This window comes from Lygodium microphyllum, chromosome 3 (genome assembly GCF_053477565.2).
Source record: "Lygodium microphyllum isolate KBCC chromosome 3, Lygodium_microphyllum_v1.1.10, whole genome shotgun sequence".
NCBI classification, from domain to species: Eukaryota; Viridiplantae; Streptophyta; class Polypodiopsida; order Schizaeales; family Lygodiaceae; genus Lygodium; species Lygodium microphyllum.
This window is the reverse complement of record NC_141137.1, coordinates 99,805,717-99,949,895: the sequence shown is the minus strand read 5'-3', so window position 1 is coordinate 99,949,895 and position 144,179 is coordinate 99,805,717. Positions and strand designations below refer to the sequence as shown.

Genomic DNA, 144,179 nt, shown 5'->3' with positions numbered 1-144,179 from the left:
GGTTAAAGGCCATGTTGTAGCCCTTGCACATTTCATGTTGTAGCCATCATTGAATAGCCATTAATTTCTTTATGCTATCACTATTTGGGGAACATGTCAATTACTTGATATGAAATCTCTATGCCATTTGAATTATCCTCTATATCTAAACTTGTTTGATCTTGGTTTTTGCAAGCATTATCTTTTTGACAAACTAACTAAATTATTGTATAAGAGAGGCAATGGTATTAGAAGATTTGAGTGCTTCGATTTGGTTCGTAGTGATTTGTGTGGGCCTATGCTCATGTTCTCACTTGGTGGAGCTTCATATTTTGTGAATTTCATAGTAGATGATGCCATTAGCAAGGTTTGGGCTTACTCTCGTTATAAGAAGAGCAATGTTTAGATGCATTTCAAAAGATATTGGCATTTGCAAAGAATAAGTTAGGCAAGAAGCTTAAGTACTTAAGAATTGACAATGGAAGTGACTACACTTCTCAAGCCTTTATGACATTTTATGCAACCTATTGTATCAAAATAGAGTTGATAGCTCTTAAAAATCTTGCTCAAAATGGTGGGGACGATAAAGAATAATAGTTGTAGAGGTAGAGAAGGTCATTGTAATTTCCCATGAGGGAGGAATAACATTAGGGGAGGCAGTGTCATCATGCCATTCTCATGAAGGTGCATCTATTGTGCTTGGGCAACCTTGCAAGGGCAAGAGGAAATTAGTCTTATTTGAGAGTAGTATTATCAATGAAGAGATTGGAGGCGAATAAGGTAGCATGATGAGGAAAGTATTGCCTTGAGTATTGCATGATATAAATCAGGTCATGGGGAGGTAAAAGGTATAAAAATAGGCAAAAAAGGAACCAATATAAGAAGTAGGGGACATTAATGTTGAAACTCCTCTCATCTGAATGCATTGCCTCTCATCAACATCTCATAAATGCCTTCTTTAGTAATGGTTATGTTTGAGGTATATGTACATTTATTGTTTCAATGGAGACACCAAGGCAACAATGCCAAAAGGCTAATGAAATCATAAAAAGTTGATAAGACTCCCACTAGCTAAAGAAGCATGAAGAGTTCAAGGTGTAGATTAGATGTACCAAGTGGGCATTCTTATTGGATTATATGTTCTATTTTTGGAACACCTTACAACGTAGATGAAAGAGATAATCACATGTAAGTGAATAATTCCAATAGCCCAAAACATTGTCAACTACACAATTTATAGTGTCACCAAAATTATTGACAGTTTGTTGTAGCCTTTGCAAATGACCCAAGGCAACACATACATGTGGAAGCTTCTTGTTGAAGGTGACAAAGTGTAGTTGAGGGGGAGATATTGTGCAAAATATCTTGTAAAAATAATGATGTTCTTGGAATTCTTTTCAATGTCTCAATTGCTTTTTCTTGCCACATAATTACTAGGACTAACATGCTTATAATTCGACCAATGTACTTATAGATTGGCACAAAAGGCATCGTCGATTCAAAAAAGTATCTAGATCTCATGTGTAAAACATTAATGTTGGGGCAACCTAACCACACGATAATATTAGAGAAGTTAAATAAGGATGTAAATGTTGGAAGAAAGGGAGAGAGACAGAGTAGAACAGAAGATGAGTCTCATCTCATTGTTGTTCTTCTTTCATTATTCTTCCATCATACTAACTGAAAGAGACTTACACACATAGATATGACTAACCAAGACTAACTGTGGTTAAGTCATTGACTACACCGACTTATTGAACGTCACACACATGTATAGCTGTATCCATCTAATGTCGGTCACACACATAAAGATAGATTGACTGAAGAGTAATGGGAGCTTGATATTCTACTCAAACCATTTGATAAACTCCAAGTAGCTGTCTAAAGTATATGAACTTTTATTTACCAAGAGACTTGGTAAATATATCTGCTACATGGTCTTTAGTCTTCACATGAATCAAGTCAATCTGCCCTGTAAGAACCATTTCTCTGATGAAATGGTAGTGAACCTCAATATGTTTGGACCTAGCATGGTAGACATGATTGGTAGCTAGCATAACATTGCTGAGGTTATCACAATGAAATCTCACTCTGCTTTCCATCTATATTCCCAAGTCTTTTAGCAGTTTCATCAACCAAACTACTTTGCAAGCCGCTAAGGCAACACCTCTGTACACTCAGTTGTACTCAGCTTTTGTACTAGAAAATGCAACAATAGGCTATTTCTTACTCTGCCAATTGATCATACTGCTGCCCAATCCAAATGCATAACCACTGGTTGACCTCGTGTCATAGGCACAACTAGCCCAATCAACATCAGTAAACCCTGTCTAGTCAAGAGATTTTCCATATGCATAAAACAACCCAAAATTTGTAGTACCCTTTACATATCTCATGATCCTCCTGACTGCATCAAAATGTGGTTTGCGAGGCTTCTACATGAATTGACTAATCAACCCCACTGCATAACATAAGTCAGGATGGGTAATAGTCAAGTATATCAAGCTGGCCCCTGAATCAATGTACCATCTCTCATCTCTGTTTTCCCTAGATTCATTCTTAGACACATGTTGCATGTCAAACAACTTGTCAACTTGCTCATCATGAGCACCGCTAGAAGATGCATAGTGCTCATGTTGTTTTTCCTTTGCCTTCATATCTCCCTAATTCTTGTAACAATCCTTTGCAATGTGTCCATATCTGTCACAGTAATGACAGTCCTTATCTTTGTTTGACTGATCATTTGACTGCCATGAACCAGATCCACCACCTCTACCATGGGGTGATCTCCCCCTACTTCTAAAGCCTCCAGATCCACACTGGCCTTGTGTATTTGTGCCATGCTAGGCATTCTGCTGATGTTGTTTATAAGTGTTTCGAGTGTCTCCTTGACCTTGAAAAGAGCCACGGCCTCTGCCGCCTCTGCCACACTAGCTAGAGTAAAGAATAGTGTCTTTGCTTTGAGACGTACTAGAACCTGTATTTAGTCCAAGCTTAACTTCCTCATGCAATAGTAAAGCAATTAGCTCATCCCAATCAGGGGATTTAGCTCTCATAGAAATAGACGTATCAAATGCTTTATACTCTTTACAAAGTCCATTCAATGTCACTGCAATCATATCATCCTTAGACACTGAAGATCCAATGGTGGCAAGTTGATCTGCTATGTTGTTGATCTCTATAGTGTAGGCCTGAATGCTTCTACCATTCCTACACACGTTATCGAACTGTTACTTCAGCTAAATCTTTCTTGCATGTGTTACATTTCCATAATTCTTCATGAGTATGTCCCATGCATCCTTTGGAGAACTGCATCCAAAAATATGTATAACCATAGCATCTGATATACATAAGAAAAACCAATGTAACACCTTGCATGCTCTCTCAGTCCATTGCTTATGAGCCCTTTTCTGATCATTTGTCGGATTCCTTTCATGTATTTCAAGTTCAGCCTCATCACCTATACATAAGTCCCAATAACCTCTGCCAACCTTTTTCATACAGAACTTCCATAAAGTAAAAGTTTTGTTGTTCAGTTTTTCTCCCACAATTTGAGTGATATTGTCAGTTCCTTGAGCATTTGCCATAGTTGCAGCTTAGATATTCAGTGACGTATACAACCTGTAAGTATTTGACTTATTTTCATACAGTTCAGGACCAGTTTCCTGCTGTTCAGGACCAGTTTCCTGCTGTTCAGGATAGTTTGCTGCAATTCAGGATAGTTTTGCTGACAACCTACTTGCTGTAAATTGTATTTCAACAATGAAAAAACACAGTCAATTGAGCATAAACCAAGCTCAAATAAGTGAAAACATTCTGTGGTAGTGGCAAAACATCCCAACAACAAACTATATCCATATAAGTATCAATGTTTGTACTGCATGCAAGTAGCAGTACCAAATATAGCTAGCCCACTGCTATAACCAGCAGTATTTTCACTATTAAAACAAGAGTATTCAGACCTCAAAACAGCCCCAAAACATCTCATTCAGTTGCCACTCTATGCAGAAGTTGATACATATCCAATCGGTCAGAATATATTGCATGCATGTTAAGTGAAGTGATAGATATCCTTCCTGCTAACAATAACCAATCAATATCCTAGTATAACCATCAATAAATCAGCCTAAACTTTGGACATTCAGCACTCACAATATCCCAAAAAGCATCTACCACTCAAGTGGTATGATCCAAGCTTTGTCACTAGCAAATAAGCAGCACAGATACTTCAACCCTGTAGGTATATTGTTTCCAAATTCAGGACAACAACTAGTTCACTGTTTCCAGCATGCAAATAAGCTCCAAAATTGATCATTTAACACTCCAATATCATGCTCAAATGCATGATAAGAAGGGCATATACATTGTTAGGCTAAAAGCAACCAGTGCCCTGGAATCACCCGCTATTTACTGTAGTAAACATCTAGTCTGCACAAGTCTGTGTTGAATATCTCAAAATTTGTGAGGAATTCGGAAAAACTTTCTTCTGTAAAGTTGTAGACCACATTGAAACTATTAGGAATAGCGGCCCGTTTCTCCAAAAACCATTTATGTAGCAAAATATATCTTTTTCCAAAAAATGGGATGTAGGCACAGTCTCCTTTGAAGACGAGTTCTTCAGATATGATGTCTTGATGTCAAATGGCCACTACCAAGCCTTCACGCTTCAGGAATTTAGGCTCTAATACCATGTTTGAAGAGAGGGAGAGAGAAAAAATGGAGTAGAAGATGAGTCTCAGATCTTTGTTGTTCTTCTTTCATTATTCTTCCATCATATTAACTAAAAGAGACTCACACATAGGTATGACTAACCAAGACTAACTGTGGTTAAGTCACTGACTAAACCGACTTATTGAATGTCACACACGTGTATACCTGTATCCAACTAATGTCAGTCACACACATAAAGATAGATTGACTGAAGAGTAACAGGAGCTTGATATTCTAAGAGTAAAGGCATGGTGCAAGCACACAAGAAGCCATCATTTGTACCTATGTGATATCAGTATCATTGATTGTTCTTGCCCATGCCATGTGAAGGTATTTGCTTCAAATTTATCATGGAATCCATTTCTTGTTTTATGTTGCATCTAAATCAATACTATCAAGATAACTAAACTTATTTTTATGCAACACCAATATGACATGGCTATGTAGCCAATTGCAAAAGTAGGTGCCACTCTTTGACATAGACTCTAGAACCAAGTGAAATGAGGTGTACTTTAGCATCAATGAGAAGCTTATAAAGAAAAATGGATATGATGGAGGTTGTTGACCCAATCCTTGGAGAAAATTGGTGCCAATAAGTTTCCACCTCAATAGTTGCGAGTTATATACATCACATTGAATCAAGACAAACATGTGTTACATGCTTATGTAGGACTCGAAGACTGAGGATGTCTTGAATGGGGAGAGAGTATATACCCTAGCATCATCAAGGCTGAATGAAGCCAAACAAATTAGGATATTAAAGGTCATGGAGAGTTGTGATGAGAAAATCGGAGCCTTGATAGGCATGCCCAAGCATAAGTTCCTTTCTAATATTCAAAATTAAGGTGTTGAAATAGGAGGAAAATATATAACTTTTTGTGTACAAACATGTTTTGCATATGGAGTATAACATTTAGAGCATGGATTACAATACAGATATTTTCGGTCATGCTATATGAGGGTAGAAAGGACATGTTATTGACCTAAGAAGAGTACTATAATATTCATGTTGACAATGAAAAGTTCTTTCAATTCACACAAGAGATCAAGTGGAAGCCTAGAGAGAAGATAGTCTTAAGTGCTTTTAAAACGACTTCAAAGTAGAGGATGACATCATGTCTCAAAAGGCATGCAAGTTGGTAGCATGGAAACTTCTCTATAGGTTCAAAATGTAATTATTTTTTGTGAGCATATTTATGATGCTCTCTCTTTTTTTTTTCTTGGGTAAGTACTAAGACCATGTATGATAGGTTTATGTATGAAAAGTTGGAAAAGGTGATGTTGCAAAAATTGCCCAGGCAATGTAAGGATTGTGTCGATGTGAAGAAGAAGAAGTGCATGTATGAGGATTAAGTAGTCGTCGGATGAGGAGGTGTGCAAGAGATCCCCTCTCTTCCTTAACTACCTCGATGGAGAACGTAACATGTCCACCTATTGTCTTCACGACACGTCTTAGCAGTCCATCGAAAAGGATATCTAGAAAGCTCCGCCTGGCATTCCCATGGAATGTTATGGGGTTTGCAATCTAGGACTTTCTGCGTCTGCCACGTAGCGGAAGTATTCTCGCCGTTCCCACTTATGACCGACCTGAATCAAGGTTTTCCCTATTGGTCATTTCCTAAACGGCAACTAGCGTCGAACCCGAGCGAACTACTTTACGCAGAAACGCCAGGTCCGAAGCGGATTCACGCTGCACTTAGTTCAAGGAGAATGGGAAATGAGAGGGATGCAAGGCGGGCTCGACCACTCTACCATAAGGCATAGTCCCATTCCGTTGCCCTAAAACAGCGTAAATTGGGATTATTATAACTTAGATTTCTAGGTCAGCGCCCTTGCTGTTCGTGTCCTTTGAATGATCTTCTTGCTGTCCATCATGATTGAGAAAAGTTCCTGGCCACCCGGGACCACCCATCCATAGGACGGACCCATGGCCACATCCACCGCACTTTCCTCAGGTTGTTTTAGTTATCTAATTACCTACCACATTTAGTTGGGCATGCATCAAATAGCTTCCTTAATTAGTCCGTTAGGCATCGGTTCCTTCACGTAATCATAGCACTTGACATAGAAAAACAATGTCAAACAATTTCCTTTTCTACAGCTTATCATATTTATCTTTCGAATACATTTATAACATCCAGCCCGTAGGCTTCTCCAAAATCTGCCTAAAGGCTATCCAGCAATCCACAGGGATTACTAATCCAAGATTCCGCCTATAGACTAGTATGCGGGCCTCAAGATCCAATCCCGAGTCACGTTGGCCTCTTGTGTAGGGCCCGGAAGGTGAGGGATTTACGGCCAAAGCCCCCTCTGGCACCCAAGCGTCCTCCTGCTCCAAGTAGCACTCAACGGGGAGACCTCTTGCGGTGGGTTTGGTCCACCTTCCCGGCACGGTTAACAACCCCCTTGGTTAGGGTCAGGCAGGCAGTCGAGGGTAACTGAACCTGCCTCTCCCTTCAGGCCTTCAACCTAAAGCATTAAATATCCATTCATCCTTTAATTCCTTGAGCAAACAAAGCAAAACAGTGCTCTCAAAACTGTTACAAGCACAATTATTTCCATTGGTCGTTAATTTTTGGCCAACTGCTAAGGAGTGAATCCTTCTTTTCGAATGCATCCAACACTCGATCCGGGATCAATTGCGACTTCGCAAGATCTCCAAGGGTTTATTTGCTAACCCTATATCGTTGGGTTAGGGCTGTACGCTATTAGCCCGACTTAATCAAAATCTTAAGTTTTATTAGTAGTGAATATGTTATTCCAATTCACTGATTGGTCTTTTGCTTCCAAGCAAATATCTAATCCTCGAATCTTGGTCACTTTACTCAAGAAAGATACTATATCAGGACAATTATTCATCCTCTTGCAAGATAAACTTGCATAAGAATTTTCCAATCTCATTCTAAGGAATTGGCCATTCCCTTGTGATCAAATCACAAGATCGTGCGACTCTACAACTTGTTGCACAAGTGTCGCATCAAACTATGGGACTATTTACCGATCGAATGGAGTCTTATAATCGTGAAATTATGATTAGATATAACAATTCATTCCTGATTGCATTAGGCCGACCTTGTCGGTCCCAGGGTTTCAACTTCAAACCGAGTTTCGTGTTTTTTTTAGGGAGCGATCCTTAGGGTAGAAACCCTAGATCGTCTCTCGCAAGTACGTCCTATTGTCCCTACATTCCGTCAATGAGGCCAAGTCTTTAGGTTTATAGGAGTTTCAGCTTTGGCAATAAGAGCGACTAGGTAATGTCCTCAACGTGCTAACCCTAGTTAGCTTTTTGGGATATGTTGCATTGAATTAACCCTTCCTAAACGAGTACCTCGCAGTTTTAGATGTTTAGGTTTAAACCAATTTAACTTGTCTATTCTTGAAGATAATTATGCTACCATTTCCGTAACCACATGATTCATTGTCTACGTGTAAGTTGATTTACAAACCCTAAATTTTCGGGTTAAGATCAAAGCATAGGTTAAGTTATAGCATAATTCCAATTGATCATCCTATAACATGAAAACAAGATTCATGCTACTAAGCTTTAGGATTTTATATTTAAATATGCAGCCTTTTTCTACTTTCTTCTCCGAATGAATTTGTCGTATGTTGAATTTACACACCCTTTCGTTGATTTAAGTTTTTAGGCCACTTGCCTAGAGTTAAATCTTCTTCATGTAGCCCTAGCAATTTCCTACAGTTGCTAGTAACTTTCTTTAAGAATCATTTTGAAAAAAGATGTTCAATAATGCAATATGTGGTTTATTCCTTCCATGCTTAATTGAAGTGTACTATCATAATTTCGTTTTGAAAAAATGGACATTAATTAATCTAATTTCATTACTTTGCAATGCATAAGAAACGACTTGCTAGAAATGCATATAAATCTTATGCTCACTTTATTTTGTTTGTTTTATTGAAAAATACTAATGACCCAATCCCTCAATTGTGAGCTATTAGCCAAAGTATTTTCAATCGAAAAAAACATGCATCCTCATTCCTCAAATGATCCATGCATAATTTAAATATTATGACGTTAATCAAATTTAGGAAGAAGAACCTGGACTTGTGGTGAGATGTCCACATGGATGTTAGGAGACGATCCTCCTGCGGTTGCGCCTTGTGCTTTCTTAGGAACCATCGCGAATGCGGCCTTTTCGTCTTGGAAGCAGATTTATGACCTTAACCATCTTCTTCAAATGCGAAACTCCCTTTGTGACCGATTGCACCATCTTTCAGAGTCGGCTTTAGAAGGGTTTATAGGTTTCCTCCTTAAACTTCGAGGAAGAAGGGGTGTAAAAGATTTTCTTTGTGTGAAGGCAAAGGGGATTTTTAAAAGATCACGCATTAACAAGAACCCGGTTGAGAGGCAATAGGGAAGGCCCACGGGGAGGGTTTTAGCACTCAGGATATTAGGAGATTGTGGGCAATCCAAGGGGGAAAAAGGGCTTGATGAGGCTTTTTAAAGGCCTCGGATAGGACTCCATGGGAAAGGGGGTACTAAATGGACTTTAACGGATTGGAAAAGGGGGGGAAAAGGGTGTAAAAGACCTTAAAGAAGGATAATTTCGTGGAGGGGGGGAGAACCCACGGGAATGTGGTTTAAATCCCGGGGAGGGGATAGTTTTAAGATTCACTTGAGGGGGGAAAAGGGTTTTAAAAAAAAACCTTCTAAAGGAGGGCTTTAAGGAAGCCACATGAAGGGGGGTTTAGCTTCTCCCCTTAGAAGCTTCCAAGAAGCTTCTTGGAAGCTTCTACAAGAAGTTTGCAACACGTGGAGGAAGGGTGGATGACAGTCTAATGGCGGCAGCTGGCGGGGAGTGCTAGAACAACAGCGGTAGATGGCGGCGTGATGGCGGCTTCAACGGGCGGCTGATGGCGATCTTCATGCGGCTCCACTCCCTCCCTCTCACACGGCGTTTTGCATGCATGAAGTATGTTCTCCTTCTTTTCCCCTTCCTCACGGCCAGGCAGCGTCCTGTTTTTCTCCCCCTCCTACTCACCCCCATGGCATTGATAGCAGAGGGAGGGGACCTTCACGCCCCCACACGGCTCAATGCATGGATTTTACCCCCCTGTGAGCTTCAGCAAAAGGAGCTTAATTGCCCTTGCTATTCCCCTCTCCTCCAACACGACAGTCGGCTGGAGGAGAGAGGGATAATTAAAAAAATTTACCATTATTCCCCCATGAATTATCCTTTTGGCCTCCTAAGAGGAGGTTCTTATGAAGAATACGTGTTTAGAGATCGGAATTGTTACATTCTCTCCCCCTTGGAGGAATCGAGATGTCCTCATCTCGAGATAAACTGGGGATATTGATGGTTGAGAGTGCTTTCATCTATCCAAGTGGCATCCTCCTCGCGATAATCTTTCCACTAGACGAGGCATTCTCTCAAGGTTTTGGATCTCAGTTGTCTCTCCCTAACATCTAAGATCCTATCAGGCCGTAGTTCAAGAACTCCTTGACTAGGCATTACAACTTGTTGGTCATCAAGTATATGGTTAGGATTAGGTACATACTTCTTCAATAGGCTGATATGGAATACATTATGAACCATTAGGTTCTCAGGGAGTTGCAGTCTATAAGCATTAGGTCCTAGGCACTTAAGGATCTTGTATGGTCCACAATACCTTGGACTTAGCTTTTTACAATTCCCTAAGGATAGGGAACTCTTCTTTGGGCGTACGCGAATGAATACCATGTCTCCTTCCTCGAAGATTCTATCTTGATGCTTCAAATCTGCGTATGCCTTCTGTCTATCCTTGGCGGCTTGGATGTCCTGTCTTATTGACTTTATTTGTTCATCCATCTCTTCCAACGTTGCCTCATGTTTAGCTCATTTTGGGTAAAGATCCACTTGAGACTCTTATGATCAGTCACTAGAGTAAACTTGTTACCCAACAGGTAGTGTCTCCAAAGCTTTAGAGAATGGATGACAGCTAACAATTCCAGATCATGGGTAGCATAATTCGTCTCATGACTCTTCAATTTCCTTGAAGAGTATGCTATAGGATGGCCTTCCTGCATGAGCACGCATCCTAAGGCAAGTGTGCTAGCATCAGTTACTACCTCAAAATCCTTACTGAGGTCTGGAAGCTTTAGGATAGGTACTGATACCAAACTTTGCTTCAATCTATCAAAGCTAGTTTGTTTGGGAGTTGACCATGCAATGGAAGTTTGCTTCTTCATTAAGTCCATCAGAGGTGCTTCAATCAAAGCATAATTTTTTATGAATACCCTATATCATCCTGTCAATCCAAGAAAACTACGTATTTCTTTGATAGTTGTTGGTATTGGTTATTCTAGCACATCTCTGATGTTGGCTGGGTCCACTGAGATTCCTTCGACTGATACGATGAATCCCAGATATTCAATTTGACATTTAAAGAATGCACACTTCTTCATCTTAGCATACAGCTTATGTGACCTCATTGTCTCAAGGACAATCCGAAGTTGGGTCTCATGATCTTCCTCCTGTTTGGAATAGACTAAAGTGTCGTCAAAGAAGACGAGTACAAAGTCATCAAGATATGGCCTGAAAATATCCTGCATTAACTTGTTGAAGGTGGCAGGCGCATTCGTAAGCCCGAATGACATAACTAGGAATTCAAAGTGCCCATATCTTGTGTTGAAGGCCGTCTTTGGGATATCTTCTTCCTTGATCCTTATATGATAGTAACGAGACCTGAGATCAATCTTGGAAAAGATCTTCGCACCCTAAAGACGATCAAGAAGCTCATCTATTCTAGGAATAGGGTACTTGTTCTTGACAATTGATTGATTCAACCCTCTGTAATCAATACACAGTCGAAGCGTTCCATCTTTCTTTTTCTGGAATAGTACGAGAGCTCCCCATGGTGAACTGCTAGGATGGATGTAGCCCTGATCTAGCAGTTTCTTGAGTTGTTCCCTCAGCTCAATTGCTTCCGGTAAGGACATTCTATAAGGTCTCTTTGCAATTGGCGCAGCTCCTGGTACTAGCTTGATCTCATGATCCACTTCTCTTTGAGGCGGGAGTTCTGTTAACTCTTCAGGAAATACATCCGCGTATTCCTTTAGCCATGAAGGTCCTTCACTAGACTCCTGCTTCTGATCTAACTTATTGAGCTTAATCAAGTAGACAAGTAGTCCTTTTCTGACTCCCTTTATAATCCGAGATGCCTTGGCCAATTGAATTTTTGGCACTCCAACCTCACCTTGAGTTGTGACTAATTCCCCTTCAAAGTTTCGAAAGGAAATTTGGCCCTTTCCACAATGAATGTGGCCGTCATTAGGCTTAAGCCAATCCATTCCTAGTAGACACTCATGGATACCTAAATTCATGACTCTGAATTTGATCGAAGTCGTCTTTCCTCCCAGAAAGAATTCCACCTTAGTAGTTTGCCTGGTACAAGTAACCTCACGACCATTTGCCAATTCCACAAGCAAGATAGGTGCTTCTACTGTGGCTATTCCTAATCTTTTTGCACAAGCTGATGAGATAAAGGAATGTGTACTGCGACAATCAATCAAGGTCTTGAAACCTTTACCTTGATAGTCCGACGATGTCTGAATCACCGAGAATTGGTGATTCGGCCCTTTCTTGTGAAGAGCGGCATGGACTGTCGCACTTTCAAACTCTGCTTCCATAGTCGGATCTTCTTATTCTTCGCACATTTCCCTGTTGGAAACATAGGCGGTTCTTCCTCTGCCTCGGGTAGCAGCTCCCTAGCCACGGCCAGTTCTTTGGGGAAAGGTGCTTGGCGATGTCCTCCTCCAAGCTTGGGATATTGCCTCTTGAAATGTCCTAGCTCGTTGCAGTGGAAACAACGGAAGTTCCGGCCATTGCTTTGGGTAGGGACAAAGTTGTTGACATTCTTAGTCCTTTCTTTCTTTCTTTGTCCCTGATTTTGACCTTGAACTCTCTTCATTTGAGGCCTAAATGCTCCTCTGTTTGTCATTATAAGACCAAGTTTTATCACCCCTTGGTCAAACTTGCACCTCCTGAATTATAGATGCAGCTTGAATGAGTGTATCCTGTAGATCTGATGGGCGCATAGATTCGAGAGGGGTATTCACTGGTGGGTTTAAACCAGCACAAAATTTTGACACTTGTTGTGTCATGTCCATCTATGGCGCATACTTAAGAAGTGAGATGAATTTAGAATAGTATGCGTCAAGAGTGAGTCCCAGCTGTTTTAGCTTGTAGAACTCATTCATTTTCTGCGTGCGATATGCAGGTGGTAAGTATCTTCCCTGCACGGCTTTCTTCAGCTTCTCCCAGGTAACGGATCCTTCCACGATCCCTTGATCTCTGCACCATTGCTTCCACCAAAGCCTGGCTTTGCCAGTGAGCTTCAGCTTGGCGAGCATAGCCTAGTTGGCGGGTGCAGTACCGGTTGCTTCAAAGTAATTCTCCATGGATTCAATCCAAATTTCAGCATCTACTTGGACGGACCTGCCTCTCCTGTCAAATTCGGGCAGCTTAATTTACTTGAGAAGAAACTTCTTCTCCTGGATTACAGCAGTACTTGATGTAGGAGGCGAACTGGGATTCTGTACCTAGGGTTGTGCCTGGATAAAGGTTTCTTAACGTTATTACTCGTTAATCGTTAGGATTTATATTTCATCTCCATTTCAGCTACTATCAACCAAGCAATCTAACCACTTAACTTCTTATCAATTCTCATGGACAAACATACATTGATAAAAAGAAGTCTTATTGTATTTATATGGGCATAGCCCTTTCGGAATACAACATTTCTTGTGATGATAAGCCAAATGTTTACATTTACTTTGGGGAGAATAATATTGTATTACATTTATCTATAGGAACTAGATAATAGTATGGTTTCGGGTCATGGATCTTAAGGAATTGGTAAGTCATTGGAATATTAGGGTATCCTTTCCTTTGGAACCCATTCTTCTCATGGTGCCCCAACACTTTGATCCTGTCGGTGGGGATTACACGAGTCACTTCCTCATATACATATGAGTTCAGCTCAACCCTCTGACCTCGGATATGTAAAGTTGAGTTTACGTGAGCCTCCACAAAAATGAACAACTTCACGACTTTCAGGTCTTCCAACCACTTGATCCTCTTTAGGTCCGTCTGAAGGTATGCAAACCAGTGGGTAGCTATATAGTAGATTCCTGAGGCACCCATCCATCTTCGTTCCATGTACAAAGGTGATGGATTATAGATACGCTCTAGGATGTTCATCATCTCACCCCTTTGTCAATAATTCGGAGAATGAATCGCAGTCATAAACATGACTTGGAACACTAAGAACCTATTCCATGCTTCATAATTCTGCAAGATAGCATTGAAAGTAAGGAAATGTTTGGATCCCAACATTTGCTTTACTTCTTCTTATTAATATTTCTTAAAAACAAATCCTTCATTGGTTGGCTTTGATACCAACTGAAACGTGTCCACCTATTGTCTTCACGACATGTCTTAGCAATCCATCGGAAAGGATATCTAGAAAGCTCCGCCTGGCATTCCCATGGAATGTTACGAGGTTTGCGATCTAGGACTTTCCGCATCTACCATGTAGCAGAAGTATTCTGACCGTTCCCACTTAGGACCGACCTGAATCAAGGTTCTCCCGAGCGAACTACTTTACGTAGAAATGCCAGGTCCAAAGCGGGTTCACGCTGCACTTGGTTCAAGGAGAATGGGAAACGAGAGGGATGCAAGGCTCGACCTCTCTGCCATAAGGCATAGTCCCATTCCGTTCCCCTAAAACAGCGTAAATCGAGAATATTATAACTTAGACTTCTAGGTCAGCGCCCTTGTTGTTCGTGTCCTTTGAACGATATTCTTGATGTCCATCATGATTGAGAAAAGTTCCCGGCCAACCAGGACCACCCATCCGTAGGACGGACCCGTGGCCACATCCACTGCACTTTCTCAGGTTGTTTTAGTTATCTAATTACCTACCACATTTAGTTGGACATGCATCAAACAACTTCCTTAATTAGTCCGTTAGGCACCGGTTCCTTCATGTAATCATAGCACTTGACATAGAAGAAAATGTCAAACAAGTTCCTTTTCTACAGCTTATCATATTTATCTTTCGAATACATTTATAACATCCAGCCCGTAGGCTTATCCATAATCTGCCCGAAGGCTATTCAGCAATCCACAGGGATTACTAATCCAAGATTCCACCCATAGACTAGTATGCAGGCCTTGAGATCCAATCCCGAGTCATGTTGGCCTCTTGTGCAGGGCTCAGAAGGTGAGGGATTTACGACCAGAGCCCCCTCTGGCACCCAAGCATCCTCCTGCTCCAAGTAGCGCTCAATGGAGAGACCTCTCACAGTGGGTTCGGTCAACCTTCTCGGCGCGGTTAACAACCCCCTTCATTAGGGTCAGGCAGGCAGTCGGGGGTAACTGAAGCTACCTCTCCCTTCAAACCTTCAACCTGAAGCATTAGATATCCATTCATCCTTTAATTCTTTGAGCAAACAAAGCAAAACAATGCTCTTAAAACTGTTACAAGCACAATCATTTCCATTGGCCGTTAATTTTTGGCCAACTGCTAAGGAGCGAATCCTTCTTTCCGAATGCATCCGGCACTCGATCCGGGATCAATTGCGACTTGGCAAGATCCCCAAGTGTTTATTTGTTAACCCTATATCCTTGGGTTGGGCCAGTACCATGTTAACCCGACTTAATCAAAATCTTAAGTTCTATTAGCAGTGAATATGTTATTCCAATTCACTGATTGGTTTTTTGCTTCCAAGCAAATATCTAATCCCCGAATCTTGGTCACTTTACTCAAGAAATGTACTATATCAGGACAATTATTCATCCTCTTGCAAGATAAACTTGCGTAAGAATCTGCCAATCTCATTCTGAGGAATTGGCCATTCCCTTGTGATCAAATCACAAGATCGTGCGACTTTACAACTTGTTGCACAAGTGTCGCATCAAACTATGGGACTATTTACCCGTCGAATGGAGTCTTACAATCGCGAAATCATGATTAGATATAACAATCCGTTCCTGATTGCATTATGCCAACCTTGTCGGTCCCAGGGCTCCAAGTTAAAACTGAGTTTCGTCTTTTTTTTAGCTAGCAATCCTTAGGGTAGAAACCCTAGATCGTCTCTCGCAAGTACGTCCTATTGTCCCTACATTCCGTCAATGAGGCCAAGTCTTTAGGTTTATAGGAGTTTCAGCTTTGGCAATAAGAGCGACTAGGTAATGTCCTCAACGTGCTAACCCTAGTTAGCTTTTTGGGATATGTTGCATTGAATTAACCCTTCCTAAATGAGTACCTCGCAGTTTTAGGTGTTTAGGTTTAAACCAATTTAACTTGTCTATTCTTGAAGATAATTATGCTACCATTTCCGTAACCACATGATTCATTGTCTACGTGTAAGTTGATTTACAAACCCTAACTTTTCGGGTTAAGATCAAAGCATAGGTTAAGTTATAGCATAATTCCAATTGATCATCCTATAACATGAAAACAAGATTCATGCTACTAAGCTTTAGGATTTTATATTTAAATATGCAGCCTTTTTCTACTTCCTTCTCCGAATGAATTTGTCATATGCTGAACTTACACACCCTTTCGTTGATTTAAGTTTTTAGGCCACTTGCCTAGAGTTAAATCTTCTTCATGCAGCCCTAGCAATTTCCTACAGTTGCTAGTAACTTTCTTTAAGAATCATTTTGAAAAAAGATGTTCAATAATGTGATATGCGGTTTATTCCTTCATTGCTTAATCAAAGCGTACTATCATAATTTTGTTTTGAAAAAATGGACATTAATTAATCTAATTTCATTACTTTGCAATGCATAAAAAACGATTTGCTAGAAATGCATAGAAATCTTATGCTCACTTTATCTTGTTCATTTTATTGAAAAATACTAATGATCGAATCCCTTAATTGTGAGCTATTAGCCAAAGTATTTTCAATCGAAAAAAAACATGCATCCTCATTCCTCATAATTGAAATATTATGACGTTAATCAAATTTAAGAAGAAGAACCTGGACTTGTGGTGAGATGTCCACATGGATGTTAGGAGACGATCCTCTTGCGGTTGCGCCTTGTGCTTTCTTAGGAGCCATCACGAATGTGGCCTTTTCGTCTTGGAAGCAGATTTATGACCTTGACCGTCTTCTTCGAACATGAAACTCTCTTTGTGATCGATTGCATCGTCTTTCAGAGTCAGCTTTAAAAGGCTTTATAGGTTTCCTCCTTAAAATTCAAGGAAGAAGGGGTGTAAAAGATTTGCTTTGTGAAGGCAAAGGGGATTTTTAAAAGATCCCGGGTTAACAAGGGCCCGCTTGAGAGGCAATAGGGAAGGCCCACGGGGAGGTTTTTAGCACTCGGGCTATTGGGAGCTTGTGGGCAATCCAAGGGGGAAAAAGGGCTTGACGAGGCTTTTTAAAGGCCTCGGATAGGACTCCACGGGAAAGGGGGTACTAAATGGAATTTAGCGGATTGGAAAAGGGGGGAAAAGGGTGTAAAAGACCTTAAAAAAGGATAATTTCATGGGGGGGGGGGGGGGGGGGGGGGGGGGAACCCACAGGAATGGGGTTTAAATCCCAGGGAGGGGATAGTGTGGACAAAAAGGGGGGAAAAGGGTTAAAAGAAAACCTTCTAAAGGAGGGCTTTAAGGAAGTCACATGAAGGGGGGCTTAGCTTCTCCCCTTAGAAGCTTCCAAGAAGCTTCTTGGAAGCTTCTGCAAGAAGCTTGCAACACGTGGAGGAAGGGTGGATGACAGTCTAATGGCGGCAGTTGGCGGGTAGTGCCGGAATGACGGCGGTAGATGGCGGCGTGATGGTGGCAGCTTCAACGGCGGCTGATGGCGATCTTCAGGTGGCTCCACTTCCTCCCTCTCACACGGCGTTTTGCACGCATGAAGTATGTTCTCCTTCTTTCTCCCTTCCTCACGGCCAGCAGGCAGCGTCCCGTTTTTCTCCCCCTCCTACTCACCCCCATGGCATTTATAGCTGAGGGAGGGGACCTTCACGACCCCACGCGGCTTAATGCATGGATTTTACCCCCCTGTGAGATCCAACAAAGGAGCTTAATTTCCCTTCCTATTCTCCTCTCCTCCAACACGACAATCGATTGGAGGAGAGAGGGATAATTTAAAAAAATTGCCATTATTCCCCCATGAATTATCCTTTTGGCCTCCTAAGAGGAGGTTCATATGAAGAATGCGTGTTTAGAGATCGGAATTGTTACAGAGAATTTCCATCCTGTGAGAAAGATATATAAAATACTCAAAAGAGAAGAGAAGTGCATGTGATAGAAGTATTGAAAGTTATAGTAAGTATTTGTAACTAAGTTTTACATGGTGTTTTTAGAGTATGTGATGCTTGTGAATGGGTGGCCATAACAAAGTGAGTTGAGTGTTCCAGAGCTTGAAAAATGGGTTGAAAAAAGTAACTTAATGCCTAGTATCAAACAACAATTAGGGAGTGTAAAGTGTCCAACGTCACCAATCAACCAACTTTCTTTAGTTCTGCAAGGTTTGATTTCTATTTCAAACCATGAGTCGTGACTGTTATTATATAGGGCCTATGAAAGCTAGCAATAGAGATGTAGATGAGCGACAAATGTGAATGATGGAAAGGGTGTAGAGGGACATAAGATGGTTGAGAGCACTTGAGACTAAACCATAGTTCCATTAGCATGAAATGGGATAGGAGAGCACCAAGGATATGGAGGCTATACAAGGTAACTTTACTTACTTTTCTATTTATTTCTTATACTTATACATAAAACAAGATTTGGTTTATTTTGTACATGCATACGCCCACAAATATCTATGTTAGGGTCTAGGAAACCTTGAGGACGAACCAAGTTGGATGGCTCTATTGAGATGGCAAGCTCAACACGTGTAGATGTAGATGATAGACCACCATGTGATTCTTGACATGGTATCAAAGTGAGGCCATCGAGAGAGGTTGGTTTTAAAGGTTGAAGTGAAGGAGAAGAAGCAATGATTCAAGCAAGCAAGCAATGGGTAAGAAGCTCTTCTATTCTTTTACTCTTTCTCTTGAATAGTACTTGTGGAGGCATTGCAAGCAAAGCAAAGTGAAAGTCTCAGATTCCTATAAGATTTGGTGTGCGAGCAGAGCACTGTATATTCTATAGATTGGCTTTCCTACATGTTTTTTGGCCATTTGAGGCAATTTCAGGTCCCATTTTAGACACACAAGGTTATGGACAACAATTTTAGAGCATATTGCAATTGTACTTGTGTAAGCCAAAAGTGGGTGGACAGGTTATATATTTCAAATCTGTAAGTTTTGAGGTCTTTGCTAGGAAGAAAATATAAGTTTTATTTGCAAATAAGTTACATATTACATGTGCAATTGAGCAATCAATGAAAAAGGTTGCTTGGTATATTGTTGTACACTTGTTGTGAAAGATTGCAAAAGACTTGATTGTTGTTTTGTATCATTTTTGTAATAATGGCAGAGAACCATTGAAATCCCATTATTGAGAAGCTGGACAAAAATAACTACCCATTATGAAAGTTTTGTGTGATGAACTTCCTTATTGGATAAGGCCTTTATGAATTCGTTTTAGGTGAAGAAAAGGAGCCAGAGTTACTGATAATATTGTTATAGAATCCAAGATACAGTACACTCGACTTTCTTATATACTTAAAATATATATGGCGAATATTATGTTGGCATAGAGGGAGAATAGATGAGAAAAAAGAAAGATATAGAGAGAGAGGTAGAGAAATTGGCAACACACTAGGGACTGGAAGATGGGCCAGTTACTCCCCCCCTTGTGGAGTTATATTATTGACAAGGAGCAAGCTCCTCCGTTACACATAAGCCAATTCTTACTTGTAGATCTTGGAAACAAGATCACGGTTCCTTGCACGGTATACAACCGGATAACACTTGCACAACTTGGAAGTTGGCACCTTTTGATCCTTCTTGAGTCTCCTTCTCTCCTACACAATATGTGTAGGGCTCTCCTCTTGGCGCTTGATTTCAGCAGAGCTTCCATAGCACTTGCACCTTCTCTTCTCCTCTTGGAACTTGATTTCAGCAGAGCTTCCGTAGCACTTGCACCTCCTCTTCTCCTCTTGGAACTTGATTTCAACAGAGCTTCCGTAGCACTTGCACCTTCTCTTTTCCTCTTGGAACTTGCAAAGTGATGCTTCCTTCACCTCCCCCTTACACCCAAGGAGAGCCTCCTCTTTTATAGGCTTTCAAGAGCTTCTCTTCTTGGAGAGAGAGTTGAATTGATCTTCATGCAAGATGTGGTTGTTCCACTCTACAGCACTAATTTTGAGATATCTCTTTGTGCGTTGTTTGGATGAAAAAACGTCCAACACGAAAGTTGTAGATCTCGTTGTTTTCAATAATCCACATGGCCCGTTTTTAGAAATCATTTTTCTATTGCGAGATATTTTTTAAATGGATTTTCCAAAAAATGGCTTTTTAAAACTGTACTCTTAACTTGTGGTCCATGCAACCACCTCCCTAGATGCACACATAAATACATATGCACAATGCTAATGCATTTCTTCTTCTTAGAACTCAATCCATCTTCATTTATGTGTAACTCCTTGGTTCTTGTGTACACTCTTACAATTGGCAGACACTTCTTTTCCCCTTCATAACTTGTACTGCATGTACCAGATATCCTTGTCACGGTGCTCTGATCACCCCATTAAGTGATGCACCAGGAATACTAGTCTCTAAATGGTCTCATGGCCATACTAGATCATCATCAATACTTAAATAAAAGTGAGTCATTAATTTATTAACATGAATTTATTAAATAGAGAATGCGTAATAGGCAATCAATTTAGTGGCATCCCTATAGCTTCTAAACAGTTGACTTCAATTGTAGAGGGGATACATAGTCCTTAAGAAGATCTGGAAAGTCTTGTAGTTCTCTCTCAGTCATAAAATGAGCGTCTAATGCGGGATAACTCTTAAACTTAACCAGATACTTCCGTAATACCTTACCTGACCTTAGAGTATTGTTCTGATGGTGTAAAAATCTTTCAAGCACAAAGAACTCTTCTATTTCTTCTATGTCAGGTAAATCTTCCTTGATTGGTTCCATTGGAGGTTCTCCAATATAGGGATGTAGCAAACTTATATGGAAAGCATTCTGAATGTTCCAATGACTTTGTAGATCCAAACAAAAAGTCACATCATTTATCTTATCTGTGATCTTGAAAGGCCCATAATAGCGATTAAAAGCTTAACCACTTTACCCTTTGACCTTTCTGCTTTTTCAAGCGAGCCTTCTCAAACTTAAGAAGAACATACTGTCCCAACTTGAGATCTAACTTATGACGATGCTTATCTGCTTCACGTTTATGCTTCTCTTGTGTCCTTTGGATAGCAGCTTTTACTTGAGTGAAAGTTGTATCAATGTCTCTAACAAACTTATCTGCTGCAAAGATCTTATCCTTCGTAAGAAGAATGGGTGGTAAATGAGGCTTACCATAGATGATCTCAAAGGGTGCCTTACCAGTACTAGAGTGCACCGTATTATTATATGCAAAATCTACTAAAGGCAAATACTTTTCCCATTCTCTTTGATTATTGAGACATAGGATTTCAAAAGGTCCAAAACAGTAGAATTAGCACTTTCACTCTGCCCATCTGTTTGAGGATGATAAGAGGATGAAAACTTTAACTTTGTCCCGAGATTCTTGAAGAGAGCTTGCCAAAAGAGGCTGGTCATACTGGGATCTCGATCACTTATAATGGGCTTAGGCATCCCATGATGCTTGAAAATATAAGCAATGAATAGCTTAGCCATATGATCAGCTTTGATTGTCTTTCACACAGGTATAAACTGAGCTTACTTATTGAATCTATCAATGATAGTCTAGATTGCATCATTGCCTGCTTGTATGTGAGGAAGCTCCATGATAAAGTCCATGGCTATACTTTCCCAAGGCTCATTGGGAATAGGTAATGGATTCAGTAGACCAGGTGGTTTATGCATGTCATACTTTACTTTTTGGCATATCTTGCACTCGTGGATATATCTTTCAATGTCAGCTCTAAGAGTGAGCCAAAAGAAATATCTTTCCAATGTCAGCTCTAAGAGTGGGCCAAAAGAAATATATTTCCAATGCTTGAGTAGTGGATAGAATACCCCTATGTCCAACATATGGAGATGCATGTGCTTCATCCATTATCTTGTGTTGCAATGGTAATGCTACACAAATTGCTTGATGATGATACAAATAGCCATCTCGAATTGAGTAAGGTGGGTGTAATCGACTAACCTGATCCCATACAGTTGAGAAGTTGGAATCAGTTGCATACATTTTGGGTAAATCCATGAACTCGTTATGGTAAACAATTGTGATTGCATTCAATTGAGGTCGCCATGATAGAGCATCTGCTATCACATTCTTAGTTCCAAATGTGTGAAGGATTTGAAAATGAAACATAGATAAGAAATTTGCCCAACACATCTGTTTCTTTGAGAGCTTCTTTTAAGTGAGGAAGTATCTTAGACTTTGGTGATCTGTTTTAATAACAAAATTTGCACCAAGTAAATAATGTTTCCATACTTGATGTAATGTGTCCACTAATATCATCCAGGACACGTCTTAGCAGTCCATCAAAAAGGATGCCTAGAAAGCTCCGCCCGACACTCCCATGGAATGTTACGGGTTTTGCGATCTAGGGCTTTCCGCGTCTACCACGTAGCGGAAGTATTCTGGCCGTTCCCACTTAGGATCGACTGGAATTAGGGTTTTTCTGATTGGTCATTACCTAACAGCAACTAGCATCGGCCCCAAGCGAACTACTTTATGCAGAAACGCCAGGTCCGAAGCGGATTCACGCTGCACTTGGTTCAAGGAGAATGGGAAACAAGAGGGATGCAAAGCTCAACCTCTTTGCCATAAGGCATAGTCCCATTCCGTTTCCCTAAAACAACGTAAATCGGGTAAGACATAACTCTAGGTCGGCGCTTTCGTTGTTCTTGTCCTTTGACGATCATCCCGCTGTTCCTCGAGATTTGAGAAAAGTTCCCGGCCAACCGGGACCACCCAACCGTAGGACAGACCCATGGCCCATCCTCCGCACTTTCCTCGGTTTGTTTTAGTTATGTAATTATCTAACACATTAGTTTGGACATATAACAATCAGCTTCTTTAATTAAACCGTTAAGCACTGGTTCCTTCACGCAATATTATAACGTGACATAGAAAAACAATATCAAACAAGTTCTTTATTAACATATCATCATATTTATCTTTGAAATACAAGGAGTTCCACCCGTAGGCTAGTCCATAATCCGCCCAAAGGCTATCCAATAATCCACAAGGATCACTATTACAAGCTTCCGCCCATAGACTAGTATGCGGATCTTGAGATCCAATCCCGAGTCATGTTAGCCTCTTGTGCAGGACCCGGAAGGTAAGGGATTTACGGCCAGAGTCCCCCCTAGCACCCAAGCATCCTCCTGCTCCAAGTAAAGCTTAACGGAGAGACCTCTCGCGGTGGGTTCGGTCTACGTTCCCGGCGCGGTCAACAACCCCCTTGGTAAGGGTCAGGCAAGCAGTCGGGGGTAACTGAAACTGCCTCTCCCTTCAGGTCTTCAACCTGAAGTATAGATATTCATTTAATTTGTAATTCATAAATCAAACAGTACTCTAAAATCTTTAGCAAACACAAACATTTCCATTAACCGATCTTGTTGTTGGCAAACTGCTAAGGAAAGAGTCTTTCCTTTTGAATGCATCTAGCACTCGATCCGGGGTACCTTGCAACTTGGCAAGATCCCTATATTTTGTGTTAGGGAGTACCCTATTAACCCAACTTGGTTGACCCTAAAGTTCATTTGGATACTTTAGTTTCTGGTTTTTAACCTTCCTTACTGCAGGGGAGGGCTTGCAACCACTATTCTACAGGTCGGTGAATAGTTATGCTACCTGCAGAGGGCAGTGCTTGCAACCACTATTCTACAGGTCGGTGAATAGTTATGCAATTTTTACAGGAAGCAAGAGGGCAGTATATGCTACGGGGGAGGGCTTGCAACCACTATTCTACAGGTCGGTGAATAGTTACTGTAAAAATTGCATTGTATGCTTGTGCACAGAGACATTGGGAGTTACAGAATCATCCCTGTTGCCTGTTGATGCAAAATCGTCACTAGGAAGTGACTGTGTGGTCAAATTCCACTTTCGCCAGTTTTGCAGATTTTTCCTTGTGAGGGTGAAGCTGTGGTTTTTGCAGTGACAGAATTTTTTGCAGTCTTCTGTAATGGCATCTAATTCTCTTTCACAGATTGTCACTGAAAAGCTTGACAAGAACAACTTCCAAGCATGGAAGTTTAGAATGACGAATTTCCTTATGGGAAAAGGATATTGGGAATTTGTTGCAGGAAATGAAGAAGAACCAATTCTTCCTGATGTTCCCAATCAACAGCAAATGCAGGCATTTAAAGCATGGCATGAGAGAGCCAGGAAAGTTATGTATTGGCTGTCTATCAGCATTTCAGACTCTATGATTGTGCATATTCAGGATGCAAGTACGCCAAAGGAGGCGTGGGATACTTTGTCAAAAATGTATAGCACAAATATGCAAGCCAGGAAAATGTAGCTCAAGCAAGAGTTGCACAATGTGCAAAGAGAAAATATGAGCATCAACGACTACCACATGAAGGTGAAGAAGATTGCAGATGCACTTGCTTCCATTGGGTCACCAGTGGAAGATGATGATTTAGTTTCTGTGACCTTGAATGGTCTAGGAAAGGATTATGCACAGTTGCGGACATCCATTTCAGTTCGTGAAAGATTTCCTGATTTTGAGGAGCTGATTGCTCTTCTAATTTCTGAGGAGCAAAGAAATGGTGGTGCATCTTTTTCAAGAGGAACTTCAAAAGAAGCTGTCTTCTACTCAAATGCTGGAAGAGGTAGAGGCAGAGGTAGAGGAGGCCGATATGGAGGCCGTGGTAGAAATCAGAATATGCAGCAAACTCAAGAAAACCAGTCCTATGGAGGAGGACGTGGTAACTCTAGAGGCAGGGGGAGCCAAAGAGGTCGTGGTGGATGGCAAAGAGGCCAAAATGCAAACAGTAATGTTGAATGCTACTATTGTGGTAAAATGGGTCATATGGCTAAAGACTGCTATAAAAAGCAGAATGACATCATGAATGGAAAACTGCAACAAGGAAATTATGCATCCTCTAGTAGACAGGGTGATGACAGAAATGAGCATCTGTTTATGGTGCAGCACATGAACAATTCTGTGACAAGTGCAGAAGAAAGCAACGATGTATGGTATGTTGACTCAGGTGCATCAAACCATTTGACAGGTCATGCAGAATGGATGGAGGATGCAAGAAAAATGGAAAAACCAGGATTTGTGGAGACTGGTGATGATACTGCACATCCTATTGTGCAGATTGGAAAAATTCCTTTGTCTATGCAGGATGGGAAAAAGAAATACCTGTCCGATGTATTTCATGTCCCGAATATCACCAAGAATCTGGTTTCTGTTGGTCAAATGGTTGAGCAGGGCTTGCAGGTCAGATTTAATCCTCATGGATGCTTTGTTGAGGATATGAAAAATAAAGGTCGCTTGATAGCAAAAGGAAAGAAGAAAGGCAGAATGTTTACATTGGATGTAGACATGTCTAAATTGAGTGCAGCAATGTTTGCACATGGGACCGGTGTAGTTGCAGATATTGATATCTAGCATAAACGCATTGGTCATGTTAATGTACAGCGACTTAAATCAATGCAGGCACAAAATATTGTTGCAGGTTTGCCGAAATTCAAGGTTGCAGAAATGCATAAGGTATGTGAAGCCTGTCAGTTTGGAAAACAGGCAAGGAAACCATTTCCTAGACATGTTCAAGAGAGTAAGAAGCCATTGTAATTAATCCACTCTGATGTGTGGACAACTAAAGCTGCATCTCTTGGAGGCTGTCATTATTTTGTCAGTTTTATTGATGACTATAGCAGAAAAGTTTGGGCGTATTTTATGAAAAAGAAAAGTGAAGTTTTTGGGCATTTCAAAACTCTTAAAGCTATGGTTGAAAAAGAAACAAGCTTGCAGATAAAATGCCTAAGGTCAGATGGAGGGGGAGAGTACCTCTCAAATGAGTTTGCAAGGTTCCTGCAGGAGCATGGCATAAAGCAGCAATATTCATGCAGTCATACCCCACAACAAAATGGAATTGCAGAAAGAAAAAACAGGCATATTGGAGAGGTATCTCGTGCCATGCTCAATGAAAAAGACTTGCCAGATTTTTATTGGGCTGAAGCAGTTGCTACAGCAGTCTACATAATGAATAGGACTCCCACTGCAGCAATGCATGGAATGACTCCAGAGGAGAGGTATACTAGTAGGAAACCAGATATTTCTCATTTGAAAATTTTTGGTTGCATTGCCTATGTACATGTGCCAGATGAGTTGAGATCCAAGTTGGATCCAGAAGCTGAGAAGTGCATCTTTATTGGTTACTCTCTGCAGCAAAAAGGGTATAGATGCTATAACCCTTCTACTCGTAAGTTTACAGTGAGCAGAGATGTTGTTTTTGATGAGATGAGTAGCTGGTATAAACCAGTAAATGTGATTGATGATGTAGATGCACAAAATGGTAATGCTGCACAAAATTCACAGCAGCAATCACAAAATATTAGTGGACCTGGAGCGTCCTCTAGTAGTGGTTCACATTCTTCGCCATGGACAGGCAGATTGAGATCAGGAGAATCTTCTCAAAGTAATGCAGATAGTGGTATGCAGGTATCACGAAAAGGAAAAGAGAAGGTTGATCAGCCCATGTTTGATGTGAATGCAGGTCACTCTTATGTGGATGGTGAATCCAATGGCTCAGAACAGAGCATTGATGATGAGTTGGGTATTCCTTCTATTGTTACACCTGGAGTAAGGAAGACCAGGGATGTTTTGAGAGCACCTGGGAGTGAACCTACTTTGCACAGGTCTACGAGAGCTAGGTATCCTGTGGATAGGCTGAAATATGATGGATTTACAGCCATTCACTATGTATATATGGTCAAAGTGATACAGGAACCAGAACCCACTTCTTTTGAGGAAGCCATGGGAAAAGAAAAATGGGAGAAAGCCATGGATGAAGAAATGGATGCCTTGGAAGCAAATGCTACATGGGAATTGGTACCTTTGCCTAAAGGTAAAAATGCAATTGGCTGTAAGTGGGTTTATAAGGTGAAGCACAATGCAGATGGTTCTGTGAATAGATACAAGGCAAGATTAGTAGTCAAGGGGTATGCACAAACATATGGCATTGACTATGAAGAAACATTCAGTCCGGTTGCAAGGATGGCAACCGTAAGAGCAGTCATTGCTATGACTGCATCAAAGGGATGGTCTTTACATCAAATGGATGTAAAGAATGCCTTCTTGCATGGTGATTTGCAAGAAGAGGTCTATATGGAGCAGCCACCAGGTTATGTGCATGCTGTTCATCCTGAGTTTGTTTGCAGGTTGAAGAAAGCCTTGTATGGCTTGAAGCAAGCACCTAGAGCATGGTCTGACAAGATAGGACAGTATCTTGTCACTATTGGCTTTCAGATTTCCAAGGCAGATTTCTCACTTTATGTGAGAAAAAAAGAGAAAGGTATTATGCTACTTGTCATTTATGTTGATGATTTGATTATGACAGGTGACAGTGATGAAGATATCCTTCATGTGAAAATGCTATTGAAGCAGAAGTTTGAGATGAAGGATTTGGGAGAGCTGTGTTATTTCTTGGGCATTGAGGTGATTAGATCACCAAGTGGGATACAGCTCTTGCAGAGGTAGTATGGATTGGACATGCTGCCCAAATATGGGATGACATGCTGTAAGCCTATTTCAGTTCCTTTGGAGCAGAATGTGAAGCTGAGCACGGATGCAGGTGAGCTTCTAGAAGACCCTACTATGTACAGACGCATAGTAGGAAGTTTGATTTATATGACTATTACCAGGCTAGATTTGAGCTATGCTGTTGGATTGGCAAGTCAGTTTATGCAGGCTCCAAGGAAACCACATTTGGATGCGACTAGACGCATACTCAGGTATGTGAAGTCCACATTGCAGTATGGACTATTTTATGATACTGGGGTTCAGATACAGTTGCATGGATACACTGATGCTGATTGGGCTAGTAGTATTTCTGATAGACGATCTACCAGTGGATATGTGTTCTCTTTTGGGAGTGCTACAGTCACTTGGAGCAGCAAGAAATAGCCTACAGTTGCCTTGTCAAGCACAGAGGCTGAGTACAGGGGTGCAGCAATGGCTGCATGTGAGGTAGCTTGGTTGCATAAGCTACTTTATGATATGCATCAGTCTACAGATGGACCAGTTGTCATTTATTGTGACAACATGAGTAGTATACACTTGGCCAATAACCCAGTCTATCATGCTAGAACAAAGCACATTGAGGTGCATTATCACTATGTGCGAGAGAGGGTTTTACTAGGTCTCATTGATCTAGTTTATGTCAGCACAGAGGATCAGGTAGCTGACATATTCACGAAGGCATTGGGCGCAGAGAAGCTGCGCAAGTTCAGAGACGTGCTTGGTGTGCAGGAATTGGGATTGAGCTCGAGGGGGAGTGTTGAGATATCGAGCTCTACTCGTGATACGCCAGGGTGACCGTTGTGTATTTATGTCACCGACTTGTCAGTTGCAGACGCGGTTGGTACACCGCCCATGAATAATAGCTACATGATAGCTATCCTTATCTACTCTAGTTCGTGGCTCAGTTAGTATGCCACCTTAGTTAGTTGAGTTTGGTTTGAGACCCATATATAGGGTTCTTCTATTTCTTTGTACTAGAGTTCTTTTTGGCTTACACAACTAAGAAGAGGAAAACTGTTTTCAGCCTCCACCCTTGTGTGCATTCCCCCATTGTGCAAGCAAGAAAGCTACAAGTGAGACTCCTTCCTTCTCTCCCACAATCTTGACATTCCCTCCCTCCCCTCCAGCGCGATGTCGGCTGGGGGGAGGAGGGGATTTTTAAAAAATTTTGCTTTTATTTATTATTAAAAAAGTTTTTTATCCATTGGGACATGTTACATTCTCTCCCCCTTAGAGGAATCGAGATGCCCTTATCTCAAGATAAACCGGGGATATTGATGGTTGAGAGTATCTTCTTCTATCCAATTGGCATCCTCTTAGGGATAATCTTTCCACTGGACGAGGCATTCTCTCAAGGTTCTGGATCTTAATTGTCTCTCCCTAACATCTAAGATCCTATCAGGCCTTAGCTCAAGGACTCCTTGGCTAGGCATTACAATTTATTGGTCATTAAGTACATGGTTAGGGTTGGGTACATATTTTTTCAATAGGCTGATATGGAATACATTGTGAACCTTTAGGTTCTCAGGGAGTTGCAATCTATAATCATTGGGTCCTAGGCATTTGAGGATTTTGTACGGCCCACAATACCTTGGACTTAGCTTCTTGCAATCTCCTAGGGATAGAGAACTCTTTTTAGGGCATACACGAATGAAGACCATGTCTCCTTCTTCGAAGACTCTTTCTTGACGCTTCAAATCCGTGTATGCCTTCTGTCTATCCTTGGCCGCTTGTATGTCTTGTCTTATTGTCTTTATTTGATCATCCATCTCTTCCAACATCTGCCTTGACGCTTCAACCCTTAGGGTTGGATCAGAAAAGTTTAGGGGACTTCGACAGTCATGACCATACAATGCTTGGAAAGGGGTCATCTGCATGCTTTGCTAGTAAGAAGCATTGTAGGCAAATTCTACCAAAGGCAAGTATTGAATCCACTTCTTTGGTTCTCGAGAGCAGTATGCCCTAAGCATATCCTCGATAACTTGATTTACTCGGTCTATTTGGCTATCCGTTTGGGGATGGTAGGCTGTGCTAAAACAGAGTTGAGTCCCAATAGCTTCAAAGATAGCTCTCCAGAAGTGTGATGTGAAGAGAGAATCTCGATCACTAATGATTCTTCTGGGTAAACCATGTAGTTTGAATATCTCTTTGATAAACAATCTTGCAATGTCGGAGGCTTTATAGTTTGTCTTTACCAGAATAAGGTGTGCAACCTTAGTAAGCATGTCAACCACAACCATGATGGAGTTGTATCCTCCTTGGACTTGGAGTAAGCCTACAACAAAATCCATACTAATGAATTCCCATTTCATTTGGGGAATGTCAAGCGGTTGCAATTTCCCTGGCATCATGACATGTTCGGCTTTGATACGTTGGCAAGACAAACACTCAGTGACATATTTGAGAATGTCACCTTTGAGCCTCTCCCAATGGTAGCTCTTCCTAACTGCATTAAGGGTGTTAGCATAGCCAGGATGTCATGTGAAAGGGGAATCATGAGCTTCCCACATTATCTTCTGCTTAAGTGACTAGCTTGCTGGTATACATAGCCTTGTTCTGTAGTAGACAAGTCCATTATCAATGGAAAATTCCTGATACTTAGCTTGCAACTTTTGATTCTGCTCCTTGGTAGAGATCTCCTTTAGCATTGTTTGGTAGGCCAAATCATAGCATGCTTCCTCTCTAGCTAACTCAAGTATAGGGTTGTTTGGCATAGATACTTTTGTAGCTAGAGATCTGCCTGTTGATGGATTCTACAAGATTAGGGAAAATAGGAATGCCTTGCGACTAAGTGCATCGGCAACTACATTCTCTTTCCCTGGTCGGTACTTGATTTCAAAATCATATTCCTCCAATACTTCAATCCACCGACGTTGCCTCATGTTGAGCTCGTTCTGGGTAAGGATCCATTTGAGGCTCTTATGGTCAGTTACTATAGTAAACTTGTTACCCAACAGGTAGTGTCTCCAAAGCTTTAGAGCATGGATGACAGCTAGTAATTCCAAATCATGCATGGCATAATTCCTTTCATGACTCTTCAATTTCCTTGAAGAGTATGCTACTGGATGACCTTCCTGCATAAGTACACACCCCAAGGCAAGAATGCTAGCATCAGTTACTACCTCGAACTCCTTATTGAGGTCTGGAATTTTTAGGATAGGTGCTGATACCAAACTTTGCTTCAATCTATCGAAGCTATTTTGTTCGGGAGTTGACCATGTAATGGAAGTCTGCTTCTTTAGTAAGTCCATCAGAGGTGCTGCTATCAAAGCATAGTTTTTGATGAAGACCCTATACCATCCTGTCAATCCAAGAAAGCTACGTATTTCTTTGACGGATACTGGTGTTGGCCACTCAAGCACATCTCTGACCTTGGCTGGGTCCACTGATATTCCTTCTGATGATACTATGAATCCCAGATATTCAATCTAACGCTTTAAGAATGCACACTTCTTCATTTTTGCATATAGCTTATGTGACCTCATTGTCTCAAGGACAATCCGAAGTTGAGGTTCATGATCTTCTTCCTGTTTAGAATAGACTAAAGTGTCATCGAAGAAGACAAGCACGAAATCATCAAGATATGGCCTAAAGATATCCTGCATTAATCTATTGAAGGTGGCAGGTGCATTCATAAGCCCGAATGACATAACTAGGAACTCAAAGTGCCCATATCTTATATTGAAGGCCGTCTTTGGGATAGTAACCTGACCTGAGATCAATCTTGGAGAAGATCTTTGCACCCTGAAGACGATCAAGAAGCTCATCTATTCTAGGAATAGGATACTTGTTCTTGACTGTTGATTGATTCAACCCTCGGTAATCAATACATAGTCGAAGTGTCCCATCTTTCTTTTTCTGGAATAGTACTGGAGCTCCCCACGATGAATTGCTAGGCTGGATGTAGCCCTGATCTAAGAGTTGCTTGAGTTGTGTCTTTAGCTCAATTGCTTTTGGTATGGACATTCTATAAGGTCTCTTGGAAATTGGTGCAGCTCCAAGTACTAACCTAATCTCATTATCTACTTCTCTTTGAGGCGAAAGTTCGGTCAACTCTTCAGGGAATACGTCCGTGTATTCCTTTAGCCAAGAAGGTCCTTCATGAGACTCTTTCTTTTGATCTAACTTATTGAGCTTGATCAAGTAAACGGGTAATCCTTTTCTAACTCCTTTTATGATCCGAGATACCTTGGCCAACTAGATTCTTGGCACTCCTACCTCACCTTGAGTTGTGACTAATTCCCTTTCAGAGTTTCAAATAACCCTTTCCGCAATGAATGTGGGCATCGTTGGGCTTAAGCCAATCCATTCCGAGTAGACACTCATGGATACCTAAATTCATGACTCTGAATTTAACCGAAGTCTTCTTTCCTCCCAGAAAGAATTCCACCTTAGCAGTTTTCCTGGTACAAGTTACCTCACGACCATTTGCCAATTCCACAAGCAGGGTAGGTGCTTCTACTGTGGCTATTCCTAATCTTTTTGCACTTGCTGGTGAGATAAAGGAATGTGTACTGCTGCAATCAATCAAGTTTTTGAAACCTTTACCTTGATAGTCCGACGGTGTCTCAATCACCAAGAACTGGCGATTCGGCCCTTTCTTGTGTAAAGCGGCGTGGACTGTCGCTCTTTCGAACTCTGCTTCCATGGTCGGATCTTCTTCTTCCCCTCCTTCGCGCATTTGTCTATTGGCAATGCAGGCGGTTCTTCCTCTCCCTCAAGTAGCGGCTCCTTGACCACGGCCTGTTCCTTGGAAAGGCGCTTGGCGATGTCCTCCACCGAGCTTGGGACATTGCCTCTTGAAGTGACTGGGTTCGTTGCAATGGAAACAACGGAGGTTTCGGCCATTAGTTTGAGTAGGAACAAAGTTGTTGACGTTATTCGTCCTTTCTTTCTTTCTTTGTCCCTGATTATGACCTTGAACTCTCTTCATTTGAGGTCTGAATGCTCCTCTGTTCGGGTCATTATAAGACCAATTTTTGTTACCCCTTGGTCTAGCTTGCACCTCCTGAATTATAGGTGCCGCTTGAATGAGTGCATCCTGAAGATCTGATGGACGCATAGATTCGAGATGGGTATTTACTGGTGGATTTAAGCCCGCACAAAATTTGGACACCTGCTGTGTCATGTCCATCTGTGGCGCATACTTTAAAAGTGAGAAGAATTTAGAGTAGTATACATCAAGAGTGAGTCCTAGTTGTTTTAGCTCGTAGAACTCGTTCATTTTCTGTGTGCGATATGCATGTGGTAAGTATCTTCCCTGCACGACTTCCTTCAGCTTCTCCCAGGCAACGGATCCCTCTGCAATCCCTTGATCCGTGCACCATTGCTTCCACCAAAGTCTGGCTTCGTCGGTGAGCTTTAACTTGGCGAGCATAGCCTGATTGGCGGGTGCAGTACGGGCTGCTTCGAAGTAATCCTCCATGGATTCAATCCAAATTTTAGCATCAGCCTGGACGAATCTGCCTCTCCCGTCAAACTCGGGTGGCTTAATCTGCTTGAGGAGAAACTTATTCTCCTGGATCACAGCAGTACTTGATGTAGCAGGCGAATTTGGAACCTATACCTGGGGTTGTGCCTGAATAAAGGTTTTCTTAACGTTATTATACGATAATCAATGTTAGCTTATATTACATCTTTAATTCAGCTATCTCGTAAACAATGTAGCTATTTAACTTTTTATCAACTCTTATGCACAGCTAGACATTGATAAAAAGAAGTCTTTATTTGTATTTACATGGGCGTAGCACTTTCGAATACAACGTTTCATGTGATGATAAGCCAATTGTTACATTTAGTTTGGGGAGAACAACGTTGTATTGCATTTATCTACACGAACTGTGTAATAGTCGGGTTTTGGGTCATGGATCTTTAGGAATCGGTAAGTCATTGGAAGTTCAGGATATCCTTTTCGTTGGAATCCATACTTCTCATGGCGACCCAACACTTTAATCCTGTCGGCGGGGATTACCCGAGTTACTTCCTCATATACATATGAGTTCATCTCAACCCTCCGACCTCGAATATGTAGAGTTGAATTTACGTGAGCTTCCACAAAAATGAACAGCTTCACGACTTTCAGGTCTTCCAACCACTTGATCCTCTTTAGGTTGGTCTGTAGATAAGCAAACCGGTGGGCAGCTATATAGTAGATTCTTGAAGCACCCATCCATCTTCGTTCCATGTATAAAGGTGATGGGTTATAAATCTGCTCCAGGATGTTCATCATCCCAATTCTTTGTCCATAAAGCGGAGAATGCATTGCAGTCATAAACATGACTCGTAATACCAAAAACTTATTCCATGCTTCGTAATTCTGCAAGACATCATTGAAGGTAAGGAAATGTTTGGACAACAACAATTTCTTTACTTCATTTTATTGAGATCTCATTTTTTAAAAAAAATCCATTGTTGGTTGGCTCTGATACCAGCTGTAACTTGTCCACTAATATCATCCAGGACACGTCTTAGCAGTCCATCGGAAAGGATGCCTAGAATGCTCTGCTCGGCACTCCCATGGAATGTTACGGGTTTTGCGATCTAGGGCTTTCCGCATCTGCCACGTAGCGGAAGTATTCTGGCTGTTCCCACTTAGGATCAACCGGAATTAGGGTTTTCCTAATTGGTCATTACCTAACAACAACTAGCATCGGCCCCAAGTGAACTACTTTACGCAGAAACGCCAGGTTCGAAGCGAATTCACACTGCACTTGGTTCAAGGAGAATGGGAAATGAGAGGGATGCAAAGCTCAACCTCTCTGCCATAAGGCATAGTCCCATTCCGTTCCTCTAAAACAACGTAAATCGGGTAAGACATAACTCTAGGTCGGCGCTTTCGTTGTTCGTGTCCTTTGATGATCATCCCGCTGTTCCTCGAGATTTGAGAAAAGTTCCCAGTCAACCGAGACCACCCAACCGTAGGATGGACCCATGGCCCATCCTCCACACTTTTCTCGGTTTGTTTTAGTTATGTAATTATCTAACACATTAGTTTGGACATATAACAATCAACTTCTTTAATTAAACCGTTAACCACTGGTTCCTTCACGTAATCTTATCATGTGACATAGAAAAACAATATCAAACAAGTTCTTTATTAACATATCATCATATTTATCTTTGAAATACAAGGAGTTCCGCCCGTAGGCTAGTCCATAATTTGCCCGAAGGCTATCCAGTAATCCACAGGGATCACTATTCCAAGCTTCTGCCCGTAGACTAGTATGCGGGCCTCGAGATCCAATCCCGAGTCACGTTAGTCTCTTGTGCAGGACCCGAAAGGTGAGGGATTCATGGCCAAAGCCCCCCTGACACCCAAGCGTCCTCCTGCTCCAAGTAGAGCTTAACGGAGAGACCTCTCACGATGGGTTCGTTCCACGTTCTTGGCGCGGTCACAACCCCCTTGGTTAGGGTCAGGCAGGCAGTCGGGGGTAACTAAATTTGCCTCTCCCTTCAGGTCTTCAACCTGAAGTATAGATATTCATTTAATTTGTAATTTATAAATCAAACAGTGCTCTAAAATCTCTAGCAAACACAAACATTTCCATTAACTGATCTTGTTGTTGGCAAACTACTAAGGAAGGAGTCTTTCCTTTTGAATGCATCTAGCACTCGATCCGGGGTACCTTGCAACTTGGCAAGATCCCTATATTCTGGGTTAGGGCGTACCCTATTAACCCAACTTGGTCGACCCTAAAGTTCATTTGGATACTTTAGTTTCTAGTTTTTAGTCTTTCTTACTTTGAAGGATATCAAAGAATACATCCTTTTGCAAGATAACTTGCGTAAGGATTCGCCATCCTTGCTGAGGGTATTTAACCTTTCTTCTTGTGAATCAATCACAAGACCATATGACTTCGTACTTGCTGCGCAAGCCCTGCATCGTAATATACGATGAAACAATCTGTTTTAGTTTCTTTAAGCTGGCGTTTGTCAGACCTAGGATCTCTTTTTAAGAACCTCAGGGACAAACCCTAGTTCTTTTTTATTTACGATTTATTGACCCTACAATCAAGGAAGATAGGCAAGTATTTAAGGTATAAACGTTTCTTGGTTTTTAAATCATTCCCAAGGCATATTTCGCAGCATAGGTATTTCTAAGTTTACATTAATTCGGTTAACTTTTAGAAGGTAATATTGAGATCACCTCGGCACGATTTGTTATCCTTGTGACAATTGATTTTTTAGTCCTAAACTTTTTCAATTAAACTTCATTTTTCCTTGCAAACGAAACTCATGCCAAATAACAATCTTTTCCTTGCTAAGATATGCAATTAGCAATGATAACTTCCTAGAGTTCAAGCAACGTAAGAAACCTTTCATGAATTTCATCTTCTATGATGATTCATTGCAAAAAAGAATAGGGGTTAATGGTGCAAGATGCAGTTTTTATACCTTCAAGTTTTAACCGAAATATACTATTATAGTAGGTAGATAATCTTGCTCGTAATTCGTTTCAATGCATGATGCGATTTGAAGGAAACTTCATTATCATTTTTGCATGTTCAGTTAAACTAAGCTCCTTCATCGTAAATAACTAGGACAAAATATATATTATCCCTAACAATTCATCTTGCATGATTGAATTAAAAACGATATAAAACCAAGAAGGAAAAACCTGGTTTTGGGGTGAGATATTCACATGGATACCGGGAGATGACCCTCCCGCAACTACTCCTTGGACTTTCTTAGGCGGTATCGCAGTTGTAATCCTTCAGATGTGAAGGCAGCTTTTACTCTCCTTTTCGGATTTCCACCGTCTCTCCTTCAAGGCAAGGAATCGTTAAGGGATTTAACCACGAAAAGGGGTAACAAGACCTTTAAGGTCTTAGCTTCTTCGGAGAGGGAAAGGTTTATAAAGCCTAAGAGAAAAAGGGTCTATAGGGTATAATCACGGTGAAAAGGGGGTGTGTGAGTGTGGTTTCACAAACATATATGAAGGGCCTTGGGAGATCTTTGGGCACAGGAGTGAAAGGACTTAGGGGTTTTCAAACCCAGGGGAAAATTTTGAAAGGTAACACAAGGGTTTATAGCACGGGGAAAAAGGTGTGTAAGGAAAAAGGGGACACGGGGGTTAGAAAGGGGCTTAGGGGGGTGTGTTAAGAAAAAAGGAATATGAGGGGGGGGGGGGGGGGGGGGGGGGGGGCCGGGGGGTGAAACACGGAGTTTCAAACACAAGAAGGGACTTATAGATTTAGGCACCCGGGTGGGGGGGATATTTGTGGGTTATGAGGCCAAGGGATGTGGGGGTTTAATGGCCCCACAGGAAGGGATTAAGGGTTTAAGACCGGGGCAGGGTGAAAGGATTTCTAAGGGGGTAAAACCGAGAGGGGGTGAAAGGGTAAGGGAAGGGTATAGGAAGGGGGGCTTGAGGGTTTAAAAACCTGGGGTGAAAGGATTCTACGGTATAGGAAGGGGGGCTTAATTAGCCCCCCCTTAGGAAGCTTCCTAGAGAAGCTTCACTGACGTGGTGGGGGGGTAACCAGCCATTCGACGGCTACGAAGGCGGCAGCAGCGGCTCGACAGTTTCTTCTACGGCCTTCGACAGCGGAGCGATGCCTCCTCCTCTCTAGCGGCAGCGTTCAGTCTCTCCCTCCCCACTCTCGTCCTCTCCTGGCGGCGTCACAGCTATAGCACTCCCGTTTTTGTTCACCCCCTCAAGCCCTGGCCCCCACTGATTTAAATAGGGAGAGGGAGAGGTTCCTCCCTCCCTTGCATGGCAGCACGCATGGCTAAGGCTCCACATGAGCCCCAGGGTGCTGCTTGAATGTGGCTTCCCTCCCTCCCCTCCAACGCGACGTCGACTGGGGGGAGAAGGAGGGGATTTTTAAAAGAATTTGCTTTTATTTATTATTAAAAAAAGTTTTTTATCCGTTGGGACTTGTTACACTTGAAGAGCATGTACTGCCATAAGCTCTTTTTCATATACTGGAGCATGTAGCTCATGGTCCTTGAGGCGTCGGCTCTCAAATGCTACTGCATGATGCTCTTGGTTAAGCACAGCTCGAATGTAATCCCCAAAAGCATCGCAGTGAACTTCAAAAGGTTTTTGAAGATCCGGAACTATGAGAACTGGTTCTTGAGTCACAAGAAACTTAATTCTTTCAAAGCCTTGTAGTTGCCTTGATCCCTAGCAAAAAGGCATTTTCTTCTTAGTAAGGTCATGTAGAGGAGATGCAACATATGCAAAACCTCATATAAACCTCCTATAGTATGAACATAGGCCCAAGAAACTTCTAACTTCATGTACAGAAGTAGGTGTAGGCCATTCAACGATGGCTCAAATCTTCTCCGGATCCATTCTCACCAAATTGTGAGAAAAAATATGGCCTAAGTAATGAATTTTTGAAAGGAAAAATTCACTCTTCTTAGCATTGACCTGTAGTCTATGCTTGCAAAGCTCTTGAAAAAAAATAGATAGATGTTTTCTATCCTATTTTTCAGACCGTGAAAATATTAGAATGTCATCAAAGAAGACAACTGTGAGCTTTGAGTGAGGTCTGAAAATTCTCTCCATCATTCGATTGAATGTGGCGGGTGCATTAGTCAAACCAAATGGCATGACTAAGAACTCGTATAGTCCAAATGTCGTATGAAAAGCTGTCTTATGAACATCTTTAGGTGCTATCCGTATCTAGTGATAGCCACTCTTGAGATCAATGCGACTAAAGTTACTAGCCCCTTGCAACTTATCCAAGATATCATCTATCCTTGGGATAGTAAAATGATTCTTGATTGTGATCTTGTTCAAAGATCTATAGTCTATGCACATACGGAAAGAATTGTCTTTCTTTGAACAAGTAAGATTGGAGAGCAGTATGGAGAAGAGCTAGATTGAACTAACCCTTTTTCCAACAATTCGTTTACTTGTGTTAGGATCTTCTCTTGCTGACTTACACTTACTCGGTAAGGCAATTGGTTAGGCGGTGAACTGCCTGGGATAAGATCAATTGTGTGATCTTCCAGGCGCTTAGGAGGTAACTCTCCTGGGAGCGAATCACTAAAATGATCTTCATATTGTTTAACAAAATCATGTCTAACTTGATCAATGAAAGAGAGGGGTTCTTTTAAAGTCTCAGACTTAGAAGCATTAGTTGGTATTGTGTGTTCATTAGAGACACCAAGTGCCCTTGAATCATTAGTTTCTTTTGAATCTCTCACAAAAATCATGTATGCAGAAATAACTTTCTTCATTTATTTAGAAATGCTAACATGACGAACCATTGGCACATGCCAATCTCCAGCATCAGCAATGCATACTATGTTCTGACCCTTGAATTGAAATGCAAGGATCTTCTTAACAAAATCGGGAAGAGATCTAATCTTGTAATGCCAAGGCATGCATGAGATAACATCACAACTACCTATGGGTACAAGTAGAAAAGATTCTTGGTTGCGGTAATCTCCAATTCTAAGATTCAACTTCCCTTGAATACGAGTAGAATTGGTTGTAAGTCCTTCAAATGCCGAACTTGATCCAATTGGTGTTCCCAATTGATCCGGTGGAATTTGTAGCCTTTCAACAGTTTCTGCTGACACAAAATTATCTATGGACCCTGGATCAAAGAGTATCAAAACTCATTGATTGTTGAGTGTCCCCCAATCCTTTAAGAGTTATCTTTTCTTCTCATTTGAATGAGTGTTAGCTTGCACATCCCGAACAGAATTTGAGGATAGCAGAGGAGGATTTTTAACCACATTTTCTTCCTTCCTTTTGCGAGGACAATCAGACTTCATATGCCCTAACTCACCACAAAACCTTCCTTCCTCTTTGTACTTTTGTATCTCAGAGGGTGAGAGATACTTGCCCTTCTTCTTGTTACCCTCTGGATTTTAATATTGGTCATGGGTAAAGGTAGATCTTCTTCGATTAGTCCTGTGTCTTGGTTGATCATAGAGTTGCTCTTGTCTAGCTCTATAAGAACTCATCTCCAACTTTCGAGATGTACCAGGTGTATGCAAACTTTCAGCTATGACGGCAGACTCCATCATGTGAGATAAGGTTTCATGTGGATAGACCTTCATGGTTTTGTGTAAATGAGGGAGTAGGCCAGCTTCAAACTTCCTTTTCTTCTCTTCATCACTGATCTCCATGAAAGGAGTAACCTTGAGAAGAGTAGACCAAAACTTATCCACATAACTAGTGACCTTTTCATGCTCTTTCTGACCTAGCCAATCCCACTCCTTCTTGACATCATTCTTAAAATAAGGAGGCAAGAACTAAGCATAAAACTTCTTCTTGAACTTTTCCCAAGTCGTAGGTTTCCTTCCCTCCAAAATGAGAGTCAACCACCAATTGCTAGCGGTGTCTTTCAAGTGCATGACTACATGCCTTAGCTTGGACTTTTTTGAGAAATCACCATAAAAAAAAGAAACTTCAAATTGCTTGACAAAGGCTAATACCTTAGCAGGATCTCTCTTACCAGAGTAAGGGTCAAACTTTATGTCCTTATCCCTAGACTTGAAAGTTTTAGTCTTCTTAAGCTTGCTTCTCTTATGGTTCCTCTTTGTCCGTTTGTGGATTGCACGAGACTTAGAACCAAGAGAGTAGAAACTAGAAGATGATGATGAGGAAGAGGAACTTGAGTAATCAAGGGAGTAGCTGGTTGCTGAGGGAGATGACTCCCTTCTTATCCACCTCACTGGAGGTGAGGTCTTTTTACTCTTCTTGACCCAAGAATCCTTCTTCCTTCTAGGAAGCTTCTCAGCAATTAGATGCTTTGCATCTTTACTATCCATTGGTGCAATGGTGTTTCCTCCAGTATCACCATCTTTTGGAGGATTCGATCCTTCATAAGTAGCTTCTTCCCTTGCCCTTAAGTTGTCAATCAATTGATGTACTTCGAGAATCTCCAACAAGCTACGGTACTCTGTCAATTGAGCCTGTAATTTCCATCTTTACCTTCTTCTTGCAAGGATCGCCTTTACTTTGAGAAAGCAAAGAGATCTACTCTAATATCACTGTTATAGAATCTGAGATACATGCTCAACTTTCTTATATACTACAAATATATATGGCGAATATTATGTTGGCACAGAGGGAGAATAGATGAGAGAAAAGAAAGATATAGAGAGAGAGGTAGAGAAATCGGCAACACACTAGGGACTGGAAGATGGGCCAGTCCCCCCCTCCTTGTGGAGTTATATTATTAACAAGGAGTAAGCTCCTCCGTTACACATAAGCCAGTTCTTACTTGTAGATCTTGGAAACAATATCACGGTTCCTTGCACGGTATTCAACCGGCTAACACTTGCACAACTTGGAAGTTGGCACCTTTTGATCCTTCTTGAGTCTCCTTCTCTCCTACACAATATGTGTAGGGCTCTCCTCTTGGCGCTTGATTTCAGCAGAGCTTTCATAGCACTTACAATTTCTCTTCTCCTCTTGGAACTTGATTTCAGCAGAGCTTCCATAGCACTTGCAAATTCTCTTCTCCTCTTGGAACTTGATTTCAGCAGAGCTTCCGCAGCACTCGCACCTTCTCTTCTTCTCTTGGAACTTGCAAAGTGATGCTTCCTTCACCTCCCCCTTACACCCAAGGAGAGCCTCCTCTTTTATAGGCTTTCAAGAGCTTCTCTTCTTGGAGAGAGAATCTAGTTGATCTTCATGTAAGATATGGTTGTTCCACTCTGCAGCACTAATTTTGAGATATCTCTTTGTGCGTTGTTTGGATGAAAAAAATGTCCAACATGAAAGTTATAGATCTCGTTGTTTTCGATAACCTACATGGCCCGTTTTTAGATATCGTTTTTCTATTACGAGATATTTTAAAAATAGATTTTCCAAAAAATAGCTTTTTTAAATTGTACTCTTAACTTGTGGTTCATGCAAATACCTTGAGTCATAGATGAGGAGAGTTCATTAGATTGCCTTGGGCCTCAACCTTAAGATTGAATTCCACACAAAAGCTTGTGTCATTTTAGACCTTAGAAAGAAAAAATCACTTCTCTCCTCACTTTCATAGGATCACGTCTCTCGTCTTTCTTAGTGAGAGAATTCCCTCTCTCGTCTTTCTTAGTAAAAGAAAAGACCTTAAACCTTGACTTGTAGGGGAGAGGATGACCCTAAATGAATGCAATGCTCATTACACACAAGTAAACATTCCTAGGCATCCCTGAATGCAGACATAAATGCATATACACAATGCTAATGCATTTCCTCTTCTTAGAACTCAATCTATCTTCATTTATGTATAACTCCTTGGATCTTGTGTACACTCTTACCCTTGGCAAACACTTCTTTTTCCCTTCATAACTTGTACTACCTGTGCCAGATATCCCCATCACAGTGCTCTGATCACCCCATTAAGTGATGCACTAGGAATACTAGTCTCTAAATGGTCTCATGGCCATGCTAGATCATCATCAACACTTAAAGAAAAGTGAGTCATTAATTTATTGATATGAATTTATTAAATAGAGAATGCATAATAAGCAATCAATTTATTGACAAATACTCTTCTGGGACATATCAGGAATGTAGAAACTTTACATGTAGCTTTGACAAATTTTAAGAACATGTTTTTAGTAAATACAAAGGCACGGAAGATTCGACTAAAGCAAGAGTTGAATACTTAAAAGAAAGAAAAAATTATGTTAATGAGTATGTTTTGAAGGTGAGAAGCATTGTAGATGCTTTGATAGCAATTGATGCAATGCTTGATGATGATGATTTGGATTTATCTACTTTGGGTAGTCTTAATAATAAGACGGCTTGGAAATCATTTGTTACTTTTGTATATGTACGGAAGCCATTTTCAAATTTTAATGAGTTGGTCTCTCTCATGATTATTGAAGAAATCAACATGCAGGGTGATTGATATGAAAGAAATGGTGAATAGATCCAAGCATTTTACCCAAGTTCAGAAAAAGGAGACGTGGCAGATCCTCTTCAAGAGGCCGTGGTATGAGACATGCTAGTGATAACTAGCAAAATATGTTAAATTAGCAATTCGATGAAATGCAAATTTAGAAGATCATAAAAACTTTAGAGGTATGAGGTGCTTTAGAGGAAGAGGTGGATAGTAGAATAGAGATTCTAAAAATTCGACTATTTTTTGCTATTGTGGCAAAACAGGTCATATTGTAGCCCATTGTTATGCTAAGAAGGATGATATGCACGATGGTAAATTGTGGTAAGGAAACTATGCATCATCTTCATGATAGAATGAAGACAAAAATGAGTGTCTGTTTGTTATGCAGCATATGATGAATGTTGCTACAAGAAAGGGTACACATGATGATATATATCATGTTGATTCAAGTGCATCTAATCATACGACCAATCATATTGAATGGTTTGGAGGCATGTAAGATTTACAAAATCTAGGTTATGTGTAAATGGGTGATGATTTATGCCACCCAATTTCACACATTAGAAAGGTTTCCTTGTTTTTGCATGATCATCAAACAAAGAGTCTCTCCAGTATATTAAGTGTGCCATTAATTACAAAGAACTTAGTGTCTAGTGGCCAAATGGTGGAGTAAGATTTGCACATTCAATTTAATGCGAAAGGTTGTTTTGTAGAAGAATTTAATTATAAGTGTAGGTTGGTGGCAAAAGGAAGTGGAGTTGGTTGGCCGCATGTTCACTTTAGATGTTGGAATCCCTGCTATGAACACTACTATATATGCTAAAGGAAAAGGAGTAGTGGCAAATATTGAAATATGGCATAAATATATTGGACATGTAAATATACAAAGGTTGAAATTAATGCATCCAAATGATTAGTTACAAGGTTTCTTGCTTTTAAAGTTGCAAAATTTCACAAAGTGTGTGAAGCGTGTTAGTTTAGTAAAGTAGACAAGATAAACTTTTTTGCATGACAAAGATGTGAGTAGAAATATACTTGATATTGTACACATAGATGTTTGGGGCCTACACAAAATGTATCTCTTGTTGGTAGCAAATACTTTGTCACGTTTATTGATGATTGTTCAAGGAAGCTGTGGGTATATTTTATAAAGGAAAAGAGTGATATATTTGAGTACTTCAAAACTTTCAAGACTACTATTGAAATAGAAATAGGCTTGAAAGTTAAGTGCTTGGGATTAGATGGAGGGGGAGAGTATATCTCTAATGAGTTTGAAATAGAAACATGCTTGAAAGCTAAGTGCTTGAGATCAGATGGAGGGGGACAGTACTTGAGGCCTTATGGGATAAAGAGACAATTTACTTATAGGTATACCCCACAACAAAATGGGATTGTAGAAAGAAAAAATAGGCATATTATTAAAGTTGCACAAGCATTGAAAGCTGAAAAGAATAAGCCAAAATATTTTTGGTCTGAAGTTGTTCATACTATTGTCTATGTTATAAATAAAACTCCCATAGCTATAGTTTATGAGATGACCCTCGAAGAATGTTTTATATGTAAGAAGCTTGATGCATCACACTTGAAAGTGTTTGATTGTATTGCATATGTTCATGTGCCAAATGAGTTGAAAGAAGCTTGATCCAAAGGTTGAAAAATGTATTTTTATCGGATACTCTTTAAAGCAGAAAGGGTATCGTTGTTGTAACCCTATCACACATGTGAGTTCAAAGTGAGTAGGGATGTTATTTATGATTAGATAAGCAATTGGTATGCATCTAGTGGTAATACATTGGATGATGATGATGCTCATGTTAGTTATGTGCAAAAAGAAAATCAACAATCACATAGTCTTAGTGGACTAGAAACATCATCTGGTACTATATCTACTGGGAGACTAAGGAGTAGCCCCACATCTTCAGGTAGATCTACAAGTGTTGTAGATAAACACAAAGGAAAGAAGAAAGTGTTGGATGATAATGATGCATCTACTAGTCATTTGGAATTTGATAGAGATTCTAGTGTTTAGAGAGTTTGGATGATGAGCTTGGTATTCCTTCAGTCAAGATACCAGGAGTACAAAGAGCACATGGTAATGTAAAGGCTTCATTAATTGATCCAATTCTACGCAGGTCTAGCAAGGTCAGATGCCATGTCTACAACTCACCATTATGCTTATATGATAAAGGTAGTTGAGGATGTTGAGTACACTTTTTTTGAGGATGATGTTGGTCATGCTCATTGGGATATAGCAATGGATAAAGAGATGGTTGCATTAGAAGCCAATAAGACTTGGGATTTGGTACCCTTGCCTAAGGGCAAGAGAGCTATTGGCTATAAGCGGGTTTAAAAAATCAAACATAATGCAGATGGTTTGGTTAGCAGGTATAAGGCTAGGTTGGTTGCAAAAGGCTATACTCAAACATATGGCATAGATTATGAAAATACATTCAGCCCAGTTGCTAGGATGATAATTGTTAGATGTGTAATTGCTTTAGTTGCAGCAAAAACTTGAAATTTGGAACAAATGGATATCAAGAATGCCTTCTTACATGGTGAATTCCAAGAAGAGGTGTACATGCAACTGGTAGGTTATGAGGATTTAGAGCATCCCACATATGTATGTAGGTTAAAGAAAGTGCTTTATGGGGGTAAAACAAGCATCTAGGGCATGGTTTGACAAGATTGGAGAGTATCTTGTCAACATTGGCTCTTATTTTTTTAATGCTGACCACTCACCTTGTGTGAGAAAGAGAGATGCATGCATGGTCATCATAGTCATCTATGTGGATGACTTGCTTATCACAGGTGATAGTGATAATGGGATTGTTGAAGTTAAAGACTTTTTGAAGAAGAAGTTTGAGATGAAGAATTTGGGTGAGCTGAGGTATTTTATTGGTATTGAGTTGATTAGATATGATGACGGTATATGGCTATCCCAAAGGCAATATGGCTTGGATATGTTATCCAAGTATGGTACGATAGCATGTAAGCCTCTTTCAGTACCATTGGAGCAAAATGTGAAGTTGAGCATTGATGTTGGTGGGGATGAGATAGAAGACCCTACTATGTTCAGGAGGATAGCAGGGAGTCTGATTTACATGACTATCATAAGGTCAAACTTAAGCAATGTTGTTGGCCTTGTTAGAAAATTTATGCAGATGCCCAGAAAGCCTCATTTGAATGTAGTTAGACATATATTGAGGCATGTAAAGTCAACTTTACATTATGGACATTTTTATGAGGCAGGTAAGGATGTACAAGTGTTTGGATATACATATGTAGATTGGACTATGATAAATGGAAGATCTACCAACGGATTCATGTTTTTCCTTAGTAGTGAAGCAATTACATGGAGCAGCAAAAAGCAACCTACAATTACTTTATCGAGTACAAAGACTGACTATAGAGGTGCTGCTATGGTAGCATGTGAGGTGGTATGGCCGTAAAAGTTACTAGGTTATTTGGATGTGTAGAGAGATGATCCAATCGTCATTCATTGTGATAACATGAGCAACATACAACTAGCTAGGAACCCAATGTTCCACGCTAGGACAAAACACAATGAGGTGCACTACCACTTTGTGAGAGAGAAGGTGCTTGCAGGAAAGATTGACTTAATATATGTCAGCACATAGGATCAAATATCTGGCATTGGGTGCAAAGAAGCTTCGAAAGTTTCGAAGCTTATTTGGAATTATAGAGATATAGTTGAGCTTAAGGGGGAGTGTTGAGATGGCAAGCTCAACACATGCGAATGTTGATGATGGAATGCCTAGCTAGATGGGCCCACATGTCTACATTTAGCACGTTAGTGGTCAATATGATCACCACATGGCCACTAACTTATCACTTATTACATTTAATTTGTTGCATTGACCTACAACTAGCATAGTTTTAGCACCAATTGATTAGTGTAGTCAATTATGCATTGTTTGACTTAGTAGGCCATTTTTCTTTATGTTAAATCTTATTTATACATTATGTACATTGTATTGTGGGTGTAAGGAGAAGATGAAACTAGTAAGAAAACGTTTTGGCCTCCAGTTGTTGTCAATATCTATGTCTAGATGGATCCTATAAACTGTGTATGCATAAGACCAATCATGGGAAAGCCTCTTCTACAATATGTATATGCATGAAACTGATCATGTGAGAGTCTTTTCTACAATTTTTGTAGCCACTAACTTAGCTTTAATGATCTCATGTGAAATTGAGGCCCTACATAGAGTCACAACTTAGTGTGGGGTTCCTAGAATTGTACATACTCTATCTTCTCATGCCTATTAGTGAGCTTAGGTGCTAATCCCTTGACCCAATCTGGTGTGGTATTAAACATCATAACCTTGGTTTACCAAGGCTCATCCAAATTCCATTATTGAATGCATAAGAGTGTGATGCATCCAAAGGTCTTTTTGTTTGCATGGAGAATCAATTATCAATACAATGTCATTTGCATATAGTAAGAGAGGTATCCAAATATCACCTCTAGTGGATCCTCTCTACCTCCTTCATGAGAGATATAATCAAAGATCCAATCAATGTATAGGTTAGATAGTATTGCAGGAGGGAAGTTTGCTTCACCCCAATGGTGGAGTGTATAGCTCTTCAGCTAATTCTCCAACGTTTAGCCCCTCATCCAATTGTATTGGCAGTTGCTCCTGGTCGGCAGGCATTTGCTCTAGACTCTTGTCCTTACCCATTGAAGCATGCCTCCAATTGCTTCTTATCAAAGCGGGTGTTGTGTTTAGAGTTGTTTTTCTCTCACTCAGGAGGTTTGAGTGACTCTAGTGTAGAACCAAGAGATAGTTTAGGATTCCTACCACGTAGGCTTGGACGGAACCAATTGAAGAAGTCATGGTTGTACTGATGGGAAGCATAGAGATTTAGGATTGCAGGGACTTGAGTGAGGCAGAAGACATATGCGCTTACATCAAGAACCATGCTCCCTACTCCTAGCCTCCTAGCCACATGTAGATCTTCTTCTAGAAGTAGTTTATCGTACAAGGGATGTTTTTGGACAGTGGTAGAAAGCTGGACCTCATGGACCACTGCCAACACTCGTAATGAGGTCGGGATAGCATATGTGGGATTATGTATTGATATCCAAAGGGCTTTCCTTTGCTCAATGAGTGTCATTAGTCGGTGCCCAATTTTGGATACCAAACTTTGATTGGAGTATCATTTCTGCACAAAGTTGCCTTGTCCTTTCCCTTTCCGTTTGATTTCTTCGAGCTTTTCCCTGTTTGTCTCACATTGAGCAGTATAGAGTGAGGGTATCAAGCACAATTCTCTAGTTGTGGCCTTTGGGATATCCTTTATGACTTCTTCAACAACAACCACATAGCGGGAGCAAACATGTTGTTGCTCGTTCCAAGTCAGGGGTTCGGCTAAAGCTTTGTGTGCTTTGGTGTTGGCCTTCCAATGTCCACATGGACATATGCATGTGTAATGGCTGTCAACTTGTGATCAAGCTTCATTAGGCACTTCATCTCTAATTCGTTGGTCAGATGTGCCATCTCCTTAGCCAAATCTTCAAGAGATTTCTCCTCAAGCCTAGGCTTTAGGTGCTTCGGGAGTGCTGGAGGTGTCAAGGATGTTGGTTGCGACACCTTTTCCATAGGTGAATTTCTAAGGACGTGTTCCGCAAGCGACGTCATCATGGCCAAAGGCTGTGACTACTGTGATTCCTAATTGGAAGCAGTAATGGATAGTTCAACGGATTAGCCTGCAATTTCAGGTCCTTAAGCAAATCAAAAGTGGCCATGTCTTTTGTTGCTCTTTGTGCATTCACTAGTGCAAATCGAGCATCAGGTGAGCTAGTCATAGTGGATTGCACATGCATATCCCTAGGTTGAGAATCAGGGGTGTTGTCATGTCCAGCCTCTTGGACATTTGGAAGCTCACATGGAGATGGAGATTGGGATTGAGCAGCTGTACTTGATAGCTGATGTTGTGCTTCCTATGTCCATTTAGAGAAAGAGGATGTAGGAGATTTGGGACTCCTAGGTGGACTTGGCACTAACTGAAAGATTTGCTCATGGGGGTTGTTAGATGATTCTACCATTTGTTTTGTTGAGCAATTAGCCTTATTATGAGCAATATTCGCATGTGGTGCTCATTATCTCCTTAGGAAGTCAAAGGCTCCTTGGGCACTATTGGCTTTTGTGCACCCTCAATGATTACATCTAATATCTGCTTGTTAAGCATGCTAGGCTAAGGATCTACCTTTCGAATAGTCATGTTTGGTTTCTTGATTTCAATCGTGAGGGGCTCAGTCACTCCAATGTTTTTGAGTGAAGACTTGGATTTTTATTTAGGTTTCCTCCTGCGCCTCTTTGCTTTTGATACCGTCTAGCCTTCAATAGACAGAGGTGGTTTAGCTAAGGGTTTTGGCACCCAAATTCATCGGTTACCTGCGTAATACCCTTGAGCACGTAGCAACGTTTTGGATATCCATCGCGGCGTTGTGATGGCTCTCCATCTATACCCTTGTCTATAAGGCTTGGGCTTCTTTTGTGGTCTTCTACAATATTTGTAAGTTCAAAGCCTGTCCTTGGCATTGTCTCTTGACATTCTTGTTTCAAGCATGGCCTCGCTCACTGGTTCTCTCTGCTCAACATGTGCTTGTATCAACTCTTTCAACAAGTCCTTGCTCTCGTTACTAGGCTTGCATGGTATGTCAAAATGTTCCTTGTCTTTCCCTTGAGGTTTGATGAGGTCACCCTTACTAAAGGTTGTGATTATCCACACACTCGAAAGTGTCAAGTGTATCCTCTATGTGCTACATAATCAGCCTCACACTTCATCGCCCTTTTGAAGGGTCTTCCTAGGAGGGTTTCCTTTCCACAACTTGTGCTATTTGGAGGAACATGAAATAGGATAGGCAAGCTTTCAATTTCAACAATTACAAGGATTTTGCACTTCTCAATAAGTGCTTGTGGGTATCCCCCATAAGGATTAAGAGTTGCATCAGTCAGTGCAAGCTCTAATTGGCCTAGTAGGGTCTATGCTTCATAGGTCAAGATATTGAAATCAGCTCCTTTATCGATGAGAGCGTCGAAACAATGCTCTCTTTTTGCGGTGAGTTTGACCCTAAGATAAGCAGGCGGTGCTATGTCTTCATCTTTCGGGTCTTGGCTTATAAATTCAAGCCTTCTGATACATGTCCTTGAGTCCTCGACTACACCACTAGATGTGGATTCTCTACTGATGACTTGGGTCATTTGTGTAGTGCCACTCAAGGTGTCGTTAGGTCTGTCATTTCTAGTCATCCTCCCAATTGTAACTTGACGTTGTTCCATTCCGCCTTGACTAGATGCAGTCTGAATGCAACATATACATACTTTTGTGGTGTGGCCTTTTTGCCCTTGTTGGCTAGATTGGCCCATTGAGGTTCTAGGGTCTCTGCTTGTCTTTGTCCGGGTATAGGCTTTTGGTTGTTGTTTTGCAAGTGAGAATTTATGCTTGTGTAGAGCCATTACTACACTAGGATCTAATTTGGAGGACCTGTTGCGGTGCGCGTTCTCTCTAGCCTACTTGGGGGAGGTGTGGAGGGGGCAAAGCCCCCCTTTGCAGGGGTTTGAGGGGGGGGGGGGCATTACACCAATTACCATACACAATTTGAAGGACAGTTCATAGCCAAATTTTGAACTATTTGCTCTAGATTTCAGCCCAGTGATGGATCTATGATGTGCTTTCAGCTTTATATGGTCTTTAGGTCGGTTTCAAGGACTACAAGTTAAAAATTTGACAAAAATCCAAATTCAACCCAACAGGTCCGATTTGTAGGGGCCGAATGTCTGATTTGGCCCATCTAAATGGCTGAGGGCCGAATGAGAAAATGATCGAATGTCCGATTTGGACAGTCTAAATGTGGTTGTTCAAAGGCCGAATGGGGAAATGGCCAAATGCAACTGGTCTGAATGTCTGATTGGACCAATTCGAATGTGGTTGTCCGAGGGCCGAATGGCCAAACGGAGAGCCGAATCAATTGGGCTAAGGTTAGAATGGAGAATTCAAATGGACCGAATGTCAACTTGTTCAAGTGGGGTTGGGCCTAGTCATTAGGGCCGAGGGCCGAATATCAAGTTGGTCCGAACGGTCAATTCGGACAAGCTAAACGGCCAGGCCAAATGCCAGGTGGTTTGTCTAAATGGATTTGACCAAGTGGCTGAATGCCGAGGATCTATTCTAGGACTCGGCCCAGAATTGGTGTCACTCGGATGTGCCGAATGCGACACGTTTTTCACCAAACTTGCACAGAATTTGTCATGCCGAACGATTAAGGCCTTCCCATTGGTCGAGCACCTCCAGATCTTAGCTACACATGCATGAGAAGGTGTGGGAGTACCTGGAGTGGGCAACGAACTCCTCGCCGACAAGATTGAAGCAGGTCCATGCAACGAAGCTCTCTCTCTCTCTCTCCCTAGCTCTCCCCAATCCCTAAAATGCAAAATGAAGTCTCCCTTGCCCCTCCTGGCCTCTTATCACCCTGTCTAAGTTTGCATTCACCTTAGCCTTACTCCCTTACCAGCATTTCACCCAAAATTTCATTTTTTGCCCTTCTTTTTCTCTTGTTTCAACCTGTTATATAGCAGTAAAAACACTGCTGTGTCTGCTCAATTGTTTTAATCCTTTCCTACCTAAATGTAAACAAAAATCATAAAGAAAGTGCCTGCACTGCTTCAACCTGCCTTTCCAAATCCAAAAAACCAAAAACTTACTTGCTAAGCATATCGAATATCTCTTCAAACTCCCTCACTCCCTACCTATCCATCTCAAGCACCGGTTCGGGGAAAACCCTACTGTGATGCTCGATTTGAAGCGCATAAGTGCTCAAGCTTGAATCCGTTGGTCCCGACAACGGAACCAAAATGTAGAGGCAATCAACTGCCAAGACCCATGGACTGCTTATTGTTTCAAGTGTTCCAAGCCAAGCATCAATGGCTATCTCTCACATAGCTAACACGCTATCCATCTCTACGAGTGTAGTGAGCTTACCTCCATGCCCGATCGAGTTGCCTCCTCTCCTGAGCACTTCGATAGCTCCACGATCCAAGTGCAAGCTTCAAGCAAGCTCCATCCTCAAGCTCCATGCTCCAAGCTCCATTGTCGCGAGCAAGAGAAGAGAAGAGAAGATAAGAGAAGAAGAGTGGAGAAGATGAAGAGCTTCTCTACCACAGTCCCTCACCCTCACACACTCACTCCCTCACACTCTCACACACTCTCTCTCAAGCACAAGCTCAAGCAAGCAAGAAGAAGAAGAAGAAGAAGAAGAAGAGAGCTACTTTTGGCCACACACAAGAATGAGCTTCTCATTCACTTTTTAACTTTATATACAAAACCCTAAATCCCTTTTGGGCGGTCATCCCCTTATCCCCTTTTTTGCCTTGGCCTTCTCTTCTGCTTTAGATTTCTCGGATTTTTCACCTTGTTCATCTGAGCGTTAATAGTATCCAACTCATCATAAGCTCTCCTAGTAATAAGTATATCATCCACATAGAGTACCAAAATCATAAGGTTGCTATCACGAGGCTTCTTCATGCATAAATATAGATCCATAACACTACAGCTATATCCCCATGAATGCATAAAAGCATCAAACTTATAGTACCATTCCTTAGGTACCTACTTAAGGCCAGAAAGGCTATTTCTCAACTTGAATACTAGGTATTCCATACCTTTTTCTTCAAGGCCCTTAGGATGTTGCATATAGATCTCATCATGTAAGTCTCTATGTAAAAAAGCCATCTTTAAATGGTGCTAAGTCTAGTATCCTCTACCCTTGCTTGTATCTAGGTCAATTGACCATATTTTGGCTATGGTTGCAATTTCACATATATCTATTTGGCATTATTGCCTTGGGCACATGTCTTTGAAAGGATGAAACTGCTTACCAGTTTGCAATATCTTTCATGCCTAAACTATAAGTGTTTTGAGTCTTATGATCATTGTTTATATGGTAAATAAACATGCAGTATGCATAAGAAGTTTGGTTTTAAGCACATGTGTGAGCCTTTGGCTCTTGTTTATTTAGATGTATGTGGTTACATGCCCTGTTAGTCCCACTAGGTGGTGTAAAGTACTTTGTCACATTCATTGATGATTACTCATATAAGGTCTTACTGGATTAAGCAAAAATCGGATGTCTTGTCTACCTTTCATCACATTGGATTACTCTTGTTGAGAACTAGTTTGGGTATAGGCTAAAATACTTAAGGTCAAATATTGAGGGTGGGTATGTCTTAAAATCTTTTGAGTAGTTTCGTGATGAGCGGGATATTAAGCATCAATTGAATGCCCCCTACACCCCTTCTCAAATGGTATTGCCGAACACATGAACAAGGTGATTCAAGAGAGAGTATCCAATATGATTAGCCAAGCAAGGTTACCCTAGCACTTTTGGGCTAAGACCACTACTATTGTTGTACACTTGATCAATTGATCCCCTTGCACTACTATTGATTGCTAGGTTGCAGAGGAGGTCCGGACTGGGAAACCTCCATCATATGCACATTTTCACATCTTTGGTTGTGAGGCGTTCTACCATATTCCCAAAGGCAAGTGCAATAAGTTGGATCCCAACTTTGTGAAATGCATCTTTCTTGGTTATGGGAATATATATGAGATGGACTCTCACCTATGGGATCCGCAAGCTCGCATAGTTATCCACATCCATAATGTTGTTTTCCATGAGGAAAAGATACGTAAGTAGCTTGAGTAGATGGTTGAGGTATGTTGAGTGATCTTTCAAGAGGAGCCTCCTACTCCAGTACAGCTAGTAAGCTGGTGCTCTAGTAGCCTGTCTGTTGTGTAGAACTAGCCTGCTTTGAGACGCTCTACTAGAGCTAGACATCAGCCTAAGCACTTTACGTCCTCCATGGATTATGTTATGGTGACAAATGCAGGTGAGTCTCTCTCTTATGATGAGGTCATGCACAGATATGATAGTCACTCATGGGACAGGGTTATGCAGTCAGAGTTTGACTCCTTACAGAGACTAACCATATGTGGGATTTGGTTCCTTTGCTTAGTCGCAAGAAGGCATTGCCATGTAAGTGGGTATACAAGTTGAAAAGTATCCCTAGACATCCCAAGCCTACTTATAAGGCCAAATTCAAGCAAGAATATTTTATTGACTTCAATAACAAGATTCCCATGAGTAATCTTCCATGAGGAATCATCAAAAGAGACAACATAACTTGCAACATCCAAGATGCCAATAGAGATAAGGCTCTTCGTGAGAGCTAGTACATGACATAGATCATGAAGAGTGAATATGCTACCTAAACCAAAATGCAACCGGACATCACCAATACCAACTACCTCCAATGCCACATCATTATCTAAACGGATAGATCTAGTTATATTGTGATAAGAGTGAAACCACTGTATATGAGGGGTCATATGAAAGAAGCCCCTGAATCTATTAATTAATATTGAGTATAATTTTGGCAAAGAACTAATCAGCTATGAAGTATTCAAAGAAGAAACTGTCGAGATAAGATCATCAGATATATCAAGATACACTATATTAATCTCCTCAATCTTGACAATAGACTTACTAGGCACAATGTTGTGATCATCATTCTTGTCCTCCACTTTACCCTTTCACTTTTCCTTGTGGTTGTCTTTGTACATTTTATGGTATTGTGGTCAAGTATGACCTGTTTTTTCACAATAATGACAAGTTAGATCAAACCTACGGCCATAAGACTTACTATGAGACTATCTATATGTCCCAGATTGAGATCTATTAGAGTCTTTGCCACTGCCATTTCCATCTTGTTGGCCTCTCATTGTCAATGCATGTGACGTATGGGAAGCATCCACATTCTTTCTGTTTACCTCTTCTATCAAGATGGCACTCTCAACGTTCTGCAATTTCAGCCCATTCTTAGCACAAAGAGCCATACAAAAGTGTCTCGTGACTTAGGTAGAGTACCAAGCAGAAATAAAGGATACAAAGTATCCTTGAACTCAATTTCCTACAAAGCTAAATGGTTGATGATGGAGTGAAACTCGTTTAAGTGTGGTGACACAAAAGTCCCTTCCTTCTTCATACAAAGGTCCATCATCTATTTCAGCCAATACATTTGAGATGCACGACTCTACTTGTCATAAATATTCTTAATTTTTATCCAAAGCTCATATGTAGTTTGATTTTCAGTTACAACACTATAGTGAACTTGCTTAAAGAGTGATAAAATGATTGTGGACTTGCATAGCTCATCCAGTTCATCCCAATCCTCAGCTACTGTAATGTTTTTAGGTTTGACATCCCCATTTTTTGGGTGGTCTAAAACCTACAGTTTCTGCACTAAAACTTGCAATATCTAGGTCTTCCAATAGCTATAATTGGTCCCATCTAGTTTCTCAATATTGAAGATAGCACTATCACGAGAACCACTAGTCATAATGAGACAAAGCAAGTATACAGAAGGGTAAGAAGACTGCTATAATACCCTGCAAATTAGCCCCAAAACCACTACTAGAAGAAGGAACGAGAGAGAAGGAATAAACATACAGCATAATAAAGAAAGAGAAAAAGAGAGAGAGATGGAAGGAGAGGAGATAATGAATGGATAAAAAACAAAGAGAGAGTGGTGGCGAGGTCCGGTGCAATACCATGAGATGGAAAACACTCCGACATACGTTAATTTGTGGGTGGGTGGGTGGAGACTTTATATACGTTAATTTTTTCTGAGTTACAAGAGAAGAAATCCGTTCTCAAACAATTTAAGAAAGAAAAAAAGAATGATAACAAAAACAAATTGTTTGTCGTAACGTAGACAAAATGGAAAACAATGAAGGCCGTGATGTTCAAGATCGCGAGGGTATCTTAATCAGCGTGTCCCATGTCCTTGGTCTCAATGTAAGTTGGCAATTAGACAAAAACGTCGATTATATATAGAACACGTACGACGCTTCGACAAGTTTCAATCTAAGATCATTGATCAAGCGATCTTGGATTTTGAGCAAATGGTAAGAAACGTTAATATCAATCATGCATTTTATTCGCAAGCTAATTGAATACCATATACAAAAAGATTGGGTGTGGCTGGCAAATTTTCTATCTAGGGAGGTGACGTCTCGTCCCAAGGAGGAGTGCATCCTTTGCGGCCAATTAGAAGAGTTTGTGGGCGTGCAATGAATGGAGTGCCTGAGCCAATCCACCACTTGGAAGGTACTACCCAATCTATACCGTCAATACCGGAAGAGACAACATTAAGCTCAACAAGCATAGCATTTTTGGATACTCAGTTGCACTTCTTGGCGCACTGTGTCTCTTGACACATCCAAGCAACTCAGTTACTAGTCTGATCTAATATTTTTTGTGCTGAGTTGCTATTGCTCCTACCATCTAGTATGGGAAAAGATTCATCATCATGCCACTTCAAAGAAACATGCTTCCGCACTTGATAGATAAGGATCAAGTTCATCCTAATGAAGAAGGATCTTTGGTCAATAACTAGTGACCAAGAGAAGAAACCTAGAGACGTTGTTCTTGCAACAGTATGGCAAAAGGATGATGACAAAGCCCAAGACATCATCAATCTTGAGCTTGATGACATTTATATTCACCATGTCAACACATGTGATACATCCCATGCCACGTGGGAACAGTTGGACACATCGTTTGGTGCCCAATATAAAACCTCAAAATATGAATTGTTGATTAAGTTTTCTAGGTTGGATATGAAGGCTAATACATCCCTTGCTAGTGACCTTAATTATATGGAAAGTCTGCTAGCTCAACCTACATGGATTAACTTAAAAATGAAAGAAGACATATGTATTAGAGTCTTGCTCAAGAGTCTTCATCTAGAATTTGGTAATGTCTCCACCACACTAATTAATATGCCAAATCTAAATATGGTAGAAATCAAAGCATCACTCCTTGAAGAAGAGAAAAATGTCAAAAGAAAAGAAAAAGCAATCACTTCAAATGAAGAACAGGTTCTCTATGCCAATAACAAGTACAAAGGGAAGAAAGACATTGTCTATGACTTTTCAGAAGAACGAGACACATTGAAAATTTTTGTTATGCCAAGAAAAGATCACACAAGGCCTACCTAGCAATTGCCGGAGAAGAAGAAGAAGACACTCAAGAGCATAAGGACAAGCCTCACTAGTCTTTCTATTCCCACTATTTAGATCAACTTTTTTAAGCCTTCTACGTGCTTGCATTAATGCTCCAATCATAAGCTTTGTAACCCTCATGTAACCTATGCACTACAGCCTCTGCACACTTACTAAGGCCTTGTGATGGCCTCTATCTTTATATGGTTGGTTTTTCCATGTCTACAATTAGCAAGGTTCTACTCATGACAACCTTTGTATACTGAATGCTTTTTATGGTTGTGATTGAGGAGGGGTATTGAGATTTATGCAATCACACTCCTAAGATAGCCTGTTTGTATGGAGCAGTACGATAAGGAACAAACAATATCTTAGGAGAAGTTGCCTTTATTCCATAGGCATAGTGAGAAAAGTGGTGCCATCCTGCAACTTTAAAGCAATGTACTTAACAATCATTTGAAGAGAATGCTATTGTACTTTGTACTTTCAATCTTGTCTCTCTCTACTCAAGATTATATTTATGTGTCCAAGCTAATCTATCTTGGAACCTAATTTACTTGTGTAACAATCAGTTTGCCTAGTCTCGGTCATCATGCATATTGTCATTGACTTCTGCCCTCCATAGCTAAACCTTGCTCAAAGATTTTTGTTTCTTAAGATAGAAATATGCAAATCCATACATCAGTGCTAAGGATATACATTCGCATATGTCAGATTCAAGAAGCATAAAAGCCTTCAATGCATAAAGCTTTCAAGTCAAATACTTGCTATACATTGTATATACAACAAAGAACCTTGCTTCAAACTAAGAAAAGAAAGCTCAAACCTATTAAAGAAGTATCTCAAGACATGTACCAAGCATCCCCAAGTGTCAAGCTAACATGCAGGCATCAATATAAAGGCCTGGAAGCTTTAAATGACAAGATACATATGCTTTTCCTAGATAAATGACATTCAGCCCTATTATTACAACAATAAAATATTTGAGAAAATTGAGCCAAAAGTGTACTCAAATAAGTCCAATAGTATCTCATAACATTGACATGGCATCCCCAAGTGATCGACATCAAATAGACATTTTGGAAAGCATAAGTAACCTTTAGACAATGAGATAAGTACTATTTTGAATTGTATTATAGCTAATTGTCATAAATTGTGAGACAATGGTTGATCTTCGGAGCTTCAAATGATGCCTAAACTCAATCTCAAAGTGCCAAGTACAATGTCAAGTTAATGCCCAAGAATGCTTAGGAGTGATGACCAAGCTGATTAGAGATGGAGACTAATAAACTTGCACAATTCATGCTAAGTTGTTGGTCAATTGTGTTGCCATTATTGAGTTAAATGTGACACAAAGAGAGCCTCAGTAAGTCCCAGGGAAGCCTTGGAACAAGCCTCAAGTGATGGGAAGAAGCCGAGAGAAGATGGAGCTCAATGCATACCTTGAAGGTTGAAGCTATGGCTGCCCATGATTGTGAATTGCTATAGGTATTCGAATGGAAGTTATCAAGTGGAGCTCAAGCTCTCAAGGAAGATGGCTCTGATACTAGTTGAAGGGAGTGAGCTCGGAGAGAAACACACGAGTGGAAGTAAGAGCTATGGCGAAAGGAGTAAGAGCAAGAGAGAGAAAGACACAATATGTGGAAACTCCAACAGTCACAATGTGACTGACCTTCCCTTTATTCAAATATCATTGGAAGAATAAAGAATAAAGCGATAGTAATGGGTGCCCATCACCTATAGTGTACAAGTGTGCGAATACTATTAGTATAGTAATATAGGGGGACTTAGGTAGAGGTGCCTTTACCCCCAACATAGAGTGGGGCAGGGCAGATACAAGTTGGGAGAAGGTTAGGGCAAGAGTAGACAGGGAGTGTGGTGGAGATAGGTCAAGGGCAAGGGCAAGTTGAGGTGGGGGTAGATGCAGGTGAACGAGAGAGAGAGAGAGAGAGAGAGAGAGAGAGAGAGAGAGAGAGAGAGAGAGTTCAATTTTTCCATCTTCACAATCATTTAGTATAGGAAAAGATAGATTTAAATCCATGTCAATGGGTTTATGAGAGAGAGAGAGAGAGAGAGAGAGAGAGAGAGAGAGAGATGAAAGGAAGGAAATTTGGTAAATGAGAAAGTTGGGGGAAAAAAGGGATACATAGACATGTGGTGGTGGTGGTAAGGAGGAGATGGTGGTGTGGAGGTGGTGGTGATGGTGGTGGCGACGATAGAGGAGGTGCTAGAAAAGGAGATAGTGTTGATAGCAATGTAAGTGATGTTTTTCATAACAGGGAAGAACAAGTGAACTGTGTGGAACAAAAATTAGGTTTTTTTTTTTTAAAGCTCACTCCAAAAGCTCTCTTTTTGCATACACTTAATATTGAAAATCTTAGGGTTGATCTCTATATGTGTATTTCAATGTTGCATGAACATTAATGTATAATCTTCTATTTCTTATCTTTGCTTCCTTGGACATAGAAGTCATAGTATCGATATAACCACTGCTTTTATGATATAAAAGAAGCACATAAATTGTTTGTGTTAATTATGAGTCTCTTGGTAATATTTTACCACACCAAATTGTTTGGGCAATGTTGCCTTATTGAATATCAAGATTCATATGACATCTTTGTGGATGGCCCTCCTATAGTCCTTATGGAAGCAATAATATCCTTGATTAGACATTGCTATGGCTTTCATTTGAGAAATTGACATCTCACATGGTCTCACTAGTATCCACACCTCTTGGTGACATTTGATGAATTCAAGTCAAGAAATTAGAACACTATAATTTTTCATTTTTCATGCTTGATTACTTTCTAGCAAGAGATCCTTCATTATTTGGCATTCTCGAACTCTAGAAAGTAGGCTAACTCATTGCAAGTTGAGTTCTAATCATGCCCTAGTTGCTTGATTGGCATAATAAGCACATGAAACATGATAAGTTTAATAGAACCCAATTGGGTTCCAAGATTGTACATTTGGATTCTTGAGATTACATGTTGATTTGAACTAGATTGGAGAAACAATTTTGGTGGCATTCCTCTTTGCCTATATTTCAATCTTCATCCCTATGGTTGAATTGGGCTTTCGTATGCCCAAACGATTTCCTGAAACAATGAGCCACTCAAGTTTATCATTAGATGGTTGAGAATAAAAGATGAGTAACTTAGAAAGCAAATAAAGTTTGACCTTCTCTAAAGAGTAAAGGTAAGTGGCATAATGGGTTGCTTCAATTGTGGAGGTCTAAGCTTTCATACCAAGAGAAAGTGTTTATCTGGAAGCTTTTTATTGAGGGTCTCCCCATAAGATATGCTACATGGTCCCAAGATCTCTAGTGGTAGATGTGTACATAATGCTATATGTGATGAGACTCCTACTCATCTTTTTATTTCGCGCAAATTGCTAGATAGGATCAATATTTATTTCCCAATTCTCAACTTTAGAGAGAACTCAATCTACAAATGTCGGCTCTTAGGTTCTAGGCAAGGTGTGTCCATGTCCGGTTTATAAGTAGAGCATACACACCTGTCATTTTCTACATTGAACTAGGAATTTACACATCTCACAAATGCAATGCATTTATTTTTTATTCAACCTCAGTAATCGATGGCTATGTGGGCCATGTTCTTGGTTGGCGAAAAGGCCCTTGGTGAATATTTCAACTTATCACTTCAAACTTCTTTTGAGAGAGAGAATATACTGTCAAAAAGTTCACTTTTTGCATTGTGGAGATTAAGGATTACTCAAGCAGCTTCACACTGCACAAGTGTGAGCTGTCATTTGAGATATCAATTGTAGAAGCACCTTCCAATCATTAGAAAGGCCTATCGGGATTACAGATGTTCCGGATCACTCAAGGAGCTTCACATTGTACAAGCGTGAGCTCTGGTCAATTGAGATATCAATAGTAGAAGGACCTTCGATTCAGAAAGGCCTATCGGGATTACAAAGGTTCCCTTTTGCGGGTATTGAAAGGCCCAGAGGGTAACCTAGACTCCTCACCATTAGTGCAAAATGCACAAGTTAAAGAGGAGCATTCAGGCTGGCCAGTATGATGGGTAGAATGTAGATGTATTCTACTTCACGCTTGCAAAACAAGATGGCCTTAAAAAAGAGCTTCTAACTGACACGTGATTCCCATTGCTTTCTTTGTCCAACTTGGGCGACGAATGAACGATCTGTGATAGTGGCGAGGAAATCGATACTTTAGGAGATGAATTTGCTACAGGTGTTGTTTTAGGAGCCTGAAACTGAGATACTAAGCCTGCATCTTCTGTAGTAGGATGGGAAAGGCCAAGCGATGAAGCCATTGTATATAGAGAGGAGTTCGAAGGAGAACTCGAAGCCGATAGAAAGGGTGACGAACGTGTTGAAATAGGTGACTTCTCTCCAGGTCGTAGCATATTAACCCTTATCCTGAGAAAAATAGCTGCAGATGAGAAGGCACACCACAGTAGCCTAGGCAAAAACGTGCAGCATAAAGACAGATTATTTAGGGCAAAGTGATTCAAGTTTACTTGTTATGCACATCAATATACTCATCAGTTTCGTCCAGGATCTCTTCCTGCGCAAAAACAAAAGCTTTTCTATGAGATGTTCAATAGCTGCATACACACGAAATCTTCCTCTATCTTCATGTCATAGTTAGAGAGAACTAAATCAAGGGCACAACAAAACAGATTTCTATTCGAGCACCCAGAAGTAAAAACTGACGGTTTGTTTAATCACAAGTTGGCAGTGGTGCAACTGTGGAGACAGCCTGACTCTGGAGACAGTTTGTGAGAAAACGGAGTTTCAAGGCTTTAGATGAAAGCGTAACATTGCAAACAAATGGCTACGTGTTGGAAAGCTAAAGTTGACAGGATCTTTGTAATGTTTTTCAAAGGTGTACCTTAGGAAAATTTGTCGTCACTGTCAGACAAGATTACTAAGCACTTCTGGATAAGCCAACAGACAATCACACGTGGACTATGAGAGGACGGCTGCCAAGTTATTCACATAGAGGTAGAAACAAAGAATATTAGTGTTTTTTCTGGGGGAAACATTGGATAATTATGCTATTCAATACCAAACCAAAAAATGTAGACTCAAAAACATGGTTAAAAGTTGAGTAATAACATTCCAAGCCGTGTTTGCCTTGGCCGGGCTCCTGTTACCTCATAACCAAATAAAGAATCTGATGAGAGGTTCCACCTTGCCAATGCATGATCTACACTATGCCCAATAGGAAGTGAGATACTATAAGGTCAAAAGAAGAAGTGGGTTGGAAACCACCACTCTCCCAGCCAAAGAAAGTCTCGGAGAGCTCCAATACACTTGCTTTAGCTTGATGTCCAAGAGAAGAGGTGCCAAATGCTGCACTAATGTAATATCAGTCATCACATGGCATCCAAGATATCTCACTGCAGGTCCCACAGGGAACCCAGATGTCCTCATTAGATCTCTGGTCCAACTTTCTAGTGTCACGTACCTACAAGCGACCCAATTTGTGGCAAGGAATTAAAGCAATGGATAAAAGCTAATGGGCATCCTAGTCTCACTGAACTTTGAATACTGAATCTCTCCCTTGTAGCACCACTAACCAGGACCTAGCTACGGGCAGAAGAGTACAAGGTTGCAACTCCTCTGAACCACTGCTCTTGAAATCACATCATCTGCATGGTGCCCTCCAACAACTAGTCTACATAGTCACATGCCTTCCCAAGATCAAGACAAGCACAGTGAGGTCCCGATTCTTGGAATGGGTGAGGGTGGTGGACTCCTAGAAGATGAAGATGTAAAGATTTTACACTCTCAAACAAAACTTGTCTCAGTGGTGTGGATAATTTCTAGCACGAAAGGAGCCAATCTAAGGACAATTGCATTTGTAAGGATCTTATAAGCAGCTCCAAGTGAAGTGATTGGTCTCCACTATGTAATCTCCAAACTATGCCCACTACCTCTGGAAATAGATGGAATCCCTCCGATAGCCTCAATGGCATCTCTCCTCTCTCCTCATGGCCTCCTCTCCGAAGGAGTCAATCTCCTGCAGGTACTCATCCAAGCATCTAGCTGTCTATCCAGCCAAGAAAGGTCTATACCATTTGTGCAATCAGCACTCTGACATTCTCATTGTAGAATAGGTGCTCTAGGATCCTGACACTAAAGTGGGATCCTCAGACTCTCGTAAAAAGAGCCAGTTGAACTGATGAATGGTTTATAGAGTGGTGCTAGGAATGATATCAACTATGCCTCCTGTCACAAGCCCAATAATCCATATCTCAATCATGGAGAAGACCCTAGCTTTTGCTGCCCTGTGTCTCCCACAGAACTGAAGCAAGCCTATGGATCTGCTAAACTATGTTGTGAACCAAAAATCCACTCCTCTGATTTAGAATATCAACTCCTCCCATGCAGCCTGCTCTCCTCCTCTAATAATCTCTGTGCATCTACCTCTCCTATCCTCCAAGGCCTCCACCATCTTGAAGTCCCCATGTACAATCTAATGGTTGACCATGGTAAGGACTGATGGAGGGTAGTCTAAAACTATCTCCTATCTCGTTGGCCATTTGAGGCATAAATGACCAAATATCCAATGAGTACATCCTCCACTCTCACCGAGACCCTCAAGGCTCTCCTTGAAACCAAAATGCCCCAATCATGAACTACCTAGGTCAAGTACTCACAAATGCACTCTCTTGCTTGAATCTCTATCTCCTACTGCCAGCTCCCAATGGCTGTAGCTTTGTCATAGCAAAAGCTTCACACAGCATTGGGAAATCCTCTCTACTGGAAGGTGGTGCTCTTGTATCATGAGGTACACTAATCTCCCACTAGTGCCCTATGTAGGTCCTGTCTCATGGCGTTTCAAACCTGTCTGAACAACGTCCATTGGAGCCTCATACATTTCAGATGAGTGGCCTGACATACCTGCACAGACACCTGACTAGTCAAGCTAGGCCAGTCTATCTAGTCACTCTTTAGCTATTTAGGCTAATCATCAAGTCACCAGTAGATTAATTGTCCTTTCGGCTAAGTATATTTTTCTTTCTTCTTCCATTGCATACACATTCAGGATTACTTTTCATCGTTAACTTTGTACTAAAGCATTTCAATATGAAGCACCACATGCAGGTTATTTGGATGTTGGGCTCAAATTTCAGTTAAGGACCAACATTCCAGGATATATTGGCTCAAATTAGGCTGGGGTCATAGAGTGGCCCTCTGTTCTGTTGGTTGAGTCCAATATTGAAGCACCACATGCAGGTTATTTGGTCTCTCCTCTAGTACTCACATGTTGGGCTCATATTTCAGTTAAGGACCAACATTACAGGATATATTGGCTCAAATTAGGCTGGGGTCATAGAGTGGCCCTCTGTTCTGTTGGTTGAGTCCTACTTTCCTGATCTGCTCCTCCCCTATGACCGAGTTTTATACATCTTTTGGATGCTACCACCATAAGTTTTACAAGTTCCCAATTGGGATTCTTCTTCTACATTCACCAGGTTATCGGCCCCTTAACTCTGACCTTTGCTTCTCCTTCAGCATTGACATTTTTGTTTGAGAGGGGTTTTCTTTCCCTTCTTGGTACACTTTGGTTTCAGCTTGTCTTCTATAGTCTTTGGCATCGATGTCCTTGCATTTATAATAATGCATGATTAAGATAAAAAGGTCTCTTGGATAGGTGAATAATCTCCCTAAGAGGGCACTGCTCAAGTGCCACCTGTTACACTAGCATTCCCATCTTGCATTCTCTTTTGCATTAGCATTGTGTTTATGTAGGTGGAAATCCATTTGGGCAGCCTCCCAAGTGAAAATATGTGCATTCTATAGTACGTTTTCTTTTAACCTCATTGAGCGGAGACTATTGGGTACATTGCTCATAGCAGGTCTCGAACAAGTTAATGATCATGCAACATTCATTCTTTACCTCACTAATCTTCTACACCGATACCCTTGCGGGGTGGTCTAGCACTACAGCTACTTTATTAGGTCTTTACACATGTAATTAGGAGTCTTTTATTAAGAGTACTCTTGAGTGGCTTGAAAGAAGGTATCGATTATCTTTGTTATTGTTAAAAGAATGAGAGAGAGAGAGGGGCAACAGAGAGCAGACAGGTCTCAGTGAGATTCTTCATATTATTCATCACACATACTAACTGACTCACTCAATACATGAACTAGGTCTTAGTGACCAAAAGAACTAACCACTGACTAACTATGGTTAAGTCGAGTACTGACTTATTGAGGGCACACATATGATAGACAGCTACGCAGACCCAGCTGTCATGTCGGTAGGTAGTAGGTAGATTGACTGAGCTTGCATATCTCAACACTTCCCATCAAGCTCAAGTCACTGCATGTATCCCAAGTAGCGATCGAAAATGAGTGAACTTATCTCTACCAAGTGATTTGGTAAAGATATCTGCCACTTGGTTTTCAGTCTTCACATTATGAGGTCTATCCTGCCTCCAAGCACCATTTGCCTGATGAAGTGGTAATGTACCTCTATACTTTAACCTAGCATGATAAACTAGATTGCTTGCTAGAAGCACACTGCTGATGTTATCACAATACAGCTTGACTGGTTTATCCATACAAATGCCCAAGTCGTTCATCAACTTAATCAGCCAAGCAACCTCACATGCAGCCAATGCTACACCCATGTATTCTGCTTCTATACTTGAGAGAGCCACAGTTGGTTGTTTATTACTACTCTAGCTGACCATGCTACTTCCAAGTCCAAATGTATATCCATTGGTTGATCTCCTGTCATACATATAGCCAGCCCAATCCCCATCACAATAACCTATAGGCTCGATAAGCTTACCATGCTTATAGAACAGCCCATAAGACAATGTACCCTTCACATATCTCAAAATCCTCCTCACAACATCTAGATGAGGTTTCCTTGGCTGCTGCATAAACTGGCTAATCAAACCAATTGCATAACTCAAGTCCGATAACTCAAGTCCGGTCTAGTGATAGTGAGATAGATCAGACTCCCAACCGTTTGTCTATACATTGTCGCATTCTCTATTGCATTCCTTGTATCAACAGCCATCTTTACATTCTGCTCCAATGGTGTATCCATGGGTTTGCATTCCAGAATGCCATACTTCTCCAATATATTCTGTGCATAGTGTTTTTGTATCATCCATATCCCATGAGGTGTATGCACACCTTCAATCCCAAAGAAAAGTTTCAGCTCTCCCAAGTTTGTAATATGAAATTCTTTCTGCAACATAGCTTTTATATCGTCAACGCCATGTATGTCATTACCTGTGATCACTAGATCATCTACATAGAGCACCTAAATCACATATCTGTCTCTGTTTTCCTAGTAAATTGGCTGTGATCAGCATTATCTAGCTAAAATCCAAGTGACTGCAAGTAAGAAGTAATCCTAGCATTCCATGCCCGTGGAGCTTGCTTTAAGCCATACAATGCTTTCTTCAATCTGTATATATACGATACATAGTCAAGATGCACATAGCTCTCTGGCTGATCCATATAACTCTCTGCTACCAAATCACCATTTAAGAAAGCATTTTTCATGTCCATCTCATAAAGAGTCCACAACCTTTGGATGCAACCAGTACTATAACAGTTTGTACAGTTGCCATCTTAGCAACCAGACTAAAGGTCTCCTCGTAATGCAGCCCATACTACTAGGCATATCCTTTCACTACCAATTTGGCTTTGTACCTCTTTAGTAAGCTATCAAACTTACATTTTACTTTATAGACCCACTTGCATCCAATATGCATTTTGGCCTCAGGAAACTCAACCAGATCCCATGTTCTATTTTTCAACAAAGCCTCATATTCATCATCCATAGCCTTGCACTAGTTCTCATCCTTAACTGCTTCTGCAAAAGATGTAGGCTCTTTGTATTCATGCACCTTTGTCATGTATGCATAATGTTTTACCAAGTATCCACTATAGGTAAGCCTATCCACCGGCTTCTTTTCTCTCTGTGATCTCCGTAACATAGGTGAACTAGATTCCGCTCTCTCATGAGGTGGTACATATCTCTGCTTAACTCCAAGTGTACCCATTGTAAGTATACCAAACTAGCTATCAAAACTCTCAGAAGAGTCATAACCTGAAGTCAATGGACATGAATATCATCAAAGACTTTCTCTTTTCCTTTCTCTCTCCCCCTCACTGTCAGTGGATGGAGACCCATGGCTGTGGAGCCTTCCAGTCCAAGGACTTACACTACCATATGCATCCTGAGTAGATCCAATGACAGTAGTGCCTTGCTGTCCATTTTCAGCATATGTGCCCCGTAAAGTGTCATCATTATACTATAGCTTTCTTAGCACCATACCAAGATGCTAACTCATCAAACACAACATCATGGCTGAGCAATATTTCTCCTAAAGTCGGAACAATGCACTTGTATGCCTTCCTTTCCTATGAGTATCCAAGGAAAACACACTTTACTACTTTAGGGTCAAGTTTCTTCTGTTTGTCATCTGCCTGGAACATGAACATAGACAATACTACCAAATACTTTCAGATCATAACATAGATAGTCATCATAAGTGCTGCGTCAGCCCAATAAGACAAAGGCATGTCCTTCTCATTCAACATAGCCCTAGGACTGCCTCCATAATTAACCTGGTTTTTCTCTCAGCAACTCTGCTCTGCTGTGGAGTGTAGCTACAAGTCAAGTGCCTCTTGATCCCTTGCATTGCTAAGTATCTGTCAAACTCCTTTGAGACATACTATCCACCACCATCAGACCATAAGCATGAGACATAACAGTTAAGTTCTTTTTTAGCATGAGCTTTAAAATCCATAAAGCTGTCCAACACCTCATCTTTATGCTTTAAGATATATATCTATGTGTACCTACTATAGTCAAACACAAAAGCCACAAAGTATCTAGACCTACCAAATGATACATTATGAGCGGGTCCCCAGACATCCGAGTGTACAAGTTATAAAAGTCTGCTGCTAGTTCGTGTATTCTTGGTAAATGGAAATCTGACTTGTTTCCCAAATTGACATGCTGAGCATACATATTCCAAATCATCATATTTAAACCTTGATAGCCTTGTAACAAGCGCCCTATGCTGTATATTTTTCAGTTTTTGAACATTTATATGTCTAATCCGTTTATGCCACATATCAATGTCTCGAATACTTGCCCCATCATGAGCAAACATAGTAGCATTCAATTCAGGTATGTTTGCATCCAGTTCAAATATTCTACCATGTCTTTGGCCTTTAGCAACCAATCTATATCCTTTGCCATATTCCTCTATGAACAAGCCATCTCTATTGAATCATGCATGCACGTTTTGCTCAATCATCTAACCAACAGATAGCAAATTCTTGGTGATCGATGAAACATGCAATACATCATGCAACAACTTTTTATTGCCATCAGGCATAACCAAGGGAACAATCCTTGTGTGTCCTATGTCATTCAAGAATCATCTCCAGTACATACATAGCCATTAGCATCTGTTTTTAGCTCATCAAACCACTCACCATGTGGTGTCATGTGATTTGAGTCACCAAAATCTATATACCAAACATCATCAGACTTTCCTTGCTGCTTGCCTTTGTTTTTTTTTTTCCCAAGAAAAGAGAACTCTATTAATAACACCTCGGAGAAAGTCCCCCTAAGGTAAATACAAAGTACAAGAAACTTTGTGAAGAGTAACTAAGTACATCAAAGATACAATGGTTGTGTAAACAACCAATCTCGTGGGCTAAAGTGCCAAATCATCTGAGGGGTAGTGTGAAAGAAGGTGTCTGAATCCCAAATCCTCAAGAAAGCCTCTCTTTTCTTCCTCATCCTCTCAAAGCTACCTTGCAACCTCTCCCATCTCCCACGGAGAGTATGGACTATCTCTGTCCAAATCCTCGATAAAGACTCCCCAGTGGGTATATCCTGAAGATCAATGACTTGGCTATATCTCGCAGTCCATATGTACCAAGCTATAATGCTGGAAATCAGCTCCCATCTATGACAATGTCCCCGAGTCCACTATGTCTGTGAGTAGTCTGGGGTAGGAATCCTGCTCAGATGTTGTCCAATGATAAGAAAAGAAATGCTCCCCTGAGTGTCCTCGTAGCCGCAAGCTGGACCTTTGTCTATGACCCAAGCTGCAGTCCCCCCATGTCACCACCATGGACTCTGCTGTACCATGGAATATTATCCTAAGAGCTCTCCTCCAAATCTCTTGGGCTCTAGGACAGTCCCAGAGGTAATGCCTCTATGTCTCCTCTATCTCACCACATCGCGTGCAAGCCACTCGGTCCCTGTCATATCCAAGCCAAGTGCCAACTGCTAAACTCCTATGGGCTAGAAGCCATAGAAAGAGAGATATCTTCCTGGGCTTGAAGCTGTCGTGTAGCCGCCTCCAAAAGTCGTATAGGAACTCATGTGAGACTCCCTCTCTATGCCAATGAGGGATGGCTGCAGGATGTGCTCTAATCTTGCTCATCTGTATCCTTTGTCCTAATCTAGTAGTGTAGCCAAAGAAGGGGATGTCGGATGGCCTATCAAGGAAGGGATCCCTCCACACCCGCTCTCCTGGATCCCACTGAAGTCTCTGTAGAGGCCTCCTTTGGTATGCACAATATCTCCATCCATCTATAAGACAAGTGGTTGGGTCTGGGTCTATGTGCCATTTTCTTTGAAAGTGTGCCACTACTCGGATTCTCTGCCTAGAGCAGCCACCACTGAGTGCTGTAAGGTCAAGGTCCTCTTGCTGGAGGTGGCCATCCTCCTCAACTATGAAAGTGAATGTCCTATCTCTGCTAGATGCAATGACTACTAGAAGGATATCCCTCTAGAGAAAAGACCAATCCAAGTCTGAGAGGAAGCTGTTTCAGTTTTCCAATCTGGTGAAACCCCTTCCATCACAGCCTCAATTATAGCCCTCGCTCCCCTAAGACCATGTAATCTCTGCCTTTGGGTCTCGTGTGGTAACTCTTGAAATGCAAACCACTCCCCCACTGATGTAGCGACTTGTAAAGAGAATCTCCCCCATGATAAGTGTGTCCATTGCCCAATGGTGTGGCCTGACTTTGATCTCAAATAATGATTAAAGAGAAGAGGTTGTCTCCTCTTCTCTTCAATAGTAGTCGGGGGGAGCTAGTGGAGCCCTAGAGATACAGATCTCCAAGCTCTAATAATGGCAGCTACAAATCTGACCTCGAAGCTCCTCCCAAAATCTCTGGTGCTGATCTCCTGAAATATCTAGTGAATGCTGGGCTACCATGGTCCTCCATGTATAGGTGTCAAGTCCTCTAGCCTCCCCATCAAAAGTTTCTTCCAGGGCTCCTCTCCTAGAAACAGACCCCTAACAATGAGCTTGACCAATAAGGCTTTGCTCTAACTATCTGGGTCTATGATCCCCAATCCTCCTCTGGATCTAGGCTGTATGATGACATCCCAAGCCACCTTTGCTCTGGCTGGACTCCCATCTCCTCCTGACCAAATGAAGTTCTTGATGAGGCGTTTCCCCTGGCCAATACACGACCTAGAGAATGCCCAACAAGAAGTGATGTACCACATGGTCGCAAGAAGAACTTGGTTGGCAACCACTACTCTTCCTGTCAATGAGAGTCTCACCGAGCTCCAATGCAAAAGCTTCTGTCTGATGCTTAAAAGGAGGGGTGCTAGCTACTACTCTGAGGTAATGTCAATCCCCACATGGCATCCAAGTTATCTCATAGCGGTCCCGCGGGGAACCCATGTGAAATCCTCATGTGGTCATCACTCTGGCTGTCTAGTGTCGCATATCCAAAATCCAAAGGATTTGTGCCAATTAATTAGTGCTCCTGATGCTCTGGAAAATGTCTCCATGGCTATTACAAAGGCTCTAAAGTTGCCCTTGTTCCCATCCAAGTAAATTTTTGTATCATCAACAAACTCCACATCAAGAAGCTCCTCAAATTCAAGGATGGGTAGCCTGATGCCTCTGATACCTGTAGATCTGTCTCTCAAGAAGGAACTCATGGCCTTTGCTACAAATAGAAACAAGAATGGAGCAAGTGAACATCCCTGTCTAACTGATCTATGGATGCTGAATCTATCTCCTCTTGCCCCTCCAATCATGACATGGCTATGTGCTTAAGAATAGAGAGCCACTACACCCTTGACCCATTGCTCTGGAAAGCCCATCCTCAGCATTGTGCCCTCCAAGAACTCCCAATCCACACAATCATATGCCTTCTCAAAGTCGAGAAGGAGCACAATAAAGTCTTGCCTCTTGGATCTAGCCAAAGCTGTGGTCTCCCAGAAGGTGAAGATGTTGTCCAAGATGCTGTGCTCTTGGACAAATCCTGTCTGAGTGGGGTGTATAACATTTGACATCAATGGTGCTAGCCTGATACTAATCGCTTTTGCGAGGATCTTATAGGCAATTCCAAGCAAGGTGATTGGTCTCCACTATGTGATCTCCAATCGATCTCCACTTCGTTTCGGGATAAGATGAATCAGCCCCTCAAAGAGTCTCTCTATCATAGTCCCTGATGCCATAATCTCCTAAAAGGCTGAGTGAAGGTCTTTTTTTATAAGATCCCAGTAGCTCACAAAGAAGGATTTATCTAGTCCATCTTCCCCTGGCCACTTGCCTGAGGGTAGTGTTCGAAGTGCCTTCTCCAACTCCTCTGTAAAATGAGCCATCAGATTTCTGCTCATCCTGTCTGTAACCACCCTCTGTGTGCTCTGCCAAACTGCTTCTCTATCTCTCTTATATCCAGGGGGTCTAGTGGTGGATCCTAGTAGGGATGTATAGTATTGTGTGGCCACCTATCTCGCCTCTAGAGGACCTTCTGCAATGGATCCATCAGCTCTCCTAAGTCTCTAAACACCCTGTCTAGAGTGTTTAGGCCCTGTGGTGCAGAAAAAATCCTTATTAACCCTGTCCCTAGACTGTGTCCAAAAAGAGGCTCTCACATGAAATATGTATTCTAATCTAGCTTCCTTCATGGAATCAATCTCTGCCCTAGTGATATGCATCCTCTCAACTATCCATCTGCATCCTGGCCATCTCTCCTCCTCCCTCTGTAAGGCAACCAATGATGCCCTAGCAACTCTTTCCTTCTCTAGGAGGCTCTGTCTCCTCCTTGTGGCCTCCTCTCTGAAGAGGAAACTAATCTCCTGTAGGCTCTCGTCCAAGTCACTGGCTGCCCATGTCCAGCTGAGAAGGGTCTAGATCTCCAACACTGTGACTATTTCTCTAAGATCATCCTCATAAAACAAGTGCTCTGGAATCCTGACACTAGAATGGGGCCCCTCTACTATCTCAAGAATAAGTATCTGAATTGGTGAGTGATCCGAGAGGGTCATGCTAGGTATGATGCCTGTAAGTCTGCTTCTGTCTCTCACCAATCTCAAGCTCTGCTATCTGTCCTCTGTCGCTGATTCTTGGTGAGCTTGTAAGGCCGCCTTTGCCATGGCTAGAACCTTTGACACGATGACTACGGTCTCTTTGATTAGAGTAAAAAGTTGCATCTCTGTTTTTAGAGCTACTCGAGCTTGTAGTCAATCCCAATTTCACTTCTTCATGGATAAGCAAGGATACCAATTCATTAAAGTCAAGCATTTCAGCCCTGACTGAAATTGATGTATCGAAGGACTTGTATTCAGGCCCTAGATCATTCAAGGTCACAGCCACCAAATCCTCATCATCTACCTTAGTCCCAATAGACACTATCTCATCCACAATAGTCTTTATCTCAGTCACATAGTCCTGAATGGAGCGTCCGTTCCTATCCATCGTGTTAAACTTCTGCTTCAGCTGTATTTTTCTAGTACTAGTGGTAGTACCATAGTATCTCATTAGAATATCCCATGTATCCTTTGGTGAGCTACAATTAATTATTTGCATAACTATAGCATCATAAATACATAGGGATAGCCAGTACCCTACAAGCTCTCTCAGCCCATGCTCGATGTGCCCTGAGTTGATCAGGAGTTGCATTCCTGTCAGGGAGTTTGGGCTCAACCTCCGCACCTATAACCAAGTCCCAATAGCCCTTGCCAATGGGAAAATTCTCCATCCTGGACTTCCAGATAGCATAGTTGTTGTTGTCTAATTTATCACCCACTATTTGAGTTATGTTATCAGTCCTTTCAACATTTGCCATCTCTTCAACTCTATGTATTCAATGCAGTCTGAATTAGACATTGTTTGACTCCCTCCTACAGACCAAGTACACTTTGCACAGGACAATTTCAGTCCTCGAATTTATGACAATAAGTTGACTACAAAAATGAATGATTTCTCAACTCAAAACATGGCAAACATCTCCAGGCATATGTCATAATAACCATGTTCAGTAGCATGCTAAGTAGGTTTCATTCATTGCACGCAAGACATATATGGATGTTCCCAAAACCATTTATAGATCACAGTTTGCAATTTCCAGCAACAATTCTCTGTGCAAAACTGAAGCAATTTCAGGCCACAAATATCCTCAAATCACATTAGACATGTGTCATGACTCGTAGGGAACAATACATGATCACATAGGCATAAATGCTTGCTTAGTTTTCCATAACTGTAATAGACAATTTTTAGCCAATTCAATGCTATAACCAGCAGTAAATTCTGTGTAATCTGAAGTATTTTCAGCTCAAAACAGCCTCAAAACATCTCTGACATGTACCATAACCTGAAGGGTTCAATGCATGTACATAGAAGTATCAACAGTGGTGTATATGACCAGTAGCAATGCCAGACAAGCTTCCTGCAGGCTGTAAATAGCCAGCCCACTGTATAACCAGCAATAAAATCAGTCCAGATTTGGATTATTTACAGCCCACAACATCCCACAAGACATCCACATCCCATGTGGCAAAGTTTAGGCATGACGGGTACCAAGCAAGCATCACAGTGCTTCAACTGTCAAGCATAATCTATCATACATTCACATATAGATTTCAGCCTGCTCTTGCCTTCCAGATCTGAATTTTAAACTCTTCAAAGCCATCCCCAAATGCATGAAAGTAAAGGCATATGCATTGCCAAGCATTAGTCAACAACAATGGAGTTCAATATAGCTCCCAATGAGCTACAACCAAGTAGACGTATGCTGTCCTATTCTTGTCTGTCCAAAAACAGGCGCAACCTATCCTGCCCACGTTTTTTATGCTGCTGCACTTGTTGAGGCCAATGCTCATTGTCAAGAGCTCCAATGCTTGCCAATAACCCCTGCAAACAAGCCTCAATAGGCTCTGATCACTGTTTGGTGGATAGACCATAGAAACATGCATGGATCTTGAGCTATAGCTACCAACATTCCAAGACAGCTCTTTACTCCTGCAGAACACTCACAAGTCTCTTCATTCTAGCTCCTACAACTCCAATGCCAAGCTTCCAAGCTTCACACACTTCGCAGGGTCATGGGGGTTCATGGCTCTGATACCATGTTAGAAGAATGAGAGAGAGATGGGGGCAACAAAGAACAAACAGCTCTTATTAGTGAGATTCTTCATATTATTCATCACACATACTAACTAACTAGCTCAATACATGAACTAGGTCTTAGTGACCAAAAGAACTAACCACTGACTAACTATGGTTAAGTCAAGTACCGACTTAAGGCACACACATGATAGACAGCTACGCGCACCCAGCTGTCATGTCAGTAGGTAGTAGGTAGATTGACTGAGCTTGCATATCTCAACACTTATCCTGGTAGGTCCTCTGCCAATCCTTTGTGACAAAAGTGTTCTAATGTTGTGGTCACTTGGGATGTGACCTTTTGGGTGGGGAACAAAGCTCACAATCCCGTTTTAGGCCTGATGGTAAGCTGTCTCAAGATTTTGCCCTGAAGTCAATCTCAAGGTACAGGTTAATTTTTTTCTCAACTCCCATTCAACCTAAAACATTCTTTAGATAAAAGTTTTTCAAATTACGAAGCTTGACAATTTTGGTAGGACTGCCTAGCATCATCATTAGGTGCTGTCATTGTCATTAGCTCCTGAATTTATGAAAATCCTAGTAATAAAACCTTGAAAGGATCCTTGAGGTAAAATAGAAAGTACAAATTAAGTCCAATGAGGGACTCCAAAGAAACTAAATGGTGGGGTAGCAACTAGGCTGGTGGGTTGTAATACCAAGCTATATGTGACTCAAAGTGAAGGAATGTCCCAAAATTTAGCTCCTATGTTTTCTTTCTTCCTGGCTGTTTTTTGCCGCTGCCCACCCTACTGTACAGCTGCTAGTGCCTATGTTTCAGTGTCCAGCTGCTGCATTTCGCAATCCTTGCTACTGCTCTACTGGTTATTATAATTCTGGTGCTGTGTGGCTGCAAGGAACTGTTCCCCACACATCACAAGCTGCTGTGTTTTGGCTGTCCTTGCCATCATCATAGCTGCCTGAACTTCCTTCCATCATTTTGCAGCATTAAGCTTTGGTGGTTTGTTGTTCCCAATCTGTCAAGAGTACATATTCCACACATAAAAAAAGTACACAGCACCAGAATTAAGCTTAATGCTCACTCTCTTGGCCAGGCATAAAAAAGTCCACACACCCCTAAAACGCACAAGGCCGGAAATAGAACAGATAAGGTGAACATGAGGTACACGCACAAGCACATAGATCACAGCTGGAACAGCAGATGGAGAGAGGGGAAGGGGCTTTGTTTTTCCCCTTCTGCTCTTTTTTTTTTTTTTTTTTTTTTTTGGGGGCGGGGGGGGGGGGGGGGGGGGGGGGGGCGCCGTTTTGGCGGGCACATTTGGTGAGGCATGAAAGGAAGAAAACATGGGGTCCTGTAGAGGGCACCACCCCATGAACTGAAAACACAAGGGAAGTAAAGGTCACGCATGCATGCATGCACACACATAGGGTTCCTTTGTCCTAGACTTCATCATGAGGCCTATTCCACCTTATACATAAAAAATAAATTAATACATGCATCCATGTACATATAGTGCTCTCTGCTTCCTGATATGCATTGTGTACCAAAAACCATAACATGATGAAATTTTCCAACAATCAACATAGATACTGAATCTTTCATGATGAAATCATGAGAAATTAAATATTTTACCTGCAAAAGCTCCTCTATGACATCTTCCATTGTAATAATACCAATGACCTCTTCATCGGATGGAAAGCTTTGACAACTCAGTTGTTCCAAGTCCAATAAATCAGCTTCACTGGTTCGCTCCCACTTTTTGGGCCTACTTACACATTCTAGTATCATTTCATTATCTTTTTGTGCACTTGAAATACATGATCCACTTAAAGATCTTCGCTTTGTGAGAACATAATTTCCAGAGTCTGTCAAATAATCATCAGGAATGTCCAGGACAACAGCCATGGGTGCAAGAGCTCCTGCATCAGAAAGTCAAACAACATAATTGTCTCATGATCTCTCAAATCACATGAAAAAGATAGTCTGAAAGCTAACAATTTAAAAAAATCTAATGCCATCCTTAATGATGCTAGCATGGAAACCAGTTTTCTGTTTGTATTCTGGTGATGATACTCTTTTTCTATTCTGAATTCATCCCTTGATATTGAATAGGTTTTCCTGTACCATTCAAATGATTTGAACTTTCAATGATCTAAACAACATAAAAATGAAACTGTGCATATGATTGGTAATGAAGAGCACCTTGCATTGATCTCAACTCCGAAGATTTTCTCCAGTGCCTTGAGCTACTTAACCTTATATCAATATGACTTTTGAGCTCTTTGCTTATTTTGTGGTTTAGTTTGTCCTTACTACATTTTGTGACTGCTGCCATATGGCTGTGGCCTTTCCGGAACTCATTCAAAATATCATATAAAGGCATGTTTTCGTCAACCCTACAAGAATGAAAAGTTTGATGAGAATAAAAAGAAACTAAAATCCTTCGAAGCAAAAGTACTCACTTTACTTCTCATGGCTGAAAAGGGCACTTCAGACACCTATGTCTTAAAGAAACATGGAGTGGACTTGTTTATGGGTAAACTACTACATAATAGTTACTGAATTCCAAAAAGAACTATGTATAAAGACAAAAGACTTCATGACGTCTTGTATCCAGTGATAGAAGAATGCATGTTAGTAGCTTCAAAGATAATGGGGTTTGTACACTGATGGCATCTAGAGTGAGTATTTTCAGCTTGCAAAAAAGGAGGCTACAGAGAAAGAATCTCACCCTTCTAATAAAGATTCTATGCCTAAATTCTTAGTGTTCTTTTACCCTTATACTATAAAAAGTCATGGCGTGAATACTGCTAACACCTGTGGGTGAATAAATCTACTCAACCTTGATAAGTCATGATGCAGGACCACTGGGAATATTAATACCAAAATCTCGACCAGTGATCATTGTAAACTACCTGAACAGTTTGAAATATAGGCATTAACATGTCCCACCAGGATTTCACTTCAAATAGATCGAACATACAAATTATAGCCTGAAAACCTTTACACATCCTCTTTCATGACCATCCAGGCCTGCTGTTGCTAAAATGTGTGTCAGAGCTTCGACATGCTGTGAATGTGGTCCACATTCCGCACATTCAGCCATCCATGCATTTGAAAGCAGGAACAATTCCCGCCAGTTGAGAAGCTTGCAAGCCTTTTTGTTTGACATTTTCTAGAAAGTCACAGTGTCTAGCCTAAATGTTATGTTGTCAGCTTTTGCCTTATCCCTGGACTCCACGGGTTCCCTTCTCTTCCACAAGGCTGCAGAGATTGCAGGACGAGACAGGACAGAGTATACACTAGGCGGTAGAAGAGACAACCATGGGCCGTGGAGCCACACCAGTCTAAGAGACGTAGACAATATCCATCAGGATCCTCTCGTGGAATATTTGAGGCTTTGGTGGAAGATTGTTTTGCCAAGGATGAAGCCTCATGAGACAAAGATCTCCATAGAGCACTCAGAGGAGGATCAATGGATTTCCTTATGTTATAGAAGCATCACCTCTCAAAAGAGAGTGTGGTGGGAAGCTGTTGCCTGGATGGAGTTTTACATATTGGGCACCCACTATTGGAGCCTTAGAGATACACGCACAAGTCTGCATCTGGCTTCATGCAGTATAGGATTAGGACATACTTATAGCAGGGAGGGCATGGCATTTTGGGTGTCTATGAGAGTAGAGTAGGCACTAATAGGCCTGTTGGTTATATACGCCCCTAATAGACAAGGGGAGAGAGGGCTTTTCTAGACCACTCTTACTCAATCTTTACCTCATGTTGACCATTAAATTGTAGGTGGGGATTCTACGTGATCAAGGCCTTACAGGATAGAAGGGGAATATGGATAGACAGAGGAGGAGAGTAGGCATCCTAGGAGGAATTTTTCTTCCACGTTAGCAAGACCCTTGGCTTCATGGCAGAGTTTCACAGTGCTTTGCAGTTTTCCGAATGAGATAGGACAATTGGGGCTAGGATCTTCTTTGGGTTTGGGGATGACTGGGCCTATAGTAGGGGGGGTCTAGTTTGTATTGTTTCAGGAACCACCCTTATCAGACCATGCACAAATATAGTCAGTTCTTATGGAGGGAGCTACAAGAACTGCTACTCACATCAGCATTCCTGTGCGTTTGTCTTATAATGAGGATTTGAGGGAGGATATTACTAGGATTTGGACTGCCAAGTTTCAGTTAGTAAGGCAGTTAGGGACTTGCATAAGAGCCTGCAAGAGGTGAGCTTTTTTCTTAAGGAGAAGGCTAGGAGCAAGAGGGAAGGTCTCTCAGAGAAAGAGAGGGCTGCTAGAGCCTTATTGGCAGCACTTCAAAGGGAGTAGGAAATACAACTAGCATGTAGGTGGGTGGCCAAGAGGATGCAAGCAGAAATAGATACTGTGAAGGAGGCTAGATCAGATTACAACTTCCATGTGAGGGCTTCTTTCAGGACACAGGCAGGAGATGGGACAAACAAAGAATCCTTTTGCACCATAGGTCCGAGACACTCTAGACAAGGTGTTAGGAGACAAGGTCTCTTCACAGTCAGCTTCTACAGTGGGGGAGTGGTTTGCCTTTCTCAAGCTGCCAACTTATATACAAAGACAGACACTTCAAGGTATCACGGGGACTAGAGCCATAATGGAGAGCATCAAGGAGGTGGTACCCCTAGAATGGAGGACTAAAACAGAGACTATGCAGACATGGATTGGGCTCTTTACTAGAGGAGAGATCCTTCTTGCAGTTGTAGCTACCAGTGGAGAGTGTATCTTTACTTTCTTAGTAGACTCTAGAGGTAGAATGAAGACTGAGGAGAGAGGATTTGGATTAGTCAGAGTTTATAGGATACTCTCAACAAAGGATTAGAGTTATGGCTCATTGTGATAGGACTTGGAACTTGATGCTTATTTAAGTTATAACATAATGATATTGAAGAGATCATAAAGAAAGCCTAAGAAATAGAAGCCATTATCTAAATAAAAGGCAGAACCTAATAAAGGTCATTTAATCTCTCTCTCTCTTTTTTTTCGTAAAAAATCTCTCTCTCTCTCTGCTTTCCGGCGTATCCATTACCGAATGCCCTGAAGTGGACTGTGAAGAGTCAACACACATATTGAAATCGCCCATCAAGAACCCCCTTCGGCCAAGTGACATGGAGCCTTGCAAAGTGGACCAAAGATCCCGTCAGGATGCGGGATCATTCGGAGCATAGAGGCCCAACAGCCATAAAATCTCTCCTTCAAATAAGACTTCGATCACCAGAAACCGGCCCTGCACATCATTTTTAACAAGGACAGGCTGATATTTCTCATGGACGATCATCAGCACGCCCGAACAGTGCGAAGCATGAGTCCCTGCATAAAACAGACGAAATCCATGACAATCTATCACTTTTCCTGCTTCACCGTGTCTTTTGTGCTCAACTGCACACAATACATCCCACTGGTTCTCGTGCAAGACGGTCCACATGGCATGTTGCTTATGGCGAGAGCAAATGCCTCGCACATTCCACGTGGCTATCTTCATGTATCCTCAAAGAAGGAAGTCAAGAACGAGGCGCCTGCTGCCTCGATTTCACCTTTTCCGCGAGAGCATCCAGGAGACCCTCATCCAGAAAATCAGCCAATACTGCGAAAGAATTCTGGCGACCTGCTTTGGAGGTAGAAGGGAAATCCACTACCTTGGGAGAGGGGCGGGGATAACGCCGATCCCAGGGTGTAATAACATTTCCTTTGGCATCGAACGCCAGCTTGGCAGGTGGGCCTCTGGGGCCGTCGGTATAGGCTCTCCTTGGAGACTGATTGCGGGGGCCCGACGGGGCCGTAGGACGCGCAGCCTGCTGTGAAGTGGCCATGTCTTTCCAGCGCGTATACGTGCGCACGGAATCTTGGGAAGCGGGAGGCCCAAGATCCGCCAGGCCTGCATCCAACTTTTTACCTTTTTTAGGACGTGCCTCAATCCAGTCAGTGCGACAGGAATCCACACTCAGGACCTGTTGTTTGCCTTTATCCATGACATGAGGAGACTGAAGGGCTTCCTGGGGCGTGGCATCAAGCACCATGTCGTCCTTGGGCAGCGCAACCTGCGCATCCTCCGAAGAAGTCTGCTTTTCAGGGCATTCGGCCATGAAATGCCCCAATTTTCCACATGAAAAGCAGTGGCCCGCAAAGTTGCCCCATTTTAAGCGAAAATACAAAGGATGCATGCCCGAACAATTGAGGCGAAGCCACGCGGGCCTTTTCCTGGCCGTGTCCCATAGCATGCATAAACGGTTGCGGTTCATCGCCCTGAGGCTTGGGGGAACCAGCACTGTTCCCACAACTGCCATCGCATCCTTCAACATGGGCCAATAGACCGCCGGATCTCTCTCTCTCTCTCTCTCTCTCTCTCTCTCTCTCTCTCTCTCTCTCTCTCTCTCTCTCTCTCTCTCTCTCTCTCTCTCTCTCTCTCTCTCTCTCTCTCTCTCTCTCTCTCTCTCTCTCTCTCTCGTAAAAGGTAATTGTATTAATTACGAAAAAAAGGTACAAGTTTACATGATTACAAGATACACGAGGGCTCTAAGCCAACGTGTGTAAAATCCCAGTTCGAAGCCATGAAAAAGTTACACAGGTCATGGTAGAGACCCAGAGGAAATTGCCATATGCCAGGGAAGTAAGTCCTCCCGAGGGAGCAAGTCCAAGTGCCGAATGAGATCTATTTGCCAATGCAAGAGACCTTTAAGCCTGGCAATGTGTCTCGGTACATTAGAGGCCGAATCAAAAAGAAAGGCATTCCGAGTGGTCCAATTGTGCCAGCATCCCAATAAGATCTTCATAAGCAACTGTGGCGGTGTGGGGTATTTTGGGCGGCCAAAAACCCAATCGAAAGGGGTTACTGAAGACCCCACCACCGCGCGCCAAACCTGTGACAAGAGCGACCAGATATTCTTAGCGAGCGGGCAAGAAATGAATACAACCAAGAAGGTCTAGAAAATAATTCCTGCACATATTCACAATAGTCTGAGGATCAATGACCATTTGACCTTCTGCATCCTGGAGTCTAGTCATATTCTCTCGAGCAGGAGAAACATGCAACGTGTAGTTAAATTTTGCAGTTTGGCCTGCTGATAAGATTTCAACTGAAATTCTTTAATAAGATCAGCCAAACGCATCGCCAGTGACAGCAGAAATTCATCATCTAGGGTGTCCACCAGCAGAGAACGAACCAAAGCCAGTAAGTCCTCCACTGCATGTCGACACCGCCGACAAAGAGAGGCATGATGGATCCCATACTGCCGAACAACCCGCTGCACATTAGAGAGCAATCGTTCAAAGGAAGCCGTGCCCTCAGAGGCAAAGTCCAATAAAAATCTCTCAATCAATTGCTGCATATAGCCCTGAAAGATTAAATGCTTCAAATAAGACGAGTTGAAACGTAAAGGGAGTCTATCCAGCAACTGCATAAAAGGTGCAATGGGTTGTGCAAGTATCTCAAGCTGGAGAGAGAAATGGTCCGACAAGGCATATTGCTGCAAGACCTTCATTTCTAGCACCTCAAGAAGAAAATCATCATCCTGCATGATGTACATTCAATCCAACCACGACCATGTAGTTGCATACTGTGCCGAATGGAAAGTAAACCCTGTAGAAGAAGGGTGTAGCCAAGACCATAGATCTTGCTTAAGTACTGCAAGAACAAAGGCATTCCACACCCGACTTTCCGGAGCATCCATCACCGAATGCCTTGAAGTAGACTGTGAAGAATCAACACACATATTAAAATCCCCCATCAAAAAACCCCTTCTGCCAAGTGACAAGGAGCTCTGCAAAGTCTTCCAAAGATCCCGTCGGGATAAAGAGTCATTTGGAGCATAGAGTCCCAACAACCATAAAATCTCTCTTTCAAATAAAACTTCAATTACCACAAAGCAGCCCTGTACATCATTTTTAATAAGCACAAGCTGATATTTCTCATGGACAATCATAAGCACACCAGAATAATGCATAGCATGTGTCCCTGCATAAAACAAGCGAAACCCATGGCAATCCGCAACTTTTCCTGCTTCACCGCGACTCTTGTGCTCAACCGCACACAAGACATCCCACTGATTCTCATGCAATACAGTCCACATGGCATGTTGCTTATGGTGAGAACAAATGCCTCGCATATTCCACATGGCTATCTTTATATGTCTTCAAAAAGAAAATCAGGAACGAGGCACCGCTTGCCTCGATTTAACCTTTTCTGCTAGAATGTCAAGGACACCTTCATCCAGAAAATCAGCTAACACTGCAAAAGAGTTCTGACGACCAGCTTTAGAGGTAGACGGAATATCCACTGTCTTGGGGATGAAACAGGGATAACGACGATTCCAGGGTGTAATCACATTACCTCTAGTATCAAACGCCAACTTAGCGGGTGGGCCCTTTGGACCGTCTGTATATACTTTCCTCGTAGACTGATAACGGGGAGCAGAAGGAACCATAGTACGCGCAGCATGCTGTGAAGAGAACATTTCTTTCCTGCGTATATATGTGCGTATGGAATCTTGTGAAACATTAGGCCTAGTATCCGCAGGCCAGCATCAAACTTTTTACCTTTTTTGGGACGTGCCTCTAGCCAGTCATTGCTATGGGAATCCAAACCCAAAACCTGTTGTTTACCTTTATCCAAAACATTAGGTCGCTGGGTTGCCTCCTGTGACGGAGCATCAAGCACCATATCTTCCATAGGCAACACAACATGCGCATCATCTGAAGACGGTTGCTTCTCTAGGCATTCGGCCATAAAATGCCCCAATTTTCCACACGAAAAGCAGTGTTATGCAAAGTTGCCCCATTTCAAGCGAAAGTGCAAAGGATGCATGCCAGAGCAATTAAGATGTAGCCACGCAGGCCTTTTCCTAGCAGTGTCCCATAACATACACAAACGGTTTCGATTCATTGCCCTTAGGCTCGAGGGGACCAGCACCGTTCCCACAATGGCCATGGCATCCTTTAACAATGGCCAATAGACAGGCGGGCAATTTTCCACTTCAACCCACACCGGGCATTCACATTGAAGCAGGCGCTGAAAGTCTGCCATAGGGCGCCATGGCACAACGTGGACCAAACGGCGATCAAAGAACAATGGCAGTTTGGACAGGAGCTCAACCCAATGCTTCTCAGATTTCAGCAGCACCTCATAGAAGCCTTGGGACCCAACAAAGATCTCTTCAACACATTCCCCTTATAGGGAATGGTGCAGCCACTGGCGAATATGGGAAAGCACTGGGATCCTGCTAGTGAAAAAGAGTATAACTGCACGGTCATAAAACACCGAAAAAGAGCACAAGACATTTTCCGGGTCCACCGTGGCTTCCAGAGCCTCTTCAGTTCTCGAGTCAGAAAAAGCTTCATGATTATGCTGTACATAATCGCCAAGCAGAGTATTGTCAAACTCCAGCAAATGCTCCTAGTCAATCTCCTACGAATCCGCAGAATCAGAGACAACCTGAGCATAAGAACATTCCTGATGAACCATTGTCTCTTCGGAAGTATGCTTGGAGCATTTGCCCGCAGGCTGAAAGTCAGAACCAGGAGGCATCTCCTCTGTGCAAGGAACCATATCCTCCGGTTCCTCTGTATCAAAATCCAGACCAAGGGCTGCCACCGTTTGGTCGATAAAAGCCATATCCAGACCAACCATGCTTCTCTCCTCTCTCTCTGTCTCTCACTCTCTCGCTCTCTCACTCTCGCTCACTCTCTCTCTCGCTTGTCTCTCGCTGTACAGGGGCAAGTCAGTTCTGTACTCTGTGTCGAGTCTCCGTCGTGTGCTCCCTGATTATGTGTCTCTCCCCCTCGCACGTCAACACAAGATGCTCTTTGCAAGCACCCACTCGCAGCAGACAGAGTATAGAGGGCAGACGGGGCAACAGCGAGAGCGTACTGGTTAGCAGGATAGCTGGTGCAGCCTGTCGAGGTGACCTGGTGTGCAGCACGTGACCAGGGGCAACGCGATTGCCTGACAGACGCAGTCAGGCCCAGAGCCAACCATTGACAGGGTGCAACGAACAAACGATGAGGCGGACAGGGTGTAGCAAACAGGCGACGGTGCACGTCTAGGCGTCAGCGGAGAGGGGGGCACAGGTCCAGGAGTCAACGGGGAGGTGGTACAGCAAACAGGCGACGGCAAGGTCCGACGGCAGGGTTCGACGACAGGGTGCGACAGCGACGCAGAGGCAAGAATTCCGTCCCTAGGTCACGGGAGCACCAAGTCCGTCCTCTCTCTCTCTCTCTCTCTCTCTCTCTCTCTCTCTCTATATATATATATATATATATATATATATATATATATGAAGAAGTTTCAATCAATGTATAGAAGTATTTACATCAAGCCTTCTGGCTAGCCAAGCATGATCAAAGACTGTAGCAAACACTCATGAAGCCAGAAGGCTAAACACCGTGCTATAAGAAAAGAAGGGGATCATGAAGTGAGCACAACAAGGATGGAGCAAACAATATCCATGCATGAAGCACCCACACCTCTCTCTCTTTTTTTCTCCATAAAGGTATTTTTGTTTATTACAAAAAAAGTACAAGATTACATGGTTACAAGATATAGGATGGCTCTAGTCCATTGTGCGTAAAATTTGAGACATCACAGTCTAGGTACAAAGGAAGCAAAGTGACTTAAGGGGGGCAGAAGAAACAACAGTGTGCCAAGCAAGCAAATCCTGTCTAGGAAGAATATGTATTAACTCAATCAAGTTGAGCTGCCAATGAAGAAGTCCTTTCAAGCAGACTATACGACCTTACATGCCCAATGAAGCATCAAAGATCAATGCATTCCTCATGGTCCATATATGCCAATAATCCCAAAAGCATAAGGAAAGAGCACTTTCATATCAGCCTGCATAGGGTCCACAAACTTGGGATGTCGAAAGCAGTCCTTTGGAAGCATCGATGGTCCAACCACTCAGAACCAAATGGTCAATAGTAGTGACCAAACCTTCTATGCCACCGGGCAAGTAACGAACTGATGGCAGGGGGTTTTAACTAACGCCTCACAAAAGAAGCAACAACCATTGGAAATCCTTCGTTTGGAGTGCGTAGAGGCAAGAGGAAGTGCACCAATCAACATTCACCAAATAAAGACCTTGGATCGGAAAGGCGTTTTCTTAAGCCAGCATGTCATTACCACAGATTTCCACCATGCTTGGCCTTTTTTTGGAGACCCCAAATGGTATTGCCTTTCTAGACAAGCCAATCCTTATCATGAATAAGCAAATGACATATTTGATTGGCTAAAGAACGATCCAAAAGCAACCAACCATTAATCATCCAGCCCTACCAAAGGGGCACCTTGGTCCAAAGAGGGAAGAGGCTACATGGCCCTTAAAGAGATGGAGATGGCATTTCACAAATTGTAGTAGCCTCGGGGAACATGAAAGTAGCGTCAAGCTGATTTAAAGGACATAACAGCCCCACTGACAGGTAGAAGAGCATCAATAATACTAAGAGTCAAGAGCATCATCCTATTCAACATTGGCCTTTGTTCCTCTTTGCTTTGCCATGAGAGAAGCTGCAAAACCGCCAACACTTCCCCTCTCAAGGAGTTTGCCACCTCCTAATCCGGAAGTGGGTGCCAAGAAGATTTAACAAGGACCGATCTCACGGAGTGGACCAAATGATTCAACAGCCACACACCTCTCTCTCTCTCTTTTTTTTTTCGTAAACTCTCTCTCTCTCTCTCTCTCTCTCTCTCTCTCTCTCTCTCTCTTTGTGGTCACATTTGAGGGAACAAGTCACATCAACACACAGACAAGTCATAGGACTGAAGCAGGTCACAATACAAGTCCCACGCTGGTCTACATGTGTCTCTCATGCTGATCTGCAGCAGCATGTAGCATTGCTTTGTAGGTGACACCTAATGTTGGTCTACAAGTAGTCACATCCTCCCCCCCCCCCCCCCTCTCTCTCTCTCTCTCATATCCACATACTGCAACATGCACCTGTGTGCATGCGCATGCAAACATACACCCTTTATTATCCTCAATAAAAGCTGTTTCTTTCAGCATCTAGATTCCACATAAAGGTCACAAATGTTTACATAATGATACTTCAATGTGCCTTAGTGTCTATCATTTGGACACCCTTGAAATAATGACACACTTAAGTATATTACAATTTTGTAAATGAAAAAGAAGCTATAAAGCTAAATTTCTATGTGATATTTCAATTGAGGAGCTATTGAAACTATATTCTAAAAGGTGATATAATCTGACCTTTTTGTCCTCTCAAAAATATAATAGTTTATTTTTTGTTACAAACGAGTGGAACAAGGATCCTTTGAGGATTTTATAATACTTCAATTGCACACAAATAGATGTGAATGAATGACAAAAAGAACCTTGGGATCTTTCTTATCGTAGCATGTTGTCTCAAAGGCAAGTTGTCATCCGGATGAGCCATAAGCAAATTCTTCACCTACACACGTGGCACACTACAAAAACTCATATGATAGTTTCAACATGATCAAATCAAATTATTTTGACATGTTTGATGTTTCCAAAAATTTCAGAAGAAGAATACAACAGAGACTGGAGGGCATCATTATGGAGATATGCACATCGTGCAGCGAATCAAGTATTTTTAATGGCCTCATGAAAAGAAAGGCAACCAAAAACGGGCATGTTTTTATGGCTTTACCAAATTCGATAATTGATGGACTCAAAAGTAACCTTGCAGTTCTAACACATGTTTTAAATGTTTTTACTGTAGCACCCACAGTTGTAAATGCGATCCATCATGAAAATCCCATCACACGTGTTTAGAAGAATTGTGAATGCATTAGGTTTGGTATGTATGGACCAGGATTTCCTATGAATGCAATAGGGTTTAATGTGTAATAAGGTTTTCTATGCATACTACACACTAATACAAAACCCTAAATTGTTTAATAATATAGAGTATATTGTGATGTACGTAAAATCATGTACTATGATGCAATCTAAGGTGTGTCATACAAAGAGTTTTCCATGTGGGACACATGACGATAATGCACTTGTACCTCACATGAAGATGAGACTGTGGTAGCATATCTTAGTGAAATGAAATGATGTGATTCGACATGTCTCACATAACAACTCACTAGAACCAGTATATCTACTATAAGTCTACTAATGTGTGAGCTGTGATAGAATGTGTTCTTGAATTCTTGCTATGCCAGCCATGTGACAAAAAGAAAAATCAGTTTCTATGTCTGAAGAACTATCAAGAGAAGAAGAGGGTTTTTCCCTATCAATGCTCACTGGTTATTTTCTTCCTCTAGCCATTCTCTCATCCTTATTGCTGCACCAACATGATTTCGCCTTTGTAATCATGTGTGCAACCCTCAGGCATCTTGCCAAATGCGGACAGTTTTGTGAAGGTTTCCAAGTAGCTATGCTTTTGGACAGATCAACTTGTGTACTCTCTGCTTGTATTAAAGTTATCAAAATGCACGGGCACATTGGAGCACTATACAATAGTTCTCCTTTGATTTATCATCATCAACAGCCACTATTTATTCAAGGATCTTGTCGTTTGCATCCTACATCACTATGCTATTGATTTGGGGCTGAGGATCAAAGAACAAAAGACATAAATGTTAAGTGCAATGCCAAGCTTGGAGCATGTATGTTTTTGTCCTCTTGCTTTTAAGTCATAAGAGTTAGTTATGACTACTTTGGTATCTATGCAAGCATTCTAGGTGAACCTGAAAATGTTCAGCTGAATTGAGTACAACAACCAACCCCCACCACCACCCCCTCCCCCCGCCAGGAGCCCTTACAAAAGAAAAACAAAACACACGTTGACTAACTGTTGTTGCCTGCCATCTATCCAGCCATGCCATTTCCTTCCTAATCGCTGCCACCAATAACTGCTCTAGGACCAAACTGACACTAGGTACCACCTCGTACCTATCAAGTACAACTTGTTACAACTTTTGCCTTTGGCACCAATTGATATCTTGGGGTCCTTGGCTCGATATTGTGAAATAACTTGCTTGCACATCACATGTGCACCTCACATTTGTACATTTGATTATTAACTTAATAAAATTCTAAGCCAAGCATCAAAATTTCACGTCCTCGTGACACAAGACCCTAGAATCTATGTTTGATCAGTTGAAGAAATGCTATGATAAGGGTAACAATGCATCTGGCCAACTATCATTTGACAACAATAGAGGTATGAATGATCACAAGTATGGATTGCACTTACTTGCATGCTAGCCTCCCAAACAATCATGCAAAGTGGTAATCAATTGATGTTTAAAAATTCTCAACCTTTGCGCTAATGACCCACATGGAGAAAGTGATAATAGGATGGGAAATTACCCCTAGTGCATAAGAGCACCTGCATGTCATTTGGTGTAGCAATAACAGCAGTCCTTTTTTGGGAAGATTAGCAACTCTCATATTTTGATACTGGCCACATCCAAGAAGTTATAAATGGGCATGCCAAGCAGCTTTTTTGTTTATATAGTGTCTGGATAATAAAATAAAATATAGAAAAGGAAAGGCAAAATTCTAATGATTTATCAATCACTCCAATACTTGCATAGTTAGAAAGAGACTTGGATATGGCTATGAACACCTAAAGGAGAGGTGCAGGTACTACCCTAAGATTTCCTAGGTGCATGGTAAGCTTATTTTCTTGTCAATCCTCATTCTGTTTGTGCCTACAACAGTCTTTTCAAACAGCATCCCTTCTAGCCCTAGTCAGCATGTACACTTTTCTCTTCTGTTTGCAGAAAGCTCAACAGTTTTCTTTCATGGCTCCATTGCCAGCACTCTTCTTGTCACTTCTGCCAATGAGAAAGACCTAGAGAGAGAAAGACAGAGAAAGAAAGAAACAGGACCATGCATATGGAAGAAAGGGCAACAAATTGATATGGGGAAAGAAGCAGTTAGAAGAGGCCGAGCACAACATCTCAGCTTCTGGTCAGGGAGTATGTCTATTATTTTGCTGCAGAATGTATGTCTGGTTCAACTACACTCTTCAGTATCACATGAATTGCTGATTTCTGTTGTGTTTTTTGCAGAAATTATTCTCCAAGTACCAAATTTCACAGTTATCATATACCTAATTCACTCTAAGAAGCAAAAGGAAACTTCATCAGAAAACAGAAATTACCAATATGAGTCCTATAATATTTGCTGGACTGCCTGAATAAACTGGGACACGACTGTGGCCTTTGGACATTATCAGATGCATTGTTTTTCTGTAACAAAGGTGCATGTCTTAGATGGAAAATGTGACAAATTTTTTCAGAAAATTCTGCACGTAGATCAACTTTATTCAGGTCCATACATACACGTCAAGGTTCTCGTTTACATCAACAGAGAATGTGGCTGTGATTGGTGTCATGGCATCCTTTGCAGTCTTTTGAGTCAACTCCAAAGCACCAGCTATTATTGTAGTCTCGTCATGTGTCAATTCACCACCTTTTCCAGCCTACAGCACAAGGGTACGTGATCAATCAGAAAACTTTATACCATTCATTTTGGTAGTATATTATTAAACTGAAATCATAGACAAACAAAATGAGACAAAACTCAATCTTCCTCTTACTACAATACAACTGTGATGAGGCCCTTTTGGAACAAAACAAGAACTAAATGTACTTATTCATGCATAATGGACTAGCTCACACATGTACTGTTAGGTGTTTACTCCCAACTATGGAATGGATGAGCTTCATTATTTTTGGATGTTGGATTGTAAACAACCCCCCCCCCCCCCCAAAAAAAAAAAAAACTATTGGGATTGGGTTCAATAAATATTATTATACTAAAATAGGAACCAAAGTTCAATGTTTAGTGCAATAGATCGCAAACTCGGGTATCACATTGTGATGAGATGAACGGCTAATTATACTGCCCAAGAGAAACACAAATCATACAATAAATCTATACTAGAATCCAAACATGCATATCATATTGCCATGAGGCAAGTGGCTAAATATATTATGAAACACAAACACAAATCATACAATAGACCCTACAACATTGGAGTAAAAGGAAGGAAATCAAATGTCTGCAGTTGTTTCCTTTTCTGTTTTTGTTTCTTTAAAAAAGGAGGGGGTATCCAAGAAAGAAAAGAAACATAGGGGCTTTTTTTTTTTTGGGGGGGGTGGGGGGGCGTGTTTAACATTGGAGTTGACTATTGTAAAACTTATCATGTTCCTCCAATTGTTCAAGTATGAAGCCTCTCTTATCCACAAGCACTTTTTACTTTCTAGTTGGAGAAGGGTTTTTTACCCATGTAAACACCGTATTATAGTACTTAAGGGATTGTACCTTCATTCATCAATTTCACATAGTGGATGTGACATTTGCAGCAATCCCTATTTCTCTCTAAGGTTGTGGTATTATAGTACTTAAGGGACTGTACATTCAATCATCATTTTCACATGGTGGATGTGAAATTTGCAGCAATCCCTATCGCTCTCTTGCTATTCATGGTTCACTGTGAGAGTGCTTGTGTGCATGCAATGCACCCAATTGTTATGGTGCGAACAAATCCCTTATCCACAGGCACTTTTTACTTTCTAGTTGGAGAAGGGTTTCTTTCCCAATGTAAACACCTTGTAAGGGTGTGGTATTATAGTACTTAAGGGATTGTACTTTTATTGATCATTTTCGCATAGTGGATGTGACACTTGCAGCAATCTCTCTCGCTCTCTTACTATACCATCAATTCGTCAACTATCACTGCCGTCACCATTGAGCTATAGCCCAACTCTCTCTTCTCTACTGGAGCTTGTAATTGCCACCGGCCCACCAGTTATTAACAACTCCTTAGCTGAGCTCTCCACCTTAGCCACCTTCACCAACTGCTACCTCAAGCCTACCAATATTGTGTCAGCACCTACTAGGTTTGCCACTACCTACACAGTGATGTGAGCTGCTCCACAATGCCGCTTGCAGCACCATTGAATTGCTTCCATCTATGCCGACTACACCAATAACTTTTTGCCTTGTCAATAGTGCCAACTATGCAAGACCTTCTAGCTCTGCCAATCGTGTAGTACCTCCACAGCGTTGTTGCCACTGCCGCATTTATCTCTCACACTTATCGCTAGAATGCTAGCTTCACCTATTCATTGGCATCTCCACCATGCATGGCCAATCTACCCACTTATCTACTAGCACAATTACTTGATGCATATACTACTTAGCTTTCACAAACTATGCAAGGCCCTCTAGTTCCTCCATTAAACACCACCTATCCCTTTGCCTTAGCCACCTACCATGTACAAGTTCTATACGAACATTGGCCTTCATGTAGCCCATGGAAAGTTTCCACACTGGCAAAGCTCAAGATTTGGGGCTTCTCACATTTCAATGAAATCTTTCACTCAAATTTAGGGAATTTTTCTCTACACCTAGAATTAGACATTGATTTCGCCTTGAAATTTTGGGCTTTTTAGTTTCAATCTTGAATTTCTCAAAATCTGTCAACCAAAATTTGGGGGTTCTGGAAAATTTTTCACAACTCACTACCTTGAGGCTGGAGTTGATACCATCAAAATTGCCATTAGACCTACCGTTCGAAATATTCTCTCTCTAGCTGACTTTCTTTCTCATTCTCTGGCATTCCCTCGACAATTCTCTGCATATCCCAACCTTTGGTGAAGAGCAGCAATGATTTTTGCTGCTGAAACCCTAATTTATAGCAGCAATCAGGGTTTCTCAACCACCTCGAGATCTGTGCTTCATAATTAAAAACACCATAATCAAAGTAGCAACTGCAAATTGAGAATTTATAGCTGATTTGAGGGGTGAGCCCATTCTCATTTGTTTGGCCACATGCAAAGAGTCCAAGGATCAAATTGTGTTGAAATCAGAAAAAAGGCCTATGACAGAGTTGATTGGGAGTAGAAACCACATGAGAGTTTCACTTGGGCCCCTCGTGGCACTTCTGCGAGATACTTGGGCTGCCATGCAAGCATCGATATTTCTTCAGAATAGTACCCAGCACCCTTATTACTTAGCACAAGACAAAAGCTACTATATTGGAGCACAAGACTATCACTAGCAGACAAGGTGGTAGTTACGAATCAAGTTCTAGTAGCCACCATGTGGTACATTACTTCTTGTTGGACCTTTTCTAGGTCACGCATTGGCCAAGTGAAGCAACTCATCAAGAATTTCATTTGGTCAAGTGGGGATGGTAGTCCTGTGAGGGCAAATGTAGCTTTGAATGTTATCACCCACCCTATATCCAAGGGTGGTTTGGGGGTTATTGATATCAAGAATCGTGTGGTGGGGGGACTTGCTTGAGTTGCTGTGCCAAACACACACTGTATACACACGAGGAAGCTCACTCAAGAGCACAAGAAGAGAGATGGAGGCCAAAACGTTTTCTTGTTGATTTCTTCTTCTTCTTCCACACACTATACAATGTACACAAAGTATAGATAAGATACAACATAAAGGAAAGTGGTCTTCTTAGTCAAACAATGCGTAACCGACTACACTAATCGACTGGCGCTATATCTTTGCCAGCTGTAGGTAGATGTAACAAACTAAATATAATAAGTAATAAGTCAATGGCCATATGAGTATCATAATGACCACCAATGTGCTACGTGTAGATGTGCGGACCCATCTAGCTAGGCGGTCCATCATCAATGTCCGCACGTGTTGAGCTTGCCATCTCAACAATTGATCCAAATAGTCTTAAGTAGAGCTATGATGGTAAAGCTCATTGTAAGAGGCCTTCCCCTAAGTGAGGAGCCATGAAGGAAGCCACTATTATGGAGATTAGAGACCATTGTTCCCACTCATGAAGGGCTGTAGCAGCCGAGCACACACAAGCTATTTCAGCACATCCAAGATGTAGGCTTGGGAACAGTTTTGAGGTCAGATTTGCTACGTCTATTATATGGGCATGGAGATTAATATCTACAGGACTTCATTAGATTGATCTTTTGAGTCTTGAAGAGATGTTGAGGCTGAAACCGGTCTATGACTCACATAAAGAGGTAGTCCCTTTAATTAATACCTGGTCTTTTCACATACACACACAAACAGAGACCTCACTCCCTCGCTCAATTCCAAATTGGCCCCAAAAGTCCAGCACCCCTTTTGGTATTTCTTTATCAATTAAAAGATGAAAAGTTACCAAAAAAAAAATTGTTCCAAAGTACAAAGCCTGTGAACAATTGGCTTCCATCTTTTCTGAGTAAATTTCAGCTGTATAAGGACAGTACAGCATATCCAAAACAACATCCCAAGTAGGAAAACACTTTCTGTGATCATAACTCAATAATTCAAGTGTAGAATTGCAATCTGCAAAACTCTGTATTTACTGTTTTTCACCTGTTTTTTGAATTGTTCTCAGCCTTATTCCATTCCAGATCTATTCCATACCAGTTGGACTACAAACCGTTTGACCCTGGCATCATTCTAGTAGTAAAACAGTCCCACAAATAGCACTAAATCAGAGCTAAAAACCCTATTCTTGTGTGGCATGGTCATCACTTTCTTTAGTTCCTACATTGGAGAAGCAATCAGCTGCTCCTGAACCTAGATAGTGAGGCTCTTACCTCAGCAAAAGAGCAAAGAAAACACAGAATTATACATTCGATTGAATCAGCCCATCATGCAGAGCATTTCCTCTGAGAATAGAGAGAGAGAGAGTTGACCAGAGGGAGCAAGCTCTACCTTCGTACACGAGTCAGAGACGAATAAGTACTCTCCATAGCTGATGTACTTGCAGCAATCTGCCCTTTAAATTTTTTATTTTTTATTTTTTTTTAAAGCCTCAAATCTACCCCTCCTGCATTCAACGTTGCTGCTCTCTCTCTTTTGGGAATTTGTGCCCAAATTGTGACACATGGCATACACATAACAATTTTCCCGTTTAAACCTTCTCCTCTAAAATTCTCCATGATCGGTGCAAAATTTGGCCCCGGCACAAACCGGAGAATTAATCCTCGTGCAAAAACGAAGATAATGACACAAATAGATTCTGGGGTCCAAAAATAGTAACTCGCTAAATTTTAGGGATGGTGAGCCCTGCATTCCTCAAGTTGTTTTAAGGAACTTTTATCATTGCAACCACATCAAAAAACATAATGTGGCTCAATTACGGTGACTTTTATTTCATGGAGATAGATTATGCATGGATAAGGCTCTTTACTAAAGGAGAGATCTTTCTTGCAATGGTAGCCAGTAGTGGAGACAGGGTGTTTACTTTTTCAATAGAGATGGACGACAGACTTAGGCAAGAGGATCTGGATCAATTAGAGTTCATAGGATACTCTCGACAAAGGATTAGAGTTGTGGCTCGTTGTGATAGGACTTGGTACTTAGACCCGGACCCTCAGACTTGTATGGAAGATGGATGGAGACATTAGGCATATAGGAGGAGGCCGCTACAAAGGCTTCAATGGAATCTTGGGGAGTGAATATAGAGAGATCCATTTGAGACGCCTCAAGATGTTCCCTTCTTTTCAATGGAATCTTGGGGAGTGAATATAGAGAGATCCATTTGAGACGCCTCAAGATGTTCCCTTCTTTGGCTATAACACTAGGTGAAAATACACATGAGGACCAGAGTGGTGAGGATTGTAGCTACTATCCAAGGTATACTACAACCTTTCCTAGCAGACTTCTAGAGGAGATTGGAGGTGTCACGAGGACATGAAAATTTGATGCTTTGCTTATGTTTAATTGACATTTGATTAAAGGATTAATCAAATGTGCAATTAAAAGATGCACATGTGAGATGCAAGCTACTTTTTTACAGTTGAAGGCCCAAGGACCCTGTGAAAAAGATGGGTGTCAAAGGCAAAACTTGTAACAAGTTACGCTTGTTAGATTCTAGGTGAATTTTGGTGTCAGTTTGTCCCTAGGACCATTATTGGCCATTCAGTGTCAGTGGTGACACTAGGGCCTAGGCATTAATTAATGGATTAATGCATGCCCAAGGGTCAATTAATGCATGGGACCACTTTGGGTTGCAAATGGCCAAGCCAATTAATTTTTGGATGGGCAAGGTCAATTTTCTGGGCATGGATTAAGGGCTGAATTAATTTTCAGAATTAATTAATTCTGAAAATTAATTAAATGGCTGGAAATTGCTGAAAATGGATTAAGAAACCTGCCACTTGGCAAAACTTTCCCGTGCAAGTGGAGGAAAGACTAAATAGGACTGAAGGGAGAGGGAAATCTCGTTTTTTCATTTGGGAGCTGTTGGGAAGAGGTGTTGGACTATTACTGCCAGCTTTTGGGGCCATTTCCCAGCCATTGGAGACCATTTTGGTAATGGAGATTGCATATTCTTGACCTTGGGAAGCTGGCAATTGTTGCTGATGCACTTTCTCCTAAAGATCATAGTCTCTGATGCTCCTATTGTTGTTGGTGCATCCGTTTGGGGTTGGTATAGCAGGGCAGCAGCTGATTTTGATCAGTTCTTCATGACAAATCTCAGAATTTTCTCTCTCTACAGCATTCTCTCATCTTCTTCAGCCTATGCTCAGCCATTCTCAGCCATTTGGAGGAGATTTCAGCCATTTTTGGTGGGCTGATCTTTAATTTCTGCAATAAACCCTAATTTACAGCAGAAAATAGGGTTTGGCAACCACCTTGGGATCCGTGCCAGAGAATGAAGGCTCAAGGGACTGAAATCAGCAGCTGATAATTGAAGATTATCAAGGGATTTCAGGAGCTAGCCCATCCCAAATTGATTTGGGGCAGCATTTGGCCAGCCAAGGGTCAAATTGGAGAAGAAGTCTTGGGTGAATCAAGGGACAAATGACCCAAAAGGCTTGCTGGTCATTTATGACAGCAAGAGCAATTGGTTACCAGGAGGAGATTGAAGAATCTCAAGTTGTACTCCTTCCAATAGAATGAAAGCTAAAGAAATTCCACAAGGGGCGCCAGTTTTGGGGCCAACAGGGAGTCTGCTGTCCAAGAATGTTATGGTAAAGTGTGTATTTCATTTTATGTGCATTTATTTATTGTTGTAATTAACTCTTAAATCAGGTTATCACCACCCATTTCAAGAAGGAAGGCTGGTTTCAGGAGGACAGCTTTAGACCAAGAAAATTTTCATTCTTTCTTTGGTTACTAGCACACAAAAGTTTAGCAATTGGTACATGGCTTGGCTATAGTAGAGACCCTATTCCTTGCACTAGATGTGGGGAGCATAAGGAGACTCAGAGGCATTTCTTATGGAATTGCCCACGTGCTCAAGAGATCGGGAGGAGAGCCCTTACGATGGTGTTTCGTGGCACTACAAATTCTATGATTGCTACACGGGGGACAGTTTCATGGGTCACTGAAATAGGCCTATACTGTGGGGGTATGAGGATGTACAAGGTTATCAGGCTTATCTCAACTTGGGGCAGCTTTTGACCAAGATTTTCATAGACAATACACGGGTGCAGAGAGTATGCCTGTGTATGTCTCCACCTCGAAGATCCCACACTCCGTGAACCCCGAGGACAGTCTCCACGATCAGCAACTTGAAAACCTGAGATCGGAACTGAGGAAGTGTGTGAGACCGGGGGTAATAAATAGTCAACAAAAAAACACAAGAAATAATGCAGGTCGGCTGCATTAAATGAAGCTGATTGCACAGCTACTGCCCGACCTGATTGACCTGTAAAGCTGTCTGACCTGTCCTGCTGTGCCACATGGCACCTGCACTCCCTACCGGCTGTTGTACAGACTGTCTGCCGCCACATGGCCTGCTGCCTGGTACGACTGCAGAAAACTGCTCACAACTGGAACTGCCTATCCAGGGAATGCCAAGCTCTAGCAGGACAGTTGCATGGGTCACTGAGACAGAGGCCTATATTGTGGGGATATGAGGATGTACAAGGTTGTCAAGCTTATCTCATCTCAGGGCAGCTTGTGACCAAGATTTCTCAAAGACAATATGGACTCACGAGCATTGTCACAGATGAGAGTTCATAGCTAGCATTATTGCTTGGTATATATGGACAGCCAGATGTAGCCACGCTTTTGATTTTTACACATATCTATTGCAGAAACTCTCTCCAAGATCTGGACAAAGATAGTGCATACCCTTCATGGGAGATGGGAGAGAATACAAGGCAGCTCAAAGCTTATGACAAAGAGGAGAGTTTCTTTTCTCAAGACATGGGATTCTCGCACCTTTTTCCTCTTCTAGACCCACATGCTTTGGCATTATAGACCTCCCATGAAACCAGCCTTCCTTCTCGGATAATGTGTTAAATAACATGATTTAACACTAATTACAGCAAGCATAAAATTGACATAAACTGAAAATGCAAATATTGCTACTTTAATCTTGGATATTGGACACCCTTTCGGCCCCAAAATTGACACCCCTTGCAGTATTTCTTTATCTTATATTGCAAATGGAAGGAATACAATTGAGATCCTCTTATCTCCTCCGCTAATCAAAGTGCCTCTTACTGTCAAAACTAACCAGCAAGCCTCCAAACCAATTTGCCCCTTGGTTTGCTCAAGGATTGGCCTTCATCCTACTCTGTGGAAGACAAATTCAGCCCCAAAATCTGATATTGGCTAGCTGACCTCTTGAATTTCTTTGAAATTCCTCGATTTTAGTTGCTAGAATTAAAGTCCTAGGCTCTCAATTCTAAGCACGCATCCAAAGACGAATGTCAAAACCCTAATTTTTGGTGTAAATTAGGGTTAACAACAAAGATTGACTGAAATCTCTTTCTTTAATGGCTCAAATTGCTGAAAAATGTTGAGATTACTTGAGAGATGGCTAGAAGATGAGAGAGAGTGCTGTAGAGAGAAATTTCGGAGTTTCATTGCAAGAAATACTAAAAAACTGATACTGTCCTACTTGAATAGCCATGAAAACTGTCTCCTACAAGTTATGATTACCATAAAAACTGTTGCCCCCTCCTATATGTTGTCACCTACACCAAAAGGACCTTGGGCTATTGTCACCTACTCCTAGGGGGCTCTAAATTGCTATCACTTGCTGTAGGACCCCCTCCTATATGTTATCACCTACACCAAAAGGACCTTGGGCTATTGTCACCTACTCCTAGGGGGCTCTAAATTGCTGTCACTTGCTGTAGGACTAGTCTATGGTGGCTGTAAATCACATTAGCAACATCTCCTAACTCTCTAACAACCTCCTTCTCTCACACAATGGTTGGAATAGACTTCCATCAGCACCCTAAAAACGTTTTTCCCACTTGCATGGGCAAGTTTTGCCAAGCGGCAACCTTTTAATTCCATTTTTCAGCATTATATAGCTTATTAAATTAATTTTTAGAATATTATTTTTAAAAATTTATTTAATAATTATTCTAGTGCTCAAAAAATTAACTTCATTAGCCAATAAATAAACTGGCTAGGTCAATTTGTCTTCCAAATATCCCTAAGCAATTATTGACCCTTAAACCAGTATTAATTAATTAATTAATACCTAGTCTCTAATGTCACCACTAACATAGTGGTCAATTTGTCTTGCGAATATCCCTAAGCAATTATTGACCCTTAAACCAATATTAATTAATTAATTAATACCTAGTCTCTAATGTCACCACTAACATTAGTGGCCAATAAATTGACCTAAACCAAAATCCGACAATGGGTACCACCTAGTACCTATCAAGCGTAACTTATTACAAATTTTGCCTTTAACACCCACTACATCCTCAGGGTCCTTGGTCTATTACCATGAAATAACTGCCATGTACATCACACATACTAAACAACCTTACATATTTTATTAATAACTTAATCAAATGTTATTAGCAAGATTAAAGCATCTTAAAATTTTACGTCCCCGTGATAGACCTTCCCCTTGAAATCCTTGCAATCGTCCTCGATTGCACTATATTGTGCCAAAATAAAAGCATATTGCAATGGAATTTCCAATAAAGCATCATAGTCATAACATTAGCCACTGTTGTCCAACCATGCCACATGCCCCTAACCTAATGAAAATTTCCAGGTAGTATAAACATCAAATAATAGTGAGAATTAGTCCAAAATTGTTGCTAGAATCCCATTGGATATATTCATAACTCATGTTTCTCAATTGTTCTGACTTCGGAACCACAGTAAAGCATATTTTCAGTATAAACTATGGTTGAAACTCTCAATGGCATTTACAAGCATGCTACTATCCATGGAACCAGTTGTAAACCATTGAAAACTGAGCATAATCTGATCATAAACTGATCACTTACTAATCTGAGAACTGATCACAAACTGTTGCAAATGTGACCCTAAATTGATCACAAACCAATTGCAAAAACTGATTAGTATAACTAATGCAAAAGTGATCCCAAAAGTGACCATAAATAGTTTCCAAACTGATCAAAAATTAAGCTAAAACTGATCAACATTTTTTCTCAAAACTGAGGCAAAATCTCATGCCAAACTGATCATAAACTAATGCAAAAGTATAGTATCAATGCTCGGGTGAAACTCTTACTCATCTGCGTACATCTCATAGTGACTAGTACATTGAGTAGTGACCTCATGGTAGCAGACATACTGTCAACACAGTACCTTGGATGCATGCTGAATACATCCGAGATCCACTACATACGAGAGTTGTCCACAACTAGGGGAGTGGAAGTGCTATCTCCCCCTTGAGCATCAAGCAATGCTCTTGACCCTTGCTCTACTGAACCTGAACCAAAGTTAACTCTAACCAAAAGGCATCTCAATAAAGTTGCAACAACTGAGGATGGTCTGCCAAGTCATCCTCTTTCATCTACTTTGCATCTATTGGTGAAACAATGTTGAAGCTTCACCAAGAAGCATATAGAAACTTTACCTCTAACTTTACTTGCCTCAAACCTCCACTAGGTTGTAGGCCTTTCTTCTCCTTAAGCATTGCGATACTTTATACTTTCACATTGTTGCAATTCCATCTTAACTAATATGCAACATTGCATCCAGTTGACTAACCCCTCATATGTACCTAACATTTAGGAGCACCAAATACATAAGGAAACATTCTTGTTTGCATACTTTCAACCATTGCAATGTGACTGTACATGGGAGTTTGCATGCTACCAACCATACCAAGATACATTTTTCCATACATTACATGCATTACTAGCAGCATTTTTCCTCGTGACTAACACTATACGGAGCATTTGCATGACCAACATAATACCATAAGTCCCAAACATAGTGGGCTGCATATATGCATTGCCAAACTTGCCACTTTGTGCCCCAACATCATGTCAACATTGTTATACCCAACATCATTATACGTGGGGTTATGCATATTACCAGTCATACCCAGATACATTGGGCCTTACACACCATGCATTGGTTGCTGCATACCATAAGGAGGCACTAGTGCCATATATCCCCGTATGTGGTCCCTGACCCACCATAGCATGAAAACTAGTGCCACCACTAAAGTACCCTGGCTGCCCCATCATTGCATGCATATCCTACTGTCCAAAAAGCATTGGATTAGCACTTCCAAATTGGCCTTGCATATGCATCGATTCCCCCAATAGCATCATTTGCTTATGCTTACTATGTACATTTAGAACATCATGCTGCTATATTGGCTCTTCCTTTGGTGTATCTTGCTATCCCGAAGCTCTCGAAGACTATTTCCTCTTCTTGCCTTTGCTGCCCTCCTTTACCGGGTTCAAAAAGCACATGAACTAAGGATCATTTGCCAACTACACAAACATTTCAGCTCTTATTCTCAGCTCATCTTTACACTGGTCATCAAATTTCTCTTCCTCTTGCTGGTCATCGGCTTCAAGAGACCTAAAAGAACCCACATTTTGATCTAAGCCAACATTATCAACTTGTTGTCCATGCTGTGTGCCTTGTCTAAGACTAGGCATTGCATTTTCCCCAACACTTTGTGAATTTTCAAATTGAGAGGCATCATCCCTGCTTAATTCCATCTCACTACCTGAAGACATTCTTGTTGTAGTGCTTAGTTGAATACAATTTCAGCACTAGAGCAAAGCTTCTGACCTTCAATCAGGTACCTCGGGGCCACCAAATCAAGTGATTGAGTGGTTTCCTGGCAATGGATCCATGAAACCAACCTTCCTTCTCAAATAGGGTGTTAAATATTACCAAAACCCCTCCCACGTCACTATGAATCACTCGCCCAACTAGATGCTTTGGGTGAAAGCAATTGTTGGACTCAAGGTTTTATTGATCATCTCCATCAAAACTATGCACATTTATAGGAAGGTGGTTTGTACAAGCTAACGAATTTGTAGCGGGGACATCCTCAAAGTTGCGCACTCTATGACATGCCTAATCTAACCACTTGTGTATTTGGTTTAGAGGGGTTACCAAATATTGGAGTATATGTGAGATAGTGTAGGCCAAAAGAACCTAAAGTTGGGTACATGAGTAAGACAACCTAGACACAAAATCAAGAATCACAACCAAAACACTATAAAGAGGGGCATCTACATATAAGAAGATTACCATGGCTAGCCAATATAGTGGGCTATCCTTTGGTTCCCTCATGGCTTAAGGCTGACCAAGGAGTTGGCACCTCTTGTCAGAGCTTCATCCACTAGCAGCATGCACAAGCATCGCCATTACTTTGATGAAAATATTGTGTGCTTGTGGATACTCAAGGGGCTATGGTTATTGAGCCTCAAAGTATCATTCATATATGTTTGCATTACCACAAAACTTGGTTGGGTTGACAAGAAACACCCACTAATCCTATTCATGCTCCGCATCATTATATTATGGAGACGGTGTAGGAGCATGTAAATCTGAAACTCGCACATTTTATGGATATTGATATCATTGAGGCACAGGTGGAGGAAGTTTTGTCCCATCTTAAGCATAGGAAAACACCTAGATGGGATCGATTGCCAAATGAACTATTCTAACCTTATGTTGATAAGCTTAAGGACCCACACACTCAACCTTATCAGCAAGTTTGGAGAATAGGCCAAATGCCATCTTTCCCTTCCCTCAAGCTTTGCAACAATGGAGACCCATTTTTGTTATGGGATCATTGTCTAAAATCTTCTCCAACATCATTGCTAACAAACTTTAGAAAGTTTTTCTAGAGTTGATTCACCCATGGCCATATGGTTTCATCGAGGGACGAAATATTATGCATTATATTTTGAATGTTCAATTTGGGATGGATTATATCAAAGCTTCTTGTTAGGAGGTTGTTATGATTCATCTGGCTATTGAAACAGCTGGTCATGTTGATTGGTCCTTTCTTCGACAATTAATGTCTTTCGTTTGAATGGCTTCTCTTATTGATACAATCAACTCTAATGGAGTGTCACAAATAGTGCTTGATGGGGGTGGGGGGGGGAGGCGGGGGGAGGGGGGAGGGGGGAGGGGGGGGTTGGTTAATTGAAGAGGTTGCTCTCACTCAATCCCTTCGTTAGGGATGTCCCCTTAGTTCTTTGTTGTTTGCATTGGTGACTCATCTTATGCTCTCTCTACTAGATAAGTTGGCAACTAATGGTGAAATCATTGGTTTGGCTCTTCCCAATGGGGCTAAGCTTTTCAAACAATCTCTTGCAGTAGCTGATTCATTTATGCTTCTTAAGACTGAGAAGTGTAATCTAGATAGAGAAATAGCTATATGTAGACTATTTGGTCTAGCCTCGAGCCTCAACATCAATACACAATGGTTCATTCTCATCAATTGTACAAAAAGAGACTTGGATGCTTTGGGTTGGCAAGGTGGGATCATTTCTCAACAAGAGATTATTGGACACTTGGAGTATCCCATTAGGGTAGATGTGGTCCCTTGTGCATTGTTTGATTGGATGTCTTCATGCATTCATGATAGCTTTATGTATTGGAAATCTTAGGGCTTTCCTCTACATGTGCGACTCATAGTTGCACAAATGCTGATGATAAGTATGATCTCCCATTTCTTGCCTCTACTTGGACACAAAAGTCATTGCAAGAATTGGTGCATCCCATCAATTGTATCCCATGGAAAATGCAAAGAAATCATTTGGATCAAGTATGGATATCTTGACAACATGTTACTATGCCAAAGCATTTTTGTGGTATTGCCTTGTTGGATGTCAAGATTCATATGATAGATTTGCAAATGGCCCTATTAGAGTCCTTACATGAGCAACATCATCCTTCTCTGTTCAAGGATTGTTATTATGGCAAGTTAGTTCCATGTTTTTAGCTGGTGTGATCCTCACAGAGGTTATTGCTCCATGGATGGATATCATCCATACCACCCTGGTTGTGCCTACTTCATGATCCTCTTCTTCTATTCTTGTAGCCCTTCCTTTTTAGTAACCTTTTGGCTTCATGTGTTGTTTTCTATGTGTCTTCAAATTTACTTGGTTAGCCAAACGATCCTTTGTAGATATATCAATTCATTAATTCAAACTTCTTCATGATAAAAAAAGAAAAGAAACTGCCACATGTACTAGCAAACTTACAACTAAATATAATTTGATGGCTCTACGTCAAGCTTTGGTAATGCAACCCAAAGTGATAATGCACAATGATAATGTTTGCAAAAGAATATAAGTCTTACAATTCAAATCTCACAACATCTTAGCATTTCAGAAGAGGAGACATACAGCCTGCATAACTGTGTTGATGACCCACCTCATTTCCATGCAAGTTGACAAGAGTTTTCAGTTCGGCTCGTCGAAAAAGAGCAACATGACCTTTCCCAAGTAATAAGTCAAGTAGCTGCAAAAAAGAGAGGGTATTAAACACATAAGAAACTATAACAACAGTTCAATGCAGATCTAGAGATAAAAAGAAAACGCAAGATAGAAAACAAAACAAGTAATGTACTTGGCTAAAACAGCAACCATAATATAGTATGATAACATTTCAAGTTTCAGGAGCTTGAAAGCATAGAAAATTGTCCTACCACCTATGGTTCTCAACTAATTTTCAAATTTGAAGTGTTTCATAGCAATGGCCAATATCAAGCTAACTTTTGTTTCTTTCAGTCAATCAAGCAAGCCATTGTCAAACCTCACACACATGGACAAATTTCAATCTCACCAAAATACAAGCTGGTAGTAGCTGAGCCAGATGACTACATCTCAAAACAACTTGCTCCTTGATCTTTCAAAATGCTTCACAGATAAATTCCTTTGTTGCTTTGAGTCAAGTGAGTGAGAAAGAGAGTATTAGCTTGCAATCCTGCTGTTGGTGACCACCAGCTAGCATTGTTGGCTGGCCATATTTGCCACCCTTCTTGCACCATGCCACCTCCTTGTCAGCCCGCCTACCCCTGCTAACTTGCTGGCTGCCCTTGCCACTCTTTACTTGCCCCTCCTCTCATCACCCAGCTGCTCTACCCTTCCTGCTAGCCCTCAACTGTCCCCAATCGCTCTGCCCCTTTCTGTTCCAACTCCACCCTTCCCTGCGAGCCCCCACCTGCCCCTCCCCCTCCTACTCTAATTGTGCCCAACTGTGTTAGTGCCAAGTGGATATCGGTAGTTCATGAGTAAGTCTGCATGTTTCTTCCTGATATGATGTGGTCAATTGTATTTTTGGTGCTAATTTATGGCTGCCTAGTCACTTTTTGGCTGGCTGACTTTTTCTATCTCGTGCGTTTTTTGTTGGCCAACTTGTTCATTATCTTGGCCTCTTTATAAGCCACCGCTCCCTTCTCCTCAGTCATTGTGCATATACCATACTTGTAGGTTCTACTGGAGAGAGGAAGCTGGCACCAATGCCTACATAGCCTGTGACTCACTATTGCTCTATATTGTCTCTTGTTTGGGTTGATGGATTCCATTTTCCAAGCATTCTCTTTTTAATTTCTTTTACAATATTCTTCTTTCTTCATAGTGTTTCTCCTCTCTCATGTTTGTGTATCTATTAAAGCATATTCTCACACTTCCATCGCTGCACTTATTTTGACATGGTATCAAACGTGTTGAGATATCGAGCTCCACTCGTGATATGCCAGGGTGACCATTGTGCATTTATATCACCGACTTGTCAGTTGCAGATGCGGTTGGTACACCGCCCATGAATAGTAGCTAGATGACAGCTATCCTTATCTACTCTAGTTCGTGGCTCAGTTAGTATGCCACCTTAGTTAGTTGAGTTTGGTTTGAGACCCATATATAGGGTTCTTCTATTTCTTTGTATGAGAGTTCTTTTTGGCTTACACAACTAAGAAGAGGAAAACTGTTTTCAGCCTCCACCTTTGTGTGTATTCCCCATTGTGCAAGCTTGAAAGCTACAAGTGAGACTCCTTCCTTCTCTCCCATAATCTTGACATGGTATCAGAGCCTTGTTCGTGGTAAGGAGCTCAAGAAAGCAAGCCAAGTTCGCGGTGTTCTGGTAAGAGAATCAGTGTTGCTTCCATTTTTCTATTTTGGAAGCAAGTCTCTGCAGGTAGCACAGCTGGAAAGTGCAAGAGTGCATTTTCTCAGATTGAGACGCCGTTCGCGGTGTAGCAAGAGGGCAGTATATGCTGCGGGAGGAGGCTTTAGCCCTAAGTTGCTCTATTTTTTTTATTTGAGGCCATTTCGGGGCCTGTTTTGGAGACGGAAGTTTTTTGCACGCACTCAGAAAAATACCCTATTTTGTGCTGTGTGACCACTGTTCTACAAATCGGTGAAAAGTTACTATAGAATTGCATCGTATGCTTGTACGCAGAGACATTGGGAGTTATAGAATCATCCTTGTTGCCTATTGATGCAAAATCGTCACTAGGAAGTGACTGTATAATGGCGTCTGATTCTCTTTCACAGATTGTCACTAAAAAGCTTGACAAGAACAACTTCCAAGCATGGAAGTTCAAAATGACGAATTTCCTTATGGGAAAAGGATATTGGGAATTCGTTGCAAGAAATGAAGAAGAACCAGTTCTTCCTGATATTCCCAATCAATAGCAAATGCAGGCATTTAAAGCATGGCATGAGAGAGCCAGGAAAGTTATGTACTGGCTGTCTATCAGCATTTCAGACTCTATGATTATGCATATTCAAGATGCAAGTACGCCAAAGGAGGTATGGGATACTTTGTCAAAAATGTATAGCATAAATACACAAGCCAGGAAAATGCAGCTCAAGCAAGAGTTGCACAATGTGCAAAGAGAAAATATAAGCATCAATGACTACCACATGAAGGTGAAGAAGATTGCAGATGCACTTGCTTCCATTGGGTCACCAGTGGAAGATGATGATTTAGTTTCTATGACCTTGAATGGTCTAGGAAAGGATTATGCACAGTTTCGGACATCCATTTCAGTTCGTGAAGATTTCCTGATTTTGAGGAGTTGATTGCTCTTCTAATTTCTGAGGAGCAGAGAAATGGTGGTGCATCTTCTTCAGGAGGAACTTCAAAAGAAGCTGTCTTCTACTCAAATGCTGGAAGAGGTAGAGGCAGAGGTAGAGGAGGCCGATCTGGAGACCGTGGTAGAAATTAGAATATGCAGCAGACTCGAGAAAACCAATCCTATGGAGAAGGATGTGGTAACTCTAGAGGCAGGGGGAGCCAAAGAGGTCGTGGTGGATGGCAAAAAGGGCAAAATGTAAACAGCAATGTTGAATGCTACTACTGTGGTAAAATGGGTCATATGGCTAAAGACTGCTATAAAAAGCAAAATGACATCATGAATGAAAAATTACAAGGGAATTATGCATCTTCTAGTAGACAGGGTAGGGTGATGACAGAAATGAGCATTTGTTTATGGTGCAGCACATGAACAATTCTGTGACAAGTGTAGAAGAAAGCAACGATATATGGTATGTTGACTCAGGTGCATCAAACCACATGACAGGTCATGCAGAATGGATGGAGGATGCAAGAAAAATGGAAAAACCAGGATTTGTGGAGACTGGTGATGATACTGCACATCCTATTGTGCAGATTGGAAAAATTCCTTTGTCTATGCAAGATGGGAAAAAGAAATACCTGTCAGATGTATTTCATATCCCGAATATCACCAAGAATCTGGTTTCTATTAGTCAAATGGTTGAGCAGGGCTTGCAGGTCAGATTTAATCCTCATGGATGCTTTGTTGAGGATATGAAAAATAAAGGTCGCTTGATAGCAAAAGGAAAAAAGAAGGGCACAATGTTTACATTGGATGCAGATATGCCTGAATTGAGTGCAGCAATGTTTGCACATGGGACCGGTGTAGTTGCAGATATTGATATCTGGCATAAACGCATTGGTCATGTTAATGTACAGCAACTTAAATCAATGCAGGCCCAAAATATTGTTGCACGATTGCCTAAATTCAAGGTTGCAGAAATGCATAAGGTATGTGAAGCCTGTCAGTTTGGAAAACAGGCAAGAAAACCATTTCCTAGACATGTTCAAGAAAGTAAGAAGCCATTGGAATTAATCCACTCTGATGTGTGGACTACTAAAGCTGCATCTCTTGGAGGCTGTCATTATTTTGTCACTTTTATTGATGACTATAGTAAAAAAGTTTGGGTATATTTTATGAAAAAGGAAAGTAAACTTTTTGGACATTTCAAAACTCTTAAAGCTATGGTTGAAAAAGAAACAGGCCTGCAAATAAAATGCCTAAGGTCAGATGGAGGGGGAGAGTAACTCTCAAATGATTTTGCAAGGTTCTTGCAGGAGTATGGCATAAAGCAGCAATATTCATGCAGTCATACCCCACAACAAAATGGAATTGCAGAAAGGAAAAACAGGCATATTGGAGAGGTATCTCGTGCCATGCTCAATGAAAAAGACCTGCCAGATTTTTATTGGACTGAGGCAGTTGCTACAGCAGTCTACATAATGAACAGGACTCCCACTGCAGCAATACATGGGATGACTCCAGAGGAGAGGTATACTGGTAGGAAACCGAATATTTCTCATTTGAAATTTTTTTGTTGCATTGCCTATGTTCATGTACCAGATGAGTTGAGATCCAAGTTGGATCCAAAAGCTGAGAAGTGCATCTTTATTGGTTACTTATAACCCTTCTACTCGTAAGTTTACAGTGAGCAGAGATGTTTTTGATGAGATGAGTAGCTGGTATAAACCAATAAATATGATTGATGATGTAGATGCACAAAATGGTAATGCTGCACAGAATTCACAATGACAGTCACAAAATATTAGTGAACCTGGAGCGTCCTCTAGCAGTGGTTCACATTCTTCGCCATGGACAGGCAAATTGAGATCAGGAAAATTTTCTCAAAGCAATGCAGATAGTGGTATTCAGATATCACGAAAAGGAAAAGAGAAGGTAGATCAGCCCATGTTTGATGTGAATGCAGGTCACTCTTATGTGGATGGTGAATCCAGTGGCTCAGAACAAAGCATTGATGATGAGTTGGGTATTCCTTCTATTGTTACACCTAGAGTAAGGAAGACCAGGGATGTTATGAGAGCACCTGGAAGTGAACCTACTTTGCCCAGGTCTACCAGAGCTAGATATCCTGTGGATAGGCTGAAATATGATGGATTTACAGCCATTCACTATGCCTATATGGTCAAAGTGATACAAAAACCAGAACCCACTTCTTTTGAGCAAGCCATGGGAAAAGAAAAATGGGAGAAAACCATGGATGAAGAAATGGATACCTTGGAAGCAAATGCTACATGGGAGTTGGTACCTTTGCCTAAAGGTAAGAATGCAATTGGCTGTAAGTGGATTTATAAGGTGAAGCACAATACAGATGGTTCGGCAAGATTAGTAGTCAAGGGATATGCACAAATATATGGCATTGATTATGAAGAAACATTCAGTCCGGTTGCAAGGATGGCAACCGTAAGAGCAGTCATTGCTATGGCTGCATCAAAGAAATGGTCTTTACATCAGATAGATGTAAAGAATGCCTTCTTGCATGGTGATTTGCAAGAAGATGTCTATATGGAGCAGCCACCAGGTTATGTGCATGCTGTTCATCCTGAGTTTGTTTGCAGGTTGAAGAAAGCCTTGTATGGCTTAAAGCAAGCACCTAGAGCATGGTCTGACAAGATAGGACAGTATCTTGTCACTATTGGCTTTCAGATTTCCAAGGCAGATTTCTCACTTTATGTGAGAAAAGCTGAGAAATGTATTATGCTGCTTATCATTTATATTGATGATTTGATTATCACAGGTGACAATGATGAAGATATCCTTCATGTGAAAATGCTATTGAAGTAGAAGTTTGAGATGGACTTAGGAGAGCTACATTATTTCTTGGGCATTGAGGTGATTAGATCACCAAGTGGGATATGACTCTTGCAGAGGCAGTATGGATTGGACATGCTGTCCAAATATGGGATGACAGGCTGTAAGCCCATTTCAGTTCCTTTGGAGCAGAATGTGAAGTTGAGCACAGATGCAGGTAAGCTTCTCGAAGACCCTACTATGTACAGACGCATAGTAGGAAGTTTGATTTATATAACTATTACCAGGCCAAAGTTGAGCTATGCTGTTGGATTGGTAAGTCAGTTTATACAGGCTCCAAGGAAACCACATTTGGATGCGGCTAGACGTATACTCAAGTATGTGAAGTCCGCATTGCAGTATGGACTATTTTATGAGACTGGGGTTCAAATACAGTTGCATGGATACACTGATGCTGATTGGGCTGGTAGTATTTCTGATAGACGATCTACCAGTGGATATGTGTTCTCTTTTGGGAGTGCTGCAGTCACTTGGAGCAGCAAGAAACAACCTACAGTTGCCTTGTCGAGCACAGAGGCTGAGTACAGGGGTGCATCAATGGCTGCATGTGAGGTAGCTTGGTTACATAAGCTACTTTATGATATGCATCAGCCTACAGATGGGCCAGTTGTCATTTATTGTGACAACATGAGTAGTATACACTTGGCAAATAACCCAGTCTATCATGCTAGAACAAAGCACATTGAGGTGCATTATCACTATGTACGAGAGAGAATTTTACTAGGTCTTATTGATCTAGTTTATGTCAACACAGAGGATCAGGTAGCTGACATATTCACGAAGGCATTGGACGCAGAGAAGCTGCGCAAGTTCAGAGACCTGCTTGGTGTGTAGGAATTGGGATTGAGCTCGAGGGGGAGTGTTGAGATATCGAGCTCCACTCGTGATATGCCAGGGTGACTGTTATGCATTTATGTCACCGACTTATCAGTTGCAGATGCGGTTGGTACACCGCCCATGAATAATAGCTAGATGACAGCTATCCTTATCTACTCTAGTTCATGGCTCAGTTAGTATGCCACCTTAGTTAGTTGAGTTTGGTTTGAGACCCATATATAGGATTCTTCTATTTCTTTGTATGAGAGTTCTTTTTGGCTTGCACAACTAAGAAGAGGAAAACTGTTTTCAGCCTCCACCTTTGTGTGTATTCCCCATTGTGCAAAGCTTGAAAGCTACAAGTGAGACTCCTTCCTTCTCTCACATAATCTTGACAAAACGTCCATGTTAAGTCCTGTGGTGCTGATTTCTTCTGCTGCAGGTCTGCATTTTCTTTCTTCTATTGCTGATTGGACCTGTTCTAGACTGCTACAACTGGTTATCTAGCTTGGGAAGGCCTTCCTGCTGCTCAAATGGCCTGTTTTGAGCACTATCCAGCCTGCATTTTGGGTACACCGTCCTGCACTTCCTGATCTGACCCTGCGTTTTGTGTTTTCTGGCCCTTTACAGGCAGCAGAACAGTTCTTTCAGGCTATAAACTCTATGTTTTGATAATCAGCATCTGCATTCTCCATTTCTAATCCCGTGTAGGGCTGGCCATATTTTCAGACTGCTTTCTCTATTTGGTGGCTGCCAGCACTGCATTTGCGCATCCTTTGGTTGCATTTTGGTCTATATTCTCCTGTTTCATCCCTCTATGTAGTAGTCGTCTTGTTCTCTGATCAGCTTTTGCGATTCATTGCTCTACTTTAGAAAGGGTTCCTGTATATCAAGTTGTCATGTTCTATGCACCACATTCCATGTACTATTCAACCATTTTCTATGTGCTTTCTTTATTGCTTGAACTTTTGAACTATTGTGAGTCTGAAGTCTTGGCATGTACATATCTCTCCAAATCCCTTGCCTCATTTCATCTCCTCTATATCTACCTCATCATGGCTCCTCCAGGTTCTACTTCTGATGACACTTCATGATACAACCATTGATTACTAATCTTCAAATGTTATGTTGGAGTCTTGTTGTGTTTAGATTCAAGTTTTGATTAGGATATTAACTCTCGGTGCTCCAGATGTTCAAGCTTCAAAGAGGGGTGACCTACAAAAGGAAAAGAAGATTTAGTGCCACCATTGTGGCAAGAAGGGACATCCCCAAAAAGATTGCAAGACCTTAGCAACATTGCAGAAGGAGAAGGAGCAAATAAAGCAAGAGGTCAACAACTCCATCGACAAGTCATCATCTTCTACGTGTCCATGTTCAAGCTCCAGCCATGTAGCCCCAACACTAGTTGCATGGACCTCCTTTCAAGCTTGCTAGTATAAGTGATGCAAGTCATCCCTCACAACTCTCTAGTTCCAAAGAGGGAGTGTGAAACACTGGTGAGGTGGGGTAGTTGGGCTCATCTATACATGCATACAAGTGCAAAGGACCTAGAGAGGGCTTCCCTTATGCATCAATCCTAGAGTTGGGATTGACATCTAGGTCCATGATAAGCTATTTCTTGACAGAGACTGGGCTTTGCTCCTAGTCCAAGCTTACATGAGGGGAAACTTTGGCAGTAGGAAGTCCATCCTCTAGAGGCATTGTTGGTAGGATGATTACATATATTGCTATAGATGCATTGTTGACAAACAAAGAGAGCATTATGATTCCTTTCTACTTTCATGAGCTGGTATGATCGACATCAACATCAAGTTCTTTCCAAGGCACCTTGGTGGTGGCTTGATCACCCATTGCTTGGGTCTCCATGGTCCTATCTAAGAACAGCTGGAATATATCTCAACCAGCACAAAGTATGAAGTGAGAATGACTGGGCAAAAAGTGCCTATAAATAGGCTGAAGAAAAGGGGAAAAAACTATACAGTAACCCTGCATTAAATGCAGCCGACTGGGAAGATCAGACTGCCCTGCAGGCTGCCACATGGCAGTCTGATTGGACTACCTGCCCACTACCTGCCGAGGTGTTTGCCCACCGCCCCTATGGCCTGCTACTCATTGCACCTACCTGCCCTCTTGATCCAACACCATGGAAATGAGCTCTTACCATTTAAGAGTCTTAGAATACCCTGATGCAATCAAAGCAAAGGCACTGAACCAGGGAGTCAACTGTGACCACAAAGTCACTGCCATGTCTTCAAATGAAATCACCTCACCGGCATTTTGAACCTGCATTTACAATCGCCAAAGCTTGTTAATGTGCTCTCACATGGAGGTGGACTTGTTTGGGTTCAAAGTCCACATCTAAACCCCTAGAGACATCATCCAATTGTACAGTTAGTCCACAACTCTAGCCATATCTCAAGAGCAATTGTCAAATTCTAAATTTGAGCAATCACAGTTAGCGTGCACGAGAGAAAAAGGAACAAGGGTATTCAACTTGTGCCAATGTGCCTGAATCTTCTCCAACTGCTGCTTCTCCTCTTGAGAAAGAGTGGAAGAGTCCTTGACCTTTGGATAGGCAATTGCTTCGGTCATAAGCTAGCTCCACAAGATCATACGGCTCCAAGATAGCCTCCATCCTTACACTCCATATCCTGTAATTTTCTCCGTCAAGCTTCTGATCTTGTGGAAGAGCTGATAGAACAAAGACCTTGTGGTCCATGATGGCCTGAATCTCCAAATCTGCTCCATAAGACATTGCCATTGAATAGCACCACAAAAACTGGGTAAGCTCTTCTGACTCCAAAAAGGCAACCTGCTAAGGCTTCCTTTGCCTGTCCCCTGATAGTCATAACCATTGGAGGTAATTGAAAATCAAATCTGCATGCAGAAAGGCCAAAATGCAGCCTTTCTTCTCCTTTGACAATTGTTCCTTCACACAAAAACAGCTAACAAGCCTCCTTTCACATGCTTCTCTGCTCATTCCAGCCTTGTCTCGATGTGCATCCCTCCCACTCGCACTCGAATACCGAAAACACAGCCTTGATGTCGTGCCAAAATCTCCCCTTCAGGTCTGTCCATGACCAATCAGCCCCTTAACACTGCTCTGATACCATATTAGAGTCTTGCAATGCAGAAGTGTATGACTCAGCCAAAAGAAAACATTGAACAAGAAACAGAGAGAGAAAGAGAGAGTAGAATGTTGAAGACTGCAGTAATCTGAATGCCGAATATAGAAGGCAAAGTATGTACAAAAGCCTATATGCATATGAACAACCAGAAAATCTCTCAACTTGCATAAGATTGAAGTGGCATGAACAATCTTTGTCCAAATCCTAGAAAGGGTCTCTACAATGAAGACATAGTGGAGATCCAAAGTGTGGTTGCACCTAGTAGTTCAAATGTACCATGCAATAATAGTAGCAATCAGCTCCTATCTATGATAGTGTTCTTGGGTCCACTATGCCTACGAGTAATTTGGAGTAGGGATCCTACTCAGATGCCGACCAATGATGAGAAAGGAGTAGCTCACATAAAAATCCTCACATCGACATGCTGGGCCCCTATCTATGATCCAAGCCACAACCCCCCAAGTCACAACAATGGTCTCTATTTTGCTCTGAAAGACCATCATGAGGGCTCTTGTCCATACCTCCTCAACTTGGGGACAGTCCCATAGGCAACTCACAGGATTATTTGCTACGATTGCAGCTTTGGGCACTACGATTGTGATTTGCAAACTCGCAATTGTGATTCCGTACTAATACTCCATGACTACGATCTAGAGTCACAGCTACGATTTATGCTCTCCTTGGTGTAATTGCCACAATGATTTGCAAATCACACAAAAGGCAATACTATGATTGAGATTACATAATCATATAGATGATCTCTCAATTGCAATATGATTGCGACACCAATCTTGCAAACAAGCAACACAATCTACAAGTGTAATTGCAACTCAAATGTTGCAATCCCGCTTTTATGTTTATCCCAAATACTACTGCAAGTCCAAGTTTGGTGTTCGCACCCATGAGTTAGCACCTGCAAGTACAAGTTCACAATATGAGTAGTAGATAATAATTAGTGTCTGTTACCAAGCAGCGTTAGAGCACACATAATGGAATCTGAGTGCATTGAGTGGGAAATTCTAGGCTGTATTGGGAGGTGTGTGTGACTCGTGAGGGTATCTAATGACTTGCCAGAAATGGTACGCATTTTTTTAATTTGTAAAAAATCATGTCCGTTGTTTTGAGTATGTTCACATGGCCATATTCCAAAAACGACCAAAAATTACATGAAAATAAAATTGCAGGGACTTTTTTGCGATTCCCAATGCTGCAACTATAATTCTGCAATTACGACCATGTTGCAAAGTTTCACTCCGAATCTATGATTTGTGCACGCAAATTTTGATGCAGAATTGATATTTGATCAAGAAAATGGGATGTACTTACAAAAATGTATCAAAAGATAATTATGCATGGTTCGAAATATCACTTTTATGCAAAAGGAATGGACAAACTCTTAATCAAATTCTGTGCTAAACTGCAATTTCCAACATAATGTTAACACATCAAAAATACCTATTACATCAGGAGACTTTCACACAAAAATGCCCAACATACGCAAACTTTACCATTTCAATGCATCAAGGAATGAATCAAAAAAAAGGGAACGAGAAAAAAGGCTTTCTTATCCAAAAAACTAAATCTCCTCAAATTCATCTAAAATCCTTCTTCTAATCTATCTACAAACAAGAGAGATTCTAGCATGGAGCCGAGCCCACCTTGCACTAATTCTGCTTTTTTAACCCGGCTTGATTCCGCTCTTGCATTGGAACCTTGCTCCCCTCTACCGTATCCTCTTTTAGCGCGCTCCTAAAACAAGCTAAGCCATCGAATAGAGCTCAAATCTTGGATTCCTTGTGAGATTGTATGCCTCAAGCCACCTATAATGGGATCAAGACTTAATCATCACAAATGTCCAATCTCTCTCCTCAAACAAGCTTGTCCCTCACCTCACATCATGCATGATCTAAAGATGCTGAAGAATTGGATAAGCAAGAAACAAAGCACTCCATGGCTTCTTTTCATGTCGCTTGTATACCCTTCTCCACCTTCGCCCAATCCTCCCCGAATTCTCCATGCCTACTACTTGTTCGCAAGGACCATGAAGAAGAGAGAAGAGGAAATGCAGAAGAGTAATGGAAGAGAGAACTCTCACCTCTCACTCTCACCTCTTCCTCGCACTCACTCGCCATGAAATTCAAACTAACAAGAAGATAAGAGAAAACTCGAGCTTCAAAAGTGAGTTACTCGTAATGGCAAAAAATATATCATACAATAAGACTACATGTTTATAGATACAACCTCCAAAAGGTTATGCGAAAATGAATATGATTGCCACAAATCTAATAAGATTAAGGCATGGACCACTTATATCCATGTGGCTGGTTACAAAAATGATGGGTAGACTAAAGAGGACAAGGGAATCCGTATCAATGCTCATTATAGTTGAGGCAGTTATTCCAATCTTCAAATGGCAATGGCACTTTTGTTGCTTTTATGTTGTCTTCAAACTTCCAAATTTCCTATTAATTGAAGCAGGCATACTCCATGGCACGATCAAGAGCTTGGTGATGATACCATGTTGCAAGTGTGGTGAGCCCAAGAGAGGTTGAGAGAGAGAGAGAGAGAGAGATAACATCACAAGATCATGCACTTAGAGGCTAGTGCAAAGACATATTTCCAACATAAGCTGAACTGAAAGCATCCATCAATGATCATCTCCTTTGGAATCATTCTAATTTATGGTCACTATTTGATCATTGAACTGCACAACACAGATGCAAATTCTCCAACATGGATTTTGGCAAATATTTTCGGTTTTTCGATGAATTCCCATCTCAACACTCAGAATTATCTTACCTTCCATGTAGCAGAACTTGGGCCTGGTGGACAGCACGCGGCCATGCCCATTTTGATTCATCATCTTTTCGGCCTTTCTCATTTTTCTTGATGCTTTACAAAAACTAATCTATAATTGTGCTTCAGTTGGTGAAGTTGATATTTCCATATGTTGTGTTCTCCTAATGCTTTTGATGTAATTTCTTGACGCTAATGTAACGTGCCCACCTATCGGTTGTCCAGGCACGTTTTTGGTGGTCCATCAAGAGACGAATCTAAGTGACGTCGCCCGACACTCCCATGGAATGATAAAAACGTGCCTAGACAACCGAGGCGGGCACGTTACAGTTGGTATCAGAGCTAAACTTTGTAATGATATGTGATTGCTTAATGTATGGTTCGTAAACATATCCTAAACAGAATAACCTAAGTGGTATGGCTTGATTGTCAGGCACCTTCTGCACCCACGTATACTGACATGCAAGAGAGAAATTTCCTTCTTGAGTAGATTAAAGCACCCGAATTTGGTGGAAAAGGGATAGACGTCATAACGGAGGCGGAAACATTGATTGAGTCGATAAATGATTATTTCTCTGCTTCAGGAACTACTTCTGCCAATCAAACAATGATAGCCAAACTTAAGTTAGTTGGCCCGGCTCGGATATATCATAAGTTGTTGTTTTAAAAGTCCGCATGCTTATAAGTGGTCAAAGTGCCACAAGAATGTGTGATGGGTCCTACCCCACACGTTCCAGAATGAAATCCCCAATTTCTTCCAAGATGAGGACATCTCGAGTTCTCTAAGGAGAAGAGGATGTAATATCCCTACCCCCTCTAAGCATAGGAACCCCCTCTCCTAAATAATTAAATTATTTCAAAAAAAAATTATCCTCCCCCCTTGTCGTTGCCGAACAAGTGGCAGGGGGAGGAAGTAGGAGTTGACGACGGCAGAGCTGGAGATAATGGGGACAATGGCGACGATGCCGAACATAAAGATGACGATGATGTCGATGGGGAGGAGGGGCACACGTGTGCCACCCCCCCCCCCCCCCCCCCCCCCCCCCCCAACTATCTCTTTTCCCCCAGGGACGTCGACTGCATGGCGGCGGGCCAAACTGGCCGCCCAGATATAAGGTAAGGAGAAGGGTCCCATGTCACCCCCCCCCCCGCCCCCCCATGGCAATGGAAGGAAAGGGGAGAAGAGAAGGTATTTTCTCCAGCTCTGCCGTCGTCAACTCCTACTTCCTCCCCCCACCACCTGTTCAGCGACAACAGGGGGGAGGATTAAAAATTTTGAAATAATTTAATTATTTAGGGGCCCGGGGGGGGGGGGATATTACAGCTGACCTCACTGGCTGCAGGCTCTTGATGCAACAGCCTCACTTGACTATTCTTTCAAGACAGCTAGCACCAGATATGCGTTATCAATCCCACGGCTCTCCCCAACGATCAGCAAGACACACCTACCATGGGTCACAGGGGTCACATTGAAGCTGAGGAGAATACCAGACCAAGATAAGAAGGGATGTCTATAACTATGTCATATTCCATAAATAACTGTTCTCTCATACCACTTTCCTTGGAGCTCACGCTGCTTCTAGAGCATCTGCATCAACTAGGCCATTAACTCCTCTAATAACTGCCTTTTACTCACAAGATCAAAGTCTTGTTCTAGGAATCCTCATAGTGCACACTGAGTAGTCCGCTGCACCTAAACCATCCCTGTATGCCAATGCACCAGATACCTACAAAGTACACTTGCCATTTAGCCCATCATAGAGCAACGAAATTAGGTCCTCCGATTGAAATAATGCATCTGTGAAGCATAGTTCAATGAAAACCTATATCGGGACTTTGCAACATTTATACAGCACAAAATCACAGAAGTACACAAAATATAGAATCAACAATTCTTCTTGTTGTATGAAAAGTCGCATTGCAACAAAAACTACATTTTCCTCACCTTGCTTATGGGATATGTGATTGGGAAAAACAAGACGATCAGTATCCGAACTACAGGGATCATTGCCGCTCCAACTGCCAGCCCATACCTTGAGCATACAGCTTGAGGGAGAATCTGGTGTAAAACTGATCTTCCAAGTTGTCAACATATTTATGGCGACAGAAACTTTATCAGACAATGAAATACTCTTAAGAGATTCTACAACAACGCTAACCTCGCCGAACATGAGGATTAGGGTAACTGAAATCAGGATTGCACCCCACGCGGTTACCAATGCGTCAAGAAATATTGGTAGCGCCTGCAAAAACCAGAAATTGTTTGTGTTAGCCCAGTGCTGCTGCACATACTTAAACATTGCTGAAGGGAATAAGAGTAGCACACCTCCATGGCGAGTGCATTTCCGATCAGTAGAGTGCATAGCAGTAAATGCTGATTCTTCACGACAGGGAGGATTTTGGCTGACAATAAAAGACAATTAGTTCTACGTGACAAGTACCAGTGAATGGAAAACCGTTGGACCAATAGAAAGTTTGTTCATGTGTGCAGTTAACGTGCACCACGTGAGGACGTACCAGCATATTTCTGATCCTGAGGTGTGCCAGATTTCATTAATACCTCCAAGTCGACAAGACCCAAAGACATCAATCCAAGGGTCAGACCTGACATTAATCCAGCAAAAAGGACCAGGCCGACGATGACGATTAGGTATAGCCAGAAGGTTGTACCACAGCAATGTTCAGCCATGTCTTGGAGTCGCTAATCTGGTGAAATTTGCCTTAGCGCTTGACGGGCATATGAAACTTTCACAAATGTCTTGGAGTCACCAATCTGATCAGTTTTGCCTTAACACTTGGCACGCATAAACATTCACACATGCGAGGCATTTGTTCGGAAAGAAAACGGCAGGACTGTGAGGCTGAAGCTTGTCATTTCAGAAAGGTGTTGTTGCCAAAGAGAAGTCCTCTCTCCTCCAGTGAACTTTGCTGAGAGTGTGGACAACTGGAACAGAGGCTTCCATTTTAATAGGCCAATGCAGAGATTGACCACTCGGTTGAGACTCTTGCATAGACCTCGAGATTGCATGCGAAAGGTATAGAATCTCAACTCTGAAAGAGGGGGATCAAGAAAAGGCAAGAAATATATGCTTATGATTTCCGCTCGAGTGTTTGGCTGCACATACTGTACCTGAAGGTGAATACCATAGCCTGTGTACGATAGAGGGAATACAAAACCTCTGATTAATACAGCGCGGATTAATACTGAAAGAAATGGCTATGATTTCAGCTTGAGCACACACTGCACGTGAAAGCGAATACTATGGGGCGCCATGTGTGATAGAGGAAAGGCAATATTCAAGCCAGGCCATGCAAGGCATAAATAAAAGCAGACATCTGTTGCCCAAAAAACTGGCTTTTCTTGCCTCACTTTCTTCGCTCTTCGAATCTTTGCTGCCACAAGCACACAACTCTCAGGTGCGGGATTAGGATTAAGAAATCCAATGTTCGAGGCCTTTCTTCGTGTCACGTCAAGAGGAGAGCACTGAGTTTGTTCTTTTTCGTGCACACAAGCTCAGAGCTATGGCCATGCAGGAGATAGGCCGGCCTTGGTACCTGCCAACAGCATTCTTCTCAAACGTGCTTCGGTTGCACCGAAAATGCGTTCCATTGTATTCGCTACGCGTCGTGTGTCGTGGGATGGCGAACACTTGTTGTAGTTTTTACAAGCTGGGGCAGTAAGGACTCAGGAGGTGGCATACTCCCCTCTAGAAACATGTTTGCATGCATAAGACCTGACTCCTAGGTTCTATGTTAGGGCGCGGAGTGCTTAGATTCTTCGGACGTTTCGCTTAGGTGTTTCAAAGCATGTTTCATGTGGCAAGAAGATTCATGAGAGGTTGATATAAGAAATATAATTCGGACTTGGAAAGTTTTGGTGATTTAGACTAATACAATATTGGTGAATCTATGAAAATGTAATATATGAGGATGTAACACTCACTGATATACAGGGAGCGAAAAACCAATATTAACCTAGACTGTATCTTTGGAGAAAACCCTTATGAATATTTTTCACAGACAAACACATTTAACAATGATTTCTATTCACACTAAGTATATCATGGCATGTATATTATCCTCACATACTCAGTCTCTAATATCACATAATTTTGACAACCCATGAACTATATTTATAAGAACTTCTTCTTCTTCTTCCCCATTGTCTCTCTCTCATAATTAATTATAAATCGCATATGTACATGATCATACATGTATAACACCTTAATTAAAATACAATTATACATATTTTATTAACAAGTAATTGATATATTAATTATTAATATATAATTATTTATTTTAAATAATAAACCATTATATCATTAATATGAATAATACATGAAAGATAATTACATACAATAATTATTAATTAGTTACATTAATAACATATTAATTAATATTATAGATTATAGTTATATTTTAACATTTATATCTAAAATATAATGTGTATGTGTGTGTGTAATTATATACATATATATTATACATATTTTCTTAACAACTAATTAATATATTAATAGTTCACGTATTAATGAATATGTTAATATATTAATAACTATAATTTATACATATATTATTAAATTAGCATGCAATTATATTATATATATCATTCTTATTATTTATATCAAATATAATTTGATATATACATATTGATAATATATATATATATATATATATATATATATATATATATATATATATATAACTTATAATTAATTTATATAAATATTAATAATACTTATATATAATAATTAAGTATTAGTACATAATATAAATATTAACTCTACATATACATGTTGATTATATGTTAAGTATTACTTGCATAATAACATTTAATAGTTAATGAATAGTACATAATCAATGTTTATATACATGATACACACACATTTTTTTCTTTTTGCTTCTTCTTGTTTTTGTATTCTTTGTGTCTGTGTGTATGCACGTATGTATATATATGTGTGTGTGTTTAATTTATGTGTGTCTATTTGTGTGGTTTAGTAAATGTGTGACCTCTCTCTCCCTCTCATCATTTTTATTTTCTTTCCTTTCTTTTTCTTCCTCATGTATCTCACCTTTCTTCACCTCATATGTGTGCATACGCACATATGTGAACATATGTGTATGCATCGCATGTGTGTGTGTGTGTGCGTGTGTGCGTGCGTGCATGCGTGCATGTGTGTGTGTGTGTGTTTGGAAGTGCATGTTTTATAAGTGTGTATACATTCTCTCTTCTTTGCTCTCTCTTTATTTTTTCTCTCACTCATATATATTTCCATGTGTATGAGCATATATGCATATATATGCACATGTGTGTACACGCATACATGTGTATGTATGCATATTGTTTGTGTGCTTTTATACTCACTGCATTTGTGTGTGGTTTTAGAGTATTTACAGGTTGCATGAACATGTTCAACCATTAAAATTATTATCCCATCCCATATGTTGAATTAAAAAGAAAGTTTAACTCTTTTTTATAGTGTATGTGCATTTCTTGATATTTTTATACACATTTCATGCACATGTTTGACCATAAAAGTATCATATCATTTTATATATTTAATGTTTAAAAACTTCATGAGAGAGAGAGAGAGAGAGAGAATGTGTATGTTCAATTAAGAGAATGTGTGTATGTACGTGTATTCGATGTGTGTGTGTGTGTGTGTGTGTGTGTGTGTGTGTGTGTGTGTGTGTGTGTGTGTGTGTGTGTGTGTGTGTGTGTGTGTGTGTGTGTGTGTGTGTGTGTGTGTGTGTGTGTGTGTGTGTGTGTGTGTGTGTGTGTGTGTGTGTGTGTGTGTGTGTGTGTGTGTGTGTGTGTAGAAAATAAATATAACTCCCACTCACCAAGAAAAAACCCTCTTTATTTGTTGAATACCAAAGTTACTCCTTCTCCTTATGTCACATAGGCTTAAAAGCCTTGTGGTTGGTTGGGACAAACCTTAAATAATATAAAGAATAGAATTTTTAACTGAAAAAGAAAACTTGTAAACAAAAAAGAAAACTTAGCTCCTGCTTTCCATTAGAGGTGTGTCACACAAGCTCTAGGAGGAGTAAAAGGAAGATAGCAAGAGAGCAAAATTTCCTCTAGTTACACAAGGTGTTGCAGGAATATGTGAGCATTTGCATTCAATTGCATCCTTTTTGTTGGCCTCATCCCATTGCTTTTAGTGTTTGCATTAATCATCGTCGGATTTTCCATTCATTGCCCCCACTAATGTGTTGCAAAACCTGGATTTTCTGTATGGGTTACAAGCACTTGGAGGGTTTGCTAAAACTATGCTCCCCCCACTATCTCTCCATGTGAGTAGGTGCAAGTGGGGCTAGTTTATTCCCACTAACATCATTGCACCCCAGTGCAACATGGCCCTTAGTCCATACTCCATACCCATCGATGTGCAAGTCTTTTGTTCGGATTTTACTTAGGCATATTATAACTAGTGTCATCCTAAATACAAAGTTAATATTGAGTTAAGATGCCCAAAAGATTATCTTTCATGATTAAGTGAAGGCCATGTTTTTGTTAATTACATTTTTTGCTTTCAAGACTTCCATTAGTAACTCTAGACCTACATGTGGTCTTACAAGTGCTAATGCTGAGAGCAATTTTCTCATGGAGGAGGTCTTACAAGTGCTAATATGGTCTTACAAGAGATCAAGTGTACTTATGGTGAGAAGAATGTCAAATGCTAAGGAAACTCTCGTGAGAGAGACAAGTTAAGAAATAAGTCACATAACAAAAATAATGTAGAATGTTATTCCTCTAACAATAAGAGACACATGAAAAAGGACTACTAGAAGAACAAGCAAAAAGGAAATAAGAAAATGAGAATGATGGCAAAGAGAAAAGTAAGGCAAAGGTTCAAAGATTAATGAGTGTGGAAGTGATGATGGTGATGTTTTGTTTGTATCCTCTTTTGGTGATGCATTATTGATAACCACGAATAATGGTATTTCTCAAAACTAGCTTATGGATTCTCGAGCATCGTTTCATGTTACTCCACATAGAGATGATCTTCTTTATTTATGATGTTGGAATGAGAGAATGCATCCGTCTTAGAAATAACTATGCATGCATCATTATTGGCATTGGGATGTACACTTGCCACTACCAAATGGTTCTTCTTTTGTCTTGCAAAATGTATGACATGTTCCATACTTGGCCAAAAGTTTTATCAATATAGGATAGCTTGATGATTGTGGTTATAGTGCAATCTTTGGTGATCATGTGTGGAAGATTTGCAAGGGATCTCGTATTGTGGTAAAAGGGCAGAAATCAGGTACTTTATATCCTCTGTATGTTTCTAGTATTAAAGACAATGTTGTAGCTGTCACAAAATATCCATCTATTTATTTATGCCACCAATATCCAGGGTATATGACAATCATCAATAGAATGAAAGCTTTGTGTCATTTGAACTATTCTCCTTACCTAAGTTTCTCTTATCTTGGTTTTTATGAGCATTTTCTCTTTGAAAAGTAAACAAAAATGTCGCATAAGAAAGGTGGTGGGAGTAGAAGATTAGAATGTCCTAATTTGGTTCATAGTGATTTGTTTAGGTCAATGCCCATAGATTCTTTGGAAGAAACATTGTATTTTGTCACTATTATAAATGATGCCACAATGAAGGTTTGGGGTTACCCTCCTTTCAGTAAGACTAATGTGTTGGATATATTTCAAAAGTTCTTAGCATTAGTAGAGAACCAATTGGGTAAGAAGCTTAAATGCATGAGGACTAAAAATGGTATAGAGTACACCTTACATGCCTTTACAAATTTTTGTGCAAGCCATGGTATCAAGATAAAGTCAAAAGCTTGTGAGAGTTTTTCTCAAAATGGTATGGCTGAGAATATGATTATGACCATTTAAGAAATGGTTCATAATATGCTCTTTAATGCTGGTCTCATTAATGAATTTTGGGTTGAAATTATAAAGACAGTAGTGCATTTGATCAATAGGCCTCCTAGCAAGCCATTAGATGGTAAGATACTATAGGAGTTATGGTCTAGCACTAGCTATAATCACTTGTGTATTTTTGGTAGTGAGACATTTATGCATATACACCTAGGGAAAAGTGGAGTAGGCTTGATCGCAAGTCCAAGAAATGAATTTTTCCTAGCTATGGAGAGTAAGTTGAAATGGGTTATTGCTTGTGGGATCCTGAATGAAGAACGAAGTATGCAACCATGATGACATCTTTAATAAGGATAAGATGCATAAGAATCTCAACATTGTTGAGATCCATAGAGTGGCATTTCAAGAGTATAGGTAGCTAACACATGAGCCGATTTTATGACTTGTTCTAGATGATGCAGGACTTGGACATCTTGCTAATATTGAGGTGGGAGTGCCGCAAGATGGTGGACAACCTCATGTTTTACAAGATAGATTGGTGGGACAACCATAGGCTCTTTTTGAGCTAGTTTTACATAGGTCTATGAGGGTCTTTGGACCTCCAATTAGATATATTCCATCTCTAGTCTATGTCATAGTCACAAATTATGGTGAGTCTTCTTGCTATACTAATGCTATGACTAGGGATGACTATCATAAGTGGAAGAGGGCTATGTAGTCATACATGGATCTTTTGGAAAAGAATGCTACCCAAAAATTAGTTCCTTTTTTAAGAGCAATGATAGAGAGAGAGAGAGAGAGAGAGAGAGAGAGAGAGAGAGAGAGAGAACTTGCAACATATACCAAAGAAGAACAAAAAAAAATGATAATAAAATGATTCATGAAAGTAGAACAATATGGCCTAAATAAAGGTTGAAGTGTCCACCCACACTTTTGACCCTTATTTAATGCTATGGGGTGAAGAACATGTTCATAGCTAGACAAACTCTTTCACATACACCAATATGTGTTCACACATGAGGTAACTAAGAATATTTACCAAGATTGGCCTTTGTGGTGCTTATAATCTTGTCTAAATAAAAGAAGGAGATAACTGGAAGACATGTTTTTTCTCCATAAGATATGGCCATCTATATTCTCCTTAGTTAATCATGTTGACTTTCCCTTTTCTAATCAATAACTAACTACATTATTTTAAGCCACTAAGAATTGTGATAAGAATATAGTGTATCATGGCCATAATGGTCAAGTTTCATCCTTATGACACATTTGGGTATCAAACCTCCAACTCTTTATTCCAATCATAGAATGCTATATTATTTTGTATGAAAAGGACAAGATCACCTACAAAAAGTTTGTGATTTCTCATCATTTAGCTTACTAGTGAAACTTACAAGTAATTGTTGGCATGATTGAAGTAGTGACTCCCAAAAGTTAGAATACCATATGGTTTTCAACCTTTACGATTCATCTCATCACTTAGCATGTTATTAATCCTTTGCGAATGCCCTAAAGCACCCTCTTGATGTCCATATAGAGGATCCCCTAATGGAAAACAATCAAGGTAGGTGCAGGAATGGAACTTGATATTCTACATGATTCTAAAGATGTAATATTGATATGCTCCAACTCAAGCAAGATCTACTAATGCATAATGAGAAATGGTGGTTATAAGTGCATAAGATAAGAGAATATTCAAAGCTTCTACATCATTCTGCATTTCTAAGCAAAGGAAAATTTATTCATTTCTAAGCAAAGGCAAAGTTATGTAGAAACTTTTGTAGCCTAACATTAACTTTTTCGAAGTGGAGAAACCCCTTAGGAAGGAAGAGTTTTAGAGATGGTTTCTACAAAATTATCAAGCTAAGTTTATTCTACAATAGTATAAGGGTAAAGTTATTATCTTGCATTGGTTAATTAAGATGGAATTCTTAGTTATTATGCAAACTATAAGGGTGATTTAGTTGTTGTGCTTTGATGGATCTCAAGCTTTTCTATTTATGACGTGCTCATTCATGACTATTTAGTGTGAGTCTTCTTTTTGGCTTTTCCTAATTGGATGGATAGAGAGGCTAGTGATTAGATCACAAAAATTATTTGCTTAATGGATTGAACCTATTTGCTAGAGTTGATATTTTTGTTGAAGTCAAATTCACTTCATTTCCTAATTTGTCTCATTTATGTAGCAAAATTGGACACTATGCTAGAGATTGCCCAAAATGACATATATAAGGACTTACACAAGAATACAACAAGGTTGGATACGATGTGGGAGTCAAGTGGATGGGAAGGACATGAATAAACAAGCTTCAAATGAATTTAAGAGTAGAAATAGCATTTAGAGAGAGAGAATGTTATTCCTTAGGTGGCAAGCTAAGAAGTGCCTTGATTTGTACATGCATGGATAAGGTTTCTAGGAAGGTCACTATTGTGACTTGGAATATAAGGAGCCTATGCTCAATAAAGAAAAAAGATGTATGCATTAACTTAGTCAAGAGATGAAAATCCAACATTCAACGTTGAGTAAGCAAAGAAGCTTATTGTCTCTAGCTCATTGAGCTTTGCTAGTAAATGGAGCTGAGACAAGGGAAGTACCATTCTTTTGGTGAAATATTATTTCAAACTATTATGTTATGATTGATGATAATAGTTTTGTACTTGCTATTAGGTTTTGTTTGATGGAAAGGAGATAAGAATTTGTTCTGTGTATACTCTCAATGCATCTTCTGTATGTTAGGTTAAGGCAATAATTCAAAGAAAAGCTAGAAGAAAGGAATGCACTTCTTGTAGGATATTAGAGTATGGCCCTTTTTGAAAGTGATAGCTTGCATGGATTAGAAAATTTGATTTTGGAAGAGAGGAAAAAATAGGATTTTCTTGTACTTGAGCATCACCTCAAAGATCTGGCATTAGTAATGATGATTCTAGATTACAATGTAATGACATAATAATCATATGGGGGAAACATGGAGATGAACTAAGCTAGGTATGCTTTATGCATATCATAGAGCATGGTGGCTTGTTACAATGATGAAAATTGGGCTACTTACAAAGTAATCTTCTCAAGTCATTGCCCTATCCTTGAGAGGTCCTTGATGGTACTCTATGATTTTTTTCTCTATGGGGGAGATTTAGTCATGGTCCTCACCACCTTTTATGTTCAACATAATATTTATTCTATTCAAGAGCTTATGCAAAAAATAATGTTGGCCATAATGTAGCTTATGGCCTCTTACCCTACAAATAGATAACATAAGTGTTTAGACGAAGTGGATTATAGTGTTGAAATCATGGCAAGCTTCAAGCCAATGATAGATATCTTTGATAAAGAAGCAATCTTCTTTTTGCTCTATATGCTGAAATTTTGTGTTGGATATTTCAATTCCTTAAAGGTACCATCCAAATTCAAGAGGGACTTTGAATTTAAAATGCAAAGGTTCAACTAAGAGTATAGTGGGAGATTATTAATAATGCACTTAATTCTTTTTTAGGAATACATTCATGCTATTGAAGTATTTCATTTGAAATAATATGGATTCAATCTTGGTGATGTATCCATGATCTTACATAGACCTTGGTTCTCTATCTAATGCTACAACCCAAGCCTTTGCCAATGAGTGTTATACATTTATCCCTTTCCTCTTAGAAGCTTAGTGAGAAAATGTTGTACTATAGATTAAAATGAAGGAATGGTCGTGATGTCCTAGATCGCGAGATGTATCTTAATCATTGTGTCCCGTGTCTTTGCTCTCATTGGAAGCTAGCAATCAGACGAAAGTGTCGCTTATCTATAAAAACACATACAACACTTCGGCAAGTTCCAATTGGAGATCATTCATCAGGTGATCTCAAACTTTGAGCGAATGGTAAGAAAAGTGTGTATCTATCATGCATTACATTCATAAAGTGATTGAATATCATATACAAAAACATTAAACATATCCATAAAATTTATACAGGGAGGTGATGCCTCATCCCAAGGAGGAATACACCTATTATAGCCAGTTAAAAGAGTTCATGGGCATGCAATGGATGGAGTGCCTGAGCCAATCCACCAGTTGGAAGGCTCGACTCTGTCTACACCCTCGATATACCAGAGGAGATAGTCAACCTTTCGGACCTTCCTCTAATCTTGGAGCCTGAGTTGGAAGCAATGATCAATGCATTGATGCCCATGGATACCGAATCATCTGATCTGCTGAGAGAGGAAGCATCCATACCATTATATGATGAGTACCAAGTATCTCACATGAAGACATTGCTTGCAATCCTAAGTGTATAGGTAAAATATGGGTGAAGCGATGCGAGTGTGATCGAGTTATTTAGGTACATTTTACGTACGCTCCATTGATCTTTTTGACTCCATTATAAAAAACACTTGTTGTGCTTTTTCAAGATGTTTTATGATTTTTTTTCAGGTTGCTAAAGTATCATATATTGCCACTTGGAAATGCAGTGCCTGAGTCTCGTAATGATGCACGACTAGTATTACGAATGCTTGGCATGGACTACAACAACATCCATGCATGTGTCAACGATTATGTGCTATTTCAAGGAGACTATGGGATTATGGAGACATGTCCAAAGTGTGGTGCTCATAGGTATCAATAGGACTTGCAGGGGCAAACCATCCCTCAGAAAGTTCTTAGACACTTTCCACTTATACTGCGTATACGTCACATGTTTCATACGTCGAGCATGACAAGCTTGACAACGTGGCATGCACAGAATAGATCCACAGATGGAGTCCAATGAATATTAGTAGATTCATGCACATGGAGCCACATTGAATCTACCTTTCAAGGCTTTGCACCAGAGCCAAGGAATCTTCAGCTCGGTCTTGCTATAGATGGCATAAACCCATTTGGTCTCTGCTCAACTTCTTATAGTGTGTGGCTTGTAGTCCTTGTTAACTACAATATCCTACCATGGCTTTCTACGAAGAAAGAACACATGATCCTTACCTTGCTCGTTCTTGGGCACTACAAAGTCAAGAATATGGACGTCTATCTCTGTCCATTAGTTTATGAGCTCAAGATTTTGTGAGAGGAGGGGATCGTTGTGGAAGATATGAGCAAGCGCGATGGTCGATGGTCCACTGCTCATATACAAGTCATTCTCATGTGGATCATGCATGATTTTCTGGGATTTGGGGAGTGCTCAGGTAAGTAGGCTTCCATTCTCGTTGTTGGTGATATCTAACATAGCTCGTTCAAGTTTGTGTTGACTAAATAGGAATGTTGGGGTAGGTCTGGTTACCTCAGGTTATCATGCATGTCCATTGTGTGGGCCATAGTTAGACTCCCAAAGGTCACGAACCATGAAGAATATGGTATATCAAGGATGTGCCCCTTTCTTTCCAAAGAGTCATGAACTGAGGGAAGGTTTTCTTGGACAACCTCTAGCACGAATGAACACCCAAAGTTGGTACGAGTTGAAAATGGTCCACATGGAGTCACATCCAAACAGAATGTGGCGGTTCTTGATTTTCTATGAGTTGCCATATTGGACCCACTTACAAATCAATCATTTGTTGCATCCCATGCATATTTTCAAGAAATGTGGGTAGCTTATTATGGGACCATATCACAGGAAAGAGAGACACTGCACGGGCATGAATGGATTTGAAGGAGGTAAGCAAGATGGAGGCGCTTTGGCCACAGTCGAGCACTGATAGTCACTTGCAACTACCTCGTGCTCTCCTTGGGTCCTGTCCACCACTAAAGAAGAGCACATTGTGAAGCAAATTATCAGGTCTATCCACACCCCGACACGGGTATGATGCGTTCCCTAAGATTCTCTTTCTCTAAAGACGACTAACTATCAAGGCTAAAATCCCATGATTGGCATAAGATATGTCAGGTTTGTATTGGCCTCGATTATAAGTAGCTTGTATATTTTGTTATTTAGTGTCTAGTTGGTGTTCATAATGCTTCTTCATTTGTGGTAGTTTGTACTACCGATCACAATCGCAGGATACCTCACTCTAGAAATACATGAGGCAATTTACAGGTTGTTGAATTTAGTGCAATGGATCTCACAGAAGGAGATCAAAGCATCTTCTACTATTGAATTCGCAAGGCGGGGAGTGGTGGAGATGGCCTGTCTCTTTGAGAAGTACCTGCCCACTAGCATGCTCACGATACAAACTCACCTTTTGGTACATCTTGTAGATGAAGTGGAGATTACAGGGCCTGTCTATATGTGATGGATGTTCTTCTTGGAGCACTTCATCAAAACCCTAAAAGGCTTTGTGTGACAACCAGCTTGGCTAGAAGGTAGCATGACTGAAGGTTCGCTAGTGTCAGAGGCATTAGTGCATATTTCATAGTGGATTCAAACAACAATATGCTATGGTCGCTAAAGGACGATGATAGACTAACCGAAGATGTGGTGGTTGGAAATGGGATAGAAAAAAGGATGGATGTTGCAATGGAGGAGAAAGTGAATCGTTTTTGTATGTTGCATCACGCATCCGTGGAGAAGTGGCTCGCTAGGTACGAGCAAGCTAGGAAAGATCGAGAAGAAGCACAATCAGAATTTCAATGTAGTACGCACCATCGATCAATTCGATATCCTGAGGGCATGGAGGAGATACCATGGTTTATGTCTATGTGAAGGTTACATGGGGCTTTGATCGCAGCTTCTTACGAAGGGGTGGAGGTCTCTATTGAGGAGTGGGAATTCTCGAGGGGATGTAGTCCGAAGGTGACCGCATGTTTTATAAGCTATCATATCTAGATTTTATATGCAACAACTAATCTAATTGTTTCAAAATACACTACAAAATCTATAGTGCGACGTGGTCGCACAGACGACATTTCTGCATTGAGCGCGTCGACAAAATGCGCTCCACAACGGATTGTGGTGTCATGTGGCAAAGTTCAAGCAAGAGAGCCGACGGTGAGTCACAGATCCAAACACTATTATAGATGAGATGGAGCATTTTGAAAACTTGCAAAGTGTTATCTTAGTGGATTACCATAGCTTCTCCATGATCATATTTGATGTACAGCGGTTCAAAGTGGTATTGGAAGGAGTTGGGGCACCGTTCAACAAGGTCTATCTGGATTTCTAGAAATAGATTCCGAGAAAAGACAGATGGATATGTGCGACATGTTTGTCTTGCTGGCCCATTGTGAACAAGTGCATGATCTATTTTTTAAAAAAAATTTATGACACAGAATAGTCACAAATGTTGAATCACTCTTATATGTGATTTTGAACATGTAATTTTCTATCCAAATCCCCGACAACCTCGATGGTGGTATGTTGTGCCATCAACTCCTTGAAGTGCGAGAGTGTATGATGAAAGCAATGTTCCTAGTGTAGATGAGGAGAGTATGCAAGCGGAGGGGTCGATATTATGGAGGGTGGAGGTTGAAGAGGGCTTAGAGCGTGTAGAGAAGGCAAACATGGATAATGATGACGGAAAGATAAGAGGCCAGGAATTCTTTGAGAATGAAGTGGACTCCTCCTTCTGTGGGGTGACCTATCTATAGAACTTCTAGTGTACGTGGAGTTGTACTAGGAGATTGGCATGCGACCATAGGCTAGGTCATACTTGTTGCATCTGCCTACTCAAATTGATGATGAATCACTTTTAAGGATACTTTACAATACGCATTTTAATTAGCATCATTTTTTTAGAGTTATATTACCGTGCTTTACTTTAATATTTATATTGATTATGCTAATATAATTTTCTATCTATACAGGTTACCTTTGACAATACTTGGAGAGCATGATGAGTCGAGGAATGAGCGACAAGGAGTTGTAGGAGATATTCACACATATGTCTCTAGATTAGGTGGTCCAATTTAGAGATATGGCGGACCAGGAGCTGTCTCGGACACCATCGGGCTGTTCCGTGAGATCTACTTCATTGGCACGCTTTGATGCTTTAGTTTCTAGTAGATGAGGTTGATGATCTAGATAGGGTCCTAGATAGGGTCCAAACAGAGGGAGTGGTTCTAGTAGGGGTGTTGCGGAGATGTGGATGTTGTGAGCCTACGGTTTGGTTCCAAATAGGGGTGCTACTCCTCGCTCTCGTACAGGTTCCAGAGAGGATGGCTCAAGTGGTGGGTGTTGTGGAGGCACTGATCTAGTGTCTTCGTCTTGTCGTTCTAGTAGATATTTGTCACCTCCAGGATTTTTCACACCTGTGGGGACATCTACTCTAGTGACTCCATCAGTCGTCGGCCATAGGTGGCACCCTTATGGGTGCTACTCCGAGAGATATTACCCTCATGGGTACACCAAATATACATGAGCCTCCTGGTTATTCCCAAGAGTGCGGTCGAAATACGTGGGAGAGGACACACCTTAGATGTACCCCAGAAGAGAAGTATAGATACCTCATAGATGACATGACAGGTACTGTGATCATGAATGATGAGAGGAGGAGGGTGATGTCTCTCATGAGAGAGTTGTATCAACAAGTTTTTAGATACGTCTTGGACCATTGGAAGAATATACCCGAGGGGATAAATGACTATATAGTGGCACCCTTGCATGAGGAGTTTCCGATACCTACTACGATAGAGAGGTTTTCCACTGGGTAGATGATGGAGTGTATGCATACATATATATCACATAGATGATCAGACACATGCAAGGCACTCAAAAGTGGTGTCTCAAAGCCCAAGTGGCTAGATGTAGATGATTGGTGGAGACTCATAAAGGAGGCTACAGATTCTCTAGGATGTTGGCAATAGTAGTGAGGGCACGATTGCAGGCAAGGGTCGTGCATCATCTGGGGAGTGGTGGGCCACAGTACTTGTCTGGAGGACTTTGTAAGTTTTTCTTTTGTTCTTCTTACTTTCTTATTTGCAATATCACTTGTACTAAAAAGTGTGTTTCTAACAATTGTATTCTATTTTCTTTGCAACACTCCATTACAAACCGCGATCCCACTGGCTTGCAGACTCAATATGCAGAGAGACATAGTCTCAGTGCACTCATTGATAGACTATACACATGCGGCGGCCTAGTAAGTCAATCATATTTCTTGTTCGTAGTTACTTTTTTTAAAAAAATGCATCATGTATGGTGGATTGATGTGTAGTTGTTCATTTTGCAGAGTCCGTTCGATGCTCCTTTGCATCAGGATGAGCTTTCTGATGGCAAGGATTTGTAGCTCGCACTTGGATTCATGGAGCGCACACCCTCTTCTTTTTTGGTCTTATGATCTGCGCAGACATCTTCCATGTACTATTCCTTAGATGTAATTATCATCGTCTATATAAAATCGTATCTTGTGATAATTACAGATAGATTTTCATGTTTTTTTTTTTCTCCTCTCTCTCCACGGTTCCATGTAATGTCATCAGTTTTCATCAACGGTCTTGTACTTATTCTATGAATTATCAGTCTTCTGGGTTCAAGTAGATTTTGTGCTCATCTTGACAACCATTGTGTACCCAACATGTAATTCATTTGTAGAATATTAAATAGCACATGGTGCTATATATGCTGCCCTGCCACAATATTTTTTTCTTTGTAACCATCACTATTGTCGTCATTATCCACATCACAAATAGTTGCTATTTGTTGCATCACAAATGCAACTCAAATAGTGACACAAATAGCGACGATTTTTGCAACGATTTTATAGAGATGCTTATACCGACACTTTTAGCGACAACAGGGGTAATTTTTTTAATGAACATTTGTGTCGCTTTGAATGTTAGTATGAGGCATGTATCTTATAGTGCACTCCTAGGAGGCAACAATTTGGTATGCAATTATTTGCTGATGACTACTTTAATATTGTTGAAGCAGAAATAGTTTCAATTGAAGCCTTGATGGAGGTCTATATCAAAAGGGAAAACCGTTCCTTATTAACAACATGTGAGATACTTAAATGATCATTCTCTTTGTTATCATGTTTAGTTGTCAGTAAAAAAAGGGAAAAATAAGCTAGTGTATCTTAGATTGGGATAGTCACATGAATGGATCTTGGATTATGGTTTTAATGCGATACAACATGGCAAGATATTTAAGTATCTAGGTTGTCCATTAGGAGTATATGTAACTCATAAGCAAATATTTGAATGCTATAGGGAAAGATTTATAAAAGAAGGTCACGTTCTCTTCTTCAATCATAACCTTTGCTAGAAGATTCCTTGCTCTTAAGGCTATCCTCATTCCAACATTGATCTTTGCAGTGTTGTGTTTGTCTTTAGCAAGTTTGCATGGAGAAAGATCGAGTCTCGAGGGGTAGAAAATATTAGCGTTCTATTTTTGGGGAGTTGATAAATGTGGAGAAATTGACAAGTGGGCTAGCATAGAAGGAGTTAAGGAGAAAGTAGATAAGGTAACCTTGTTCCTTGTCAAAAGGTAGTCAAACCTTGGGCCATTCCAATGGAGCATTGGATTGTCACTTCCTCATTCTTTGAACTTTTCTAGGAGGGCTTGACATGGAAGATAAAATACTAGATAAGGATTGTGCTATGAAGATATAGAATTTGATATAGCATAATCCTTTGTGAAATCCTAGAAGAAGGAACTAGATTAGACCATGTGGGTTGGGTCTTAGGAGAGAATAGGGGGCTTGTCACTATCAAAATATATATGGTTTTTTCCTTGGGCATTTGACTTGTCAATAGCTCTTGTTCAATTCAAACTAATCAATTGTGTCACAAAAAGGATTAAATAGATAGTCAAATGCTTACATGTCAAGATTGTATGTTTCCAAGATATTATGGTGGTAAAAAGGGAGAGTATGGGCTCAACCATAAGGAACACAACATGCTTGGCTTGGTGAAGTATTGAGGAGAAGGAAGGAGGATTTACTCTTGTGATAATATTAGAGATGGTCTCCTCACTAAATTCTTGGAGAGTAGAGTAGAGGTGGCAAGAGATTGTGGGGTTGCATGAAGAGGAATTATTTTAATAAGCTTGGTTCACAGTAGTCTACACAATTGAAAGAGATGTGGAAGAATAGGTTTCCCTTTTCTAAGGTACCTATGCTAAGAAATAGACTCATGAGGATACAATCAATGACCCCATCAATCAAACTTAATGTTGTATTGGGGTGCATATTGACGATGAGGAAATTCCTATTTGGAAACAAATTTGCAAATAAGGTAAATGTTTCTCTACAGTGCATCCTTTGCAAGGGAGGCAAATAAACGATTGACCACCTCTTTTAGAACTGTGCACAAGTCAAGCCTTTGTGAAACATTATAAGGAAATGGGTTTAAAATGTTGATTTTATTGACAAGCTCAAGAAGAAAGTGATTCTATGTATAGATAGAGTTAGCTTCTCTAAAGATATGGAATGTCATAAAAACAATGTTTATAAGACATGTTTGGTTCCTAGAAACTCTCCTCTCTCCTAACAACTCTCAACCAATGGGACACTTGATGAAACATGTGATGGAATTTAAAAATACATACTGTGTGCCTCAAAGGTTGTAGTGTTAGCTAAGTTCTATAAGGTTATATCTAGAGCCTTATGTAGGGTTAGCATATGTGATTAGGTCTTGTATTAAGATGTTGGCATTGACAAGTTCATCTTTTAGGGTGGAAATAATTTTATTGATATAATTGTGCATTTTAAAAAAATTCACTTGAAGATCGAATTATCTATTTGTTTAGCTTGTTTATTGTATGTACAAGACATATCTTTATAAGAAAAGTGACATTTAATGAAAATAAAGAGCATAGCTTATGTCACATATCAATCCCAAAACTACCATAACATATCTATTCCTTCTTACGCTAAGGTGATGTATATAAAACAATATGTAAACACATACATGCACACGCACACACACTTATTTTCTAAAATCAAACATCATGTTTTGATAGGTTGGGGAGATACATTAAACCACATAAGGAGCTTGAGTGAAAATTTCAATAGAAACTAAGTAGTAGAAACTTTGTAATTTAATGCTACATGTTTTTGTAAGCAATTGGATGGAAACACGAAGGTGGAAACTAATGTAATGTATTAGTTGTGAGGTGTTAAATATATTATTTCATTTTGTAAATGCATGGAATCTAGGTTTTTAAAAAAAATAACTATTTAAGATGTTCCTTGTCATTTCTATGAAAACAAAGGCACAGAATTTGGCAAGCCTATACATATTTTAAATGTTTCTTGTCATTTGAATGGAGTACAAAGTAAAAAACTCTAGTTGCTAGCCTCTTTATACCTATTAACGGGTTAGGTAAGAGACAAACATGTCAAGGTATAATTATTTGAAAGTGATTTGTCTCTAGGGAAGAAACTTTTTGTATTGTGATGTTTGTCTTTATTCCCTCAATAGAGAATGTCAAAGTAGGATTTTGTTAGGTGGAGAGTTGGAACACGAGTGTTGAACTTCAAGTTGTTTTTTACATTTGGATTCTTTCGGAGATGATGTATGGTCTCTATCATGCCATTTGGGCTTCCAAGAATTCTCCAATGTAGCTATCTCACATAAGTCTCAACAACAATTAACGTAAATGCATTTCCTCTTTAGCTTTACTATATATTTTTGTGCACTTTCATTTGGCCATGGGCATGATTTATTTCATCAATGGTTATCCTTTATGAAAAGCATAAAGTTAGGTGTGAGCTACACATGGTGCTTGAATTTACACAAGCGTGAATTAAAGTGCTAAGCTTTACCATTAAGATGATTACAATCATATTGTCAAGAAATGCTATTGATAATCATAATGATGAAATATTCACCTTTTGAATGAGGAACCTTGAAGCTACTAGACCTACTTTTTGTAATAAATAACAATAAAGTAATAAGTAATGTTGCTATGACATGTTACCCATTTAGTTTTAAAGTTGAAGTAACTTAGTGACTTATATGCTTTTGGGACTCTTGGTGAAATATTGTATATTCCACCCACTTGCAACACTAGGCTTGAATATGTGTGTATTTGTGCATGTACATGTGTGCACACATTTTTCTTGTAATACATTACATTACCACCAATAGGGTCATGGCATAGTGGTTTGAGTGTGGGTTGAGTTACATGGTTGCATCAATTCAAAATCATATGCCCTACATGCGTTGAGGCACAAGTAAATCCTAATAGGGGTGAATACCCATGTTGAAGTATAGAGTTGAATAGTACAAAACCCTATCCAAGGGTAAGGGTTTATAGTAAAAGTTACTAGAAAAGATTTCTTTACTCAAGTAATTAGGTAGGCAACACATTTCCCGCTCAAAGTTTTACATTGGTGAAGAGCCACACAATGTCAACTATTGTGAGCAATCACCAAATATCAGAGAACATCCCTAGGCTAAAGAGGGCAATATGATAATGCACGAGTAATTACTTTCCCCCTTCCATGGTAAGATCATCCTTAAAAAAGTAATATATGTACTCTTTCATCACAAGAATTCCTTATTTCTTTGAGTACAAGAAGATTGCACATTTTCATTCCAATCCATATCAACTATACTGTCATCATCCACTTGTTGTTGAACATGCATATGTGGGCTCTTGTTGCTAGTGATGCAAAACACTAACAATGGAAGTGGATATGTCATTAGTTGAATAATGAAGATATTTTACATCAAAGTCACTTCATGTACTATTGCCATCTCACTATTTCCATTAGAATCATGATAAAATAGAATCTATATTGGACTCATCTCACTAGGTTGATGTTCTTTTCATCAAAAGGAGTTAAGAGGGAGACTAGTACACCTTTTTGTGGAAATCCAAAATCCATCTTGTCTTTCCCTTTTCTATCCAACTTGATCCATTATTGTTTAGGAGTTTTATAATGAACTTGAAGGGAGAAATATTGAGTATTGGTGTCATTGTTGAGTATTGCTGCTTCTCCAACTATTCTTGCATTAGTTTCATGTTTTTTCCACTTGTTTGATAGCCATTGTATCGTTTGGAAAATGACTTTGTCATTTATAGGTAAAATAAGCATTTGGAAAGAGGGAAAAGTACATTTTTATGAAATAAGTATGGGTTATATACATTCCCACATCAAGGCATCTAGGGATTCCATTGGCCATATGACATAGTATGTTATATCGATTGCATGAGCAAGGAAACTTTCCCAACAATTGTACCAAGAAAGAAACATGAAGTAAATGGTACATTGGTGACGATATAGGTGTCAGCCACATTGGCCAAAGTCTCATAAACTCTTTTGTGCGATCAAAATGTGGGTCCCAACTCATATGTATGAAAATGAGTAGATCTCCATATTCTTGCCATATTAACTAACTAATAAATATTAGCAACCTATGAGTGTCTAAGTAAAGTAAAATCCTTTCTTGTAAGAGAATATTGCTAGAGACTTATTGTCACTCTCTAGATTGTTGACCCATGCTTGCAGCATTGGTCTAGTTATGACTTTACAAATGACTTTTGTACAATACACATGCTCTTGAACCTCTTTCAAAATGTAAAGTTGATATCTCGTACGCATAGCCCCCCCCTCCCTCCCTCCCTCCCTCCCTCCCTCCCTCCCTCCCTCTCTCTCTCTCTCTCTCTCTCTCTCTCTCTCTCTCTCTCTCTCTCTCTCTCTCTCTCTCTCTCCAGCATGGGTATTTGTGTGTGTGATTTATCTTTTTTAAAATATTGGGATTTGTTTGTACATATTTATGTCATGTGACTTGAGGAGTAGGATGCTCTTTATGATTTATCTCATTCCAAGAAGTTTGATGCATATCAAGCTAAAATGATTAGGAAGGAAAGCTACAACGAACTTACTTTTAGACTTTCATTGGACTACTAGTTCAATACTAGTCCTCTTTTCTCTCACATAAGGCATAAGCATTAAAAAGGCCAAACAACTTGAAATTTGAAAATCTAGCTCTCACTTTGAAATTCCATTTCCACTTGTAAAGATGTTCTAGCAGTTACAATTATATTGTAGAAGTTTTCCATACAAAATTGGACTAATCTAATACTATGAATAACTCCAAAACTCCTCAAACCTTGAGAGTGACTATGTAAATGGTAAAATATTGAGTTCAAAAAAATAGGAGAAGAAAATACTATTACATATGCAACAAAAAAATGGTAGATTTCTAACTCTTGCATATGCAACAAGATACTTTCAAATGCATGTGTGTGGTAATATCATGCTTTTATGGTTGTCACATATATTTGTAAGCTATTAGTTTCTAGTTTGTGTTTGAATATTCGCTAGACATCAATAGCAAGTCCCTCATGATGTTGAACACCCTTCCACCCCTCAAACAATCATAGTTGAAATAAAATGTTCATTTGATTTACTTGGTAGATGAGTTCTAACTGTTGGGTTGAAAGTAAGTTAAAAGGGAAGTGGTTAGACAAAGTAATTTAACCTTAATCTAATGATAATGTATTCTAATAAGTGATTTGTTTTTAGCTTGAGAACAAGAAACTCTAATGGACATATTGTATTTGGTCTAGCCTAAGCTTAGTAATTTGAGATCCTATCAAAAACAAATGTCAAAACCACATTTCTAAACTTACAAGTCACACACTTGATTCATTATAAGGTAAACATAGCCCTCTCAAATCTTAGTGTGGAAGATCAAACTTAACCTTTTCAAATTGATCTCCAAGATCATAGTAAGGTCCTCCAATTATAAAGCATGTACATACATAGCTTGGTGACATTAGTTTCTCATTACTTGGATTCACAATGATCTCTCTCTCTCTCTCTCTCTCTCTCTCTCTCTCTCTCTCTCTCTCTCTCTCTCTCTCTCTCTCTCTCTCTCTCTCTCTCTCTCTCTCTCTCTCTCTCTCTCTCTCTCTCATCTCAAAGTATGACTCGATAGCTACATTTATTGTCTTGCAACTAGACTAAAGGTGACAATGTTGGAGACAAAGATGCTTATTTTGAGATGTAGGGAGTGTGTGCATGCGCACACATATGAAGGGCATGCTCCATATGCATTAATATTATCACAATTCTTCAATTCCAAACCATATGGTACGAGGCTAACCCTTTTGATGTATAGTTTCTTTGCCAATGTGGTATATATAATATACAATCAATCTTGTCAAGTACATTAGTAGTCAATGATAGAATTCCAATTGATTTGCAACATGTAATTTCATTATCTTTTAAGCCAAATAATAATTAGTTGATCTTGTGCTTTTCTTTTGGTCACATGTTGTCATTCTAACTACCCATCATCTTCTTACGATATGTAATACAAAAATTATGAAGACTTTGAGTTGGAATACCTCAAGCACATGCTTTTGATTAAACTTTAGTATCATGCAATATCATGTCTTATTTTCAAGGCTAATTTACTAATAATTTATGTTTTGAAATGTCTTCATTGATCATTCAAAAGGTGGCTCAACATAAGCTTGGTTATAAACCACTCCAAAATCTTAATTTGCCCATTTGGAAGCTTTTTTAATGTGGATTTTCTATTAAACAACGATGTTACAATGATTCTTAGCTTTCAAATTAGTAGAAAATGACATTGAAATCTTACTTTTCCCATTTAGAAGCTATGTTTATGTGGATTATCTTTTAAGAAACTATATTAGATTATTATTGACGAATAAATTTATAGAAACTAAAACTACTACTATTGTTGCTTTATCCTTATTTGAGATAAGGCACACACCTAAGCATCCATAAGGGGGACATTTCATCTCCTAATATCAGTTGAAAGAGTGGGCAAAATCCATGCTACCACTACTCTTATGTGTAGATAGAATATCTAGCAAGTTTAATGAACAATGGAGCTCGATTGCATATTGGAACCCTCCTCGATGACCCTACCAAATGAAAGTTTTAGAGGGCAATATCCTAGAGTTTCATGAAGACACTATGTGACCATAGGTGTCTAACCGAGTGATGCACTTTGCAAAATGAAACCACAACCTCATGATTGTGAGCCCAAGTTTCAAGCACTATGCCAACACCTTTGAGACTTGCTTTATCTTTAACAACAAAATAACAATAATAAGTTTAACAAAATCAAATATTTTACTCTCAAAATTATTTATTCGTGAAATTAAAATGAATGTAGAGTTTATAATATTAATCTTTTGAAATACTTTGTTATGAGAAAAACAAGGTTTAATGGTTAGATTCTCTTTTGTCCAAGGGTGAAAGTGACAAGATTATGCACATTGAAGGCAATTCAAGTATGGAAAATGTAATAGTAATGCCCTTTATTAGAATAATGTATTGTAAGTTTGGCTTCGGTAGGTCATTTCATAAAGAAAGACAATGCACCTTTATACAAGTTTCTAGTCTACTTTCATGTGCACACATTTTTCTTGATGCAAAGCTGATATCTATTTGTAACATACTTGGGTAGCAATCTACTTTCAATAACAATCCTTACCTTTAACCTTAAGAATCACAAGCACCCAACCACAAAACTTCCCAAATTGATTGGATGGATCTAAAATAATCTATGGATTGCACATATAGAGAAATGCATTTCTCTCTTGTCAAACTTTAAATAAATCTACAATTCTCACGACTTGCAATGGATCGAAAACTATTGGAGATATTCCCCCTTTTGTCGTAGCAATGCCATTTTTCAAGTCATCACATAATGAAGCTAGGACCTAACCAAATAATCTTGCAATTTCCACCAAATCTTATGTACTACCTTGACATGACCAAAATAGATTAGCATTAGTATCAACAAATATATTAGCATTGGTATCAACAAATATCTATTGAATACAAAGAAGGTTCCATTAAGAGGCAACCCTTCTATTACTTTAGAAGCTACATATATATCCAACTTGAAAAGCAAAGGTTCAGAGACCACTGTAAAGAAAATGGATGCTAGAGGACCACCTCGGTGTATAGATCTATAAAGGGTAAAGGAGTCTTTCAGACAACCATTGATACACAAGCTATAAGAAATATTAGTGAAAAGGGCCTTCAACGTTTTGTAGAATATTGTACCAAACCCCATTTTCTCCAAAGTGAGAATGATAAAGTCCTACATGACCCAATCATAGGCCTCATCTAAGTCAAGCTTATTCATGACAAAGCCCCTATCAAAGGCAAATGCATAATCCACTGAAAGGACAAGATTGAGTACAACTTCATGAATATTCATCTTTTGGACAAAGACAAATTTTATACGATGAAATTTTTCGCTTATCTTATTTCATGCTCCTAACTTTGAGCTGAGTTAGAGTCTAATGAAATGGAGGAGCTTAGACTATTTCTAGCCCTTGCAACATTGTGCATTTCCATTTTAGATAGTTTTTGAATGTGTTCACACTAGCTGCCACTTATCTAGTTAGTGCATTTCACTTTTATTTGCTAGGCTTGTGTTTAGACACATATGAGATGACAATCTAGTTTGGGGCATATGGTTACATTACTTATAGCCACCTAGATCGTAGTTGGCTTTGGGGTGGTTGACCTACCTAGATAGTAGTCAACCACTTTTTGATAACTTTGCCAATTTGGGGATACCTTCCCTATTTAAGGAACACCCCCCCCCCCCCCCCCCCAAAGGAAAAACACACACTCGATTGCATTCTAGTTTTGTAGGTTCAACACACTCTCTATCAACTTGTGCATTCTTTTATCATTAGCTTGATCTGGTTCCCTCACTTCGAATTTAGGTTACATGTCTAGGGGATTGATTAATGTTGCCTTTAGTATTTCATTTTAGATTAGTGCAAATTTCTCCTTCTAGTTTCTACATTCAAATCAATCTCTCTCTTCCCTTGTCTTTGTATTCATGTTCTTCTTTTGTTGTACACTCTGACATCGTGATAGAGCCAAAGAAGAGGATTCAGAGGTTGTACAACAAGGAGACTAGACATCGCTTGTTATTTTATGTAGGTTTTTAAATGCACATTTACCATCTAACTATGGGTGATTGTAGATCCGTATTGATGACAAAACACTTCAGTCTTGGCTTTATCAAATGCACATTCTTGCATAGTTCAAGCTATCTCTAGTGTGTGTATGAAGCCTCTAGGTCCTGCCTTGCAAAAGTATAGTTGATCACTCCTTCATTCATGCAACCCAACATGCAAATGCAGTGATTTCTTTGTGTGTTTGTGTAGATACTTTCAAGGAGAAATTGATCATTTCTTTATTTGGATTGATGATAATGATGAGGACCAACATGCAGAAGAAGACCAAAACTCTTGGCAATTAGGTTGTTACAAAGATCCTCCATTTCTTCTTGGATTGGAGATCTATTTAGATGGCACATGGCATCTTTATTTCTTGACACATCTACATCTTCAAGCTTCTCTCATAATTTGGTGTAGATCAATGTAAGCATGCTTCATGCCCCATGGACACAGTGTCAAAGTATATTGTTATAGATGATCACTTTATTAATGCTAGTAGTGACAACTGCCTTGTTGGCTCTCTTATTTGGCTCATTCATATGAGACGGGATATCTTCTATGTAGTGGCACTTTTGTCTTCCTTCAGGAAGACACCTTTTAGGCTCATTAGATAACCACTTTATGCTATTTACAAGCAATGAAATCCTATGGGATCATATATAGAGAGGGGGCCACTGCACCACATTGGACTAACTCATATTGGGCTAGAGATCTTGACACTAGATGCTCTAGTAGATGATTTTATTTCACCCTTAAATCAAGAGTTGTCTCATGGAGTAGTAAGAAGTAGCCTACTATGCCCTTGTCTTCTACTGAGGTATCATGCCCTTTGCTCTACTACTCAAGAGGTAGTTTGGCTCTACCAGAGGTTGGTGGAGATTGGCTTTTCATAAAGAGAATCCACAAAGCTACATGTGGATAACCAAACTTCACTGGCTCTGGCAAAGAACCTCATGTTTTATACCCGTGTAAGATACATCAAGGTTTAATATCATCATGTTTGGGAGTGGATCCTGAATCCCAAGCTAGTAGCAATCTATTGCCCCACAAATGATAATGCAGTAAATCTCTTCACAAAGCATTGGTCTCAAGCTTCTATGCTTCATCATCTGAGGCTGATGGGTCTTTAGACACACTTTCCAAGATTTGAGAGGGGGTGATTATTTCTAGCCATTGCATTAGTGTGCATATCTATTCTAGACAATTTTTGAGTGGTTTCACATTGACTGCAACTTTTTTAGCTAGTGTATTTCATTTTTATGCTAGTAGGCTTATGTCCACATACATGTGGGTTGGCGATCTAGCTTGGGGTAGGTGCTTGAAACCATCCTAGTCTCAATGAATTAAAGAATTGAAACTTGGAGCCTTTTTTCCTTTATAGAGTTAAAGATAAAGGTAAGTGAGCAATCCCCAATTTGGAGCCATTGAGTTTGAACTCAAACTCAAACACCTTCTGACTTCAGTTCCTCTTGAACCTTAGGGAAACCCTCAACTGCAGCAAGAGGAGTAGCCCTAGAAACCTCACCATCAAGGAACTCACACACAACAATAAGCAACCTATCCCTAGAAGCCAAGCCTAGAGAATTCAAGGATCTGAAGTAAATTACATTATTCTTACCAAAGCTTTTAGCCACCTCTATATTTTCTTTGATTTCTTACATCTCCATCTCTACTGGATTGAGACTAATGAGATCCTTTCATTATACCTCATTATTGCTCCTCTTGAAGTTACTATTCTTTAAGAAAGAGGTATTAAGTTTTAATGGCAGTGGGCCTAGCTTCCAAGCCTTATCATGCGTAAAGCTAAATAGCACCCCAAATAGGAAAGTGATAATAAAGACATGCATATCTACACATACCATATGTAGAAGTAGGATGAATCCACCATGACCCACTTGGAGGAGTAAATCCTATCAAACCTTGTTGCCCTCCACAATTGATTTGAGTGCTTGGATCTCCACGAGAAACCTTTTGGCT

General features: G+C 40.6%; 1 protein-coding gene across 5 annotated transcripts; it reads right to left on the bottom strand.

The window, feature by feature from the left end:
* Positions 1-59,144: 59,144 nt before the first annotated feature.
* Positions 59,145-119,333, bottom strand: LOC148038668 (DUF21 domain-containing protein At2g14520-like). Of its 5 annotated transcripts, XR_015690132.1 has the most exons (14): positions 118,091-119,325; positions 117,900-117,976; positions 117,733-117,816; positions 117,519-117,632; positions 103,319-103,405; positions 89,071-89,210; positions 88,890-88,977; positions 88,091-88,180; positions 86,119-86,195; positions 75,965-76,158; positions 75,395-75,681; positions 60,898-60,944; positions 59,570-60,796; positions 59,145-59,487 (listed from the first exon to the last, which is right to left on the bottom strand). XR_015690132.1 is itself a non-coding variant. In XM_087674210.1 (13 exons), exons 1-13 carry the CDS (start codon positions 118,260-118,262, stop codon positions 60,457-60,459), a joined length of 1,797 nt encoding a protein of 598 aa, XP_087530336.1. In that variant the 5' UTR covers positions 118,263-119,325; the 3' UTR covers positions 59,519-60,456. The 5 variants fall into 5 exon arrangements, 4 of the variants coding, with proteins under 4 accessions (XP_087530336.1, XP_087530343.1, XP_087530353.1 ...); XM_087674210.1 differs by lacking the exon at positions 59,145-59,487 and having other exon boundaries at positions 59,519-60,796; XM_087674217.1 differs by lacking the exons at positions 59,145-59,487; positions 88,091-88,180 and having other exon boundaries at positions 59,520-60,796; positions 118,091-119,322.
* Between the last annotated feature and the right edge of the window lie 24,846 nt (positions 119,334-144,179).

Excerpts from the sequence above, each read along its gene's own strand:
- LOC148038668 (XM_087674210.1), bottom strand. The coding sequence starts at position 118,262 with ATGGCTGAACATTGCTGTGGTACAACCTTCTGGCTATACCTAATCGTC. Across the intron at positions 60,945-75,394 it reads TCATAGAGGAGCTTTTGCAG|GAAGAGATCCTGGACGAAAC; the intron begins GTAAAATATTTA and ends GTTTTTGCGCAG. Across the intron at positions 60,797-60,897 it reads TATATTGATGTGCATAACAA|GATAAGGGTTAATATGCTAC; the intron begins GTAAACTTGAAT and ends TATTTTTCTCAG.